The sequence below is a fragment of the Bos indicus x Bos taurus genome, chromosome 22 (genome assembly GCF_003369695.1).
Source record: "Bos indicus x Bos taurus breed Angus x Brahman F1 hybrid chromosome 22, Bos_hybrid_MaternalHap_v2.0, whole genome shotgun sequence".
NCBI lineage: Eukaryota > Metazoa > Chordata > Mammalia > Artiodactyla > Bovidae > Bos > Bos indicus x Bos taurus.
Window position 1 is genome coordinate 55,584,264 of NC_040097.1, and position 144,179 is coordinate 55,728,442.

The 144,179-nt window shown below is 44.4% G+C and overlaps 1 protein-coding gene, 1 long non-coding RNA gene and 1 pseudogene across 3 annotated transcripts; 1 reads left to right on the forward strand and 2 right to left on the reverse strand.

The window, feature by feature from the left end:
- Positions 1–22,818: 22,818 nt before the first annotated feature.
- On the reverse strand, positions 22,819–115,328 carry TGFBR2 (transforming growth factor beta receptor 2). Of its 2 annotated transcripts, none has more exons than XM_027523708.1 (7): positions 114,640–115,328; positions 77,153–77,321; positions 72,651–72,841; positions 47,941–48,740; positions 45,954–46,095; positions 28,122–28,249; positions 22,819–25,342 (listed from the first exon to the last, which is right to left on the reverse strand). In XM_027523708.1, the coding sequence occupies exons 1-7, from the start codon at positions 114,731–114,733 to the stop codon at positions 25,163–25,165; spliced, it is 1,704 nt and encodes a 567-aa protein (XP_027379509.1). In that variant the 5' UTR covers positions 114,734–115,328; the 3' UTR covers positions 22,819–25,162. The 2 variants fall into 2 exon arrangements, with proteins under 2 accessions (XP_027379509.1, XP_027379508.1); XM_027523707.1 differs by lacking the exon at positions 114,640–115,328 and adding an exon at positions 95,643–95,835.
- Positions 115,329–125,285: 9,957 nt separating this feature from the next.
- On the reverse strand, positions 125,286–132,348 carry LOC113880906. The gene is made up of 3 exons (XR_003507869.1): positions 132,161–132,348; positions 128,460–128,541; positions 125,286–125,640 (listed from the first exon to the last, which is right to left on the reverse strand). It is a non-coding gene; the product is annotated as an uncharacterized LOC113880906 (long non-coding RNA).
- A 1,101-nt stretch (positions 132,349–133,449) lies between these two features.
- LOC113880473 lies at positions 133,450–135,046 on the forward strand (annotated as a pseudogene).
- The last annotated feature ends 9,133 nt before the right edge of the window (positions 135,047–144,179 follow it).

Below are 144,179 nucleotides of genomic sequence, written 5' to 3' on the forward strand. Positions count from 1 at the left end.
TAATGCAGAAGACCAAGGATGGTGACAATCACTAACATTTACTGAGTCTATACTGCATGCCAGCTAGTGCATTTACATGGTCTTATTCACATCTCACAAAACTCCATCAAGGTGGGAGTCTTATCCTCAGTTTTCATTTGAGGAAACTGGCATTCAAACTGTGTGAGAAATTTCTCCAAGATTATCAGACTACTGAGTGGTAGACCCCAGAGTCAAGCCTAAGTCCACCTCTCCCCAGAGCCCAGGTTGTAAACATCCTCACTTTGCTGCTGAAAATGTATGGACAGAAGAGGGTCACCTTGGACTAATCTTGCCACCTGACTGTGCCTGATGTCCCACAGTCACCAGGCAAACAAAGCATCGAGAACCGGGTTCTCATTATTGCCTTCTGATGTTGAAGCTGAAACTCCAATACACTGGCCACCTGATGCGAAGAGTTGACTCATTGGAAAAGACCCTGATGCTGGGAAAGATCGAGGGCAGGAGGGGAAGGGGATGACAGAGGATGAGATGATTGGATGGCATCACTGACTCAATGGACATGGGTTTGGGTGAACTCTGGGAGTTGGTGATGGACAGGGAGGCCTGGCGTGCTGCAGTCCACGGGGTCTCAAAGAGTCAGACACGACTGAGTGACTGAACCGAACTGAAGAGGCAATAAAGTCACTCATCCAACCAGAAGATAGGAATTTTCCTGTCTGTTTTTTGCCACTGAAGTTGGAGGGTAAGAGTCTAGAGGTCCTTCTGATTTGAAACAGTAATTTTTTTTACAGGGACCCCAGCAGAGGTGGGAGAGGGCAATGGCAGCCCACTCCAGTACTCTTGCCTGGAAAATCCCATGGATGGAGGAGCCTGGTGGGCTGCAGTCCATGGGGTCACTAAGAGTTGGACATGACTGAGTGACTTCACTTTCACTTTTCACTTTCATGCATTGGAGAAGGAAATGGCAACCCACTCCAGTGTTCTTGCCTGGAGAAACCCAGGGACGGAGGAGCCTGGTGGGCTGCTGTCTATGGGTCGCACAGAGTCGGACACGACTGAAGCGATTTAGCAGCAGCAGCAGCATCGGAGGTGAGAATATTTTGAGTGTTTGGCCATTGCTTTCTTCCTAGACCTTTGCGAGTTCCATGTCTACATGCACACAGGCTTACTTGACATCACTCAGAGGTCTCACCAAACTCAAAACTGACTCAAGGTTTTCTATCCCCAGCCCCACTTACCCCCTCAAACGAGTTCCTTTGTCCGTGTTTCCATCTCAGTGAATGACATCGTTTTCTATCTAGTTTGGCAAACCAACATTTACAAATGACGCCTTATATCTCTGTCTCTGCCTTTCCCCCACTGTCTAGCCTATTAGCAGACCTTGTTGGATTCACCTGCAAAACCTGTCTGCAGCCCATCCACTTATCCCAGCTCCATTGTCATGGCCAAATTCCAAACTCCTCTCACCTCTCCTCTGGACTACAGTTGTAGCCTGCTTACTGCGTCTACGCATTGGTTCTGGACTTTGTCCCGTCTGCTCACCAAACTACAACCAGATTAAAACACAGACTGATCCTATCTCTCACTTTGTTTGCTATTAGGATTGACAATAACAAACTCTGCAAAAGACCTTTAGGAAAGCTATTGGTCAAGGAAAGCTAATTAAAAATTTATTAGCCTGACTGAATAGGGGCCAACACTGCCCTGAGTGAGCCTCAGTGGGGTCTTGGAATCAGGGGCTGGAGATGCCTGTTTACAGGGTTCTGGTGTGTGCACTCAGGTGGCTTAAGGTGGGTCTTTCAAGGCAAACTGGTTGGTACATGGTCCATCATGTAACAGTGTGGGGTTGGTGGGTACAGCAAGGGGAGCATCTTGGCACAGGTCTCTATACATAAACTGTTACGTGTGATAAGCAGGCTGCACCCTCTTATCCTGATGGAAGGGATGAGTCAGGTGTTTGTCTGGATAAGTGGGTTGGCAGGAATTTCCTGAAGCAAATAGTAAAGTCACTCACTGATTTACAACAGGAACTTTCTGAGCGAAAGTCTCCTGGAACAAAACTAAATCATGTTGATATAGGTGATTGCAGTCCCGATAGTTAAGCTATACGAAGGCAAGTGGTTTTAATTCCCAGGATAAAGATCAAGTTCTGGAAGTGGCTGCCAAGGCGCTGTGTCCTTCCAGTCCCGTTGAGGCTGTTGTGCACTGTCTCTGCCCTGATGGGAGCTGGAAGCTGGGCTATTTTCAGATCCCACCGCTCCTCTTTACACCAGCTGTTGAATATCTTGGGATATGGTCCTGCCTCTTCCTGCAATGCTGCCCCCCGACCCCCCAGCGAAATTTCTGCCTACAGTTCAGATCTCAGCTCGATTCTTTGTTTCTTAGGGATGTTCTCTGCCTGCCTTCCACCCACCCCAAAGGGGGTCTGCCCCAATATAAGCTCTCTATACTTCTCTCAAAATACATGTATCACTATTTGTAATTATCTATCTATATGCATTAGAAAATTGAACTGTAATATCCGGGGCCTAGCACATAGTAGTTAATTATCATGGCAGGAGGATTGGCCAGTAGGTATGCTAGTTTGCCTTTTGATATAACTTCTTTATTTGGGGAACTCCTGGATACATACATAAAGCATAACTAATTCATGTCTTAGAGAAAGCTCTTAAGTTACCTTCTTAAAGCACGTGTTACAAACTGAAATGTCACTTATTCTGGTTAGTATATGTGCTCCTGCAGGAAAAGAGAATGGTTTCCCCCTGCAGATTAATGTAGATGGGCTTATCAGAGAAAACTTTTCTATGTTCTTATTTTCCATTATGGTTTATCACAGGATACTGAGTGCAGTTCCCTGTGCTCTCTAGTAGGCCCTCGTTGTTTATCCATCCTGTATATAAAGGCTTACACCTGCTAACCCTGGCCTCCCCCTCCAGCCTCCCCCGTGGCAACCACGAGTCTGCTCTCTACATCCGTGAGGCTGTTGCTGTTTTGTACATAGGCTCATCTGTGTCAGGTTTTAGGTTCATGTGTAAGTGATACCATATGTTATTTGTCTTTCTCTTTCTGACTAAATTTACTTAGTATGATCATTCCTAGGTCCATCTGCTACTGCTGCTAAATCGCTTCAGGCGTGTCTGACTCTGCGACCCCACAGACGGCAGCCCAGCAGGCTCCCCCGTCCCTGGGATTCTCCAGGCAAGAACGCTGGAGCGGGTGCCATTTCCTTCTCCGTCTAGGTCCATCTTTGCTGCTGCAAATGGCATTATTTGTTCTTTTTTATGGCTGAGTAATATTCCATTGTATATGTGTACCATATCCTCTTCAGCCACTCACTTGTTGAATGGACATTTAGGTTGCTTTCAAGTCTCGGCTGTTGAAAATAGTGCTGCTGTGAACATGTATCTTTTTGAATTATAGTCTTATCTGGATATATGCCCAGGAGTGGGATTGTTGGATCATGTGGCAACTCTATTTTTAGTTTTTTGAGGAACCTCCAAATTGTTATCAACAGTGCTCCAATTTACATTCCCACCAACAGTGTAGGAGGTTTCCTGTTTCTCCACACCCTTTCCAGCATTTGTTACTTGTAGACATTTTAATGATGGGCATTCTGACTGGTGTGAGGTAGTACCTCAGTGTAGTTTTGATGTGCATTTCTGTAACAGTTAGTGATGTTGAGCATCTTTTTCATGTGTCTATTGGCCACCTGTATGTCTCCTTTGGAGAAATGTCTATTTAGGTCATTTGCCCATTTTCCAATTGGGTTTTTTTGTTTTATTGTTTAATTATATGAGCTGTTTGTATATTTTGGAAATTAAGCTCTTGTCAGTCACATTGTTTGCAAATATTTTCTCCTGTTCCATAGGTTGGGTTTTTGTTTATGGTTTCCTTTGCTTTGCAAAAGCTTCTAAGTTTGATTAGGTCCTATTTGTTTATTTTTGTTTTAATTTTCTATTGCCTTGAGAGACTGACCTAAGAAAACATTGGTACAATGTCAGAGAATGTTTCACCTATGATCTCTTCTAGGAGTTTTATGGTATCATGCCTTAGGCTTCAGTTGTTATGCCGTTTTGAGTTTATTTTTGTGTATGATGTGTTCTAACTTCATTGATTTACATGTAGCTTTACAGCTTTTCCCAGAGAAGGCAACGGCACCCCACTCCACCACTCTTGCCTGGAAAATCCCATGGATGGAGGAGCCTGGTGGGCTGCAGTCCATGGGGTCGCTGAGGGTCGGACACGACTGAGCAACTTCACTTTCACTTTTCACTTTTAGGCATTGGAGAAGGAAATGGCAACCCACTCCAGTGTTCTTGCCTGGAGAATCCCAGGGATGGGGGAGCCTGTGGGCTGCTGTCTGTGGGGTCGCACAGAGTCGGACACGACTGAAGTGACTTAGCAGCAGCAGCAGCAGTACAGCTTTTTCAGCATCACTTGCTGCAGAGACGATCTTTTTTCCATTTTATATTCTTGCCTCCTCTGTTGAAGGTTAACTGACCGTAGGGGTGTGGGCTTTTTTTCTCGAGTCTCTGTTCTGGCCAGTTGATCAGTATGTCTGTGCTTGTGCCAATACCACACTGTTTTGATTACTATAGCTTTATAGTATTGTCTTAAGCCTAGGCGATTAGGCCTCCTGCTTTGTTCTTTTTCCTCAGGATTGCTTTGGCAATGCTGGATCTCATGGTTCCATATAAATTTTAGCATTATTTGTTTCAGTTCTGTGAAAAATGTCATGGGTAATTTGATAAGAATCACATTAAATCTGTAGATTGCTTTGGGTACTATCACCACTTTAACAATATTAATTTTTCCAGTCCAAGAGCATGGGATATGTTTCCATTTCTTTGAATGAACTTTAATTTCCTTTATGAATGTTTTGTAGTTATCAGCATATAAGTCTTCTACCACCTTGGTGAGGTTTATTTCTAAGTATGTTTTACGTGTTTTTAAAAGGGATTGTTTGTTTACATTCCTTTTTTGATATTTCATTGTTAAAGAAATTTGTGTATGTTAATCTTATATCTTGCTACCTTGCAGAATTTGTTCATCAGTTCTAGTAGTTTCTGTGTGGAGTGTTTAGGATTTTCTCTATCTGGTATTTTGTCATCTGTGTATAATAACAATTTTACCTCTTAACAATTTGAATACCTTTTATTTCTTTTTCTTGTTTGATTGCTGCAATTAAGAATTCCAATACTGTGTTGAAGAGAAGTGGTGAGTGTGGGTATCCTTGTCTTATTCCACATTTCAGCAGGAAGGCTTTCAGCTTATTATCATTGAGTATTATATTGGCTCTGGGTTTGTCATAAATGGCTTTTATTACATGGAGATATGTTCCCCCATATCCATTTTCACAACAGTTTTATCATGAATGGATGTTGAATTTTGTCAGGTGCTTTTTCTGTATCTTGGAGTTGATCATACGGTTTTTCTCATTTCATTTGTTGACACTGTGTATCACACTGATTATTTACATATGTTGACCCAACCTTGTGATGCTGGAATGAATCCAGCTTGGTTGTGGTGTATGACCTTTTTCATGTGCTGCTAATATTTTATTGAGAATTTTTACGTCTATATTCAACAAAGATATCGGCCTGAAATTTTCCTTTTTCATGGTTCTTTGTCTGATTTTGGTGTCAGGGTGATGGTGGGTTCATAGAATGTCTCTGGGAGTGTTCTTTCCTCTTCAATCTTTTGGAAGAGTTTGAGAAGGATCAATATAAGTTCTTTATATGTTTGGTAGAATTCCCCAGTGAAGCCATCTGGTCCTATACTTTCGTTTGAAAGGACGGTTTTTTTTTTAATTTATTTTTAAATTATGGATTCTATTTCATTTCTAACGATTGACCTACTCAAGTTATCTGTTTCTTCCTGACTCAATTTTGGTGGGCTTGTATATGTCTAGAAAATTGTCTGTTTCTTCTAGGTTGTCAGATTTGCTGGCATGTAACTGTTCATAGTATTCTGTTGTGGATTTTTTTTTTTTTTGTATTTCTGTGGTATCAGTTGTCATTTCTCCTCTTTCATTTCCTATTTTGTTTATTTGAATCTTCTCTCTTTTCTTCTTGGTGAGCCTGGCCAGAGATTCGTCAATTTTCTTTACCCTTTCAAAGAACCGTCTCTTAGTTTTATTTCTTCTATTGCTTTTTCAATCTGTATTTTCTTTATTTCCTCTCTGATCTTTGTTATCTCCTTCTTTCTTCTGACTTTAGGGTTTGTTTGTTCTTCTCTTTCTGATTCTTTTAGGTGGTAGGTTGGTGTATTTGAGATTTTTCTTGTTTCTTAAAGAAGACCCATATAAACGTCTCTGTAAGAACTGCTTTTGTTGCATCCTGTATATTTTGTATGGTGTGTTTTCATTGTCATTTGTCTCAAGGTATTAATATTTTAAATTTCCTCTTTTATTTCATTGTTGACCCATTGGTTTTTAGCAGCATATTGCTTAGTTTCCATGTAAATTTTTTCTTGTTTTTCCTGTGGTTGATTTCTAGCATCATGCTATTGTGGGTCAGAAAAGATGCTTAAAATATTTTCTATAATCTTAAATTTGTTGAGGCTTGTTTTGTACTCGAAACATACACATGGAAAATCCTAGAGAATGTTTCCTTTTTGAAAATGTTTCCATTTGAATAGAATGTGTATTCTGCTTTTTTTGAATATCATATCCCGAAGATATCAATTAAGTCTAACTGTTCTGTTGTATCATTTAGGATCTCTGTTGCCTTATTGATTTACTGTCTTGAATCTGGACTCTTTATTCTGATGATGATTATAGCCATCAACATTAATAAACAAGAACATCAATTAAAATAAAGCCAAAAGGCCAGAAGGGTGAGCTCTCACGTCCTATGACCATAGCAGAGTCCAGAAAAAGACTATTTCTTTATGCCTGGAAAGGGGTTAACCAATGAGAGCCTGTCACAACTCAGCCAATGAAAAGCCACAGTTATTCAAAAATCTTAATTTCTCCAGTGGACTCTTTGTTTACTATAGCTCCTTTAACTGCCTTTTCTCTCTTTATTTTTTAATTAAAAAAATTATAGCTTGTATAGAAATGTTGGCTGCATTCCCTGTGTTGTATCCTTGAGCCTATCTTACACCTAATAGATTGTGTCTCCCACTTCCTCTTCCCCCTTACCCACTTTAAAAGAGCTCTCCTCTCCTTGCTGTGCAAGGGACTTGCATGTGGCTTGCCATGGTTGCAGACTCTAAGTTGCAATTTCTTTTTTTAAAATTTATTTATTTTAATTGGAGGCTAATTACTTTACAATGTTGTAGTGGGTTTTTGCCATACATTGACATGAATCAGCCATGGGTGTACATGTGTTCCCCATCCTGAACCTCCTTCCCACCTCCCTCCCCATTCCATCCCTCAGGGTCATCCCAGTGCACCAGCCCTGAGCACCCTGCCTCATGCATTGAACCTGGACTGACGATCTGTTTCACATATGATAATATACATGTTTCAGTGCTATTCTCTCAAGTCATCCCACCCTCACCTTCTCCCACAGAGTCCAAAAATCTGTTCTTTACATCTGTGTCTCTTTTGCTGTCTCACATACAGGGTTATCGTTACCATCTTTATAAATTCCATATATATGCATTAATGTACTATTGGTGTTTTTCTTTCTGACTTACTTCACTCTGTATAATAGGCTCCAGTTTCATCCACCTTATTAGAACTGATGAAAATACATTCTTTTTAATAGATGAATAATACTCCATTGTGTATATGTACCACAGCTTTCTTATCCATTCGTCTGCCAGTGGACATCTAGGTTGCATCCATGTCCTGGCTATTGTAAACAGTGCTGCAATGAACATTGGGGTACACGTGTCTCTTTCAATTCTGGTTTCCTTGGTGTGTATGCCCAGCAGTGGGATTGTTGGGTCGCACGGCAGTTCTGTTTCTAGGTTTTTGAGGAATCTCCACACTGTTCTCCATAGTGGCTGTACTAGTTTGCATTCCCACCAACAGTGTAAGAGGGTTCCCTTTTCTCCGCACCCTCTCCAGCACTTATTGCTTATAGACTTGGATCACAGCCATTCTGACTGGCGTGAAATGGTACCTCATTGTGGGTTTGATTTGCATTTCTCTGATAATGAATGATGTTGAGCATCTTTTCATGCATTTGTTAGCCATCTGTATGTCTTCTTTGGAGAAATGTCTGTTTAGTTTTTTGGCCCATTTTTTGATTGGGTTGTTTATTTTTCTGGAATTGAGCTGCAGGAGCTGCTTGTATATTTTTGAGATTAATTCTTTGTCAGTTGCTTCATTTGCTATTATTTTCTCACATTCTGAAGGCTGTCTTTTCATCTTGCTTATAGTTTCCTTCGTTGTGCAAAAGCTTTTAATTTTAATTAGGTCCCATTTTTAAATGTTTGCTTTTATTTCCATTACTCTGGGAGGTGGATCATAGAAGATCCTGCTGTAATTTGTGTCAGAGAGTGTTTTGCCTATGTTTTCCTCTAGGAGTTTTATAGTTTCTGGTCTTACATTTAGATCTTTAATCAATTTTGAGTTTATTTTTGTGTATGGTGTTAGAAAGTGTTCTAGTTTCATTCTTTTATAAGTGGTTGACCAGTTTTCCCAGCACCACTTGTTAAAGAGATTGTCTTTTCCCCATTGTATATTCTTGCCTGCTTTGTCAAAGATAAGGTGTCCATAGGTGTGTGGATTTATCTCTGGGCTTTCTATTTTGTTCCATTGATCTATTTTTCTGTCTTTGTGCCAGTAGCATACTGTCATGATGACTGTAGCTTTGTAGTATAGTCTGAAGTCAGGCAGGTTGATTCCTCCAGTTCCATTCTTCTTTTTCAAGATTGCTTTGGCTATTCGAGGTTTTTTGTACTTCCATACAAATTGTGAAATTATTTGTTCTAGTTCTCTGAAAAATACCGTTGGTAGCTTAATGGGGATTGCATTGAATCTATAGATTGCTTTGGGCAGTATACTTATTTTCACTATATTGATTGTTCCAACCCATGAACATGGTATATTTCTCCATCTATTTGTATCATCTTTGATTTCTTTCATCAGTGTTTTATAGTTTTCTATATATAGGTTTTTTGTTTCTTAGGTAGATTTATTCCTAAATATTTTATTCTTTTCATTGCAATGGTGAATGGAATTGTTTAATTTCTCTCTGTTCTCTCATTGTTAGTGTATAGGAATGCAAGGGATTTCTGTGTGTTAATTTTATATCCTGCAACTTTACTATATTCTTCAATTAGCTCTAGTAATTTTCTGGTGGAGTCTTTAGGGTTTTCTATGTAGAAGATCATGTCATTTGCAAACAGTGAGAGTTTTACTACTTCTTTTCCAATCTGGATTCCTTTTATTTCTTTTTCTTCTCTGATTGCTATGGCTAAAAATTCCAAAACTATATTGAATGGTAGTGGTGAGAGTGGGCACTCTTGTCTTGTTCCTGACTTTAGGGGAAATGCTTTCAGTTTTTCACCATTGAGGATAATGTTTGTCGTGGGTTTATCATATATGGCTTTTATTATGTTGAGGTATGTTCCTTCTATGCCTGCTTTTCAGAGGGTTTTTATCATAAATGGATGTTGAATTTTGTCAAAGGCTTTCTCTGCATCTATTGAGATAATTATATGGTTTTTAATCTTTAAATTTGTTAATGTTATATCACATTGATTGATTTGCGAATGTTGAAGAATCCTTGCATCCCTGGGATAAAGCCCACTTGGTCATTATGTATGGTCTTGTTAATTGTGTTGTTGGATTCTGATTGCTAGAATTTTGTTAAGGATTTTTGCATCTATGTTCATCAGTGATACTGGCCTGCAGTTTTCTTTTTTTGTGTGGCATCTTTGTTAGGTTTTGGTATTAGGGTGATGGTGGCCTCATAGAATGGGTTTGGAAATTTACTTTCCTCTGCAATTTTCTGGAAGAGTTTGAGTAGGATAGATGTTAGCTCTTCTCTAAATTTTTGGTAGAATTCAGCTCTGAAGCCTTCTGGTCCTGGACTTTTGTTTTTTGGAAGATTTCTGATTACAATTTCAATTTCCATGCTTGTGATGGGTCTGTTAAGATTTTCTATTTCTTCCTGGTTCGGTTTTGGAAAGTTGTACTTTTGTAAGAATTTGTCTATTTCTTCCAAGTTGTCCATTTTATTGGCATATAGTTGCTGATGGTAGTCTGTTATGATCCTTTGTATTTCTGTTTTGTCTGTTGTGATTTCTCCATTTTCATTTCTAATTATGTTGATTTGATCCTTCTCCCTTTTTTTCTTGATGAGTGTGGCTAATGGTTTGTCTATTTTATTTATCTTCTCAAAGATCCAGCTTTTTGCTTTGTTGATTTTTGCTGTGGTCTTCTTTGTTTCTTTTTCATTTATTTCTGCCCTAATTTTCATGACTTCTTTCCTTCTACTAACTCTGGGGTTCTGCATTTCTTCTTTTTCTAGTTGCTTTAGGTACAGAGTTAGGTTATTTATTTTATTTTTCTCTTATTTCTTGAGGTATGCCTGTATTGCTATGAACCTTCCCCTTAGCACTGCTTTTACTGAATCCCATAGGTTTTGGGTGGTTGTGTTTTCATTTTCATTCATTTTTATGCATATTTTGATTTCTTTTTAAATTTCTTCTGTGATTTGTTGGTTATTCAGAAGCGTGTTGTTTAGCCTCCATATGTTTGTATTTTTAATAGCTTTTTTCCTGTAGTTGACATCTAATCTTACCTCATTGTGATCAGAAAAGATGCTTGAAATGATTTCAACTTTTTAAAATTTACCAAGACTAGATTTATGGCCCAGGAAGTGATCTATCCTGGAGAAGGTTCCATGTGCACTTGAGAAAAAGATGAAATTCATTGTTTTGGGGTGAAATGTCCTATAGATACAACTAGGTCTAACTGGTCCATTGTATCGCTTAAAGTTTGTGTTTCCTTGCTAATTTTCTGTTTAGTTGATCTATCCATAGGTGTGAGTGGGGTATTAAAGTCTCCCACTATTATTGTGTTATTGTTAATTCCCCTTTCATACTTGTTAGCATTTGCCTTACATATTGCGGTGCTCCTATGTTGGGTGCATATATATTTATAATTGTTATATCTTCTTGGATTGATCCTTTGATCATTATGTAGCGTCCTTCTTTGTCTCTTTTCACTGCTGTTATTTCAAAGTCTATTTTGTCTGATATGAGTATTGCTACTCCTGATTTCTTTTGATCTCCATTTGCGGGAAATATCTTTTTCTCATCCTTCACTTTCAGTCTGTATGTGTCCCTTGGTTTGAGGTGGGTCTCTTGTAGACAGCATATGTAGGAGTCTTGTTTTTGTATCCATTCAGCCAATCTTTGTCTTTTGGTTGAGGCATTCAACCCATTTACATTTAAGGTATTTATTGATAAGTATGATCCCGTTGCCATTTACTTTGTTGTTTTGGGTTTGAGTTTATAAACATTTTCTGTATTTCCTGTCTAGAGAAGATCCTTCAGCATTTGTTGAAGAGCTGGTTTGGTGGTGCTGAATTCTGAGCTTTTGCTTGTCTGTAAAGCTTTTGATTTCTCCTTCATATTTGAATGAGATCCTTGCTGGGTACAGTAATTTGGGTTGTAGGTTTTTCTCTTTCATTACTTTAATTATGTCCTGCCATTCCCTTCTGGCCTGAAGAGTTTCTATCAAAAGATCAGCTGTTATCCTTATGGGAATCCCTTTGTGTGTTATTTGTTGTTTTCCCCCTGCTGCTTGTAATATTTGTTCTTTGCATTTGATTTTTGTAAATTTGATTAATATGTGCCTTGGGGTGTTTTGCCTTGGGTTTATCCTGTTTGGGACTCACTGGGTTTCTTGGACTTGGGTGGCTATTTCCTTCTCAATTTTAGGGAAGTTTTCAACTATTATCTCCTCAAGTATTTTCTCATGGCCTTTCTTTTTGTCTTCTTTTTCTGGGACTCTTATGACTCAAATGTTGGGGCACTTGACATTGTCCCAGAGGCTTCTGAGGTTGTCCTCATATCTTTTAATTCCTTTTTCTTTTTTCCTGTTTCATTTATTTCCACCATTCTACCTTCTACCTCACTTATCCTATCTTCTGCCTCAGTTATTCTATTGTTGATTCCCTCCAGAGTGTTTTTGATCTCAGTTATTGCATTATTCATTATTGATTGACTCTTTTTTATTTCTTCTAGGTCCTTATTAAACTTTTCTTGCATCTTCTTGATCCTTGTCTCCAGACTATATATCTGTAACTCCATTTTGTTTTCAAGATTTTGGATCATTTTTGCTATCATTATTCTGAATTTTTTTCAGGTAGACTCCCTATCTCCTCCTGTTTTGTTTGGTATGGTGGCCATTTATCATGTTCCTTTACCTGTTGAATATTTCTCTGTCTTTTCATCTTGTTTAGATTGCTGTGTTTGGGGTGGCCTTTCTGTATGCTGGTAGTTTGTGGTTCCTCTTTATTGTGGAGGTTCCTCCCTGTGGGTGAGGTTGGATGAGTGGCTTGTCAAGGTTTCCTGGTTAGGGAAGCTTGAGTCAGTTTTGGTAGGTGGAGCTGGATCTCCTCTTTCTGGAGTGCAATAAAGTGTCCAGTAGTGAGTTTTGAGGTGTCTGTGGGTTTGGTGTGACTTTTGGCCGCCTGTATTTTAATGTATTTTAATCAGGGTTATGTTCCTACATTGTTGGAGAATTAGCTTGGTATGTCTTGCTCTGAAACTTGTTGGCTCTTGGGTGGAGCTTGACTTCAGTGTAGGTATGGAGGCTTTTGGATGAGCTCTTGTTGATTAATGTTCCCTGGAGTCAGGAGTTTTCTGGAGTTCTCAAGTTTGGGATTTAAACTTCCTGCCTCTGGCTTTCAGTCTTATTCTTACAGTAGCCTCAAGACTTCTCCATCCATACAGCACCAATGATAAAACATCTAGGTTAATGGTGAAAAGATGCTCCACAGTGAGGGACACCCAGAGAGGTTCACAGAGTTACATGGAGAAGAGAAGAGGGAAGAGGGAGATAGAAGTGGCCAGGGGGAGGAAGAGGGGAAATCAAAAGGGGCGAGAGCAGTCTAGCCAGTAATCAATTCCCTTTGTGCTCTCCACAGTCTGGAACCCTCAGAGAGGTTCACAGTGTTACACAGAGAAGAAAGGAGGGAGGAAGGAGATAGAGGTGACCAAGAGAAGAGGTGCAGTCAAAAGGAGAGAGAGATCTGGCTGTTAATCAGTTCCCTAAGTGTTCTCCAAAGCCCAGGACACCCAAAAAGATTCACAGAGTTAAGTAGAGAAGAGAAGGGGGAGGGATGAGATAGAGGTGACCTGGGGAGAGAAAGAAAAGTCAAAAGGGGAGAGAGCAATCAAGCCAGTAATCACACTCCTAAGTAAAAATTGGCACTGAAGATTGGATTCTAAAGGTACAAAATTGATAACAAAAAACAAAAGCAATGATTAAAAATTTAGAGTAGAGGTTAGACTCTCAAAAATACAATATTAAAAAAACAAAATCACAAAAATTATAAAAAATATATATGAAATTTGCTTTAAAAATGGGGTCTTTTTTTGGCAAAGTAATAGGTTATAAAAAATGAAAATTAAAGGAGTAATAACTTAAAAATAATAAAAATTGAAAACATTAAAAAATGATAATAGTAAAATATATCTAGGCATTTTTCTAGAGCTGTTGAGGGCAGTGTGGGGTCAGTTCAGTTTCAGATAGTTCCTTGTTCCAGCTTATACTTCTCAAAGTCTATAGGCCCCATCCAGTGTAGTCAGGGCTAACTACAGGGTTTAAATCTGTTGCACCTGTCACTTCCAGAGCAGTTCCCTCTTCTTTATTTTGGCTTTCTCTGTTTGCAAGTCTCTTCAGTGTCTGATTTCTGCCCTGACACAAGGGGGCGGTGGTGGTCACTTATTTAAGCTCACTGTCGTGCTGTGGGGAGGGAGGAACACCGCAAACAAACATCACTGGCGTGTGTGGGGAGAGCCCGCAGTGTCTGGGCCACACTGGGTTTGCCCCCGCTCACGGGCGTGTGTGCTTTCCCGGTCTACACTGCTCAGGCTCCAGGTTGCTCTGCAGGGGAACTGTCTAAAGCTGTCCCTGGGTTGCATGCACTTCCCAGGTCTAAGCCGCTCAGGTTCAGGTTCTTGGGTACTCCACAAAGGCACAGACTCGGTTGGGCCTGCGTTTTGTGTCCTTCCCAGGTCCGAGCAGCTCAGGTGACCGGGTGCTTGGCAAGCGCACTCTCTCCAGGTTGGGGTGCATCTTATCGCCTCCCCAGTCCCAGCCCCTTGGTTTCCTGGGTGCGCAGCAGGAGCGCCGTCTCAGGTGTGCCGTGTGTCTCCTCTGGGGATCCGATCTCTGACTGTGACCCTTCTGGTGGATGTCAACCATCCAGGATCCCAGGAAGACTTGGTTAGCAACTGGAGCCAGCTCAGACTTTGGTGGAGGATGCCCTTGCTTCCAGCTCTGGCTGTCGCCCACCTGCCTCCCTGCCTCCAGCAGGGGGAGGGCCCGGTCTGCAGCCGGCTAGCTCATTTCTGGTATTTGCTCAGTCCTTTGTTCTGTGAGCGGGCTAGGCTGTGCCTCAGAGCTTTTCGCAGGAAAGTTCTCTCGTTTTTTCTCCCTGGCTATCCCACAGTTTGGGCTGCTACCTCAGGTTAGCTCCCTCAGATTGTCCTCAGGGCATTCGGGCCTGGTCCCCACCCTATGCATGCAGCCCAAGCCTCCTTGTTCAGCCCCCGCTGCTGCTGGCAGATGCGAGCCTCTGGGCTACCTCTCCACTGGGAGTTGCTGGTAGGCACGTAATCTGTGGGTTCTTTTTTTTTTCTCCCAGTTATGTTGCCCTCCGAGATTCCAAAACTCCCCACAGACCCGCCAGTGAGAGGGTTTCGTGGTGTTTAGAAACTTCTCCTCTTCATGATTCCCTCCCCAGGACAGGTCTCCGTCCCAAACTCTTTTGTCTCTTTTTATCTTTCATATTTTGCCCTACCTCCTTTCAAAGAGAATGGGTTGCGTTTCTGGGTGCCTGGTGCCCTCTGCCAACGTTCAGAAGTTGTTTTGTGGAATTTGCTGTGTTCAAATGATCTTTCAATGAATGTGGGGGGGAGAAAGTGGTCTCCCCGTCTATTTCTCCGCCATCTTAGGACCGCCCTTCCAAATTGCAATTTCTTGAGGATCCAAAATAAACCCATTTTTTGCTAGAGAAATAAATGGAAGAATATTTATTTTAGGTCAGCATAGCTTTATAGTGTGTTTTCAAAGTAGAGTAAGCCTTCCAACTTAGTTCTTTCAGAATTGTTTGTGCCATCTTAGTTCCTTTGCACTTGTACATACATTTTAGAATTTCCTTACTGATATCTATCCCCAAAAAGTTAGAATTTTGATTGAATTGTCTTGACTCTACAGAATCTTCCAGTTGATGATCAAAGAATAGCATTCCATTTATGTTGGTCTTTTATATTCATCAGTTTTCTGTAGTTTTCAGCATCTAGATCCTGCAAGCATTTTGTTAGTGTTTAAACTGGCAGAGCTTGTCTCACTTTGGGGAAGTCACCACTATGCTGTCTTCTGCTCTTGTCCAGTTTCTTCACTAGTCATACTTAATCTGTATATTTTCCAATGAATTCTAAAACCTAAATCATCTTACTTCTTTTAATTTTGATATATTTCCTTCTTTAATATATCCATACTGTCTACTCTGAATTTTGTAATAAAAAAAAAAATAAAGAAAAATCTCAGTGTCTTTGAGTAAGGTAAATGAAGAAATTGTGGTGTATTTGTGTTTTAAAAGGTAAACTGAACCATAATAAATTTTGAAGACTTACAGCAAACATCTATTTGAATAGGGCAGTGCCAAACCATGAGTAGTTAGAAGCACTTCATGGAAGGGAGCTAGTGGCAAGGTTTTTATACAGAAGACATGGCTCATCTTCTTCATGGGACCATTTTACCCAATGACTTGGGGAACGTTGTGTATTTTTTTTTTTTTAATTACTGGAGTATAGTTGATTTGCAGTGTTGTGTTAGTTCCAAGTATACAGCAAAGTGACTGAATATAAACATACATTCATTCTTTTTCAGATTCTATTCTGTATTGGTTATTACAGAATATCGAGTTTCCCTGTGCTACACTGTAGGTCCTTGTTGATTATTTATTTTATATATAGCAGTGTGTGTATGTTAACCCCAAGCTACTAAATTGTCCCCCCACCACTACATTTCCCCTTTGGGAACCATAAGGTTTTTTTTTTTAATGTGTATTTATTTTTTAATATAAATTTATTTATTTTAATTGGAGGCTAATTACTTTACAATATTGTATTGGTTTTGCCATACATCAACATGAAGTTTGTTTTTTAAATCTTTGAGTCTGTTTTTGTTTTGTAATAAATTCATTTGTGTTTTCTCAAAATTAGATTTCACATGGGAGTGACATCATATACTTATCATGCTCTAACTTAGGTCACTTAGTAGGATCATCTCTAGGCCCATTCCTGCTGTGGCAAATGGCATTAGTTCATTCTTTTTTATGGCTGAGTAATTTTCACTATATATATATATACACACACATATACACACACACACACCACTTCTTCTTTATCCATTTATTTGTCAGTGGACATTTAGATTGTTTCCATGTCCTGGATATTGTAAATAGTGCAGTAGTGAACACTGGGATGAATGTGTATTTTTGAATTATGGTTTTCTCTATATACACACCCAGGAGTAGGATTGCTGGATCATATGGTATCTCTTTGTTTTTTATGGAACCTCCATACTGTTCTCCATAGAGACTGTTACCAATTTACATTTCTACCAGTGGATATTCCTTTTTCTCCACACCTTCTCTAGAATTTATTGTCTGTAGATTTTTTGATTATGGCCATTCTGACCAGTGTGAGCTGATACCTTATTGTAGTTTTGATTTGCATTTCTCTGATAGTGATGTTGAGATATTATGTCTCTAAAATATGACACCATCATAACTTCATTTTGGAGTAGATAATAGATCATTTGATCTATTTGCCAACATCCGTTGGATCATCAAAAAAGCAAGAGAGTTTCAGAAAAACATCTGCTTCTGCTTTATCGACTATGCCAAAGCCTTTGAGTGGATCACAACTAACTGTGGAAAATTCTTAAAGAGATGGGAATACCAGACCACCTTACCTGCCTCCTGAGAAATCTGTATGCAGGTCAGGAAGCAACAATTAGAACCAGACATGGAACAACAGGCTGGTTCCAAATTGGCAAAGGAGCATGTCAAGGCTGTATACTATCACCCTGCTTATTTAACTTATATGCAGAGTACATTATGCAAAATGCCAGGCTGGATGAAGCACAAGCTGGAATCAAGATTGCTGGGAGAAATATCAATAACCTCAGATATGCAGACCACCCTTATGGCAGAAAGCAAAGAGGAATTCAAGAGCCTCTTGACAAAAGTAAGAGAAGAAAGGGAAAAAGCAGCCTTAAAGCTCAACGTTTAAAAAACTAAGATCATGGCACCTGGCCCCATCACTTCATGGCAAATTGATGGGGAAAACAATGGAAACAGTAACAGACTCTATTTTTTTGTGCTCCAAAGTCACTGCAGATGGTGACTGCAGCGTGAAAATAAAAGATGCTTGCTCCTTGGAAGAAAAGCTATGACCAACCTGGACAGCATATTAAAAAGCAGAGACATTACTTTGCCAGCAAAGGTCCATCTAGTCAAAGCTATGGTTTTTCTAGTAGTTATGTATGGGTGTGAGAGTTGGACCATAAAGAAGGCTGAGTGCCGAAGAATTGATGCTTTTGAACTGTGGTGTTGGAGAAGACTCTTGAGAGTCCCTTGGACTGCAAGGAGATCCAACCAGTCCATCTTAAAGGAAATCAGTCATGAATATTCACTGGAAGGACTGATGCTGAAGCTGAAACTCCAGTCCTTTGGCCACTTGATGTGAAGAACTGACTCACTGGAAAAGACCCTGACGCTGGGAAAGATTGAAGGCAGGAGGAGAAGGGGATGACAGTGGGTGAGATGGTTGGATGGCATCACCGACTCAATGGACATGAGTTTGAGCAAGCTCTGGGAGTTAGTGATGGACAGGGAAGCCTGGTGTGCTGCAGTCCATGGGGTTGCAAAGTCAGACACAACTGAGTGACTGAACTGAACTGAATAGAAATCAATACTTACATATACCTATCTCTGTCCTAACCACTTTGAAAATAGTTAACTCTATTTTTATAGTTATTCTTACTACTCTCCCAGTTAGGTTCCATTTTATTTGGTAAGGAATCAAATAGAATGATTAAAAGGTTTACACCATGTCAGATAGTGCAGAGCTAGGATTTGAACCAAACCAAGGAAGTCTGGCTCTAGAGGTCCCAATTTTAATGATTTTGTTATGAATAAACAAAATATGACATTTTGAAGACACGTCATTCTTTCTGATGACTCTAGCACCAGGGCTATCATTACTGTCTACATTGCAGACATAGAGGGGGAAGATTAGAGGACAGTTTTAGCAGTGCTGTTTCGCATAGGCTGCACAAGTGTGACTTTTCAGGAAGGGGTGTGTGTGTGTGTGTGTGTGTGTGTGTGTGTGTGTGTGTGTAAAGAGTGAGACAGCACACATTTCATAGCATGTGCAATTTTAGCTTAATTAGAATAGGAAGACTCTTAACAAGCTATTTTTAAATGCACCAATATCAGGAGGTATATTAGAATTAAATTTCACCACATGAGGCTGATTGGCAGGCCATGTAATGGGGGAAATTTCCCAGTCTTGTCTTTATCTGAACAGTTTGCAAAGTAGGCCCCAAAGCCATGGCCCCACACTCATGGTCTGGAGCTATAATTATCCAAGTTAAAAAAAAAAAACTAATTGGAAATATGATAAGTAACGATTAGGCAGCCTATTTCTGGAGAAAAATGAACAAAATTGCAGATGTCAACTTTAGTGACTTTTGTGAAAACGGATGGACAAGTTTGCTTAAATGAAAACTTCCCTGTCACTCAGGAAGGCTTTTCCCTCTGCACTAGACTATTAGTGGACACACTGTCATTTGCATAGAGAACTTAAAAGCCACCACTGCACACTAGAAACTGCCAGGCACAGAGAGTGCCTGCATTCCAGAGCTGCTGAAGGGTGTGAGGGCCAGGACCCTGCTGAGGGCACTTGGAGATTTACCACCACCAGGAATGCTCCCGACTTTGCAGTAGCCAGAACTGAAATAACCCGGGCAAAACGGAGCCCTCGAGGGGGGTCGGAAGACCTTGGCTCCCGTTTTGGCTGGAGCGCTTGGGCTGGAGCCCAGAATCCATTCCTTTGAGGAACAATCTTCACTCCCTAACGGCCACCCCAACCCCTCCAGTGTGCACTGCATCGTCCTCATCTGGGTTTGACCCTAAGGAATCAGACCCTTGAGCATCCTAGGCTCCACCTGCCTTCAACTCCCGCTTCACCTTGTGTTCAGGGTCTATGTGTGCACTCCGGAATCTGACTGCTTCAGTTGCCGTCCTGGCCTTAGGACTGCTCACCGTGGGCCCTTACTGATGCCTCACTCCTTGCTTCAGTTTCCTCACCTCTAATGTGGAGGTGAGACTATCTCATAGGTTGGTGGCAGTGATGAAAAGAGATACAGATGGAAAAACACAGCACGTGGTGTTTGGTGCTTCCCAAGGGCTAGTGTGGATCTGCTTCCTTGCAGGGAGCATGCTAACCTCATCATTCCTCATCCCAGCCCCTGCAGCTGCCAAAAATAAGGACAATTATCTACTTATTGCATTAAAAAAAAAGTCAATTCAAGTTTTTAAACTCAGCTATATTTCAAGCCATAATATTTGTAAAAGTCCAGGCTGAATGTGTTATTGATATTTCTCCCGGCAATTTTGATTCCAGCTTGTGCTTCTTCTAACCCAGTGTTTCTCATGATGTACTCTGCATATAAGTTAAATAAGCAGGGTGACAGTATACAGCCTTGACGAACTCCTTTTCCTATTTGGAACCAGTCTGTTGTTCTCATGCGAAGAGCTGACTTATTGGAAAAGACTGATGCTGGGAGGGATTGGGGGCAGGAGGAGAAGGGACGACAGAGAATGTGATGGCTGGATGGCATCACTGACTTGATGGACGTGAGTCTGAGTGAACTCCGGGAGCTGGTGATGGACAGGGAGGCCTGGCGTGCTGTGATTCATGGGGTGGCAGAGTCGGACATGACTGAGCGACTGAACTAAGGCTGAATGTGTTAATTTTTTTTCTGCTGCTGCTGCCGCTAAGTCGCTTCAGTCGTGTCCAACTCTGTGCGACCCCATAGACGGCAGCCCACCAGGCTCCCCCGTCCCTGGGATTCTCCAGGCAAGAACACTGGAGTGGGTTGCCATTTCCTTCTCCAATGCGTGAAAGTGAAGTAGCTCGGTAGTGCCTGACTCTTAACGACCCCATGGACTGCAGCCTACCAGGCTCCTCCATCCATGGGATTTTCCAGGCAAGAGTAGTGGAGTGGGTTGCCATTGCTAAAAAATAAACAGACACACTAAAAAAAAAAATGTTTTTAAAGGCTGGCACAGTCTGAAACCTTATGAAGGAGCGTGCACATTTGTCCCCCAGTCCTGCTCTCAGCAAGAACTTAGGCAGCACTTCTCACACGAGAGGAAGCTTGTCCGGCAGCACAGACAAGGACGCGCACACCTTCCCTGTCCTGGTTGTGCGTGCAGCCCCAGGGGAGCAGGGCGGGGGATGAGAACGATGGTGCCGTGAGGAAGGGGCAGGACGTTTTGTGGTGATGTGGCCCTGTCATGCCACTGGGCAGGCCAGCCCTCAGGAGACAGTACAGAAAAGAACCAAGCATTACTCCAAATGATTATTCCAGATTTGAGGTCCAGGACAACTTGGCTCCGCAAGCAGACCAAGTTCTCTGAGACCTTAAGCTTCTTACCGGAGTCTTTGGCGCATTTCTCACCTGGGAAATGGGCACTACCCACCTCAGGGAGGAAGTCCAGGCCAGTGCTCAGTGAGTGGGCACCCTCCCCAGATGACCGCTGTGCACCCAGGACAGGAGCTGTCCTGTGCTCCAGGCTTGCGGCACATCCATTTCTCCTCTGTGCTGTTAGTGCGCCCTAACATGTATCTCAGTCTTAGCCTCTCTGGAAAACAGCCCTGGCACACTAAAGCAGCCTAACATTGGTCAATATGCCCTGAGGGCTTTCCAATTTCAACAGCAACTCCAAACGCCTTACCAGTATTCCTTACCACAGTGGTCTCTGGTATTAGACGAAGCCTGTAAAAATTACACTGTACACATGATTAAGTGAGGCATGGGAAGATTAAGTAATTTACTCAGGTCACGTAGGTGGTAAATGGAGGAGCAGGTAACCGCTAAAATTAGTAATCTCTAAAACTGCCAAGCTACTATTAAGATAGCATTAGAACTAATGCCCACAGTAGGACAGGACCCCGTCCACCTAAGTGACCCTCAGCTGGGAGCCACAATTTTGTCCCCAGGGGATATCTGGCAATGTTTGGTGATGCTTTTGGTTGTCACAGCTCTGGGGGTGGGTGCACTGTTGGTGCGAATGCATATCGGTGCAACCACTATGTAAAATAATATGGAGGGTCCTCAAAAATTTCAAAATAGAGCTACCAGACAATCCAGCAATTCCACGTCTGGGTATTTATCCAAACAAAATGAAAACGTTAACTTGAAAACATATCTGTGCCCCATGTTCACTGCAGCATTAAGCCAAGATATGAAATTAAGTATCCACTGATGGATGAGTGGATTAAAAATGTGGCACTTACATCAACAATATTTTCAGTCATGAAAATTTAAATCTTGCCATTTGTGACAACATGGACGGAAGTTGACGGCATCATGCTTAGTGAAATAAGTCAGACAGAAAAACGCAAATACCATTGAGATCTCACTGATGTGTGGAATTTGAAAAAAAAAAAAAAGTTGAGCTACAGAGAACACACTTGTGGCTGCCAGAGAGGCAGAGGGTGGGAGTGGATGAAATGGGTGAACGGGGTCGAAATGTATAAACTTCCAGTTTACAAAATAAGTCCCGGGGATCTAATGTACAGCATGGCAACAATAGATAATAACACCATATTGCATGTTTGAAAGTTGCTAAGAGCAGGTTTTAAAAGTTCTTACCATAAGAAAAAAAATTTTGTAACTATGATGATGGATGTTACCTAAACTTATTATGGTGGCCCTTTCACAATACATTCAAATATTGCATCATTTTGTTGTACGCCTGAAACTAATACAGTGTTGTATATCCATTATACCTCAATGAAAAAGCTCCAAGCGAGATGCGGTGGCTGGGTAGACAGGAAGAGGCAGGAAGCATGACACCTGGAGAAGGAAAAGATGGTGGCAGCCCGTTACTGTGAGGAGGAAGGGAGGGCAGAAGCAAGCATGTGCAGAGTCAAGGCTGTGCCACCCGGTTAGAAGCCAAGCTCTGTGAGAAGCCTCGCCCCAGGGGAAGCCTCGCCCCAGGGGAAGCCTCGCCCCAGGGGAAGCCACGCCCCAGGGGAAGCCACGCCCCAGGAGAAGCCACGCCCCAGGAGAAGCCACGCCCCAGGAGAAGCCACGCCCCAAGAGAAGCCACGCCCCAAGAGAAGCCAGGGGGAAACGATAGACACGGTACTGTTTGCAAATGCAGAGCGACGCCGTGCTGACCCTGGGATGAGGAGCAAGCCACCACCAGCACCTGCCACATGTCAGTACTAAGTGACTGATTTTTAGAAATAGGGACCTGCCACAGTCAGGTGAAGATGACGGAACGTGGAAAAGCTGGAGAGGATCTGTCTTGTGGATTTTTCTGCAGACTACAAAATAACCAAATGAGGCTTGCGGGCTCCTATGAACAAGAACAGGAGGCAGGAAGCTGACCTGAGTACTTTTGCTTTATTCAATCGAATAAACATTTTATTTATATAAAAGACAAACAATGCATAGAATGAAAATAAGTGCTTGACACATTTGATATAAAAAGAGTATACAGCATTCACATTCCTATTTTAATACATGAGTATTGCTGAAATGTTCCATAAAAGAATACAACTTTCCCTTTACGTAGTGAAAAAAGTCAGTATTTTTAGGAACTACAGAATGTTATTCCTTGGTCTTTTTCTTGAATAAGGAAAAAACACACATAAAACAAGCCACAGTATCATCTACATTCCAGTTTATGCTGATGATGACCCAGAAGTGATAAAGCTCTTTTGAATCTTGGCAGTTCCCATAATGGACCAGTATTCTAGAAATTCACCACTAGAGGTCAATGAGCAACAGCTATTGGGACAGCATCACCAGCCCTAAAGTGCACGGGACTTCTGGGCACTTCCATGGCATTGTGGCCAAACTGCCTAATCTCTCTCAGTCCACTTGAACCAAGAAGGGTTCCTAAAAATTCCACTTAATCCCAACTTCAGCGTGTCTGCTAAAACCCCAATGAGATGCAGCTTCCAAAACCCAAGCAGAGCTGATCTGATCATTGCCAGTCCCTCTCCAATATTCCTACCTATTTGGCTGAAAATAAGCTTCAAATCATGTTTACAAAAGAGCTTGTTATTTGCAGCATTAACACCTGTTTGTGGATTACCAAGTTTCTTATGGAGGATTAAAGCTCATTCTTTGTTCTTACCCACATGGACACATATTTCCTAACTGTAGATGGGACTCCTGCATCCCACATTCAAATTCTGCAAACATTGGGAAGGTGGGTATGACTAAGAGACTGGTAACCATGACAACAACTTCTTGGAGTAAAGGTCTCCCCCTTTGAATGCAAAGGGGAACACTCTTTAATATACAAGCAAAAGAGATTTGGGTTAATAGGGACCATCCAGAGGCAGTCCCTGTCACTCCAAAAAAAAAAAAAGGCCAACTTCAAATTTTAACCCCAGGAAGGGAATCAAAACGACACTCTATAGCCAGAGAATGATTGCGTGAATGCACATTTCTTGCAGGGAACCTTGGCTGGGGAAAGAAGGTTTAATTCCCAAACTAGGGTGAGAACAGGGGGAAACACGAATGTTCACAGGGGAAGAGAGCAGCTTTCTAAGTGTGTCTACACCATCATCTGTGAATGACGTGGCACAGCGAGAACTGTAAGCCATCAGCTATCTAGTCTCACTCGGGGATCCAAAATTTGTTTGCAAAATCTCCAGATATTTAAAAAGTGGCTCAATTTTGTTAAACACTGTGCTGGCCAAGCAAGATGCACGTTCCGAGTGCCTGGACAGTCCTGACTGTGGCAGCGCAATGCTGCTTCAATACTGTCCACGTGGCCAAAACGTGCTCAAGTCCCCCTGGAGCCTGAGACCCACCAGTGATGCATGGCAAGCGGAAGACAGAAACCGAGCGTGATGAAAAACTGAACATAAAGAGCCTGGAAGGGAGATCTGTGCCCTTTTAGGAAATGGGGAACAGTAACATAGGTGGAGGGGGGGATTTTTTTAAAAAGAACATTTTCTCATTAGTACAAGGTGTGGCAATTTCACGGGTAGGGAAAACATGTCCTGATTTTTCTGTAGCTTGTGGAGGTAAAAGATGGGACTTAAAACGTTGACGCGATGAGACTTTCTGAGCTAGCTGAGGACAGAGGTTCACAAACCAAACGTGGGTGTGACGCTCAGTGCCGAGTCCAGGAGAGATGATGGGACGTGGGGACCTTGGGGTCTGGTCCCCAGACAGTGCGGCTCCACTTGGCTCCACAGCCAGGACAGGACCCAGTGCAGGGAGTTACTACGTTGCAAAAGCAAGTGCAATGCGGCACAGCAGGCTCCTAGACCCGAGCCTCTCTCTGAAGGCAGAGACCCCCTCCCCGTGTGCCCCGAGCCCAGCACACGCGTGCCGCCAAGTGCTGAGGCTGCCCATCCAGCCCACGTCTGGGCACGTGTGGTCTCTGTCCTCATCTCTTTCCACAAGTATGGCTGTGTATATATAGACATATATAGATATATATAAACATAGCTATTTCATATTTATATACAGGCATTAATAAAGTGCAAATGTTATTGGCTATTGTAAGATCAATCTCATTTCCTGAGGAAGTGCTAACACAGCTTATCCTATGACAACGTCAAAGGCAGAAGCTGCTTCCTGCCACCCCCTCCCAGCTCGGGGGAGGGAGCACCCCGGGTTCCAGGAAGCATCGTCAGGGGCAGCTTTCTGCTGACCCTGCTCTTTGGCCACAGGGCGGCCGCGCTGGGCCGGCCGCGGGAAGAGCTATTTGGTAGTGTTGAGGGAGCCATCTTCGGGGATCTTCTCCTCCGAGCTGCTCCTCCCGGAGAGCCTGTCCAGGTGCTCCAGCTCGCTGAAGCGCTCGGCCACGCACTGCGCCGTGAGCCGGGCCTCGGGGTCATGGTCCCAGCATTCGGCCAGTGTCTCGCACACCGTCTGGATGCCCTGCAGGGGGAGAGGGTCCACAGGCCCCTGAGAAGGGGTGGAAAGCTCCTGGGGGTGGGGGAGCCCCCGCCCTGTGCCCCCTGCAGGCCAGCCCCCCGGCGCCATCTGACCGCAGCATTCGGGGGCTCCTGCTCACAGGAAGCCGGGAAGCGGAGACACAGCACAAGGTCCCCAGCAGGCTTCCGGGGACAGCAGCATCCCCGTTCGTGAAAATTCCCAAGAAGTGGGCTCCTACTGCCATTTCCTACCTCTCTATTCCAGGGAGCGGGGGCGCAGTAACAGGCTTTACTACTGAGGGAAGCTTCAGGTTCACCGCAAAATCGAATGGAAATTACAGAATTTCCATACCATATACCCCCTCCCCCCATGCAGACCGCCTCCCCCCGCCCCGCATCAACACCCTGCATCTGTGTGAGGCATTTGTTAAAACCAGTAAAGCAACACGAAACATCACCGTTGACCACAGTCAGCCAGAGCGAGGTTCATGGTGAGGTACAGGATCAGGGTTCTGACCAAGCGTCCATCATTACAGCCCCCGCAAGGTCACTGCCCTGAACTTCCTCTGTGTGTGCCTCGTAGGCCCTCCTTCCTTTCCTGAGCCCCCAACAACCACTGATCTCTTAACTGTCTCAATGGTATTGCCTTTTCCAGAGAGTCAGAGCTGGAATCATATGTGTGTGTTACAGTCAGTCCTGTCCAACTCTGCGATGCCATGGACTATAGCCCAACAGGCTCCTCCGTCCTTGGGGATTCTCCAGGCAAGAATACTGGAGTGGGTTGCCATGCCCTTCTCCAGGGGATCTTCCTGACCCAGGCATCGAACCCGGGGCTCCTGCACTGTAGGCGGATTCCTTATTATCTGAGCCACCAGCATTCCTATTTCAATAGGACTGACTATCCCGGTTGGAGTGACATGTGGGCATTAGTCTTGTTGCATTAGTCAAGTCCACATGCTTTCTAAGGATCCAAGCCCATCTTCCAGCAGTTTCAAGGACACTCTCTGCTAGGCCCTTCCTCTCCAGCTTCAGCCTGGACCCTGGCAAACAGCTGTCTTCGTATGTCCTGCAGGCTGTATCAGGGGGCTTGACCTAACCCCCTAAAGGCCCCACTCAAAAAAGGCCCATCCAGAAAATGCTGTCCACAACAGACAACAAGGGTCTTCTCTCACAGCTTTAACTCTCATTTTGCATTGCAAATGTTTTTGTTAGTTCAAGTTGTTTTTTGGAAATAAGGCAGACACAGACTAAATACGTAGCCCAAAGAGTGGAAACAGACTGTGCCTCTCAGAGCCCGACCCTGTCACTGGGGGTCCGCACATGGGTGGCCCCAGGGGATGGACCCATTCCAGCCCTTCCCTGAGAGCAGCACTTTCCTGTCTGCAGTCTGAGCAACAGCACCCCACACCCAGGACCTGCCCTCCCTTCCTGCCCCCTGAGTGAGCCCATGATGTTGGATTAATTGTATAATTCCCCTAATTGATGGTATTGATTGATGGCCCTGTTAAGAGTGGAGTGTTATTGTTGGTACACACGTAACATTTATTTTATTCTGGCACTGTAATTACAGGCAGTAAATTAAATTAAATATTAAGCATTAACTTGAAATCAATAGGGCAACAAATCTCATTAAGAGAAAAAAATGTATTATGCAAATTCTTTCCAGAATTTTATCATCATGAATAATGGCTATTCATTATAAGAACTGTATAGCAGAGGAGGCGACAGAGCTGAAGGAAACAATATTGCACCTTCTGAGTTTAGAGTGAACACAAAACAGCTTTGCATTTTCAAAGTCAAAGAGGCTCTGCTGAAACCACTGAAACCCGGGGAGAAACCCCAGGCCCCCACGGTTGGGTCCACAGCCTGTTGCAGGCTCTCCCTGATGTTAGTGGGCCTGCCCGCTGAAGCGGCTCTCAGCCAGGCAGGCACATACCAGGCTTCCTGCTCCATCTGTCTCCTTGCCACGCCTGACTGTGGTTTCGGCTTCCCATCTGCATTTGCCTTACCCTTAGGAAACCTAGGACTTAGCCGAGCCCTCCCTGGGTGAGGGAATTCATCCAAAGGCAGCCATAAAAGGTTTACGTCAATGGAAAGACAGGGTGTCGTGGGCTGGGAGCACGGGGGTGTGGTCCAGAGCTCCTCTCTGCTGTGTCAGACCATCCCTGCTCCCGCAGCCCACGGGCCCTCCTCCCCCCTCCCCTGCCCCATCAAAATGCCCCCAGAGCAAAGAATCTGCTGCGGATGGACGGCCGCATCCACCGCGTGTCAGGAGGTTCTGGAAAGACAGATTTCCTGTTTGTTCTCCTGCCCTCTGCTCTTCTTTGCCTTTCTTCATCCCGGCCTCCTCCCCGACAGGCCTGCTGTGGCCTGAGCACACAGCAGCCCCTCGCAGGCCAGCTGGCAGACAATCCCTTCTTTCTCACAAGTAGTTCCTGCCAATGTTGAAGGTTCCCAGAAGAAAACATTTGGAACCCAGAAGAGAACAAAACACAAACTCCCTATGGAAAGGATGAGTGGCAGAGGCTGTAAACAAAATATTTTAGTTCAGAACCAAGGGGTCTTAGACCATATGACAGGTGCCCGTCACATGTTCTGTGTGAGCCCTTTCTTACTTGTGGTGGGACATACAGTAACAAGGTCATCCCATTTTACTGAAACTCCTTTATGAAGAAAACCAAGCAGAATCACGGAACACATCCGATTGATGCCCATCAGCCTGGACTTCTCTGCTGCCTGAGCTGTCCCTCTCCCTCTGGGTGAATACGACACTCCCTCCTCACCTGGTGGTTGAGCCAGGAGCTGGGAATCTCTGGTCGGCCTCGATCTCTCAGCACGTTGTCCTTCATGCTTTCCACACAGGGATGCTCCCGCACCTTAGACCCGAACGGAGGCTCATAGTCCTTCACTTCTGTTGGAGAGAGCGGGCGGACACAGGGCCTTGAGAAGGGCATGCACGGTTGGGATACTGTCAGGATTCGCCTGTGCTTATGCTGGGGGTGGTTTTTAATTCTATTGGATTAATAAAATTATAAGGAGGGTCACAGAAGGACCTTGAAGTAGTCAACACGTGACTGTTCAGTGACCGTGAAGTGCTAACGGCTGGAGACAGATCCGAGAACAAGATCAACAGGGTCAGGGGATACAGGCTTTAAGGATCGTGGTTCCTAGGAGGTACAAAAATCTTCCATATTACAAAGGTTTGTGGCCCTACAAAGGTCCACAGCACATAAATAGATTTAATATGTGGTATTAAATTTCTTGCAGAGATTCAGCCATATAAAAAAGGAATGAAATTGATAGATGCTGCAACACAGATTATGCCAAATGAAATAAGCCAGACATTAAATGACAAATATTGTATGATTCCCCTTATGTAAGGTACCTAGATTAGGCTACTTCACAGAGGCAGAGAGGAGAATATACGTTGTTGGGGGATGGAGAGACTCTGTTCACTAGTACAGCGTTTCAGCTGGGGGAGATGGAAAAGTTCTGGAAATGGATAATGATGATGATTATGATTACACACCATTGTGAATGTACTTAATGCTACCCAACTGCACCACTTTTTTAAAAATCGTAAACACTTAAAAATGGCTAAACTGGTGAATTTTATATCATGTATATTTTCCCACAGGAATAAAAAGTCGTGGGGAGTAGTGATTAAAGAAAAAAAAGAAGTCTACAAAGTCTCCTTTCAATAGTAATAATGATAAAGAGGTTCAGAAATGCTGTTTTAGTTAGCTGACGGAGGAGAGAGATTGATAACAAACAATTTAAAAATGTAATTTTCCTTCAGTGATACTTGCTAAAAAGAAAATAATGAAGGATGATGTAAACCCTTCATCAGAGTTTCAGGTTTCAACTAAGGTCCATTTATTTTCTTTTTTTAAGGGAAATTCATGTCACTTATTTTCTTCTAATTTTTTCCTATTGAAGTATAGTTGCTCAGTCACGTCCATCTCTTGTGGACTGGAGCCCACAAGGCTTCTCTGTCCATGGGATTTTCCAGGCAAGAATACTGGAGTGGTTTGCCATTTCCTCCTCCAGGGGATCTTCCCGACCCAGGGATCGAACCTGCATCTTTTAGATCTCCTGCACTGGCAGGGGGACCATATTGTATCAGTTTCAGGTATACAACATAGTAACTCAGTGTTCTTGTAGGCTGTGCTCTGTATACAGTTGTAAACGCGAGCTATGTTTTCTATGCTGTCCATTGTATCCTTATAACTTATCTATCTCATTCCTGGTAGCCTGTATCTCTTAATCACCCTCGCCCATTTCCCCTCCCTTCACCCCTCACCCTGCTGGCAATGAGCAGCAGTTTATCTGCCTCTGTTTCATTCTATAGATTCCATATTTAAGTGAAATCAAGCAGTATTTGTCTTTCTCTGTCTGCCTTATTTCACTAAGCATAATATCCTCTCGCTCCATCCCTGTCATTGCAAATGGAAAAATTTCATTGTCTTTTATGGCTAATATTCCATAATGTGTGTGTGTGTGTGTGTGTGTACACACATACTTTTTTGCATGTAGTATGAAAAAACGTCATTTCACTCTTTCACGCGTAACTGTCCAGCTTTCCCAGCACCACTTATTGAAGAGAATGTCTTCTCTCCGTTGTCTATTCTTGCCTCCCGTGTTGTAGGTTAGTTGACCACAAGTGTGTGGGTTTATTTCTGGGCCCTCTATTCTGTTCCATTGGTCTGCATGTCTATTTTTGTGCCTGTATCACACCATTTTGATTACTGCTGCTTTGTAGTACAGTCTGAAGTCAGGGAGCATGATTCTTCCGGTTTTGTTCTTTTTCTCTCAAGATTACTTTGGCTATTTGGGGTCTTTGGTAGTTCCATACACATTTTAGGATTATTTTGTTCTAGTCCTGTAAAAAATGTCATGGGTATTTTGATAGGGATTCCATTAAATCTGCAGACTGCTTTGAATATTATGAACATTTTAACAATATTAATCTTTTATTCCATGAACATGGGATATCTTTCCATTTACCCTTATTCAATGTCTTATAGTGTTTAGAGTACAGGTAGTCTTCTACCCTTGGTTAAATTTATCCCTAGGTATTTTATTCTTATTTGATTGTAAATCAAATTGTTTTCTTAATTTCTCTTTCCAATAGTTCATCATTAGTGTTTAGAAATGCGACAAATTTCTATGTATTAATCCTGCATCCTGCAACATAACTGAATTCACTCATTAGTCCCATTGGGTTTTGGGTGGTGTCTTTAGGGTTTTCTACATATAATATCATGTCATCTGCAAATGGTGACCATTTCTTCTCTACTTATTTGGATGCCTCTTTTTTTCTTGTTTAACTGCTGTACCTAAAACTTCCAATAATATGTTAAGTAGAAGTGGCAACCGTAGGCATACTTGTCATGTTCTTAATTTTAGATAAAAACCTTTCAGCTTTTCACAGCTGAGTATAATGTTAGCTGTAGATTTATCGTAAATGGTCTTTATTATGTTGAATTGTGTTCCCTCTGTATCATATTTGTTGAGAGTTTTTATCACAAATGAATGAATCTTAGGTCCTATCCAAAGTGGCCCATGCATAAACTCAAGGTGAAGATTAGAAAGGCTGTTAATTTAAGTGGGTGGGACAATACCCACATCAGTGGGTCGCAGGACAATTTAGAAACTAAAAGCACTACAGCACTGAAACATGTCTGGGCCCAAAGGGAAGAGTGGGCATGACTCAACAGTTTCCTCCAGAATAAATACAACCTTTGGCCTTTACTTCAAAATAACCCTGTTTAATGAGTGAAACTTTCAATAAATTGCCCCTACAGGCTTAGAATCGAAGAAGCATTTAAGGCAAAATGACATTTTGAAAAGAGATGGCTTGTTCTTGTTTATTTGACTTTCCCCCGTTCCCAGAGCCCTCTTGCATATTTATCTTCTTCAGCCTCACCCAGCTAGAAGGCTGGCAGGATACTGTTTCTTCCCTTAGTGGGATGGAGGCTTCTCCCACCCTCCTCATACCCCCTCGTCACTTTGAGACGAGCATAAACAACCTACTGTGTGTCTGCGTCTGCCTTCAAGAGCCTGCAGCCCCTGGATCTGTACTACTCTGGAGGTGAGATCTGAATGTTGATTTGGATAGTACTTAGATGTCTTATTTCTCTCTTCCATTCCCTTACATTTTTACCAGACTGTAAATTCCTCAGGACCAAGACACAGACTGAATTTTGTGTCTTAATTCCCTCCTGAAATTATGTCTTATACATAGGTGGCTTTCAATAGATATGAGCTGGCTTGGATTCAATCAAGAGCTGAGAACTGAGAATCAGAGTTTGTTCTCATTAGGGTTTACTCTGACCTCAGCCTTCTCTTCTCTAAACTGAACGGGCTTCTGAACTGGATGACCTCCACGTCCCCACTCCAGAGCTGTCCTGTAACCCAATCTGATCAAATGATGGTGCTCTCTTGGTGCCACACTCTCAGGTGTGTATAATATAATGCGATGTGACGGGGTCTGCGTATGATATAAATTGCTCCTTAGACAATGTATCAGTCCGCTGACTCTGCCTTTCCAGCCGTTTTGGCTGCCACAGCAGGTGTGGCTGGCAGCCTGCCTAAACCCCCCTTACTGAGCCATAGGCACTAGCCCCCAGCTGCTGCAGGCATTGGGTCGTAAGGGCACACGCTCTCTCCCTTCTATGGAGAACTGCCCTTGGCTAATAGGAGCTTCCTGGCCTGGAGATTTCTAGAACATGACAGCCTCAGCCCTAGGGGCAGTCTGAAGCCAATGACAACATGGGAGTGTGAACAGTCTTAAGTGTCTTCCTCTGGAGGACATGACTGTGGTGCAGTTCATGTCTGGATCAGGATCAGTCCTGGGATCAGGCTGGTGGCAGTGCAGGTGGGGAAAAGTAAGACTGCGGCATTTTCCTCTTTGTGCCCTCGATTAAATAATGTGAAGAACAGCAGAGAAAGCAAGTCAAAGGGTAGGTCAGAGAGTCTCATCTTTTAAGAACTCGGGGACTTCCCTGGCAGTCCAGTGGTTAGGACTCTGCTTCCACTGCAGGGACCACAGGTCTGATCCCTGGTCAGGGAACTAAGATTCTGTGTGCTGTACACTGTGGCCAAAAAAAGAAAGAAAGAAATACCTCTATGAAAAAAGAATCAAGGAGCTTAAAGAGTAAGGTTAAGTTTAGCACTTAAAGTGCTATCAATATGCATCATAAGCAGGGACATGGTTAGTTGTGCCTGCCTGGATTCCATCACAAACTAGAGGTGAGGACTTGGAAGAGAGAGGGCACCACCTTGTGCCTCAGTTTCCACATCCACAGCACAAGAGAGAGCGTGAGTGCCGCCACCATCACTCAGCACAGAGCTCCCTCAGTACCTGCAGGGGCCGGTCCCAGGACCAGAGGCAGACGCCAACACCCACGGACGCCCAGTCTCCCACCCGATCCCCTGTATACGTGAGCTTTGCATCCGTGAGTCAAGCAGCTGTGGGTCATAAACTCAACACAAGATCCGTGAGCGGTTAGAGCCAGGAATCCAGAACCACAAATGCCGGTGGAAGGTACACTGTCTGTCAACTGACGGCAGACGGAAGATAAACCCGGAGTCAGGGGTGTGATGCTGAGGTGTATGTGCGCTCTGCGCCAGCGTCCCCAGTCCCCAGCAGGATCATGCTTCAGCTGTTCCCCAGGTGACCGCCTGGGGCTCACCAGCTCCCTCCACGGCCTGTCTCACTTCCTGTTCCTTCTCTCCTAGGCCTTTCCTGCCTTCTTTTCCCTACAGACTGCTGAACTTGGATTCCTCTTCAAGAGTCCGGCCGACCCAAGGGTTCGGTCCGTCCCCAGGCTGACACCCTGCTCCCCCAGCAGGACCACCTGCTGAGATCAGCCCCCCACCGCCACTGCCACCACCCAGGGCTAGGTGCACCAGGGACCCTGGGATCTCCTTGAAGGCTTCAAATAGCTGCCGCTCTAGGAAGCTTCTAGACCTCGCTGCTCTTCTTTCCACCCCCATCCCAGGCTCCCCTGAGGGCCAGGGCCTCACCCCCACCCCTTGGCATCTCTTTATCTGGTTGGAGGCTGGCAGAAGAAAAGTCCGCATCTCGAGCTCTGGTGCTCAGAGGGGCCTGGGCAATAGGGATGCTCCTCTTAAAGTCAGCATCTGGTCCACAGCTGCTGTTTTGATCGTGGTTCCAACTTCACAGAGCTGCAAAATTGTTGGCAGTTTTCCCCAGAGCGGAACCCTTTTATATCTGTCTTCCTTCCAAATTATCCTGCCTCAAAACGCAGGAAGAGGAAGGTTGCTATCCCAGGCTCTCTTCACTCCTCTCCCACCCTCTTCCCTGCCCCCACCCCACTCCTTTCCTTTCATTTTTTCTGCCTCACGGGCTGCAGCAGGCTGAGTTTGTTTCTCATCGTCTTGTGAAAATACTTGCTCAGCTGGCTGCTGTGTGTCAGCTGCTATTCAAAGGCTGACATGGCTAGGGATCTGAAAGTCAGGCGGCCTGGGGGCCAGTGTGGCTGGGTGACATGAACACTGCCTGCCGTGCTCCCAGAGGGGGAGCCCTGAAAGGACCCGCCTTCCTCTGCCTCCCACACATTACACACAGACTCCTGCACGGACACCAGACGAACCAAAGCCAGGACAGAGATTTCTTTGTAAGAGAGCCAGTCTCCAGGTTTGTCCTGGAGAGATGGTGAGTTCATGACTTACTCCTTTATAAAACAATAACACACCAGCCAGCTCCTTCCATCTCGTTCCCTCCTCAAACAACTCTGAAACACCTGTTTTCTTGGTTTTTCTGTTGCATACTTCCAGATGACCTAAGTCTCTGAAATAACAGTCTCTGTTATTAGCTATGCCCAACTTGGGTTTTCTTTCTGCAACCATCATCCCCAGCCCTGATACTGACATATTACTTGTCTTTCTAGCATATTTTGTTATTGTTCAGTTACTAAGTCGTGTCTGAGTCTTTGGCAACCTTATGGACTGCAGCACGCTGTATTAGCTCTTCATTAGACGCTCTGTCCCTTGAGGACAAAGATTTTTCTCACTGCTGCACTCTCAGCATTTTAAAAAATTTTATATTGGTCTGTAGTTGATTAAAAATGTTGTACCAGCATCAGGTGTACAGCAAAGTGATTCATTGATACATATATATGTGTCTATTCTTTTTCAATTGCTTTTCCCATTTAGGTTAGCACAGAATATTGAATAGAGTTCCCTGTAATATACAGTAGGTCCTTCTTGGTTATCTATCTGATATATAGCAGTGTGTATATTTCAATCCCAAACTCCCCATTTATCCTTCTCTATCACCTTTCCCTTTAATAACTGTAAGTTTTTCTAAGTCTGTGCGTCTGTTTTGTAATTCATTTGTATCTTTTAAGGTTCCACATATAAGCAACATATCATTTGTCTTTTTCTGTCTGAACTTATTTTACTTAGTATAATCACCTCCAGGTCCATCCATGTGGCTGCAAATGGCATTGTGTCTCTTTTTCATGGCTGAGTATTATTCCATCGTATATATGAACTACATATTCTTTATCCATTCACCTAGCAATGGATATTTAGGTTGCCTCCATGTCTTGACTATTTTAAATAGTGCTGCAATGGACACTGGGATGTTACACACTTTTTTGAACCATGGTTTTCTCCAGATGTATGCCCAGGACTGGGATCACTGGATCATATGGTAGCTTTATTTTTGGTTTAATAAGGAAGCACCATACTGTTCTCCCAGTAACAGTTTAGGAGGGTTCACTTTTCTCCACAGCCTCTCTAACATTTATTGTTTGCTCTGACTGGTGTGAGGTGCTATCTCTTTGTAGTTTTGATTTGTGTTTCTCTAGTGATTACTCCAATCCTTTGGCCACCTGATGTGAAGAGCTGACTCATTGGAAAAGACCCTGATGCTGGGAAAGATTGGGGGCAGGAGGAGAAGAGGACGACAGAAGATGAGATGGCTGGATGGCATCACTGACTCGATGGACATGAGTTTGGGTGAACTCTGGGAGTTGGTGATGGACAAGGAGGCCTGGTGTGCTGCAGTCCATGGGGTCACAAAGAGTCAGACACGACTGAGCGACTGAACTGAACTGAGTGATCAGCAGTATTGACCATCTTTTCATGTTCTTTTTGGCCGTCTCTATGGCTTCTTAACTTATATGCAGAGTACATCATGAGAAATGCTGGACTGGAAGAAACACAAGTTGGAATCAAGATTGCCAGGAGAAATGTCAATAACCTCAGATATGCAGATGACACCACCCTTATGGCAGAAAGTGAAGAGGAACTAAAAAGCCTCTTGATAAAAGTGAAAGTGGAGAGTGAAAAAGTTGGCTTAAAGCTCAACATTCAGAAAACTAAGATCATGGCATCCGGTCCCATCACTTCATGGGAAATAGATGGGGAAACAGTGGGAACAGTGTCAGACTTTATTTTTCTGGGCTCCAAAATCACTGCAGATGGTGACTGCAGCCATGAAATTAGAAGACGCTTACTCCTTGGAAGGAAAGTTATGACCAACCTAGATAGCATCTTCAAAAGCAGAGACATTACTTTGCCAACAAAGGTTCATCTAGTCAAGGCTATGGTTTTTCCTGTGGTCATGTATGGATGTGAGAGTTGGACTGTGAAGAAGGCTGAGCACTGAAGAATTGATGCTTTTGAACTGTGGTGTTGGAGAAGACTCTTGAGAGTCCCTTGGACTGCAAGGAGATCCAACCAGTCCATTCGGAAGGAGATCAGCCCTGGGATTTCTTTGGAAGGAATGATGCTAAAGCTGAAACTCCAGTACTTTGGCCACCTCATGCGAAGAGTTGACTCATTGGAAAAGACTCTGATGCTGGGAGGGATTGGGGGCAAGAGGAGAAGGTGACGACAGAGGATGAGATGGCTGGCTGGCATCACTGACTCGATGGACGTGAGTCTGAGTGAACTCTGGGAGTTGGTGACAGACAAGGAGGCCTGGCCTGCTGCGATTCATGGGGTCGCAGAGAGTCGGACACGACTGAGCAACTGATCTGATCTGATGGCTTCTTTAGAGAAATGTCTATTTAGGTCTTCTGCCCATTTTTTGATTGGGCTGTTTGTGTGATATTCAGCTGCATGAACTGTTTGTGAATTTTGGAGATTAATCCCTTGTCAGTCTCGTGGTTTGCAAATATTTTCTCCCATTCTGTGAGTTACCTTTTCACTTTGTTCATGGTTTCCTTTACTGTGCAATAGCTTTTGAGTTTAATCCAGTCAGTTCAGTCAATTCAGTTGCTCAGTCGTAAGTTTAATTAGGTTCCATTTATTTTTGTTTCCATTACTCTAGAAGATGGATCTAAAAAGACACAGCTGTGATTTATGTCAAAGAGTGTCCTGCCTATGTTATCTGCTAAAGTTATGTATTATCCTGTCCTGCCTTTAGGTCTTTAATCCATTTTGAGTTTATTTTTGTGTATGGTGTTAGAGAATGTTCTAATTTCATTATTTTACATGTAGCTGTTTAGTTTTCTCAGCACCATTTATTGAAGATATTGTGTTTTCTCCATTGTATGTGTTTGCCTCCTTTGCACAGATTAATTGACCATGGGTTTATTTCTGCCCTTTCTCTCCTGTTCTGTTGATCTGTATTTCTGTTTTTGTGCCAATACCATATTTTTTTGATTACTGTAGCTTTGTTGTATAGTCTGAGGTTAGGGAGCCTGATTTTTCCAGCTCTGTTTTTCTTCCTCAGGATTGCTTTGGCTATCCTGGGTCTTTTGTGTCTCCATGCAAATGTAAACAATTTTTGTTCCAGTTTTATGAAACATGCCACTGGTACTTTGATAGAGACTGCACTGAAATCTGTAGATTGCCTTGGATAGTATAGTCATTTTGACAATATGTCTTCTGATCCAGAAACATGGTGTCTCTTTCCATCTGTTTGTGTTACCTTTGGTTTCTTTCATCGGCACATATAAAATTTTTGGAGTGCACGTCTTTTGCCTCCTTAGGTAGATTTATCCCTAGGTATTTTATTCTTTTTGATGCAATGATATATAGGATTGTTCCTTTAATTTCATATTCTGGTCTGTTGGTGTTAGTGTGTAGGAATGCAACAGATTCTGTGTATTTATTTGGTATCCTGCAATGTTACCAAATTCATTGATGAGCTCAAACAGTTTTCTGGTAACATCTTCAGGATTTTCTATCTGTAGTATCATCTTATCTGCAAACAGTGATAGTTTTACTTCTTTTCCAATTTGGATTCCTTTTAGTTCTTTTCTTCTCTGATTACAGTGAATTTAGGATTTCCAAAACTGTTGAATAAACTGGTGAGAGTGGATATCCGTACCTTGTTCTGATCTTAGAGCAAATGCTTTCAGCTTATCACCATTCAGTAGGATGTTAACTGTAGGTTTGTCATATATGGCTTTTGTTATGTTGAATTATGTTTCTTCTATGTCCACCTTCTGGAGATTTTCATTATACATGAGTGTGAATTTTGTCAGAAGCTTTTCCTGTATCTGTTGAGAGGATCACATGGTATGATGATTTATTTATATCATATGGTATGAGTGTTTACTATAAGAAACAAATTTATTCTTCAGTTTGTTAACATGGTGTATTATGCTGATTCATTTGCAGATATTAGAAAAAAAAAAACCTTGCATCTCAGCAGTAAATCCCACTTGATCATGGTCTATGAGCCTTTTACTGTATTGTTGGATTTGATTTGCTAGTATTTTTGTTGAAGATTTTTGGGTCTATGTTCACTAGTGATATTGGTCTGTGATTTTCTTCTTTTCTGATATCTTTGTCTGGTTTTGGTACCAGAGTGATGGCCTCACAGGGTGAGTATGGGAGTGTTTTTTGTTTGTTGGGAATTTTAAAATCATGGTTTCAGTTCCATACTTGTGACTGGTCTGCTCATATTTTCTATTTCTTCCTGGGTCAGTCTTGAGAGATGGTACCTTTTTAAGAATTTGTCCATTTATTCTAAGTTGTCCGTTTTATTGGCATGTAGTTGCTGTAGTAGTCTCTTATGATCCTTTGTACTCTGTGATGTCCACTGTAGCTCTTCCTTTTTCATTTCTAATTTTATTGATTTGAGCCCTCTGGTTTTTCTTGATGAGTCTGGCTAAAGGTTTGTCAATTTTGTTTATCTTTTCAAAGAACTAGCTGTCTAGTTTCACTGATCTTATCTATTGTTTTCTTTGTCTCTGTTTCTTTTTTTACTGCTATGATCTTTACGATCTCTTTGCTTGCACTGTGGGTTTTATTTGTTGCTCTTTTTCTAGTGGCTTTAGGTATAACTTTAGGTTGTTTATTTGGGATTTATCCTGTTTCCTGAGATAAGACTTGCCATTTAGCACTGGTTTTGCTGCATCTGTTTTGCATCGTCATGCTTGGGTTTTCGCTTGTCTCTAGGTATTTTCTGACTTCCTCTCTGACTTTTTCAGTGATCCCTTGATTGTTTAGCAGCATACTGTTTAGCCTCCACGTGTTTCTGTTCTTTGCAGTTTTAATGGAATGCTCTATAGATATCAATTAAGTCCCTCTGGTCTAATGTGTCATTTAAGGCCTGTGTTTCCTTATTTTCTTTCTGAATGATCCATCCGTTGATCAAAGAGTACCACTGTCGATTTCTCCTTTAATGGCTATTAGTATTTGCCTTATATATTGAAGTGCTCCTATGTTGGGTGCATATATATTTACATATATATAAATATATTACAACTGTTATATCTTCTTCTTGGATTGATCCCTTGATGACTATGTAGTATCCGTCTTTGTATCTTGTAACAGTCTTTAAAGAATATTTTGTCTGATATATGTATTGCTACTCCAGCTTTCTTTTGATTTGCACTTGCATGGAATACCTTTTTCCATCCCCTCACTTTCAGTCTGTATGTGTCCCTAGGTCTGAAGTGTGTCTCTTGTAGACAGCACATATATAGGTCTTATTTTTGTAAGCATTTAGCCAGTCTATGTTTCTTGGTTGGAGCATTTAATCCAGTTACATTTCAGATAATTATCAATGTATATGTTCTTTTTTTGCTATTTTATTAATTGTTCTGGAATTGTTTCTTGTAGGTTTTTTTCTTTCCTTTCTCTTTTCTTCTCTCCTCTTGTGATTTGACAACTTTAGTGTTGTGTTTCGGCTGCTTTTTTCCGTGTGCACCTACTGTAGATTTTCCGTTTGTGATTACCATGAGGTTTGGATACAGCAGTCTATACATAAACAAGATTGTTTTCAGTTGCTTGCCTTTTCATTTCAAATACACTTCCAATATCCTGCATTTGTGCTCTCCTAGTCTCACAATCACTGGTTTTGACATCATATTTGAGTATGAATGATTTCCTACCATTACTGTATGTTTGCCTTTAATGGTGAGCTTTGCCATTTGTAATTTGCTTGTTTCTAGTTGTGGCTCTTTTTTTCTTTTTGCCTAGAGAAGTTCCTTTAGCATTTGTTGCAAAGCTGGTTTGGTGGTGCAGAGTTCTCCAGCTTTTGCTTGTCTGTAAAACTTTTGATTTCTTAATTGCATCTGAAAGAGAACCTTGCTTGTAGACTCCTGCTTGTAGATTCTTGGTTGTAGACTCTTCCCTTTCATAACTTTAAATATATTATACCACTTCCTAAGAGTTTCTGCTGAAAATCAGCTTTATAACCTTATGGGAGTTCCTTTGTATGCTATTTGTTGATTTTTCCTTGTTGCTATTAAAATTTTCTTTGTCTTTAATTTTTGTCAATTGGATTATTGTCAATCTTGAGTGTTTCTCCTTGTGTTTAACCTACCTGGGACTCTCTGAGCTTTCTGGACGTGGGTGACTGTTTCCATTCCCACGTCACGGAATTTTTTAGCTGATATCTCTTCAAATGTTTTCTCAGGTCCTTTCTCTCTCTTCTTGTGGGACCCTATGATGAAAATGTTGGTGCATTTAATGTTGCTCCTGAGGCCTCTCAGACTCATTTCTTTTCATTCTCTTTATATTCTGTTCCATAGTAGTGATTTCCACAATTCTGTATTCCAACTCACTTATCCATTCTTCCGCCTCATTTATTCTATTCATTTGAGTGTATTTTTCATTTCAGTATTTTATTGTTCATCTATGCTTGTTCATTCCTTAGATCTTCTAGCTCTGTTTTAAGCATTTCTTGCATCTTTTCTATCTGTGCCTGCATTATTTTTTTGAGATCTTGGATAACCTTTGCTGTTATTACTCTGAATTCTTTTTTGGGTAGATTGCCTATCTCCACTTCATTTAGCTGGTCACCTGGGGTTTTATCTTGTTTCTTCATCTCAGACATATTCTGCCATTTCATTTTTATCTACCTTTCTATGATTGCAGTTTGTGTTCACAGGCTGCAGGGTTGTAGGTCTTCTTGCTTCTGTTGTCTGCCCCCTGGTGGACAAGGCTGGTATAAGATGCTTGTGCTGGCATCCTGCTGGGCAGGATTGGTTTCGTCCCACCAGTGCATGAAACTGGTTCTTGTCCCTCAGGTGGGCAGAGCTGTGTCAACGGGTGTGTTTATTGGGCAGTCACATGCTCAGGAAGTTTTTAACCAGCTTGTCTGCTAATGGGTGAGGCTGTGTTCCCACCATTCTGGTTGGTTCAGTTCAGTCCAGTCACTCATTCGTGTCTGACTCTCTGCGACCCCATGAATCACAGCACGCCAGGCCTCCCTGTCCATCACCAACTCCCGGAGTCCACCAACTCCACGTCCATTGAGTCAGTGACACCATCCTGCCATCTCATCCTCTGTCGTCCCCTTCTCCTCCTGCCCCCAATCCCTCCCAGCATCAGAATCTTTTCCAATGAGTCAACTCTTCTGGTTGGTTAGCCTGTGGCATCCCAGAATTGGAGCCTATAGGCTGCTGTGTGGGGCTAGGTCATGGTGAAAAAATGATGGCCTTTAGGAGGGCTCACAGCAATGAGAACTCCCCAGAAGTATTGCCACCAGTGTCTTTGTCCCTACAGTAAGTCACAGCTGTACCCCAGCCTTGCAAGAGACCGTCTAATACCAGCAGGCTCTTAGGAGGTCACTGCTTTTCCCCCTGGGTCTTGCTGTGCACAAGACTCTGTGTGTGCCCTCTAAGAGTGGGGCTTCTGTTTTCCCCAGTTCTGCAAACAAACCCTGCTGACCTTCAAAGTCAGATGTTCTGGGGGCTCCTCCTCCCGTTGACAGACCGCCAGGCTGGGGAGCCTGGTGTAAGGCTCAGAACGTTTATTCCTGTGGCAGAACCTCCACAATATAATTGCCTTCCAATCTGTGGGTTTCCCACCCAGCAGGTATTGGATTTGATTTTATCGCAACTGCACCCCTCTGACTGTCTTGTTATGGGCTCTTCTTTGTCTTTGGACCTACGATGTCTTTTTTGGTAGGTTCCACCATTTCTTTGTTACTGATGGCTTTCAGCAGTTAGTTGTGATTTTGGTGTTTTTGTGAGAAGGGGGGAAGCTCACTACCTTCTAGTTTTCCATCTCCTGAGAGTCTCTGCACCCTTACCATTTGGAATAATGCCTGCCACACAGAAGGTACTCAAAAAATACAGGTTGGGTGAAAGAAATAATGAATTGATACATCTTCAGAGACAAAAGGTAAAGAAGTTATCTCAGACTTTGAGGCACCGAGGCATGTGAGGTACACACGCTACATCATTTAACAGCTTTGGGATTCCATTAACAGACTCACAAAGTCCACCGCCGGGAACATGCTGCAGCGAGGCCACCGCTGCATGTTCCCGCCAGGTGCTTTCAGAAAGGCTTCAAGTCAAAGGCCGTTATACAGAGTAGGACTGACTACCCCTTCCACAGTAATAATGGTAATCCTAGCTGCCACAGACTAAATAAGCTATCAGTCCTGTAGTAGGACATTTAGGGCCTGTGGGCCAGAGTCAGACCACAGGGCTTTGATTTCTGTCTCCACTATCGTACTTCCTGAAGCCTCAGTTTACCCACCTGTAAAATGGGGCTAGTAACAGCACACCCTTCAAAGAACCCTTGGTAAGTGGGATGAATTGTTCCATAATGCTATTGCTTATGTAATGGTAGCTATCATTTCTTGTGGCCTTCTTCATCTGGACCAAACCTACTTCCACCAGAAAGCCTTTCATTTTTGACCACCTTCTTCACTTATGACAATCTATGTCTTGTGGTAAGGGAGCTGGACCAGCTTGCTTCCAAAGGGTGCTCTTACTATGTCTGCATGTTCTCACGTGAGAAGAACGTGGCTTCTCCAGTGTCATGCTTTCTCTTGATCATGTTCCCTCTCTGCTGCTTGCACAGAGAAGACACTTCTGAGGCTCACTGTTCCCTCAAGAGCTGATCTAACCCTTTGCCTGACCCTGCTGTCACACTATCTTTAGCCAACCTGGGCACTCAGTCTGGTGCTCCCTGCCTTGCCTGCAAAAAAGTCTCCTTCAGTGTTCCAGGCCTCGTAAACAGCGCAAGACAAAGTCTAGTACTGAGTCCTGTGATAAATGCAGAAAAAAGCAGGCAGCGCCTGGGCCTCCAGGCCAAAAATTTGGGCTCAGCCCTGAGAACAGAATGGGGTCCTGTTCTCCAGGCAAGAAAGCTGGGGTTTCACATTCTCCCCCTGCAAGAGAGTTCCTTGATGCCTAGACTCCTGCTTCATTCAGTCAGATGTCCAGCTCCTCAGAATAACTTGGAGGGAATATCAGTGGATCTATTTTGTGAAATAAAATACCAGTCTATAACTCACCACACTGAGGTAAGCATTTTCCACATTTCCTTTTCTGAAATGAGACTGTCCATGAAAAAGATAGTAATTTCTTATGTTGTATTTCAAGTTATACAAAGAAGTTTAAGCTTCAGGAAGGCCTTTTATATCCTGCCCTCTGTATAAATTAAAGCCTAATATCCACTAGAGTGGTATTACCTATTTTATGTGTAAAGAAAGAAATGTGTCTGAAAGTGCAAATATTTAAAAAGGAAAGGGGGGAAAAAGCCTGTTTCATCAGTGGACAGCAAGCTTCTTTATGGAAATCTGTGTTTGTACAACAGGGAAGAGGCAACACATCCTAACTCCCCTTAAAAGGTCCTGACTTTTATGTATCTTCTAAGAAGATCTTTAAATATAAAAGTCTCTGAAATTAAGATTAGGCTGAAAATCTGCCTTTACAGTTTTTGACGCACACATACATGCAAAAAAACAAAAAACAAATATAATAACACTTTTAAAAGTAGGCAAAAGAAAGGGATTATTAACACGTGAGTTCACACACTTAGTAAAGAGAAGGGCTGTCTGCTGGGCCACAGTGAGGATAGACAAATCACTTTGATTTTGCAGCCTGATGGGAGAAACCGTACTGTGGGCTTAAGATCAAACAAAATGAGAACTGGGATGGCCTCTTTTCCGGTTCCCCAAAGCCGTCTGTTCTTATCCTAAAGGTTATGAGGATTACTGAACAAATAGGACCCTGTTCCTTCCTTGGGAAAACTTGTTTATACTGTATCCGTTTTTAGATCTTGTAAAAGCTGGTGAACTCGGTTCTTCCCCACTAGCCGGAATTCTTCCACACTCAGCAGATATCAACAGGAAAGGGCTTCAGTCCCTGATAACTGTGGAAGCAGGGAGCGCAGATCAGGCCTTAAGAAGCTGGTGGCACTACCAGAGGGGACAGCAGAGACAGGCTCCAGCATGTTTATAGAACGATGAGCCGTTTTGAAAGGACAAGAGAGATACCGAAATCTAGGTGAATTTACTCTGACAGTAACAGCAGCATTGTCTCCTCTTTCACGGTTCACACGGGTCTGGTCTAAGGATTCATTTTGGAACTGTCAAAGCTTCAAGCAGAAGATGATTCTCGGTGACTGAAACTTGGTTAAACAAATTTCACTGTGCAAGGAAAAATTCAGTTACTTTTGGAAATACTGTGGGGGAAGACATCTCACGCAGAAAACCAGAAAATAACTGGGTTAGCCAGACAGGAAGTGCTATGTCCTGTGCAGGGACCCAGGGATGTGGGTGATGGGACAGCGAGGCTCCCAGCCTAGCCCATCCTGGAGAGTCAGCTAAGGAAGTTCTCAGCAGGAGGAATGATCAGAGCCAGCAATGCTGACAACCTAACCCACCTGGAGCAAAACGCTGGAGAGTCTGGCCAGTGCCCAAAACTGACCTAAGTGACAAATACTGATAACATTAAATATCCACGGAATAAAATACCCACAATCCCATACTCATGTAAACACAGAGTAAAATGAATAAATAACAGGGACTGGTGAGAGAAAGGACAGATATTTCCCAAGCATCTATGAAAAATATGTAGAAGGGATAAGAAAAATAGAAAATCACCATTAAGCAAACGTTACAGTAATAATCATCTGCAAGAACTATTAATTGACCCTAAAAATCAGCAGGTAAAATTATTATTAAAAAACAGGTCTAGTCTCCTTATTAAACAGGTGTTTAGTAGAAACAGGTCAAAGCACCTTCCCACAAGATATGTATTAATTACACATGGAAAAGGTAGTGTCTCCCCAGGGAGAGAGCTGGCGCCGCCTTCAGCGTGTGAGGAGACGGGCCAGCAAGCACGCTGGCACACCAGCCGTGTGCGGTGCTGAGGGCATGGCACTATTTCTGAGGCGTTCCTGCCTGGAAAGGCACGATCCCAGTCTGACCATAGGAAGGCATCAGAGCAACCCACAGTGGGAGACTGTTTATAAAATAACTGGTCTGAATTCTTGCCAAGGTCACGAAAGAAACAGGCTGAGTGACCATCACACGTTGAAGGAGACTGAGGTGGCCTGGACACCAAGGTAATGTGGAATCCCGAGTGAATCCTGTTCCCCAATTCTGGGGACTTGGTTTAGGTAAGATGTTAACAGGAGGGGAAGCTGGGTGAAGAGCATATGGGAACTCCCTGTACTACTCACGCAATGATTCTGTGAGTCTAAAATTATTATGAAACAAAGGGTTAAACATAAAATTGGAGTTAGCTTGGCTTGACTTAGCATCCTACCAGGACCAGGTTAGGATATACACACTTCTAAGGTGAGACCTCAGATCCTGACGGTAACCACTGTATACCTCTGAGGAGGCCCAGAAAAGGATGAACTGGTGTGGACATCAGCCATGCCCATCTCCAGGAAGATGAGGGGACAATGCCCTCTAAAACATGACATCCCCGGTACCCCTGAAGAATGCTACATTCCTTAATAACCTCTCTTCTCTAGATTTTTCAAAACCTAAACAAATCCGTCAAACCATTCTGCTTGTTTTCTCCAGCAAAGGAAAGTTAAGTCCATAAAAGTAAATTTTAAGTAAAATCTATTTTCTGGACCTTTTAATTCTGAAAAACCTTTTAAAAAATCAGGTAATTTTCTGAATCAAAGAAGAAATGAATTCTTATAAATATTATTAGTGTTCCTCTCTTGCTAGATCTGTAGATACCAATGGAGAAATGGGTCCAGGGAAAAGTAATTATATACTTCAGGAAAGGAGATAAAATGCTTTATGCCCTGAACCTGGCTTGCAGCTACAGAACCAAGGCATGATTCCACATCATGCTGGAATATCTGTGTCCTACCAGATCTCACACAGCTCTTCCGTATCCCTGAACTCATGCTGAAGCAATGAGCACAGCATCATTTGGAGGTCCACCAGGATGGTGGTCCATGCCTACCTCCCACTGCGTTGCAGCGAGACGTCATCTCCCAGAGCACCAGGGCCATGGAGTAGACATCCGTCTGCTTGAAGGACTCCACGTTCTCCAGATTCATCCTGGACTCGAGGACCTCTGGAGCCATGTATCTCGCCGTTCCCACCTAAAGAAGAACACACACGGAGGCCCGTCATCCAACTCCCACTGCAGGTCTGCTTTCAAAATACAGCTGACGCTTGGCCCCCTACGTGAGTAGTTGTTGGTCTTTAAAAACCACAATGCTTTTTAAGATAATGAGACCTGCGTAGAAAGGTAGAGCTTATGTAATTTTTTTAAAAAATAGGTTGTCTCTCCCTGAAAAACCTTGAAGGAATATAAAGAACAAATGCCAAAAGAAGGAAATGGCAAAGCCCAGACCTGCTGTGTCTAGGCTCAGGACACAAGATCATCATACCACGTGTGCAGTAACGTCTTTGCAGAGACCCTGAGACCACACTGGTGATGGACACTTTCAGTGTTTTTCCAAACTAAATATCTTTTCATTCTTGAAACTCCAAGATACGAGGTGAAAATAATAACCGCCAGGATTCTTTTTGTCCCCTGAGGGTTGCGTTAGTCTCCTTTGTTCACCCCCCGGTACGTTCTAGTGTGCCGAGGATGTCATATAATTACATAAAAGCTCTGCTGAGTCGAACTATACGGAAGTATTTCCACTACAAGCTCAAATCTGGTCATTTTATAAATTTGATAGGCATGCTGTGTGATTTTATCTGACAGTATGAAAACACTGTGATACATAGGAAAAAAGAAAAAAATATTTCTAAGGAAAAAATCATTTGAGTGAGTGATAATGCAGCTTGTATAGACTGACTAAATAACAGCGACGTCCTACCTTCCCAAGGATCCAGGGGAATGTCAAGTGAGTTGATAATGTTACTCCAAAATAATGCTTTTTATTGTCATGCATTAGAAGACAAGTTTCTTTTTAATAAGTCACTCCACGACTGGTCACCCTGGCACATTGATTCATCTGAGTTTCAACGTGCTCATCTCCTCACTGGATGTGCACCCCTGGAGGGCTGCCTGAGCAGTGACGAGATGCTCCAAAAGCACAACCCTCAGCCTGGTCAGAGGAGGCAACGATGCTCCCAAGACTTTGCTCTCAGTCACAGCCAAGCTTCTGGTGTGTGAAACACGGGGCCCATCTTTTATAAAGGATGACAACAACGCTGTGTGTGCATGCTAAGTCGCTTCAGTCGTCTCTGACTTGAAACCCCATGGACTATAGCCCGCCAGGCTCCTCTGTCCATGGGATTCTCTAGGCAAGAATGCTGGCGTGGGTTGCCTTTTCCTTCTCCAGGGGACCTTCCTGGCCTAGGGACTGAACCCAAGTCTTATCTGTCTCCTGCATTGGCAGGTGGGTTCTTTACCATAGTGCCACCTGGGGCACCCAGTGGTAACGTTAGTCAGTCTCTAATAGCTCCTTAGCCAAAAAAGGTTTCCAGTTTAATCTGTGAGATGTTTCAAAAGAACTCTCCCTTCACCCAGTCAGTCACTCACTCTGTAGATACTTATTGGTCTCTTTGCCTGTTCAAGGCCTTGTGTTGGATGTGACCAAATGTATGTGGATTTGGACTTCAAGGAGATTACCTTCTAAAATGGTAAAAAAAAAAAAAAAAAGGCAACATAAGGACCAAAAGTACAGAGCAGAAAGAGGCTGAGTACAAGGAAAAAGAGATACTAGCAGTGCTTGAAGCAAAGAAAAAAAGTCTAAATGGACGAGAAATGAAGACTGACTCAAGGAGAAAATGGCTGTGCTAGATTGGGAAGGGTCTGAGAGCCAGAGAGAGAAGTGCTGCTGGCTGTGGGAGGCACCCTGGCAGGAGAGCAGGGTGCTTCCAGGGCTGAGTGGATCCCCTGGGGGAGGTCAGAGTGCAGGGCGGAAGGAGCGCGAGCCGGAGGGGCGCAGCAGCGAGGGCTGCAGCAGTGAGGGGCAGGGCCACCCTACCTGCCCACTGTTGGCCAGGTCATCCACTGACAGGGTGGGGTCCAGCCGCAGTGAGAGCCCGAAGTCGCAGAGGCAGCAGGTGAGGTCGCCCTTGACCAGGATGTTGGAGCTCTTGAGGTCCCTGTGCACGATGGGCATCTTGGGCCGGCCGCACAGGGTGTGGTCGCTGTGCAGGTGCGCGATGCCGCGGGCCAGCGAGCCGCCCAGCCGGCGCAGGTCCTCCCAGCTGATGACGTGGCGCGTCAGGTACTCCTGCAGGTTGCCCTTGGCGTGGAAGGCAGTGATGAGCCAGTACTGCTTGCCCAGCTCCGTCTTGCGCTCCTCGGCCGTCAGGAACTGCAGGATGTTCTCGTGCTTGAGGTTGATGTCCGAGAAGATGTCCTTCTCCGTCTTCCAGGAGGCATACTCCTCGTAGGGGAAGATCTTGACGGCCACGGTCTCGAACTGCTCAGACGTGTTCTGCTTCAGCTTGGCCTTGTAGACCTCGGCGAAGCGCCCCTTGCCCACCAGGGTGTCCAGCTCGATGGGCAGCAGCTCCGTGTTGTGGTTGATGTTGTTGGCGCAGGTGGAGCTGATGTCGGAGCGGTCGTCCTCCAGGATGATGGCCAGGTGCTCACTGAACTCCATCAGCTTGCGCGGCTTGCCCGAGTCCCAGGCTGGGCTCAGCTTCTGCTGCCGGTGGATGCGGTAGCAGTAGAAAGTGATGATGACTGCGATGGCGATGCCCAGCGGTGGCAGGAGGCTGACGCCTGTCACTTGGAAGATAACCAGCAGCAAGTCGGGGTTACTGCTGGTGTACTCTGAAGTGGAAACACAGAGAAGGAGCGGGTCAGCAGGTGTGCCCTGGGAAGAAGTGGTCCACACCCCAGGCACTGTGGGATTTACCATCAGCACAGTTTTAATGCACACGGTATGGTAAGTTTTTATTCCAGGCATGGATGCTTGGGTGTGCTTGTCCATCTGGCCATCTAGTCAACGTCTTTTACTCTTCCCTCAAAACTTAGCTGGGAAATCAAAATTCACCATCAACCAATCAGAACTGAGAACAAGCTGATTACAAGCTGAGAACAAGGCCCTCCTCACTGGCCTTTAAAAATGCTTTGCTGGCTCTATTCACAATAGTCAGGACATACAAATAACCTAAATGTCCATCAACAGATGAATGGATGAAGATGTACATATATACCATGGATTATTACTCGGCCGTAAGAAAGAATGAAATAATGCCACTGCCAGATACACGGATGGACCTAGAGGTTATCACACTAAGCGAAGACAAACATATGACATCAGTTACATGTGGAATCTACAGTATGGCACAAATGAGCCTACCTACAAAACAGAAACACACTCACAGACACGGAAACAGACAGGGTTACCACGAAGGGATGGAGAGGGCTGGGGTGCGAGTCTGGGTTACGCAGATGCAAACTGTTATACACGGGATAAGCAAACTCCTGCTATAGACCAGGCAACTATGGTCAACATCCTGTGTCAAACCATAACGGAGAACAGTAGGAAAAAGAACACACACACATATATGTATATATAACTGAGTCACTTTGCTGTGCGGAATTAACATTGTAAATTGACTATACTTCAATAAAATTTTTAAAAACAGGAAGAAGGAAAAATGTGGTGATTGAATCTTGAAAACCTAAGTTCTTACTCACACTGGCAGGCTGCATGGGACCCCAGGGTAGGTGGGACCAGAGGCTGAAGTGTGATGGGACAAAATGGTTGCAGGAAAAGATTGAACTACAGGAGAAATAGAAACTCTTGTGGAGACATGGATGGTCCCTGTTACCCAGCAAAGAATGAGCCTCGAGATCAAGACTGAGGGGACAGATAAAATGATACTGATGCAGTATCAGCATCAGACACCGCAGCAGATGCTGCAGAAAATAACATTCCTCCCCTGTAACTCCACCTCTACTATCTGGACTATCCAATGGGAATGTTTTCTTCAAGTGGACACCTGTCTGTAACAACATAAGATGTCTTATAAATAAATGTGTTTAATTCTCTGCTTGTTCCTCCCATGAGAAAGTAAGCTCTACAGGGGTAAATCTAGAGGTCCTGATCACCACACTCTACTAAGCAGCTGGTGCAGGGTAGAAGCTGGATGAATGATTAATGAGACAAAGTCCTTCCCTTCTTGGATAAAGAAGATGTGGTACATATAGACAACAGAATACGACTCAACCATAAAAAAGAACAAAATGCCATTTTTGCAGCAACATGGATGGAGCTAGAGATTATCACACTAAGTAAAGTCAGACAGACAAATACAATATGTTATCACTTACATATGGAATCTGAAATATTGCACAAATGAACTTATCTATGAAACAAACAGAATCACAGACATAACAGACAGACTTGTGCTTGCCCGAGGGAGAGGGTTGGGGGAGGGATGGATTGGGAGTTTGGGGTTAGCAGGTGTAAACTAGTATGTATACGATGGATAAATAACAAAGTCCTACTATTTAGCACAGGAAACTATTTTAATACCCTATGATAAACCATAATGGAAAAGAATATGAAAAAGGGAATGTATATATGTATATATATATTCCTTTATATATACATATTGGAATGTGCATATATATGTATTCAGTTCAGTTCAGTCGCTCAGTCGTGTCCGACTCTTTGCGACCCTATGGATTGTAGCACGCCAGGCCTCCCTCACCAACTCCAGGAGTTCACTCAAACTCACGCCCATCGAGCTGGTGATGCCATCCAGCCATCTCATCCTCTGTCGTCCCCTTCTCCTCCTGCCCCCAATCCCTCCCAGCACAACTGAGTTAATTTGCTGTACAGCAGAAATTAACACTGTAAATCAACTAGACTTCAATTTAAAAAACTCCCTCTCATTCTCCACGCTGTTCAGCAGGGGTCAGCAAACTATGGCCCCAGGGTACAGGGGATGCTCTTGTTCAGCCTCAAGAGGGATGGATTTTCCATTTTTAAAGGGCTGTTTAAATTAAAAAAAAAAAAAAGACACTAAGTAGTTCATACAACAGAGATCACTTCTGGCCCTAAAACATCTACTACCGGGCCCTTTACAGAAAAAGTCTGCTCGCCCCCCTTCTACTGGTGCTATTTTAACAACCTGCAATGCACCGGGGAAATCTAAAGAGCCATCATGTTGCTCCAATGTGAATATTCTTTTATGGATGAGAAAACAACTCAATGAAAAATTTCTAAATATTAATTGCATAATTATTTAGCTGTGTGTCCAATTCATTAAAGGCGGTAAAACATCCAAATGAACTGTTCATGTATCACTGATAATTTTATTTTCCAATTCCTGTCCATTTATGAAAAAGAATATTCCTTGCTGATTTCTAGTCTTTTTCAGGTTAAAGGAAACACAGAAACAGAAATCTGAAATTTACCGATTAAAGAAGACTCTAGAAACCCCCCTTTCAATATCAGAAACCAAATGTTACCTTCCCCTCAAATTTCCTGTGATTTCTTTTTGAAAACCTACACATAAAAATTTGGTGGGGAGGGAATTATCTATTAACATCTGTCAGTCTTAAAACTTCAAAGAGGTGGTGAAAAACCCTAACAATAGCAAATCAGGCTGAAAGGAAGCTCTGGGATGTGGCTTTATCTAAACAGAAGCCACCCACACCCTCTCAGAGTTAACCCCTGAGTTGCTCCCAGAGAAACCAGCAGCTGTGGGTATAGCGGGTACAATCAGCTTCTCCTTTACTCAGGGACCAGCAGGGAGTATTTCCTCCTGCCAACCCCCAATTACACATAGAAGAGTAAACTGAATACAAATTATATACTTCTCTGTGTGCCAAGAGTTTTATATAATATTTATATTTAATGGACAGAAAACCCCATGAGATAGATACTACTATTATTATAAACCCCATTCTGTAGATTCTCAAACTCTGATTAGAGACGCCCGCTCGTAACCCCATGCCATGCTGTTTCTAAACTTCACATCACTGGGAGCCAATTAAGAATGCCTTTATACAAGCGCTCAATTGGATGAAGTGGCTGTCTTCACTTGGGGCTGGCCTAAGTGACTGCAGGCCGTCCACTAAGTGATCCCGGGGCGTCCAAAGGGGCACATTTGGGTGTGTAGACTGCTCCCCTCGGTTCTTAACGAAGAACCAATGTTCCTGCCACTGTGCATCTCTCTCCTGTCTGGGAATCAGAAGTCTTACACAAGGAAGAACCTTAAACCTTTTTGCTTTCTTCTCTCAGAACCCATCATCACAGGACACAGCTTGTACAGAACTCAAGACATAATTGCTGAACTACTGAGGGAGGAGGCAGATGGGCCCCCCTGCAGGATAAAGCAACTGGAAATTCATTCTCTATTGACTAAAACTCCAAGACAAGAATAGCAGGACAATTAAGGGAGAAGGCTGGGCCCCGCTCAAACCACATACTTCTCATTCCGGAAGTCAGGAAACCTCCCCGACCACACATGCACAGAAAAGCTCCCTGCAGGCTGGAGAGGGAACAATGTCATGGGATGCTCTACCCAGAGGCCTCTTCGGTAGGATCCATCTTGGCTAAGAGATGTGTGCGCACACTTGGGAGGATCCTGAGATATACCAAACACGGACTGTGAACCAGGCAAATCAAAATGACTGGCCAAAGGAAAACCGGAAAAAAACGCCCCATATAAATGATTTAAACTGCCATGAGGACGCGACTCAGGGACTCTCCCTCTGAGTCTGCCTGTGTGTCTATCCACGCATACCATACTCTTTCCTGCTAATAAAACACTTTACTTGCTTCACTACGTTCCATCTCCGTGGAAGTTCTTTTCTGCAGAGCAGAAGGGCCAGGGCCCTTGTCAGTGACCACTGACCTAGTGGCTATGATCCGGTACTTCCACCGCTGCAACCCAGCCCCAATCTCTGAATGGGAACCCAAGCCCCGCTCCAAGCTGTTGCAGGCCGAGGACACCCGAGATCAAGGATCAGTACTCTCCATCACCCATTTCTTGGACACACAAGTAACCAGTGCTCAGAACCTGAGGTTCACTTTACACTCCCCTGTTGCAACAAGGGACAACGGTGGCCACACCGAGTTCTGGGGTTCCTACAAAGGAGGGGATGCCTCCCAGGCGCACACAGAGGTGACTCAGCCTGGGCTCCAGAGACAGAATTCAGTGGGCCTGGAAGCTTACATGGGCAAAATGACATCTTTTTATTTTCTCTAATCTTTAACTAAAATTTCACATTTCCCAGCATGAGCCATGCCATGACTTTGTCACCAAGAGAAACCACAGATAATTTTATGCTGTGTTAACATTTCTTGCAGAGGCCTCAACGAATCCTTTATATTCAGCACTTAGCCATTTCAGTTTGTTCCATCTGATGCTAGATCTTGTTACTTAAACCATTACTATAGAAGAAGCAAAGATTACTATAGCACAGATTTCTTAAATCATTTGTATGGTTTAATTGTATGACTCTAGGTTGGATTTTCTTTGAATTCCCGTGTGTGCTGTTTTAGGCATTTAAGGACATCACTGTGAAGAGATCCGCAGGCTTTGCTAGGCGTCCCAGCGTGCATGGCGCGCACAGCACCAGAGAGAAGGCATCGAGTGCTGGTCTCCCTGCCCGGGTTTCCTGGAGTGGAAACTTCCAGATGCCTCTGTTTCTGCAGGAACTGAGTAAGGGAGAAGTGGTGCCAGAGTGGTCCTCCTGGGGTGGTGTGTTGTACGCCCCAGGGATAAGGGTAGATTCTGCCCTTGTGAGGGGAGCTCTGCAGTGGAAAAGGATGGGAAACCCTCCTCTGAACTCTGTGAAGAACGGTGGAGGTAACCAACCCCTCATGGGTTTTACTGAGCTGAGTCCCGGGTCCCTCACTGTATCAGCAGCATCTCACTTTACTCCCCCAGCAGCCTTCTGTTCACTGCCTAGTTTACAGAGGGGGCTACGAGAGGGAAGGGAGGGGAAGGTGGAAAGGAGGGAAGGCAGAGTGAGTGTGGGGGTGGGGAGGGGAGGAACTGAGGGGGTCCCATTTCCTTCAGGTCTGATGGCTCCAGAGCGCGTGTTCTCTCCACATCACCAAGCTGTCTCCCCAGCAATGGCCCCAGCAGGCTGTTTAATAATTCCCAAAATTTCCAACCAAATGTGTCCCACATACAGGAGCCCAAGTGAGCTGCAAATAAACAGCCATTTGCAAATGTCAGAATCTTGATAAATAAATATTTTTTAAGGACAAACGTCAAAGATAAATGTTAGTATGCCCTAAAAACATACAAACTGGCAGAAAACCTCAAGGGGAAATTCCTTGGTATAGGTTCCTCCCGAGTAATTTAAAAGTAAACAACTGGCCTAATCCCGCACACACACACCACAATGAAAAGAGGTCACTCCCAAGCTCCTTCAAGTCCTCTGTGAGGCCCAAATCCATCGCTGCTTGCCAAAAGGAACTTAACACTGAATCTCTATAATTTATTTTTTCTTCAAAAAAATCACATAGAGAAAAAGACATTAAATTAAGGTCAAGAGTAAAAATGCCTATATGGATTGTTTAATGCATCTTGATAAAAACCAAATCAACAGAGCTAACTGTGAGAGATGTGTGCTTACTTCACTAGTTGAATTGGCTCTGCAATTCCTCTGACTCAGTGAAGCAGTCTGGGCAGAAATTTACCAAGGCACGAAGTGACCCAAGCAACAGAAAGGGCTATCAGATGCTCGCTATCTATACGCCTCGGTGCACTGGTGAACACGGCAAGACAACCACAGAGCTTCTTGAAGCCGGCAGTGACACCTAACCACAGAGACTTTCACATGCTAACATGTTCATCTAAAGCAACAGGATATATACGCAACTGGCTGAGAGCCAAACAAGGAAGCTGTGCTCGAGAGAGAGAGGCTGGGGGGAAGGGAGAATTTCCTGTCTAAAGCCACTGGGTTAATGGCGATATTTAAAACTACAGCTTTCATTTACTGAGAACCTACTAAATGCCAAGCACTGGTTTCATGTGGACTATTTTGAAGTCCTGTAGCCACGCTGCTAGGTCTGAATCAGGTCTCATTTCCCAGACACGTACATGGGGATCCTGTGTGTACAGCAGAGGCTGGCATGGCAGGTCACTTCCTAGACACACGCATGGGGATCCTGTGTGTACAGCAGAGGCTGGCGTGGCAGGTCACTTCCTAGACAGGCACACGGGGATCCTGTGTGTACAGTGGAGGCTGGAGTGGCAGGCAGTGGCCAGCTGCAGGGGGAGTGTCCCTCAAGAGGGATGCTGATGATAGCTCCCAGGATTTTTGGCCAACAGAGGGTTCAACGTGAACTTTTAGAGAAAGGACCCGACTGACTATACAGTCAAAGAGAAGGAAAGACAGTAAAGAGAAACACTGAAATCAGAGGAATGGAAAACAAAGACACAGGGGGGATCAGCAACACTCTGGATAGACTCTGCTGCAGTGACCAACACAGCAGGTGAACCTCGGTGACACTGACGCGCAGCGAAGGGCAGACAGAGGCCTGGAGGACACAGAATCTCAGGCAGTGGAAAAGCTTTTTGCCAATAAGTTTGAAAACTTAAACAATACTGGTCAATGTCCTAAAAATTAATATGTGTAATTTACTAAAACTGAGCCAAGAAAAACTTGAATAGTCTTACAAACATTAAAGTAATTGAGTAGTTAAAAATCTTCCTAGATTATAACTGTAATTTTGAATCTTTTTTAAAACCCATGATTCACTGTCAAATTTCTTAGTACCAATGACTGGATGCACATGTCAGAGTTTGTTTTTTGCAGAATTGCCAACCCCCTAAACTTCCTACAATAAAAATGCCAGCGGACTTCTCGTAGAAATGTTTGACCATTGTCTAAACAAGTGGGGAATCATCAGATATATCCGGAATGTGCCTCTATGAAATCAGTGGTCCACCTGTTTAAAGTCAAAGTCACAAAAAGCAAGAGACACACGGAAGAGTCAAAACAACTGAGGGCCAAGGTGGTCCTTGACTGGGTCAGCAACGCCCTCACTGCTTTGGGGAAGCTGAACTGTGACTGTAATACACCCCCACCCCCAAATACACACGGGGATGAGAAGGAGGTAAATACAAGGGGAGGGTACACAGGGGCTCATTGCTGCATTCTCTCAGCTTATCTGAAAGCTTCGTTTTCCCAGTAGAAACAGGAAGAAAGTATCCAAAAACATGCGAGCAACAATGCTCCCCTCAAAGCCCCTAATACACACCCATCTCAGATGAAGCTGAGAGCCACCAAGCTTCCAAGGACAGGTCATTTCAATGTCACCCAAACTCAGTAAATAGGAAAAGCACTGTGTCTCATTCTTTGAAAACAGGACAACCAAAACCAAAGAGAATATATGAAAATTACAGACCAATCTCTCTCACATACTACGATTTGAAAAATGAATTCTAAATAAAAATGGTGTGTTGAGCGGTGCTAAGTTGCTTCAGTCGTGTCTGACTCTTTGCGACCCTATGGCCTGCCAAGCTCCTCGTCCATGGGATTCTCCAGGCAAGAATAACTGGAGTGAGTTGCCATGCCCTGCTCCAGGGGATCTTCCTCACCCAGGGATCAAACCCTTGTCTTTTATGTCTCCTGCGTTGACATTCATGTTCTTTACCACTAGCACCAATAATAAAAATGTTAGCAATCCAAATCCAGCCAAAGCTATAAAAGCATTATTTTAAATTAAAAACAAATATGCAAATAAAACAACTCCTATTACTGACCACACTAATAATTTAAAGGAGAAAAAAAATGTATGATCCATTCGGTAGATACAGAGAAAGTATATGATAAAGCAAAAGGCCTCCATAAGGAATACATACCAACAATCTTCAGCAAACCTTATTCTAATGGGGATATTTCAAATGCAATCCTTTGAAAAATGGTTCAGGCACTGAGGCCAACTAGAGCTATTTCTACTCAACATGACTTACATCCCAAGCAACCAGCACTGGGAGGCAGAATGGTGGAATGTGCCATGCCGGGTAAGAAAGTCGACCCAGATAGGCTCATCTCACCTGGTCCTTTACACCTGATCAGTGTTGTTCAGTCTCCAGATGTCACTGGGCTTGCTCATCTACTGTATGGACAGAGCCACTGACAGGCAACTGCCTTTCTGATGATACAGTTTTATGTAAGGGATGATTGGCATCAGGAAGACAAGCTCACAATATTAAAAGCACTCTTCATTCAGTCCAAAAACCCTATTATTTCCAAAGAGACCAACACAAAGTACATTTTGTTAAAACGGCTTATTTGAGAATTTTTATCCCAAGTCTCCTGTATATCCCCAAATCATCTCTCTGCCCCGCTGTGTTTGCTGCCTGGGGTTTAAGGTCACTTTTTGTGCAGGACATTACCCAACAGTGACTGAATTTCAAATCCTGAACTCCTTGCAGCCCTTGGAAGGAAACTTCTCTTGAGCTTTCCAAGTCTACAATCTAAGGAAGGTATTGTACTTTTCATGTTACTTCTTTGCCTCTAAACCAGACACTACATTGAGCTGAGATTCGATTTCATGATTTTCTTAATATACACTTACAAGTTGCTGTTATTGACAATTTGAAGAAAAAATTGTCAATAGAAGTCTAGAAAAAAAAGTTCTAGACTTAAACTAGTAATATTTTATCAGGCAATAGAAACCCCTAAGAATAATCAAAGTAGGTTCTACAATGGCAGTCCAGTGTTTGGGACTCTGTGCTTTCATTGGCAAGGGTCCGGGTTCTATCCCTGGTTGAGAAATTAAGATCCCACAAGCCATGCAGCATGGAAAGAAAAAAACAAAACCAAAACCTGACAGTTATTATTCTGTATATTTAGAGGAAGCAGCATGGTAGATGTTGGTTTTTAAGAACTTGGGATTCTGAAGCTTTTGCACAGCAAAAGAAACAAAAAGACAACCCAAGAACGGGAGAAAAGGTCTGCAAATGAAGAGACCCACAAGGGATTAATCTCTAAAATATGCAAAGAGCTCATGCAGCTCAATATTAAAAAAAAAAATCAAAAAAGCAGGCAGGGGTGTTTCTGGTAGCTCAGTGGTAAAAAAATCCATCTGCTGATGCAGGGGATACGGGTTCAACCTGACACAGGACGATCCCACAGCCCGCAGAACTAAGCCTGCATGCCACAACTACAGAGCCTGTGCTCTGGAGCCCCAGAGCCGCAACTGTGGAAGCCCACGTGTCCTGGAGCCAGTTCTCTGCAATGAGAGAAGCCTATGCACCCCAACTAGAGAAGACCCAGCACAGGGATTGGGACTCCCAAAAATAAATGATTTTTTTTTTAATTCTAAAAAAAAAAAAAAGAGCTAAATAGACATATCTCCAAAGAAGACATATGTATAGCCAAAATGCACATGAAAAGATGATCAGTATTTTAATTATTAAAGAAAAGCGAATCAAAACTACAATGACGTACCACCTCCCATTGATCAGAATGGCCACTATCAAAAAAATCTACAAACAATAAATGCTGGAGAGGACGTGGATTAAAGGGAACCATCCTACACTGTTGTTGGTGGGAATGTAAATTGGTAACAGCTACTATGGAGGACAGTATGGAGGTTTCTTAAAAACAAAGCTACCATACAATCTGGCAATCCCACTCCTAGGCATGTATCTGGAGAAATATGTTGTCCCATGTTCACTGCAGCACTGTTTACAATAGCCAAGACATGGAAGCCACCACAATGTCCATCAACAGATGAACAGTAAAAGAAGACATGCCGTATATATATGTGTGTGTGTGTGTGTAATAGAATATTACTCAGCTATTAAAAAGAATGAAATAATGCCATTTGCAGCAATATGGGTAGACCTGGAGATGATCCTACTCAGTGAAATAAGTTAGACAGAGAAAGACAAATTTTATATGATATCACTTCAGGTAGAATCTAAAAACTGATACAAATGAACAAATTAACAAAATAGGAACAGGCTCCAAGACTTCAAAAATAAACTTACAGTTACCAAAGGGGAAAGTGTGGGAGAGGGATAAATTAGGAATATAGGATTAGTAGGTACAAACAATTGATACTATATATAAAACAGGTAAACAATTAAGGACCATATAGCACAGGGAACTATATTCAATACCTTGTAATAATCTACAATGGAAAAGAATGTATGTGTGTGTATATATGTATATATAACTGAGCCACTCTGCTGCACACCTCAAACACCCACAGTACTGTAAATCAACCATACCTCAATTAAAAAAAAAAAAAAGCAAGTAGAAGGCTATGGAGGGAGTCAGTCTGGATATACTAAGAGAAGAGAGGCAGGTGCTTTTTGTCTGTCTGGTTTGAATTCTGTTTTCCCAGAGGCAAAACTCAGTTTTACCACATATCTAGTGATGCTGGACCCAGTTATAATAAAGAAGATGTTGAAAGTGAACAAAAGGTGCCCACATCCCGTAAACATTTACTGGCTAAGTTCCAAGTGTGCTCACTCAACATACAAGGGAAGCATTACTGAGTCACAGCCCTGGGCCCTAGAGGACACGGATCCCTAGAGGAAAATATACAGGCCCTTGTAAAAAGCAAAGCAAACTGCCTCCTTATTCTGCGACATCCACATTCTGTTAGCTTTCCTCTGTTCTTGCCCCATCTCTCCCTTACACCCTCATCCATCATACTACATATATACTTTCTAATCCGGGAGTTACTATATATACATACTTTCTAACTTGGGAGTTCCAAAATTTTGTATATTTTCTCATCTTTAAAAATACTGATGGCATGGTACAAAAAGAATCTCCTGGAACGCTGCTATTCAGGGTATGCCCTCAGACCAGTGCAGTCAGCAGGCACTACCTGGGGACTTAGGGAAACTCAGCACCTCAGCCCTGTGCTCCACTGCGGCAGCAGACCTGCGCATGACAGAGTCCTCTATGAGACTCACTTACACAGTCCGGCTTGAGAAGCACTGCTTCAGCGAACCGGAGAAGGCAATGGCACCCCACTCCAGTACTCTTGCCTGGAAAATCCCATGGATGGAGGATCCTGGCAGGCTGCAGTCCAGGGGGTCACTAAGAGTCGGACACGACTGAGCGACTTCACTTTCACTTTTCCCTTTCATGCACTGGAGAAGAAAATGGCAACCCACTCCAGTGTTCTTGCCTGGAGAATCCCAGGGATGGGGGAGCCTGGTGGGCTGCCATCTACGGGGTCGCACAGAGTTGGACACGACTGAAGTGACTTAGCAGCAGTAGCAGCTACAGTGAACATCCCTTGGGAGTCTGCCACAGACAGGACTTGTTGGCAAAGCCCTAGGACAACCATACTCTGCCAGCCAGTGAGAAAATGGCCCATGAGAACGTTCTAGTAGAAAAACTGCAGGGGGAGTGCAGAGAGAGAGACAGATAATTCCCTATCCATCATCTCAAGAAAAAGTAAACAAATTCAGCCAAATAGTAAAAAACCACCTAAATTAAACAACAGAAGGCCAGGAGCTTATGCAGGGCTTAATTAAACTTCCAGCACGTGGACAGCACTGTGTGACACTAGACAGACTTCGAGAATACTTTTTCCCCAAATGATGGAATTCTCTCCAGCCCATGTGATTGTTTTCTTCTAACTGTACATATTTCAAAAGTAAGCTTTTGCCTCCCTCCTCACATCCCACTCCACAGTCTCCATTATTTACTTCTTCCCTTCCTCTCTCCCCCAAAAAGGGCCTTTCAGGCAGTCTACTTCAGGATGACACCTCTTCAGAACACTCCTGAGAGGTGCAGAGGAAACCTGCCATAAAGGTAACCACAGCAGGACTCCATTCCTCTGTAAATCACCCCATACTCTACACCCTGACAGACATCTTAGGAGAAAGTCTTAACACTGGGTTATTCTAAAACACATTCTTTATAATCAGGCATGGGCTTCCCATAAGCCCACTTACCAGCTTTCCTGCTATTCTCTGAAGCAAAAGACGACACAATGACTCCCTCTTCTGTGGGATAGGAGTTCTCAAACTGTTGCTGGGCATTTAGCCCATTTCCCTAAATCATCTTTTTCAGGCTCAAAATCTCTATTTTCTTCAGTCACTCCTGAAAAGACCTACTTATCACACTCATATTTATCAGACCCTAAAATGTGCCCGCCCAGCAAGAAGCAGGCACCCCATATACACTGGGTCCTTTTTCTGAGTATAAAGTGATCTGTCCTCCGAAATCATTCTTGTTCCTCAAGATTCTCTGACGTTTCACCAGACCCAGCTCTACCACGTGGAATGCAGTAGCGCAGGACGCCCGCCGCTCTCAGCAAGGCGTGGAGACAACTCCTGGCCTGTATGCTCTTGCCTCCTTTTCACTCTCTTCACCAGCTCCCCAATTTCAGAATGACCTGAACTCACCTCTGAACCCGCTGAGCAGATGCGAAGCCCGCTTTCTGATACGCTGCTTACCTGCCATCACCTGTGTGAACTGACAGGCCTCGTCTCATACGTGTGTTTGGCTTAGTTTCCCAAGTGGTCATTTCAGGCAGGCAGAGCCCGGGTCGTCCCCGCCGGGAGCATTCCTGCCCCTGTGCTGCTCGTCCCTCCCGCAGGAGACAGAGCCTACAAGGAGCCAGGCTCTGCCCGCGACACGGACACCTCTCATGACCGTCTTTCCTCCACGGGCTGACCGCGCGTTCTGGAGCAGGATCTCCTCACCGCCTTGTCCAGGCGAGAGTCCTCCGGGCGCTCACTCAGCCTGGGCTGGGTGTAGGCCCCCTTCCCCGCTGGTGCCCCGATTCTCTCATTCTGTTCCTTGGCTGGAAAAGAACGGTCTGGGCCGTATCATCTACCCTGTCTCAGGGCCCTTCGCGTTTTCGGGAAACCTGAAGGTAGAGAGACGGGGCTGGAGTGACCCCACTATCTTCTCCAACAGGGAGGCCAGAAGGCTTTAGAAAAGCACATCAATTGTGCACATTACCAACGCCTGTCTCGTTACCAAAACACCGCCACCCCCTGCCTTCCCCCTGGCTCCGCCTGAAGCACGCTCTGGCTGGTTTTCGGCCCCCACCCCTGCCGTCTCTCCTCAGGGCTGCAGATGGACCTGCCCGGAATGTGTCATCTCACCGGTTCTGAGGTGCCCACCCGGGCCTCGTTCTGAAGTGCTTGCTTGTGGAGTGTGGCGAGCTTGGTGATAGCCTCCGTAAAGGCGTCCTGCTGTTCCCAGGGGAGGGCTGACCCAGGTGTGCGGCCTGCTGTTCTTCTGCTCCTCCAGCCTCAAGGGCTGAATCTGGCCACTTCCTGTGGTGGCTGCCACTCTAATTGTCCCCATCCTCTTTCAGGTTATATGGGGAACAGGATGAAAAATATAAATCCCTTTGGCAGAACAAACTGTCTTGAATTCAGTGGTTTCCAACACTGGCTGCATATTAGAATATCTTGGTGAGCTGGGTTTTTTGTTTTTTGTTTTTTGTTTTAATCCTGACACCAGGCCCCAGACCAATTAAGTCCGAAACTGCAGGGCTAAGACCCAGTTAATGAGTCATTTTTTTAAAGCTTCTCAGGTGTTTCCAATGTGTAGCCAAGGCCGAGACCGACCTCAGCCTGACAGGAGGCTAGGATACAACCCCAGAAAAAAAGAAGTTGTGAAAAGAAATTTAATCACTGCTTGTAGGATCCATTGTTCCTGACACTGGAGCCAGCGACAGAGGTGTATATATATTTTTTAAAGTAGAGAAGCAAATATGTATTGTTTCTTTAAAAGTTAATATTAGCTTTTGTAAGGCATAATTATTGCTGTGAACATTGAAATTTTACATAATTAGCAATGAGCAAGAGTTATTTGAGGATCAGAAAAGGTTTTCCAAAAAACCAGTCAGCCAGATGTCCAACTAGAGGTAAATACAGCCTCTGGGGTTCAGAACGGGCGGAAATGAGGGTCAGTTTCCCAGTGGCTAGCTAACTCCAGTGTTTTTCCACTGGTGGGACATTGGGGTACTTGGAAAGGAGCAAACAGTCTCCTGGACCCTTTTCACCATCACCCATCTGTGTGTTGTTTACAGAACACGAGGCGGCGGCTGTGAGAGGAGAGACTTGTAACAAGGCCAGCCCCACTGGCCCAAGCATCTCACTGGTCACTCACATCCAGGGGCTGGGATTCGAGACAGACTGTGTCCTTAATGGATTCCACTCGGCTGTGATTCACGTCAGAATGAGGCTCCAGGGTAGAAATATTCACAGCCGGCAACCACACATGGCCTCAAAGCATCTTTGTTTACTTTGCTGCTTAGGGAAAAGGGAAAAAAAACCTACAGAAGCCAGTTGCTTTGCCTGAAGACACTTCAAATACACGCTAAGCCTCACTGGACTGAGTCACCGTACCCTCCAGCACGTACAATCTTTATCATCTCCTTCACCAGACAAGGGCTGTACTCGGGGATTCGGGGGCGGGGGGGGGGGGGGTGCTTCTAAGTCATTCATGACCCAAGGCTCCTTCAGCACTGAGTCATCACCTCAAATAACTGATTTCTTTTCCCAGGAACGAGACGTGGAACTTCAATCCATAATTGTCTTTCTCATCTAACAACTTTTCTCCACCGGCTTTCCACACTTATATTTTTCCTTTTGCTTTGAGACCAGAAAGTAAATCTGCTTTGTTTTCCTTGAAACAAAAAGGCCCAGCTGGCGAGCCGGCTATTTTGAGTGGCGAGGGCGCGCTCACGGGCAGCAGCACACCCAGGGCCGCCCGGCACCAGCATTCTGCTGCTGCTGCTTTACCGGCAGAAACTCAGCACTTCCCCACGGAACCAGCCCCTGCATGCTGGAGCAGAAGGAACGCAAAGTGGGACTGGAGAGGAAGGAGGCAGCACGTCCCAGCGCTCCCTGCCTCACAAACCAAGACGCGTCCACAGAGCGCGCAAGGCGCGTGGTCCACACCCAGAGTGGGTCTGCTGGGTGGCGGGAAGCGACAGGATTAAGGTCACACAGGTCCACGGGGACCCAGCTGGCTGAGATGATCTGCTAGCAAGTTAAACAGAGACAGGAAACCGCGTGTCTGATACTGTAAAAAAAAAAAGTCATCTGTCTTCCTGCCAGCTTTAGGCTTGCAAACCAAAGAGTCTGTTTTCATTTAAAAGAAACTCGACAACAATGAGAGGAGAGAAGGAGACTGTGGCTACCAGGAGCCCCTGCCCCTTGCACTCGGCCTCTGGGGTACCTCGGGGCCTGCAGGCAGCTCGCGGGCGGCCGGCGGCACTCACGTCGCTGCGTGGAGGCTGCATCGCTGTTTAACCACATCTGGTGAACTCTGAGTCAGAGTGGTTTCTAGAGCCCCGGTTTCTAAGTTAATTAGATATAACTGACGTATTTACTGACAGTTCCATCCTATAAAAATATAAAATCTCATGCAACCTAGAGATAGATGCAGTCAGGGGAAAGGCCAAGAGAAATTAAGAATGGGAGCTGGAACCAAGACAAATGGACAGTAGATGTAGGAAAACTGGCAAACGGGTGATGTCAGTCCACAAAGTCCACGCCAACATACTTGCCAGAGCATGCCTCAAGCTTTTCTGGTAGTCAGCACTGTAGGGAGAAATACAGTAAAACATGATATCCACATCAGGGGCTGGCCTGAAGCCGTGTTTTGTAAATAAAGTTTTATTGGAACACAGCCGTGTCCAACTTGTTTACATACTGCCTGTGGCTGCAACAGAGACTCTCTGGCCTGTGAAGCCCCAAATAATCAGGAACTGGTCCTTTAGCAAAGAAGTTTGCTGATCCCTGCTCTATCTGAAGCTCTCTATGCTTCAAGCTGTCCTGAAGATCAGAAGCAAATATACCCTCAAGAAGGGAATAATCTTTCCAAGGCAGAGAGCTGAGAGAAATTTCTGCTGGCTTCCTCAGCAAGGTGACAATGCAGAGAATAGTTTCCTCAACAGCGTTCTTGACAGATTTCCTCTGATTCCCAGGGCTGCTGCTGATGATGGACAATACCTATACACGTATTGAAGGAATTTTCTGGAAGGAGAATGCAACACGACGTTGGTACAAAGCGCCTCACTCCTCTGGCTAAATCCAAAGACAAGATCCAAATGGATCAAAGGAAACAGCAGTGACTCTTTACAGCCAGAACGTATCGCATACTTGCTCTCTGCCAGGCCTTATTCTACGTTCCACACATGAATAAACATGTTTATCCTCACAGAAATCCTATTCAAAGTGAGCACTGTTTTCTATCCCCATGTTTCAGAGGGGAAAACTGCAACTGTTTCATCCAAGGACAAACCACTTATAAATGGCTTAGCTGGGATCTGAACCCAGAAAATCTCACTGGGGAGACCACGATCGTCTCAAAAGATGAGCATCCCACTAGTCATCATTTGTGAAGATCAGTCCTCTCACAAGCCCATGAACGATACAGCCTCTGGTTGAGCTGCCTGCCTCGGACTGGCTGAATGGGAAGTCTGGATGCAGTTCAGTGACCAGGTGTGTATCCACAGCCTTGCACGGGGTGAGGCAGTTGTTAACAAGCAACCCCCCAAACATGGGAGGTTGATGGTATTCCCTCAAAAACAGACCAAATTATCCAACTCTCCCATAGACAAAAGGTGGAGACCCACCTGTGAAATCTTGGGAAATTTACATCACTCTCTAAAAACCCATTTCTTTGTGGGTAAAATGAAAAGTTTGGATGAGCTAACTGCATGGGCTTCATTTCAGCATAAAAAAAGTTATGACCCTAAAAAGGACTGAGATGACAAATGCTGGCAAGAACATGAGGAGAAGGGAACCCCCTACACTGTTGATGGGAATGTAAACTGGTGCAGTCACTGTGGAGAACAGTACGGAGGTTCCTCAAAACAAGAAAAACAGAATTTCCATTTGATCCAGCAATTCCACTCCTGGGTATTTATCCAAAGGAATAGAAACAGGATCTCAATGAGATACCTGTACTCCCATATTCACTGCAGCATCATTAATAATCAGCAAGACATGGAAGCAACCCATGTGTCTGTTAAGGGATGCATGGATAAAGATGTGGTGTGTATATACAATGGAGTAGTATTCAGCCACAAAAAAGACGGGAATCCTGCCGTTTGTAACATTACAGACAGACTTTGAGGACATTATGCGAAATGAAATAAGCCAGACAGAAAGACAAGTACCTCGTGGTGTAATTTACATGTGGAATCTTAAAAAAAAAAGCTAACTCATAAAAACAGAGAGAAAAATGGTTGCAGATTGCAGTGTTATAGTTAGTGCTTTTTAACCACATTAGAAATAAATTTAGGTCCAATTGAATCCAAGAATACACACATTTAACATAAGCAAAATAAATGTGAAAAAGTTAGCAAAAAAAAAAAAAAAACAGTGGTTGCCATGGGCTGGAGGATGGGGGAATAGGGAGAGGTTGTTAAAAGGGTACAAACTGTCAGCTCTAAGATGAGTGAGTACTGAGGATCTGGTGTAAAACATGGTGACTACAGGTGATAACATTATTATACAACTGAAATTTACTAAGAGAGTAGAACTTAAATGATCTCACACACAAGACAAATATGTGAGGTGATGGATATGTGAATTGCCTAGGTGGAGGGGTGGGGAGTGGAAATCCTTTCACAAAGTATATGTGTATCAAGTCACCATGATGTACACTTTAAATACGTACAACTTTATTTGGTAAATATACCTGAGTAAATTTGAAAAATTGGTACAGTATGATGTCAAAAAAGTTATGCCTGTAGGACACAAAGCAGTGTGCCTGAACGCAGTCAGCACAGGCAGACCAATCACACCAGGCTCCTACTCAGAGAGGAGAGAGGCCACTGCTACTGCTGCTCCAGGAATTTTCACAGCCTGGCTTCCGGGCATGCTGCACGCCAGTTAAGAAGGGGGTGGGCCTCTGGCCTTGAAACCAAACTTTTCAGAGTCCAGGCTTGAGGTTACTGCTAATGCCCTTTCCCGAATGGCCAAGGGGCCTTTCCATTTCCAGAAGTTCAGCTCTAAGTCAGGAGGAGAATGAGATGGCCAGGGATCCAGCCACAGGGGCTGGAGGTAGGGCAGAGGCACGCCTCCTTCAACCGGCCACGAGTTACCTTCTTACCCCCGCAGATGAACATAATAGACACTTGAGGAGCAAAATGATGCAGGCAAACCCCTTTAATGCCTCTCTACTCCTTGTCCATTCTAAAGGAGATCGGCCCTGGGATTTCTTTGGAGGGAATGATGCTGAAGCTGAAACTCTAGTACTTTGTCCACCTCATGTGAAGAGTTGACTCATTGGAAAAGACTCTGATGCTGGGAGGCATTGGAGGCAGGAGGAGAAGGGGACGACAGAGGATGAGATGGCTGGATGGCATCACTGACTCGATGGACGTGAGTCTGAGTGAACTCCAGGAGTTGGTGATGGACAGGGAGGCCTGGCGTGCTGCAGTCCATGGGGTCGCAAAGAGTCGGACACGACTGAGCAACTGAACTGAACTCCTTGTCCAGGGTTCCTCAGGCTACCCAACAGCTCCCTTGGAGATCCAGTTCAGAACAGCATCTTGTGAAATGCATCCTGAAGGCATTCCTACGTATCTTCCTGCTTTAGGCAATAGTATGGTTACAATTCCACAGAAAAAGTAACGTGAACATTATCATAAAAACCAAAGAAATATTCCTGAAAAGGCACCTCACCTTCTCTACGTGGAGCTCCATGCTGGCACAAAGTCTGTGGAGTACACACAAACACACACACAAATGTCTTCACTATCACTATGGAAAAACACTTCCATTTCATTGGGGAATTCTGTCACATGAAAGGACTCAGTAAACCTTACTTAGCTCATTTCTAAATGACCAGGTTTAAGATCAACTGTATCCTTCTTGGGTTGACTGATTAGTTTGGCAATGTTACCAAAACGTCCATCAACACATGAATGGATAAAGAGGTGGTACACATATATAAATGAGTTTTACTCATCCATAAAAAATAATGAATAATACCATTTGCAGCACCCTGGATGCAGAGTTCCAAAGAATAGCAAGGAGAGATAAGAAAGCCTTCCTCAGTGATCAATGCAAAGAAACAGAGGAAACCAACAGACTGAGAAAGACTAGAGATCTCTTCAAGAAAATTAGAGATACCAAGGGAACATTTCATGCAAAGATGGGCTCGAGAAAGGACAGAAATGGTATGGACCTAACAGAAGCAGAAGATATTAGAAGATATTAAGAAGAGGTAGCAAGAATACACAGAAGAACTGTACAAAAAAGATCTTCACGACCAAGATAATCACAATGGTTTGATCACTCACCTGGAGCCAGATATCCTGGAATGTGAAGTCAAGTGAGCCTTAGAAATCATCACTATGAACAAAGCTAGTAGAGGTAATGGAATTCCAGTTGAGCTATTTCAAATCCTGGAAGATGATGCTGTGAAGGTGCTGCACTCAATACACCAGCAAATTTGGAAAACTCAGCAGTGGCCACAGGACTGGAAAAGGTCAGTTTCCATTCCAATCCCAAAGAAAGGCAATGCCAAAGAATGCTCAAACTACCACACAATTGCACTCATCTCACACGCTAGTAAAGTAATACTCAAAATTCTCCAAGCCAGGCTTCAGCAATATGTGAACCATGAACTTCCAGATCTTCAAGCTGGTTTTAGAAATGGCAGAGGAACCAGAGATCAGATTGACAACATCCGCTGGATCATGGAAAAAGGAAGAGAGCTCCAGAAAAATATCTATTTCTGTTTTATTGACTATGCCTAAGCCTTTGACTGTGTGGATCACAATAAACTGTGGAAAATTCTTCAAGAGATGGGAATACCAGATCACTTGACTTGCCTCTTGAGAAACCTATATGCAGGTCAGGAAGCAACAGTTAGAACTGGACATGGAACAACAGACTGGTTCCAAATAGGAAAAGGAGTACGTCAAGGCTGTATATTGTCACCCTGTTTATTTAACTTATATGCAGAGTACATCATGAGAAATGCTGGGCTGGAAGAAGCACAAGCTGGAATCAAGATTGCCCGGAGAAATATCAATAACCTCAAATATGCAGATGACACCACCCTTATGGCAGAAAGTGAGGAGGAATTAAAAAGCCTCTTGATGAAAGTGAAAGAGGAGAGTGAAAAAGTTGGCTTAAAGTTCAACATTCAGAAAACTAAGATCATGGCATCTGGTCCCATCACTTCATGGGAAATAGATGGGGAAACAGTGGAAACAGTGTCAGACTTTATTTTTCTGGGCTCGAAAATCACTGCAGATGGTGACTGCAGCCATGAAATTAAAAGACACTTACTCCTTGGAAGGAAAGTTATGACCTACCTAGATAGCATATTGAAAAGCAGAGACATTATTACTTTGCCAACAAAGGTCCGTCTAGTCAAGGCTATGGTTTTTCCAGTGGTCATGTATGGATGTGAGAGTTGGACTGTGAAGAAAGCTGAGCACTGAAGAATTGATGCTTTTGAACTGTGGTGTTGGAAAAGACTCTTGAGAGTCCCTTGGACTGCAAGGAGATCCAACCAGTCCATCCTAAAAGAGATTAGTCCTGGGTGTTCATTGGAAGGACTGATGCTGAAGCTGAAACTCCAATACTTTGGCCACCTCATGCAAAGAGTTGACTCATTGGAAAAGATTCTGATGCTGGGAGGGATTGGGGGCAGGAGGAGAAGGGGACGACAGAGGAGGAGATGGCTGGATGGCATCACCAACTCGATGGACGTGAGTTTGAGTGAACTCTGGGATTTGGTGATGGACAGGGAGGCCTGGCCTGCTGCGATTCATGGGGTTGCAAAGAGTCGGACATGACTGAGTGACTGAACTAAACTGAACTGGATGGACCTAGAGATGGTCATGCTAAGTCAGAAAGAGAAAGACAATACTGTATGAGATCACATATATGTGGAATCTAAAATAGGACACAAATGAAGCTATCTATGGAACAGAAACATGAGCACAGGCAACAGATTGGTGGTTGTCAAGGGAGAAGGGGTTTGGAGAGTATCGACTGGGAGGTCGGGATTAACAGACGTATGCTTTTATATACAGAACGGATAAACAACAAGGTCCTACCGTAGAGCACAGAGAACTGTATTCAATCCCCTATGATCAGTCACAAAAGAATATATACAAAAGAATGTGTGGGGGGGGAGGGGGGGTGATTAACTGAGTCACTTTGCTATATAGCAGTAATTACTAATAACACATTGTAGGTCAATTATACTTTAATTTTTTAAGTTGTCATTGTTTAGTATAAAGAACAGATAGTGGCAATAAGAGAAATCGATCCCAAAGTGTTCTAATACCTGATGTTGTAGGTGAGGAAAATATCTCACCATAGAGGAAAGACTTATTTTTAAGCATACTCCCTTGAGCATTTTAGAAGACTCTGAAATCACTCAGATATCTGAGTCATCAGCTGTGCTGGATTTCTTGAATTGTACAATGAGAAACTGCCTTTATGCTGATTATCTCACCTCACAAGGAAACAAACAGTCTGATAATGAATAAGAGGGAAAACATGAACGTGTGCCCATGATTATCACATGAGTTGAAATACACTGAAAACTGAAGTCATAAACACCTTAAGAGCTTACAGGAGTACACACACACACATATAAAATATATCCAATTTTCAAGCCATTTGTCAACTTTTGTCACCTTTGAAAGAAATAAATTCTTCCATTGTGGATAAGCCAGAATGCAAAAGGAGAGAAAAGTTTCACAGATGATAGTAAATATGAATGGATATTCCACTATTAGGGATTGATTCTTTTGGCTTAGCCTGGGCCTTCTTTTTAAAGGTGAAGTACTTGGGGAAGGTTAACAGGGTGAACCCGGTCACCAGGGTTGCCATGTTTTAGTGTGATTAAATCTAGTTGCAGCATGTCTCCTAACTTAAATTACATAAGGAAAAAACAAAATGGCATGGTTGGAGGAGGAACAAGTAGGAGAGGGGAGTGATTTTGAAAAGTGTTGTGCTAACGAAGTGCACATGCGCGCCTTGTACACTGAGAACTTCACTTGGACAGGAAGCTGAACAGGAAGGGAGGGAAACTGGCTAAAGGACACAGAGAAAGAGGGGCCTGCCCCGCCCACGGGCACCACAAAGCAGAGGCTCATCGTGCCCCGTAGGGGGCACACACATGGCAGAAGGGGTAGTGTGCCAGCCCAGCACCTGGGTTCCCAAAGGATTGTTTGTTGAATTGGACCTATGGAGGGCTAAAATAACTTTTCCTTATTCTGATTTACAATCCTAAAACCAAAAGAATATTAATTTCACTACTGCCTGGAAAAATTAAAAGACATACTCTCCAGTGTTGGAGAAAGTAGATGGAAATTCATATGCTTATGTATTTTTGAGGGAGGGCCATGAGAACAATTTAACAGAATTATCCAAATTTAAACTGTGCATATCTCTGATCCAGAAATTTCATTTCTAGAAGTCTCTCTTGCAGAAACATTAGCACAAATGTGTAAGATGTTTTTACTAAGATAGTCAGTGTACCACTAAGTGGAAAACTGGAGATATCTAAAACAATCTATCAACAAGGGAATGAATGGTTAAGTCACTTGTAGAAGATATGCCTATACAATTCTAGACAGCAATTAACAGGTTACAATACATCTATATATATTATCTTGTTTAGAAAAGGAATAAAAGTGGCTGAGTGAAAAAAAATTATCGCCAGGTAATATTTATAGTATGATTAACTATTTGCACTGAAAGATGGATGAGTGGGTATAATGAATGGATGGACAGATAGATGGATAGACAGATGGATGGGTGGGTGAATGTATGGACAGAATAACAGATGGATGGCCAGACAGATGGACGGATGAATAGACGGATGGATGAATAGACAGATGGACACATGGATGGACAGACGGATGGACAGATGGGACAGTGGACAGACAGACGGATGGGCAGATGGAGGGAGGGAAGGTAAGTAGGAACGACAGAGGGAGAGAATAGGGAAAGAGGGGACGGAAGGAAGGCTAATATGGATGAAAGGCAGAGACAGGGGTGCATCCAACAGGCCATCGATACAGCTCATCTGCTGGGCTGGGTGGAAGGGAACAGGCGAAGGTCTTCCATTTTACAGTTGTTATATACTGTTGGATTGTCTGTATATTTGATAAGTGACATATACTAGCTTTGTCCTTAAAATCACTGAACATGTTTCTACACTGAAGGAAACGTGGGTGCCCTCCTTCCACACTGAGCCAGCTGCTACACTTCCCCGGCGGGCACTGGCTGAGCTGGGCTCCAAGTGTGGAGTGTCCTCACTGCCTCTGCAGTGCAGTCCTCCTCAAAAGTGACAAAGGGTAAGTGCCCTTTAGACAAATCCAAGGAGTGAGCGTGTGCACATGACCACTTGAGCTGACTCAAAGCACGGCTCTTCCCGAATCACACAGCTTCCGCCCACCGCTGGACCAGTCGTTCTCAAACTTGAGCGGCGTCAGAATCACCCGGAAGGCTTGTTTAAACGCAGACTGCTGGACATGCACCCAGAGTTTCCGGTTCCACGGCCAGGCTGGGGCCTGGAACCCACACTTCTTCACGTTCTCAGGTGATGCCACTGCTGCCTTTCCAGGCCCTGCGCCTGGAGAACCTCGGTGAAGAATCATAATGTGGCTCCCAGGAGCCAGACTGGATACAGACCAGAGCCGACCCTGTCACCCCTTAAGCCCCTCTTTCCAGCAAGTAAGGGGGCCTGTGAGCCCGCTCGAAGCACCAGCCGTGGAAGGACGTACCTGCGCCCGCAGACTGTTGGGAAAGGAACACTCACCTTCGGAGAAGATAATGTGGTCATTGCATTCTTCGGAGCTGCAGGAGCACATGAAGAAAGTCTCTCCGGACCCCTTTCTTTCCTTCATGATACACTTTGAAGAAGCAGCATCGTCCAGGACAAATCCATGGTAGGCAATCTTGGGGTCATGGCAGACTGTCTCCAGCGTGATGTTCTCATCATTCTTCCTCCTGGGTGCAGAGAAGGCAGGTGAGTGTGACCCCAAGGAGGCGGTCTGGGCCGTGTCAACCTCAGGATGTCATCTCTAAGTGGCGCTGCCTCCCGTTACTTACAGTTCCATCTCTGACAGCTCGCCCAGCATCTCCCATGCCTTCCCACCCACTCCACTTTTCCCTTTGCTTATCTCAGAGCCCACTTAGGATCATAACATGAGGGTTGTCTCGGGGACTAACTTGTTGGGAAAGCACACTCAAAGCCTTAATTCACTCATTCAATCATTAGAGGGAGGGTGTGGGGAAAAGGACATGGCTAGGTCCTGGGGGTGACTCTAAACCTTCCCTCCTGACCGAGCTGTGAGGCTCCCAACACATCCCTAGTTTGCTGGACAGAATCTAGCTAAATTATTCTCAGGGAGTGTGTCTGGCAAAGAGGCTGCAGTTCTGCTCTTTTTGTTTGCTGGGCCCAGGGCTCTGTGAGTGAGGGCACCATCCCAGCCAGCAGCTGGTGGGGCTGGAGACAGAAGAAACTTCTAGATGAAGAACTGCGGTTTCCTGCATGAAGAAAGGGACGTGAGGGAAAATACAGAGCAATGTGGGAAAGATCCACAAGGCATCCTTCCGTGCCGACACCATAAACCGAGTGTCCCTGCGCACCGCACGCTTGGAGCCCAGCTCAGCAGGGAGCCAGGAGGCTCCCCCACCAAAGTTTGCCATTTGCAGCAACGTGGACGGATTTGGTGGAAATGATGCTAAATGAAATAAGACACAGAAAGACAAGCACTGTATGATATCACTTATATGTGGAATCTAAGAAACAACAGAACACAAGCAGATTCACAAAGAGAACAAATCAGTGAGGAGGTGGGGGGAGTGGGAGGCACAAACTTCTGGGTGTAAGGTACACTCAAGGATGGGAATATAGGAGTATTTTCTAATCATTGGAAATGGAGGGTAACCTTTAAAAACTGCATAAAAATTAAAAAATACTTTTGAAAAACACAGTAGAAAAAAATCCTCTCCTTAACCCCCAAGTTACTGGGAGGTCTTGACGAAAACAGTGGCCATGAAACAAGAGGCCCTCCTTACCCCATAGGCTGTGGGCTGTGGAGAGAGCTCAAGGGCTCTCGGGGGGAACACAGGTGGGTGAGCACACAGGTGTGTGCTCGTCTGTGTTGGGGGGGTCCGTGTTTGATTTTGGTAACAAAATGAAGGCACGCCGAGTCCCCCAGGCTCTCAGGGAAGGGCATGCATGGTATTGCTCCTCTGCAAAGCTTCCAGAGGCCCTGGGATGGGACAAGGAAGAAACTGGGAGCTCGAAGAAAAGCCGCTCCAGAGCCCTGGGCCGGTTCTCTCTGAGCCCTCGCCTTCCACCGCCACTAACCGCAGAACTGGTACCGCAGGGAGGGGGCTCAACCCCAGTACCCGAGGCAAAACAGAAGCACAGTCACGGATGCAGAAAACACATGTGTGTTACCGGGGACTGCGTACACACGCTACTATACGTGACTGACACCAGCAAGGACCCGTTGAGTAGCTCAGGGCCTTGACTCATCGCTCTGTAATGACCTATACGGAGAAAGAATCTAAACAAGAGTAGGCGTACGTATAGGATATACGCAATCATGTATGGGCTTCCCTGTTAGCTCAGATGGTAAAGAAGCTGCCTGCAGTGCGGGAGGCCCAGCTTCAATCCCTGGGTCGGGAAGATCCCCTGGTGAAGGAAATGGCAGCCCACTCCAGTTTTCTTGCCTGTGAAACCCCATGGACAGAGGAGGCTGGCAGGCTACAGTCCATGGGGTCACAAACAGTCGGAAGCTACTGAGAGACTTCACTTCCTTCACTACATACTTACAGACATGTGTAAAAAAAAAACAAAAAAACTTGAGGCTCCATAAGGTCCTTAAGGGCTTCCTCCACTCAGTGTTGTAACAGCGCCCCCTGGACAGACAGGGCCCACTGTGCAAAACATTCTGGATTCACTGAAGCACAGAAAGGAAAAATACAGGGAAACAAACACAGACTTCTTTGTCCTGCAACTGAAGAGACTGTCAATATCCATGACAAAAGAACCACAGTAATCAAATTAATATTGGTTCCAAAATATTTCTATCCTTGAAAAGGACTTAAGCGTTTCACTTGGTGAGAGTGCACAACTGGCATTAATTCAACAAATGAATGAATGAAAAGAAGACTGAAATGGATCACAGACAGCAGTCTTCTATTCCCCCGCCCAGCTGCTTCTAACATAGACTTGTGTCTGAGTGTGAGGGCCCAGGCACACAGGCTCTGAGGCTGTGAGAGCTCTGTGCAGGTGCTTTGGGGAAATGTCCCTTCAGGGAGCAAATCTGCACAGAGTGGGCAAGGAGTTCGACATAGGCCTCAGCTGCCCTCTGGGCGCCTGGGGGTTGCGAGGGCCCATCGGAGCCGTCCCAAGTTGAGGCGATGTGGTCAAGCACTGGGGCCCCTGCACCAGCCAGTCCTAGGCGGCTGGTCCCTGGACACAGAGCGACTCCAGCTTGGTAAGTGCAGGGTCGGGGCCCTCCCTGGAGGGCGGGGTGGGGGTGGTGCACAGGACAGCGCCTGCACTGGCACCCCCTCTCTTCACCTCTGGATGTGTCTTTCTGCAGACAGGCAGAAACAACATTCACTGTGCTTACTCTACATCTGAAACACGGAGGGGGCAGAGCGGCCCCCATGCTCCTACCTTCAGAGACAGCAAAGCATCAATGCCAGGAGCGCACGGTTCACATTCTATCCCCTGCACTTGAACTAGGGGTAGGGAAATGCCCCTTAATGAAAAAGTCTGCTTTTGGTGCAGAAGTTAAGTTCTCATTCCCAGTGGCTACATAAGCAAAGGTGAGCAGAGAACAGACACGGAGGAGGAGCCTGGGGTCACCCGGTCGGGATCTGAAGCTTTCTGCCCTGAACCTGACCAGTGGTCACTCCCCCACTCTTGACCTTGGTCTGATGCTTCCAGAGAAGGGCGCCTGCCCCACTGGCAGGAAACCACGACTGAGAGAACACCTCAGCTGACCTTGAGCTCAGGTGTGTCTGTCCATCCCCTTCGAAAAGCTGTGTGTCTCTCCAGCCTTGTAGGCTTCTGCACAACCATTTATTTACTGCATTTCCCACTCTAGAGCCCTTCCGCTCCCTCCGCAGAGCCCACATCCTCTTTACTGGACTAACCTGGCTCCCTGCCCCTGCCAACCCTCGGCTGGCATGCTTCTGGACCTCCCATCACACGTGTCCCTCTCCTCGAACACCACCTCTGTCAAAACCCTTTTGCAAAAGCAGGGCTCAGAGCTGGACACAATGCAGCTGGCAGGTAATGGCGAGCCACCATGACAGGTCTTGGCTGTGAACATTCCTTTAGCTCTTAAGAACCTGATTCATGCCCCGGTAGGTAGGGAAATGTGCCAGGCTCTCAGATCTATTGTCCAGGCTGAGGGCACATGGTCTGGAGAAAGTCTTTGGAGACTCCTGCTCAAAGGAGCAGGCAAAGATAACCAGGTGGATATTCTCATTTGCTAACAGCCAGGAGATACAGAGCTTACTTTAAAAAACAATAGCTGATACGTTGAAACCATCCATATAAGTCTTCAAAATGTTACGTTTCATCAACAAATGTATACTTTTTTTAATATAAAGTGAGGACTCTCTTAATTATCACTGTTTTTTTAATCTCTGGCTCATACCTCTAATTCATAATATGTGTTAATAACTACGTGCTAATCAAATGATTCCCTCTGTGTGTGTGTTTGTGTGCGTACGTAGCAAAAATGAGAGGATGAGGGAGGGAAGAAGAAAGAGAAAGAAAGGGAAAGGGAGGGAGGAGAGAATCTGCTCCCAGAGAAAGACGAGGAGTCTGGCCAGCGGTGGTGTGCTGCGGTGGCCAGGCTTCTGACTAAGGAACGGGTTATGTTCTGACGCCCTGAGTCGCTGCTCCATCTCTGACAAGTGTGTCCCTCTTGCAGCAGCCCAGCATCCATCTCTGTGAGAGAGGGAGGAGTCCACCTCAGAACAGAGCTCTGGGCATCACTGCAGGGTCCCCAGGGGGGGTCACTTAAGTGGCTGGCAAGCAGCAAATCCCTCTCCTTGAGGCAAGGAAGGGGCATGTGTGTATTTGAAAGTGTACAGAGTATCTTGAGAAATTACACTGCGTAACTGAGAGAGAGGGTCTGAAGTGGGGGAAACGGGACAGATGCGGAAGAGACGAGCACGTGACTCCACATCCCACGAACATCCCACGAACATCCCACGAAGGTGCACGAACGCGCACTGCTTGGAAGGGGCGGAGGGAGCAGCATTGAGAGGCACCCTCACCAGACAGCCACGCAGACCTCCTCCGGCTTCTCGCAGATGGCCGTGATGCTGCAGTTGCTCCAGCAGGACTTCTGGTTGTCACAGGTGGACGACCGCACGTCGCAGAACTTACACAGCTGCGACAGCTTGATGGCGCCGTTGTGGTCAGTGACCATCATATCGCTGTTAACTGCAAAGAGAAGAGAGACGCACCACACGGTGAGCCAACGCAGCCCGCTACCAACGGAGTCCCGATACGACGCAATGCCAGATGAACCCGGGTCCACTAAGAATGAACGTGGAGAGAGGCTGCCAACACCTCCGCAGCAGAGGAGAAGGCTGTGATGGAAGCCAGCAAGGGGTGGGGTCGGCTGGGGGAGGCCTGGCAACTTCTTGCCTCTGTCAGCGACCATCGTAAGGCACTCCTTCCACCAAAACCTCCGCGCTCAATCTAGAGACAGACGGCAGGTCGGCCTACCACGTGGTACTGGGTGCTGCGGCACGTGCTCTTAAAGGAAATGATAGTTTAGCTGGTGGGTGGAGATGAAAACAGACCAGGGCAGGGCAGTTCAAAAGCGAGGCAGGCACAGAGGGCGCGAGAGCCTGACTAGAGGGCGGCGGGCAGACCGGGGCCACGCAGAGCGCAGCTGCCGCATCTGCAAAGAGGGTCAGCCGGCTCAGAGCAGACCCTGGGGAAGAGGGCAGACTTGGCCGCTGCCTTCCTGACCTACACTCACCAGAGCATCAGGGTGATGCTCTTCTTGGCAAAAGCCTGGCTCTGACTTCTCCCTATTGCCCTGAGCCAACTCAGCTGATAAAAGTGTGTCTCCCAGACAAACACACACACATACACACACACAACACACACGTGAGTGCCAGTGAGCTCCAGCTCCAGGCTCTGCTGCCTGCCCCCTCTCTGCCCTCTGCCCTCCCAGCACCACCGGCTGCCCGCTCTCTTCACTCACTCCCCTCGAGGACACAAGGGCCTCTTCAGGGGGAAGCCAGGCTCCCGCCTGCCTCAGGTCCTGCCCTTCCTCTGGCCTTCACCTGCCCTCTTGCACCTTCCTGGCCTCTGTTAAACGTCACCGCGTGGTCCTAAGGCAATCAACATAGGGCTTCGTCTGATCTTCTGCACATTCCCCACCACCCAGTGGCTTCCAATCCACACCAAACGCAAGCTCCAAGCGGCCTTCTCTGCCTGTTTCCACGCTGCCTCTCCAGGGCCAAGAAGAGGGGCTATCGCTCAGATGCCACCCAAAACGTGTACTGCTCAATGGTGACCAGCTAATCCATGAAGGAGCAAACACAGAGGTGCACATCTGGCTCTGCACCAGGCAGGGAGGGACACAGCGCTCTCCACTCACCCCGGGCAGAGTGCGCGAGCAAACGTGAGACTCCTTCACGTCCACCAGGGACACGCTGAAGGCAAACTGTCCCTGCAGCACACGTCACACTGAGGGGCGCTGACAAGGCATGACACCCTCGCCCCTCTTCTTCCTCTGTGAGGTCCTCTGCCAGTGGCAGTGCTGGCAACTGAAAGTGTGAGCCGGGAGATGGAGCCCGGGGTATCCTCAACAAACGTGAACTCAAAGCCCCTTCTTGCTAGACGAGAAAAGACAGGGCGCCCGGGCGCAGGGGCACAGGACCAGACCCGCCCTCAGGAGGTGGGACGGTGCTTCCCAGGCCTGAGCAAGCCCTCATGGTCCGCCCCTGCATTAAGGATGCTCTGGCCTGAGGCCAGATGCACAGCTTCAGGGCCCTCCCCCACCGCTCCCTGCCCGTGAATTCTAGTCTGCCATTGACATTTTGCCACGCAGCCTTCTGTCGCTTGGGCAAAGCACCTGTTTCCTGGGTCTCTAAAAATAAAAACTTACATAAATTTAAGATTTGCTTTCTTGTGGTACAATAAATATAGAAGCAAAAAAAAAAAAAAAAACCCATTCATCCCTCTCAGGCCTCAAGTCCATTTCAGGAAATGTATTTTGAGGTAACAAACTATTTTGAAATTCTCAATGTCTCCCGGACCAAGAGCTCTAACTAAACTTAGCTAAAAATACAGGCTGCAATGTTCTCTGAATCTTGCGTTCCATTTGAGACTAAGACAACAGAGAAAAAAAAATACATATATATATATATGTATTTTTTCCCCCCTACAATGGTTAGATTTGGATCCATTTGTGAAACAGCTAAATTAACCCTTCGGGCTTCCCTAAAAGACATGGGCAAGGAAAAAAAAAAAAGCCAGGCTGTCTTCTGTTTATTTGATTTTTTTTTTTTTAATAGAGTAGCTTCAGACAAACATCTATTTGCTGGTTAGAAAGCTTTGTTGCTTTTAAATATAACATCAAGCCTCCAGGACTTGGAATTCAGCCTTCCAGCATTTTAGGATTTTAGCCTCCATTAGTGGTTATCAACTTTGGGGCCCGTGCTGAAATCCATCCATCATTTAGGGTGCTTAACAAATTCATGGAGTACTCCGCAACCCCGCAGACATGCTGATTTAATTATTCTGGAGGGTGGCCTGGGCACCAGGACTTTTAGAAGCTGCCCAGACAATTCTCACACGCAGCCAAGGCTGAGACACCGACATAATGACATAACAGGTACATAACAAAGCGGCACAGACATACCCTCCCCATCCACAGCACACACACGTAACGCCTGTGACAGCGGAGGGGAGCCTCTCAGCAGAGCCGGAGGAAAACACGCACCAAAGCCACGAGATCCGCACTCCGACACACTGCTGATGCAAAGGAGTCCTTCCTGTGCCGGCAAATCTTTTTCTAGCAAAAAGCTAAGAAATGTGTCAAAACGACAGTGAGAAGTGATGGGAGAGCAAGACAGTCAGACGTGACTGCTGGTGAAAGCGGTGGCAGCAGCCACAGATGTGTGGACAAGCAGAAGTGCTTTAGATCTGATGCCCGCAGAACAGGCCACAGGGAAGAGACAAAAAAGTGTCATCCCGAAAACAGAAAGAAGAGGAGAAGAAGAAAGAAGGGCCAGCAGGCTGCAGGGTTAGGGGGCCCGGCCTCGGGGAGCTGCCTAGCCTGGCTGCCTGGTGGGGAGGCCAAACGTGAGAATTTGTGCCGGTGAACTCTGGGGAGAGGCGAAAGGCCCATTTGACCCCCGCTTGGAGGCACGGCCCGTGGAGGGAGGCAGCTTGTGTGCACCCCACCTGTTTGTCAAGGTGTTCAGTTATCACAGAGCCTCCTAAGTACCCGCAAGGAGGCCCCATTTTCCCCTTTGTGACAGTAAAAGCTACCACTGCTGAGGTGAATGGACTTTCTAGCTTGGCAGCTTTTTCTCTTTTTCAGTTTGAAAGCCTTGACACAGGGCATAGTCTTTGCCATGCCCCCAGCCCTACCAGCCACTCCCTACTAGCTGACCAGGAGGCTCCTGACCTGGAGCATTCTGCCAGCAAGGAACTTCCAACCTCTGCTCAAAGCCAGCACTGTCCTCTGTGAACAGGAGCCCTGGTGGGGCAGAGAGGTAAGTGCAGGGACACAGCGCTCTTCACACTTTGTTGGGGGCCACCTAATAGTGATAAAAGATTTCTGCTCTCACTCTGGAGCCAGGGGGTAGAGAGAAATGCATACAAACTTTGGTTCATCGCTTCACTATTCCCTGAAGGGCCGTAGTCCCAGGTGAAGAAACCTAGGCCCACTCCAGAGTCGTCACAGGTCACCGAGAACCTGCTGGACAGTTCAAGGCTAATTAGAATGGGAGGCAAGAGCGGCGGGGGGAAGGAGCGGGGGCAGGGGGACATGGTCATTCACTCCACATACGACTGCCTCTGTGCATTCCAGTCCGTGGGAAAAGAATGGCAACCCACTCCAGTACTCTTGCCTGGAGAGCCCCAAGCAGAGGAGCCTGGTGGGCTACAGTCCATGGGGTCGCAAAGAGCCGGACACACTGAGCCAGCATGCAGCATTCTCCAGAATGAGAAGATCTCTCACCTAGAAAGCCACCCAGCAAAGGAAGTGAGCGAAGGCGGCCTCCCTTCAGCACATGACGGTCACATGGACTTCTTTTCACATAGACCCATGATTCATGGCAAGACCTTCAGTCTCGATCACATCGCCTTCCTCATTTTAGAGCACGTTTTCCCCAAACTTGCTGCCTAGAGACCTTGCTGCCAGGTCTTAAGAATATGAATAAAGTAAATGCTTAGCTGTGTCTATTTCTAGAACAGTACTGGAGAAGGAAATGGCAACCCACTCCAGTGTTCTTGCCTGGAGAATCCCAGGGACGGGGGAGCCTGGTGGGCTGCCATCTCTGGGGTCACACAGAGTCGGACACGACTGAAGTGACTGAGCAGCAGCGCTGTTGTCTTTGAAGGTCAAAGATGAGCAGCCTAATAAGGGTTAGATTATTCCATAAAAATATTAAGGATTTTGCATACAAACTGTGACTGCATACCTTTTGGAATGGTGTCTACCGTTAGCTGAACTATTAGGTAAAGTCTCAAAATTCCAGAAATAATCCCAAACATTTGGGCAGAAATGCATTTGGGTAGCTTTGAATTCCTGCATCTATCTACTGTCATTTTACAGCATGTTTTGAGGGCACTTAGAAATTCATTTATTCTACAAACACCTGTGTATGTCTTGCTTTGTGCTATAAATTTCATAGCAAGGATTATTAAAACTGATATAACCAAGTGCAGCATCTCAAAGAATAATCCAAGGCAACTGGCGAACAGAACCACTATGACTCACAGCAGTGCTCCTCTGACACTAATAAGCACACAAATCCCCTGGGGACATGCTAAACCCACCCGGGTGTGTTTTCTATGTGTACTGGTTCATGCAATGGCGGGGATAGCCAGTCTGGAATTTCTAGCAGGCTGGCAAGCTGGAAACTCGGGCAGGAACCAGTGTTGCAGTTTTCAGGCAGAATTCCTTCTCCAGGAAACCTCAGTTCTTGCTTGTATGTAAGGCCACCCAACTGACTGGAGGACGCCCAGTCACGTGACTGAGGGTAATCTACTTCTCGGAAGGTCAGCTGATTGTAGCCGTCAATCCTCTACCTTCACAGCAAGCCCCAGGCTCCCGTTTGATTAGAGACCCAGCACTGGAGCCCCGCCAAGCACTCACAGGTTCCGCCCCTCCTCTCAGGTAGGCACTGACCCCATGCTCAGCTGACGCTGAAGCTGCCCGGTCACTCTTCGGGCCGAATTGTGGAGAACCCAGCTTGTGGCTGGCCATGAGTCCCCTGTCTCCACTCATTCAGGATCTAGCAAAATTGAATACCAATTCCTCACCATTTTTCCAGCCACGCTCTCCTATGACAGTTCTTCCCATCTGCTCTTCTCTTGAGCCTGCCCCCATAAACGATTGTGGGCCCAGAGGCTCTGATCACCATATGGTCCCGGAATGGAAAGACTTGTTCTCGGCAAGAAGGTTTTCAATTGCAGTTGGCGTTTCAGAGTCAGACACAGAGGCTACCATCTGGCAGCCAGCCACCATGGTCTGCGATGCAGGCAACAGACATCCAGGGCCCCTGAGACCAGTGGGACCAGTCTAGGGGCCTGTCACACGCGTTCTCTAGCCCAGAACGAAGCACCGAACAACCGCACAGGACCCTTCATATTCATAATGAAAAGAGAGACATTCCCCAGTGAGTCAAAGCCTTTGGCCAATTGCTATAATAAGTAAATAAATACACCAAAAAGACACCTCATAATTAAGCCAGAGATAGTTGAGAAAGATTTTCCTTCTCTGAACATCTGCTGCATACTCGGAACTTCTAACACAAGGCAATACCTTCTTTATTAGTTTTAAAATTGTATTTTAACCCTCATCCCTTAAGTAATGATAAGTATATTGAAAGCGGGAGAGGAGGGGCTTTTCTCCAACGACAGTCCCCCAAGGTCTCTGGGCACCAGGAGCTGTTCTGGAAAAACCACCACAGAGGTAACTGGGAGGCCAGAGTCTTCACAGAAAAGACTCAGAGACACTAGCCTGAAGGCATCCATGTTTCTCACGCAAATATGTTTTGCAATGATAATACTCCTTGAGGACCCTCCAAGCATGACCTAATCCATACTCTAAAATCTACTTGAAGAGGCAAGGAGATCATTCCTAGCAGTCAAAAGCCTAGTAAGAAAAGACACCTATTTTTCCACATTGAAACTGCTGCCTACATGGTCAACAACCAGGGATTCATCAGGTCTCTGAAATCCTCTCCACACAGAAAGAGACTTAAACGTTAGGTGGGTCCCTGCCCTCCTGTGGCTTACGTACTAGATAGAAAGGCAAAGCTATCAGATGCAACCAACTTGCTTTCCGTGCAAGCATGAGGTCAGAAAAGGACAAAAAGCTGATACAGGGGTAGCCAGATTCATGGAGGAGCTTATTCTTAAAGGATGGGTGGTTTTCAGAGGCGTGAGAGGACAGAAAGGCACTCTGACTGGGAGCAGAGCGTAGACCACGAGGGGCTGAGCAGAGTGCGGAATCCAGACAATCTATGGGCAGGATCTCTGGAGACAAAGAATTATTCAACAACAATCGTTGTTTTGACAGATGGAGAGAAGGAGAGCCACAGGGATGTCCGAGGTTTACACAGCTCATAGCATGGCTTGACCAAAACTAGATTTACAAAAGACAAGGAGAGTGAGGAGGCATAAAAAATGTCCCAGCAGAAGCACAACAGGCAACAACAGAATCTGATTTTGTCTACCTAATCTATTATGAGACTACAGGAAAGGACTATTCCATTCTCATTAGAAGGACTGTTGCTGAAGCTGAAGCTTTAATACTCTGGCCACATGACGTGAAGTGCCAACTCATTGGAAAACACTCTGATGCTGGGAAAGACTGAAAGCATAAGGAGAAGGGGGGCGACAGAGGGTGAGATGGCTAAACAGCATCCCTGGCTCAATGCATGTGAGTCTGAGCAAACTCTGGGAGACACTGAAGGACAGGGAAGCCTGGTGCACTGCAGTCCATGGGGTCGCAGAGAGTCGGACATGTCTGAGCGACTGAACAACAACAATACTCTAAGAGTGAACTGAAGAAACTCAAGCCTGGTTTAAAAACTTAAAAATCAGGAGCTGGTGAATAAACCCCTGAATCTGGACAGTTGCAGGCCCTCTGCCCTCCTAATACAACTCCAGTCTAATGCCACTGTTACGGAGCTAACTCTGAAGCCCTGGAAGGTGGTAGGGGGTGTGTGTGTGTGTGTGTTTCTCTGAAGCCCTGGAAGGTGGTAGGGTATGTGTGGGTGGGTGTGTGTGTGTGTGTGTGTGTGTGTGTGTGTGTTTATGTCTGTAATAATTCTCCACCCTCTGACTTGTTCAACCGAGGGAACTTAGCTTTAAGGATTTCTTTTCTTTTTTTTTAGCCTTTTTGGCTCATGAGTTTAACACTTCACTATGGATCTATGGATGGCTTTAAGCCATATAAACATAAATTTGTATTCCCCAAACAAGCAAATTAAGGAATTACGGGATCTTTCAAAGGGATTAATTCCATAGAGTGCTTTAAATTGAAAACTTGATTGTGCCTTTGAACTAGGATTTTTAAATTTTGATTTGCAAGGAACTATTAAAGGAGTTATATACATATAAAACTAATAATATATGTTTAAGACAAGCTAGAGCTGAATAGAGTGGCAAACGTAAAACAACTGAGTAGGGATTTCACCTGCTTCTTCCCTGTTTTATACTCCCCAGCCCCAAGAACTCCAAATAATTTCCAAGCAGGCAGGCTCTGTTTTCTGCTTATCCCTGAATTTCTTGGATCACTGAGGAATGGAGTACAGTTTGAGTTCTCAAACAAGCTGCTGAATTCGCTTTTTTTTTCTGATATATGTCCCAGAATCAGGTCACATATCAGGTGACAAAACGCAAACATTTAAAATGACTCTTGCAGATGGAAATATCTGTCTTGTAGCCAGAGGCAGTATTTCAAAATACAGGCACTTCTGCCTGTTCAGAGAGCTGCAACACTTTTAGGTCTCCCAACTTTAACAGAGATCTCATGGATAAAATACTCTTCTGAGAAGGCTGGGCAGAGGTGAGCAGTCTGCAACAAAAACCACCGGCCAAACTTGCCAACTTTAGTTCATCACTGAGAAAGCTGATTTTTAACAGCGCGTTTATCTGTAGCGCATAAATCCTAACTGTAGAATTTTTGAAATGAGCCAAAACCCAAGAGCATGCCGGCACTGGGGCTGAGGAAAAGAGGGAACGAGCTGACGAGCAGGAGCCCACATCAGTGCACATGGGGTCGTTCACCGAGGGAAGAGCAGGCTGTGGCGCCACTTCACAGACCAGCAACGTCGTAACCATCCTGCTAGGAAGGCCATTAGAGTCGGCCCGTTACAGAAAGTAATAGTAACGGAGAAAACAGTTCTCCTTCAGGTGATATGACTTGACGACGGGCTGTAGCAACAAGGAAAATAACACAGAGATTATTGAAAATAAAAGATGATTAACTCTCTTAGTGACAGTCAAAACAACATGGTAAATAGTCTGATGGAGGCAAGATAATGAGCACGGGATTTATGGAGTGTTATCACATTCCAATTCAGCTAAAATCATTTATTACTTAGCAGAAAAATTAGCCAACATAAACAAACATGCATTATTTATCTGCCCTGGAAGAGCCTTCATATTAACCTTTTATGGAAAGGTTGGACAGAATACAGCACGGTTCTTTCTGCAAGATGTTTATGATCTGACAGGAAATTAAAAACATGCACAAAATGATTTTTGCCAAAAGAACTTTGAAATAGTCTACCCAAAGATATGCTTTTCCATTAAGTTATTTATTTATGAATTAAACAATACTTTAACTCAAAATGCTGAGGCAACTGAAAGCAAAATGCCAGAATTAATACAAAATCCCGGTAGGAAAGGATTTTTTAAAAGGTAGCAACTATCTGACCATCAGAAAAATAAGTATTTGGGTTAAGCTGTTTGCTTCAACTAAGCAAGGAATTTGGTCTGAGTATCAATTTCCTGTGAGATCCGGCTTTTCATTCCTAAATTTCTGTGGCCGTTTTTCCCTAACTCTCTTTCAAAATGTGCTTCAGTGTCCTGGTGTGCGCCCAGTGCTGGAAAGGTCTTTCAATTACAGTTTTATGACGTATGTGAAAATATCAGTCAAAGCAGATAATTCCCATATTTGTGATCTGGAAAAGGGCCGGAAATGCTACTACACTCAGGAGAGATACTCCTTTAGATGGTGAGTCTGGTTCGAGAGGCTGGGTTTCTGGCAACGAGGGAGCCTTGGGCTGGCCCAGGCTAGGAGATGCCGCAGCCGAGATCACCACATCGGGCGGGAGGTGGGGATGGCAACCAGATATGGCTTAAGTTCTGTTTCAGATGTGAACCAAGTCTGAAAATGAGGAGATGTTACATGAAAAGCTGGATTTCTAACTGAATTTAAGAAAATAAAAAGAAGGGGCAACAATGGGCCACCTCCCCTCACATAACCGCTATCTGGAGGGGAGGGTCGGCACCCTCGAGGTGGTGCAGAGCACCTGTGCCTGCGCCTCCTCCCAGCTGCTGCTCCGCGGCTCCGGCCTCCCTGCCCCACCCTGCAGCCATCTAAATGTTTTCCATTAGTGAGTGTTTATCATGTCCATTCAATTCTCTCTTCCATTACTAGAGGTTTCACAGGAATGTAAAAATTTGTGATGAACTCCCTACTATGGATATTTTCCAATATGCATTTGCTTCTCTGCTCTGGCTACTCACATTTCAGTTCAAGGAGAAGGGACATTTTCTGCTTCAGAAATCAGATCTATGCGAACTGATCTATAATAATACTATTATTTCTATTATCACCATTTACTGGATGCAAGCCAAATGCATAGTCCAGTGTTAAGCGCTGTGATGATTAGTTCATTTACTCATCACAAATGCCATGGAATTTTCTCATCATCATTTTATAGATGGGGAAATTAAGGGTCGAAGAGGTGAATAACTTACGGAAGGTCAATGAGAGACAGTCAAAGAGAGACAAAGCCACAGGTCATATGTAAGCCCTCATCTTTCTTGCTTTGAACAATAAAACAGAGATTCCTGCTACACAGGTCTAAGAGCAGAGGTGTACGCTCATTCCAGCTGAAGGCAAAGACCCTGAATGCGGCCAGCTGGAGCTGAGGGGAGCAGGTAGAGGGTGGGGGAGCAGTAAGCTTCTTAGAAGGCAGCTTTGGTTCTCTGCAATTACTTTGCTTATAATAAGGGCAGGCTGGTAAAGTCCAAGACTTTTCAAGACAAAAACGTGAGTGTGAGTTCAGGTTTGGGGGTCAGCCACTTAACTTCTTAGAACCTCCATTTCTTGATCTATGAAATGGTACTTTTTAGGGTCAAGATGGAAAGAAAACAGGCTTGACATACATGTAAAAGCCATCTAGACAGAAGAAGTGCCATACAAGCACTCTCTGGGGAGAAGAGGAACAGAGCAGGCAATGCTCTCTCTCCGTTACGAAAATTACAGGAAAGGCATGCCAGCGACAAAGATAACGAAGAGTCTGGTAAGTCTATTCCCAGTTATCAGCTGGATGCAGCAGCCTGATGACTTCCAAGAAATCTTTCAGGACATCTGAGTGAATAGACAAAACGAAATATCATAACTTTTGTTACTGTGATGCTCCCAAAGCTTTCAGAGATAGAATGGAAACAATCATTGTTACCAAAAGGTTTCCAAGAGTGCTTAGGGTCTTTTAACAATCCTTCTAGAAACAAAAAATGTGGTTTTAAAATACTGTCTACAACCAGCTTAGATCTGGCAAATAGGTAGTAAGCTGAAGGTCAAGTTTTCCAATCCTCTGCTGACCTTTGCAAAACATTCAACAAGCCAGAGCTGGTCTGCTTTGGCTTTGAGTCACCTAGTGTGTTATCTGGCAACGTGCTGATAAAATGAGTGAATTTCAACATTCAGAGATGGGCAGGCAAGGAGGCACTTTAAGATTCTGGAATTCTAACATGCTGAAATACAGTTATGGCTGGCTTTCCTTCTCAATCAAAAGACCCGGGACACTTAGGTTCACAGCGGACAGAAAAGTGGAGAACACAGACAACAACTTGACTAGATTTTTAAGTGTCTAGCTAAGAGGGGCTCCATGCCATTCAGATATATGGAAAACACTATTTCTTAACCTCTTTTCCTTGAGTCCATTTCATCACGTAAAAATTCACGAGGGGCTACTGCTCCCCGAATCACACTGGAGAACCGGCCAGGCAGGGAGTGGAGCAGTCTCTAGAAGACCACGGCAGGGCTCCAGGCTCCCAACCAGTCTACACAGCTCATCCTTGGACCAGTCAAATACTGTGCTGAGCACAACGATGTCTCAAGTCCTTTTCATTTTGGAAAACATTCACAGTTCCACCCCCAAAGTCATGAAAGCTGAATAATTCAAACATGTCCCAGCATTGACCTGGCAGCCCTACTTAAATGCCATGAGATGTCATGTTTCCATTCACGAGAGAAACGGCTTCAGGACTCTCGCTTTGCTGTGTATTCTCTGCAGATGGAGAAACCCACCATGGGCCACTTCTCAGCACACTGCTGAAGGACCCGCATCCCCCCTTCATGCGCACAGACACACACCTGATCAGGGCAGCTGACCCGGGCTTCTAAGAGCAAAACCAGAGTGTCAGCCGCACATCACGAGACTGGAAAGAAGGAAAATGCTGTCAGGGGACAGAGGATCACTTTCCACTCAGCCCGTAGAGAGGCCTTTCCACCAACTATGGGGGATGAGGAGGAAGTTCCAATTTAGAACAGAGACTTTTACTGCTAACAGTTTACTCAGATCCATTTCCCCAGCTCAGCTTGAATGATAACTGATAACAACAGGAATGGTTACACTTGACCCTTTTGCTTGCTCACTGCCTTGCTTATGTGTGACATGTAGTTATGAAAGACTGATGTTCTCACTTTACAGATGAGGGAAGTGTTTAAGTACCTAGCTGAGGCTGGTAGGCAGAGGCTGGCAACTTCATGAGGGCAGGAATGTCACCTGTCTTGTTCCAGGACAGACAGCCTCAGCCCAGGTGGGCCATATATCAGGGGCTCCATAAGTCTTGGCTGAGTTAAAGGCCAAAATTCAAAATCAAGCTCCTACTACTATGCCATCTGTTTAAGGTTGATTCTCTCCAAAATGCAAATTAAGGAAAAGAAAATACAGTCAATTTTAAGGAAATGAAAGTAAAGAGCACTCTGAGTCTCAGTGTTATGTGAACAGGGACCCAATTCTAGAAGAACTTGGCCATGGGCGAGGGAAGGGCGAGTGGGGCACCTTTACTGGATTAAGAGCAGCCAAACAAACCTTGGTTTGCTGGCATCGAAAAAGGAAAAAGCATGCTCAGGTTCACTTTGGCTTCTAAGATAACGCCACCCATTTTGAAACCCCCCTCTTCACGTCCTTCAAGCAGAGGAAGTGAAACTGAAAAGAAACAAGTTTCAAGCATTGTTAAGTTCAAGAAAGGACAACAAAGGGTAGGAAATTTGAAACAAAATGAGAATCTGCCCTTAAACTGGGCAACTTGGCTTGTTTTCTCAAGGCGCAACTGGACAAGAAAGTGAGGCAGGTCTCTGCCCTTCCCGGGCTGCCATGACCTTCCTGTTACTTGCAGTAAATAGTGTGAAAGGCTCTGTGCAGGTAAGTAGCTGTGAGCCACATCATGCTATCTTCCAACAAGTGACAAGTTAAAAGCCCCACCCCACCCCTGCAAGTCCCGAGAGCCCCGCAGTTGGTGAGAAGAGAAAGCAGCATTTACATGATGATCTTTGTCAACAGGTTGCAGGAGGGTCAAGTTAGATCCCAATAGTCATTTTACTTTTTAAAGTTATTTTCTTTAAGTATAGTTGATTTACAATGTCGTGATAATTTCTGCTGCAGTGATTCAGTTATCCAGAGATACAGTTTGTGAATATTCTTTTCCATAGTTCCCTGTGCTACACAGCAGGCGCTTTTGATTTTCCACGTTACATATAATCGTTTGCCTCTGCTCCGTCTAGACGCCCATCCCCACTTCCCCCTCGGCAACCGAAGTCTGATCTCACAGTCTGAGCCTCACAGACTCTATGCTCGTTTGCGTCGTATTTCAGATTTCACACGTAAGTGACAGCACATGGCATTTGTCTTCCTCTTTCTGACTTCACTTAGAATGATCATCTCCAGTAGCGTCCATGGTGCTATAAAGGCATGATTTCATTGTTTTACGGCTGAACAGTATTTCATTGTGTGTGTGTGTACCACATCTTCTTTATCCATCCAACAGTCATTTTAACCAGGAAAAAGGAGAACCACAAGGCCCTAGAAGTGCATCTTATCACTCGGGCCTGGGATCCAGGGGGATGCTTCCAACGATGGGCGATGGTGAAGTAACATTCACCACAAGGGCTAAGGGTGGAGCATGCAACTTCAACTTCAAAATGTTGTCAATTACCTTTGACTAGGAAGTCAAGCTACAGTTCTTGACTACAGTGAAGTTTATAGTTCTTCAGAAGAGTTTTATGCAAACTCTTGTAAGCAGCTGACTTCGGTGTCTTTGATTTGCACTCAGTCTCATTCATTCAACCGACCCCGTGCTGGAGCAAAGGCCAATGTGTGTAAAAAGCGGCATGGTTCCTAGGAGACTGAGAGAGCACATTCTACTCCATTTCACGGTCTCTCACCACCTTGGTGGTGGTGGTTTTACTCATTAAGTCGTGTCTGATTCTTGCAACCCCATGGACTGGAGTCTGCCAGGCTCCTCTGTCTATGGGATTCTCCAGACAAGAATACTGGAGTGGGTTGCATTTCCTTCTCCAGGGGGTCTTCCTGACCCAGGAATTGAACCCAGGTTTCCTGCCTTGCAGGAAGATTCTTTACTGACTGAGCTACAAGGGAACCCCCTCACCACCTTGGTCGGATCTTCTTACCTACGCCAGTGCTGGTGCAGTCTGGCTCCATTTCTATGGAGCACAACGTAAGATGTGTCTATAAATGTAAAAAGAGAAGTAAATACGAAAGCCAGCAGGCAGTTGGGCGGGGGGAAAGGTGACAAGCGGCCTCTGGTTTTAGGGCATCGGAACTGGCTGTTGCCTCCAACCAAAATGTTCTTGTTCCAGACACCTACCTTCTGCTCACAAGGACATGCCAATCGCTCTGCCCACATCCTGAACTCACCATCCCTGACACAGCAGCAGAGTCCCGTCTGCTCACTGGTACACGTGGACTTTGTGCTCCAGACTACGAACACTGCCTGGCACGCAGTAGGCCCCTTCCAGGTTTCCATTTCCCTGAGTTCTCAAAGGCAAGCTTCATATGCCTTCCTTAGGTTCCAAGAGAAACCTTCTACCCTCCTGATAAATTCTCCTTACTTGTAAAAAATTAATACATACTTTCTGGAGCAGGAATAAAAATATACTCACAGAGAAAACAGGACAATAGAAACAAAAAGATGTACTGGACCCAGACATGGAGGTATGGACAGTCAGGGCAGAGTTGAGAGAAAATGAAAAGCTTGAGATCTGGTTGGTCAACATTAGTCATAATATAAAGAAGTCAGTTCAGAAGTCAAAGAAGGATAAACAACAAGGTCTTCTGTATAGCCCAGGGAACTAACTACATTCAAGATCCTGTGATAAACCAGAATGGAAAAGAATGTATATACAAGTATAACTGAGTCACTTTGCTGAACAGCAGAAATTAACACATTATAAATCAACCATATTTCAATAAAATTTTAAAAAAAGAAGTCAAAGAGAGTTGACATTTCCATTTAAACTAACTAAAGTGAAATAGAATCAAATCTCCAGTTTCAAGCAGCGATAGCCATTTTCAAAAGGCTTAGTAGTCGCATTTGGCCAGGATAGATTTAGAGCATTTTTCATTACAGAAGAAAGGTCTACAGGACAACACTGATACAAAGAAATCCCAAAAGACCTGGGTGTCTCATCTTCCAAGGAGCTCTGAAACCAAAGACTCCAAGGGACATGCAAGGGGAAGCAGGACAGAACAGAAAAGATGTTCCCCAAAGAGATGTGCTGACTGGCTAAGATGTCCTCGGAAATTAAAGCTTCATCTTGACTTCATAAGAAATGTGACTTGTATTAAATTTGTATTAAATGACTGCCCGTGTGCAGTATTACAGCTGAGGGAAGGACAGAAGACAGTCGGGGACACAGGCTAGAGTTCCAGAGTAAACCCACAAGCTGTGAGTGGCAGCCGCAGAAGGTTCCAGAAGTGAGAAAACACGGACCGAACCAGATTTGCAACAGGCTGGTGCCTGGGAGGACTCACGTCAGCTGGCGCCACTCTCAAGATACAAATCCCTCTGTCTAAGACAACACTCTGCTCACAAAGTAAGGCCCATCTGACTCTAAGGTATCAAACAGTTCTTATTAAACCCCATCTCAATGGCTGAGACCAAATGCAGAGTGAGGCGCACAGATCACATTTCCACTCAAAGCCCACATAAGCCTACAGCAAGGAAATGAACATTTCAGGAAAAATACTAGCCTTTTTTTTTTTTTTTTCCAAAGTCTTTATAAGGGTGTAAGTCACAGCACGCCAAAGAAGGGGGAGCTCCCAGAAGAACATAGCAGAGAGGTGACCAAGGCGGGGAGTATTTATTCACAAGGGAAAATTCCAGTGCCCTCAGGGAAGTTTCTTCTCCTGGAGTCTTTTGAAGGAAGAGGAACCCAATGAAAAGCATTCCTTCAGGAAAAGTTTTCTCCCTGAGATTTCTACCTGCCTCTTTAACTTCTCTTTACTCGGTTTCCCAGGAGGAATGTTTTACAGTCTCTACCTGTCCCTAGGCAGAGATATTATGCATATTCTTCTCCTACAAGACAATAGTGTTTGTCCAGTCCTTTAAAGATTAAAACAAACAAATAAAAAAACCACACACAGATAATAAGAGGGCTGGCTGTATCCTCTTATAGCAAAGTATTATAATTCAAGTGTTACTGCTGATGAGTAGTATTTCCATAAACATTAGGATATCATGGATCCAGGAAAGAGACAGCCTCTAACCAATTCCAAAAGACAGGAATGGAGAAGTGCAAATAATTCAGTCTGTCCCGCTAAGAAATGACCTGATTGCCCTCACTGGGTGACTTGAGGAGAAGGGGAATTTGAAGGCACTAACTGTCCTGTCCATTATGGCAGCCAAGTGGGCAGCTCTATGTACATGTGGATATGTCCATTTAACTGAAATCAAATAATATTTATAATTCAGTTCCTTAGCTGTAGCTGCTACACTTCAAGCCATCCGTATGTGGCTAATGGTTATCACAGAAGACAGCAAGCATAGATACAAGGTAAGGCCGCCACTGCAGAAAGCCCCACGGAGCAGGGCTGCTTACCAAGATGGCTACACGATCTGTCTCCATGACGCCATGAAGATTATGAAATAAAAAGCTCCCGGGATACCACGTTTCTGGGCTATTGGCATCCTTCTCCACCTAGTGAATTCCTTGCAGAGGTTTATATATGTTGTCCAATCAACCCAACCCCTCTGGGCACAGGCATTTCAAATGGCATTAGGTAGAAAAGGATTCCGCTGAGGCACTCCTCAATTGAAACGCTACATTCTTTAGATTTCTAAAGGTATGAAGCATACGTTTAAGGTACCTGTGGTGCAGACATGCCAGGAAAATATGAGTGAGGCCTGGTAAAAGAAAGTGTTCCCTTGGAATGAATGAATCTGTGCCCTTGTTTTTTTCACACTGTATTTCAGAGGAGTCAGCAGGCTGTGAGGGATGTGAGGTCTATGTGGAACCTCAAGGTAAGTGTTAGTCACTCAGTTGTGTCTAACTCTCTGTGACCCCATGGACTGTAGCCCGCCAGGCTCCTCTGTCCATGGGATTTCCCAGGCAAGAATACTGGATGGTTGCCATTCCCTTCTCCAGGGTACCTTCCAGACCCAGAGAATGAAACCAAGTCTCCCGCATTGCAGGCGGATTCTTTACAGCCTGAGCCACCAAGGGTAAGTGGGGATACTAAAGGCTCTGGGCCTCTTAAGAGCTTCCCTATATATCTTTGGAGGTGTCATGAAGAAAATACTGTTTTAAAAAATTATGAAGTGTTTGGGGGGGGAAGGATTGGGAGTCTGTGATGAGCAGAGGCAAACTAGTATATAGAGGATGGTAAACAGCAAGGCCCTACAGCATGTGCGTGCGTGCTAAGTCGCTTCAGTCCTGTCCCACTCTTTCTGACCCTATGGACTGTGGCTCGGGAGGCTCCTCTGTCCATGGGATTCTCCAGGCAAGAATACTGGAGCGGATTGCCATGCACTCCTCCAGGGGATCTTTCCGACCCAGGAATCAAACCCGCATCTCTTATGTTTCCTGCTTTGGCAGGCGGGTTCTTTACCACTAGCGCCACCTAGCTCAGGGCCACTATCCTGTGATAAACCTTTAATGAAAAAGAATATATATGTGTGTGTGTGTGTGTGTGTATAACTGAATCATTCTGTTGTGCAGCAGAAATTAACACAAAATGTAGAACAACTATACTTCAATTAAATTAAAAAATATGTATGTAAAACCATAAGACATATATTTCACCATGGGATCAGAAACAAGGGTCCAGGAGCTAACTTGACATGCAGGGAGGTTGTGATGGGCTCCCTGCCTTCTGCTCATCGCACACGCGTGACAGGAAAGGAAGAGAGGAGCCCACTACCTGAACACCACGCCCTCCTGGTCTTGCAATGGTTTGAGGACGACATGCCCCTACTTATAATCTGCCAGTCACCAATTAGGCCAAAGGGTTTCCCCAGTGGCTCAGCAGTAAAAGAATCCAATTGCCTATATAGGTTTGATCCCTGGTAGGGAAGATCCCCTGGAAAAGGGCATGGTAACCCACTCAGTGTATTCTTCTGTTTGGGAAGTCGGGGGCCCGCTAAAGGAACCTCCTGGTCCCGGTTAGGTAATAGACCCTGCATTTAAGGTCACTGGCCTGGACCCCACCTGGCTTCGCTGGGTCTCCTTTTGTGATGGGCAGTGGGCAATTCCAGGGGAGAGGAATAAGCCCTGTTTGGGGAAGCTGGTTCTGGTAAAGTTGGTTAGCTGTTGCAGGCCTCTGTCTTCTCTGTATAATGAGGAAGTTGACCTAGAGAGTTTATTTAAGCAATATGCCCTTTTTTTTTTTTTTCCTCACTGAGCTCTTCTGTGGAATCCAGTATATAAAGTGTAAGGGTAGGACTGCTCTGGTTCAAGAGAGGCTGGTGCATAGAGCCCCAGACCCTGGGTATCTCCTCTTTGCCTTCCTGGGGACCGCGAGACCTCCTTAGGGCTCCTAGCAATACCATTAGAAATAAGTCCCTGAATCGCATCCTCTAAAGCCTCCTTGAGCTGTGGTGGGATGTCAGCCAGTGTCCGAGGTGTCTGTTTCTAAAACCAGTGGGGCGGGCATGGGGGTGAAGTCTGGGCCGCGAGTCATCCCCTGCAGGAAGGGAAGTCAGGGTTGTCCAGAAACCCATGCTGGTCCTACCAAGGCCCTAGCCGTGGAGGAGCTTCCGCCTTTCCCATCTCTGCGTCTCGCCCCTCCAGCGTCTCACCGGCTGAGCTGGGCAACCTTGGTGACTCCCTCCGGGTTTCTTTCTCATGACTGCAGAGGTGCTGCCGCCTGATTTGAGTGGGAGCAGCCTCGTGATCTAGGGCATTAATTGAGCAGTGGTGGTTCTTTTCCTTCCCACGTTGTTTTCTCATCCAGGAATACATGCCCAAGTCCTGCATCTTGTACTCGGCTGCTTGACAGTCTGGAGAAGACAGGACAAATCCAGTGTTTCATGAGAAATATACCCACCTAGAAGGGAAGGGATTGTTTTCCGTGGAATCTTGAGGATCCCCCGGGGCAAGAAGTGGGATGTTCTTTCTAGGCTTGCCTCATCACCAAGGAACACTCCGCATACTCTCGGAGTAGGTGCTAGGCATGGCAGGAATGCATAGACCTGCACTTTAAGAGCAAATACCTCTGTTGTGTTCTGGAATCTAATACTTCAGACTGAGGAAGTGCAGTTAGGGAGGGAGGTGGGGCTGGAATGATAATTGATGATGATGGAGATGTTTAATAATGTTTTTTTGTTTGCTTCTTCTATCTTGTGAATCCTTATATTAAGCCAGCTAGTTTAAAAGGAATTGTAAGCTCTTCTCAGACATTGTCTCTTTCATTCTCATACCTGTATGATGTAGCTGACGTAACAAGCTTGCAGAGTTTCCTGTAAATTACCTAAGGCTACAATAGCAAAGCATTGATGAAGACAGGATTGAAATCCAAAGCTTCTTGACTCCTACTTTAGTTTTTTCACCAGAAATTTAATTTTATATATATATATATATATATATATGTATTAGGAAGAGTTAGGGCTGGGGAACAGATTTTCAGTACTGTGAGCATTGAAACCCATTCTCCCAATTTTGGAGAAGGCAATGGCAACCCACTCCAGTGGTCTTGCCTGGAGAATCCCAGGGACGGGGAAGCCTGGTGGGCTGCCGTCTATGGGGTCGCACAGAGTCAGACACGACTGAAGCGACTTAGCAGTAGCAGCAACCCACTCAGTGTATTCTTGCCTAGCAAATCTCATGGACAGAGGAGCTTTGCAGGCTACAGTCCACAAGGTCTCAAAAGAGTCCAACCTGAGTGATTAAACAACAAAAACAATTAAGCCTAAAGGACCTGGCCTGGCATGAAGGCCCTCATAATCTGATTAACTTCCTGCTCAAAAACCCCTTATCAGAAACCCTTTGATATGTTAATTTATTCTGCTTTTCTTACCCCAGGCCTTTCTACCTTCCCCCAAGGCCTCCTGGCTGTGCCAAGGGATCACCACCTAGGAAGCCTGCCCTGGCCCCACAGAAAGTTCAGTGCCCCTGCCAGCAGCTCGGAGGGTGACTGGGACCAGGAGAACGACTTCTCCCAGGAGGCCTGGTGCCCACAGCAGGCTGAGGCCCGCCTTGGCTACGGTCAGGGAGCTGGAAAACGACCTCGGTGTGGTTGGCGGGCATACATCACAGGCAGGCGTCTTCCCAGCTGGCCGTTTCCTTGAAGCAAGCTCACAAGTCTGACCCTGGCTGACAAGGGGATGGTGGTGCCTGGTCAACCATTTCCTCCTTTGGAAGTCATCGATCTCCACCCCAATCCACAGTGTTCTGCCTCCTTTGGCCTTGACTTTTCACCACCTTTATGGTGACATGGGCCTATATTTACCCCACTCTGCAGATAAGTTTCCAAAAGTAAAGGGACTCGGGTCCTCCTTCAGCTCTATAATAAAACTTTGCTCTTATCGGTTACACTGGATTTAAAGTCAGAAAATGTGAGATTTTGAACCTAAAAAATGGTACTTCTTTGCTGGGAGACCAAGTAAATCCCTTGGTCAAATTCTCCATTTGCAGCCCAGCTGGGTAAGGCTAAACACGTGTTTCTCACTCTGGGTTCCCCATGAGAATCATCTGGGGATCTTTCAAAACAATACTGATGCCAGGGCCTAACCCCAGGGCAAAGAAGTCAAACTTTGGGGGGTTTGGTTCAGGCATCTAAAACTCCTTAGATAATTCTAACGTGCAGCCGGAATTTAAATACTGTTCAGGGAGGATTTATGCTATACAGAATGAAGACCTCAGCAGGGACAAACTTAAGGTGTAAGGACAGGGGTATGGTGCCCCTGGACATGGGCGGCCAGGCCCACCAGCCATTGGCCTGCTGTCAGGAAAACCACAGACTGCATTCAGACTGAACCTTATTATAAATGTTTACACAGGCAGGGTCAAGTTCAACCTAAGCAATCTTCATACGTGATTCAAGAAATCGTTTTAGGATGAAGCAGGGATCATAAACATAACGGCCTCAAGGCACTTATTTGCTATTGTATGAATTCCTTCCAGGAAGATCATTTTTAGATTAATTTTTAAGTGCAGATTTCACAAGTTCCTATCATTTAAAGGGTGGAAATCCTCTGCCAATCATGGAGAGGACAATAGGCCTAAAGGAAGGTCTGTTTGAAAAGTCTGAGGAGCAGGCTTCCTGAGAAAGCTGAATTTCTCAAGTGTTTTGACCCCCATAAGGGAAAACGAATAGTGAGTTCAAGGAGACGAACGTGAGAAAGCATATCTCCCTTTAGAGAAACTAGCAAAGAAGTTAACAGGACACACAGTTCCGTAGATCAGAGGTAACAGTTGTAGATAAACTCTTCCTTCAGAAAAATCACATACTTAAGTAGATAAAATACAAAAAAAAAAAAAGGTAAGTTTTAAGTCAGTATGTCCCAGCAATGTAATTTCTGTTTCTAGTCTTCATGAAATTTTTCTTTTTTCTATTTAAGCAAACACATATTGAGCACATGTTTCTATTTAAACAAACATATATTGAGCACCATCTATATGACAGATCCAAAAAAGGACCATTTCTAAAATGTTCAAAATGTATTTTCCTTATTACATTTGCCTTAACAGGAGTCAGTATGTAAAATGATACATTTTAAAGGATTATATAAAAGGCATTATTCCAGAGGATTTACTACAAGTCCCTTTACAGAAGAAAGTGTATAAAGATAACACTGAAATTTATTATAGTTGGGAGAGTCTCTCCAATTATGATACAAATTCATGAACCCAGTCATTATGTAAAGAAGCTCATCTGTTCTAGGAAACATCCACTGAGGAGGATCAGACTCATCTGGGATCCTGGTATGGGAAATCCTCCTGATGGACCTGCTGGGAGAGAAAGTGGTCCGTGGGACAGATGGGGCTGCTTCTATGCATTTCCTTAACCGAAATATAGTAAAGCAACAGCACAACCCAACTTCTCTTTTTATGAACTCTCTTAACTATCCTTGTGCGCTGGCAGCCTGAATGAGGCTTCTGCCAATGAGGCCATTTCTTACCAAATCCTTTCAAGATGTCATAATCACAGGTGCAGTCTTCACAACTCCTCAAGGTATGATTTCTTTCCTATCAAAGCAATGTGACTAAACACTAGAGGTCTAATGTTACTCATTTCTGCCAGCCCAAACAACTGTGTTTTTCCCTCCATCTTTTCCAGACATCTGTCTTTAAGAAGATCTTCGAAGGGATCCCAGAAGTCCCTGATCTCGGGGCCTTCCCACATAAAGACCCTCACGTTCCTGACCACGTCATGTACCTTGAAGCTCAAGGTAAGGCAGACCTATAGGACTAGGGCAATGGCCACGGGCTCTTCTAAATGGCAACATCTGTCTCGAGACAATGGTGACATAACTCTAGACCACATGGTGTTAAAAAGAGAAACTGTCCCCACAAGAAAAGGGGAAACAGAAAAATGACTCACAACACAGTCTGAACTCCAGTAAGACTGGTGGACAAAACCCTCAGAAAAACGTCTGGCAGGAGGGAATGCTCCACTCCTAAAGCCGGCTTCTCAGGTTTAAGGCAGAAACACGAGGCCTCTGACACCCACCCTCCCATTCGCTTTTCTACAATTCAGTTATAGAAGCAGAAAAACACGACGGGACCAGGGTTCTGCTCTTATATTTAATTATAAATGAAGCAGCGAGGGAATATAATGACTAAAAATGGTGAAAGACAAACGATACTTTACGATGCCTCTGGGGGTTTCATCTTTCTAGGCCTTCGTTTCCGTGTCTGTGAAATGGGATAAGTAGACCCATCTCGGAGGGTTGTCTCCAAGGTTACATGTGATGGGCAAAGGAAAGTGTTTTACAGATACCGAAGTATTCTGTGAACATATGGGATGATTAAAACACCGTTATAATCAGACACGATCTATACGTTTTCTTCAAAGTTAGCTGACGAGATTTTTTCCACTGGTCTTCTCTCCCCAGTTCGTCTCAATGGTAGTGCGTGTACATGCGTGCTCAGTCCTATCCGACTCTCTGTGGCCCCACAGGCTGTAGCCTGCCAGGCTCCTCTGTCCACAGAATTATCCAGGCAAGAATACTGGAGTGGGTTGCCATTTCCTTCAAGTTATTCAAATCACTTCTCTTTTCTGTCTCCCTGGCACTGGTTTTCCATCTGCCTGGACAAGTAAGCAAAGGACTATTTGTACAACATTTGCTGAGCTTTAAACTTTCATTTAACAGCTATTTTAACAATGAAAGACATTGTATACGTTCCCAAGAGATATGCACACAGAGGGCGGTGGGCAGAAACGCTCACTGAAATCAGGTCCTTCCCCTGCAGCCCTGCTCGCTGCTGATAAAAGGCAAAGGAGCCCATAGTGTCCTGAGGTTTCTGTGACTGCTGTCAACCAGCACAATCCTCAGTTCCCCGTAGCCTCGTGCTTCTCTTATAGCTTCAAGACACTGCAGCTGAGAGAGCACGAGGGCCGCAGTTTCCATGGGCGGCCTGTGTAACCTGGAAGATGATTTAAGAAAAGCGACTCGGGACCAATTAATTCGACTTTGCCAAGATTTTTCAGGGGCTTCCTCCAAAAACTTTCAGGAATATAAATTATTTTAGAGTACGGGTCATCAGGAAAATAGTCCATTGTATCAGAGGTCAGGAATTGTTTGAGGCTTCCTTTTCCAGAACTTAAAGCAAGATGTATAAATAAAGACATACAGAGAAGAACAAAACTGCTTTGACTGGCAGAACGTCAGTGACACAGACAACTAACATTTAGTCCATTGTTTTTACATAAAAGAAGGGATCCCTTGAGAAGCAAAGCCAATAGGCTTAGAGCAGAGGGGCTTCGAGGTTCAAGTTCATTGGAGTTCTAACACTCACTCAAGAAGTAACCACTGAACTATTAGGAAACCAGATTCCGTACTGGGCCCTGAGGACACAAGAGGCCTCTAATTCAAAACTGGAAATGGGACACATTCTGATTTTGACAAACTGCTTTGCAAAGTGTTGAATAAACAGAAGTGAGTCTAAAATTGCCACAAACATCCCCACATTTTGGAATATTCGTGTTTTCATCAGTTTCGAAAGCTCACCAACGGCACATCAGATTAAAAGCATTCTCTGTCTAGTAAGTGCCACAGAAATATTAAGACGCAAATTCCTTATTTCACCTCCTTTCCCCCCACCAATAGAGCAGGCAGGGCTGGCTTGCTAGTCCATGTCCATATTATTTTATGAAGTCTACTCCAGAATGTCCACAGAGGAGGGCTGAGGGGTGAGGACTCAGCTGGAAAGGAGGGGAGAAGTGTCTGGAAGTTGTGCTGGCCCAGGAGGCACCCCAGCAACGGAGCACTGACACAGGGGCTGTGGAGACCACGGTGATGGCAGGGCTGAGACCTTTCAGGCCTTCTCTGGAGACCCACCCCCATTAAGTGCCCACCTAAGGCAGCCTTTCTACCTGTCTCCTACCCGTGAGCTATTTCCACAGGACTTTTCCAAATGTGCCAACAGGAGTCCCTTGCAGACGGGATGTTTTCCATTGGGCAGGTAGGATGATGTCTTCAGCAGCTCTCCACCACCCCACTAGCCCAGCATTCAACAGCCCCTTCTCCAACCATCCCAACACAGGAAATAAGCTATGAGTCAGAAAATGAAAGGCAGAACTGGCGAAAAAAAAAAACAACTGTCCTAAGTCGTCAGATGGTATGATTTACTTTGACTTTTTCTGGCCTCTGTAGTCATAGCACATCGGGCCCTTGACAAAAGATGCACACAAGAAGATAAATGAATCAAAGGCGGCTGTGATGGGTGGAAAAACAACAGCCCTCCCACCCACAGAGTGCAGCTCCCCCAGATTCACAGAGACTACAGGCTGAACACACAGGAAACCTCCACTGTAAAGAGCCACTTACACAAGTCAGGACGCGCGCGATTTCCCACAAGCCCGTGGCTCTCTCACATACCCGCAAGGTGGCTATAAATAACCAGCCCTGAAGGCCTCCCTGGGGGAGCAAAAAACAAAATCTTGTCAACCCCCCACCCGCCATGTCAGATTTATAAGCAGCATCCCTGGCCTTTAGAAGTAATGAATTTCAAACCCAACAATCTTTTCAGTGACGATGCATGCTGAGCACCAGGGGAAAATCAGACAGATGGCTCTCCCTCAAAGGGTTTTCCTTCTAGGATGAGATTTAAAACACACACACATCTAACCACAGGGAGCTTCCCTCCAGGGCTGCCCAAGAGGACGTGAGGCCTGACGGAGAGACTGTGAAGGGAAAAACAGGACAAATCTGACTGCAGATGCGACAGGAGAAGTGGGGTTTGGCCAGGCATTGTTTCAAAGGAACAGAGGTGTCGTTGGGTATGAGGAGAGAACGGGAAAACTGCAGAGCAGAACAGTCACGGGCTAGAGAAGCTGAGTGAAATCAGGGCCTAAGGATGCAAGAGGGCAGAACGGGGCTGAGGGAGAGGCTGGTCCCATCCAGGCCTGTGGTCGTCCAGCTGATGCCGGGTCCTGTCTGTGCGCCCTAGACCAGGGATGCACCCAGACCTCAGGAAGGAAGCAAGGACCTTGCAGTCACCCCGGACCCATGGAGAGGATCCACGGAAGGCTTCCCAGCAGGTCACCTGTCAACATGACAGTTGCGGGGCAGAGTTAACTGATGGGATACATACTGTGTGCTGGAGAGACGAGAGGTGTCCATGGGCGGAAACCAATGAGGAGAGCCTTACAGATGACAGAAAACAGGAGCTCAGTCTTGCACTATGGTAGCATAATTTAAGAGCAAAAATGCATTTCTTGTAACTAGGTAATTGTTGTAAATAGTGTCTGATTAATTAATTAAGAGAGTCAGAGGCTTCTCAGGTGGCACCAGTGGTAAAGAACCTGCCTACCAATGCAGGATCCCTGGGTCAGGAAGATCCTCCGGAGTAGGAAGTGGCAACCCACTGCAGTGTTCTTGCCTGGGATGGACAGATGAGCCTGGCGGGCTACAGTCCATGGGGCCACAAAGAGCTGGATGTGACGAGTGTGTGTACACACACACTATACGAGACTCTATTTGAAAGTTACTCTGATAAATAAGTTGAGATCTGATGGGAAAGAAGCAACATGAGCCAAGGCTGCAATGGAAAGTTTTTTCTACGTTTTGTTTGTTTTTGCCAAGTAAGATGTCAAAAGAAAAAAAAAGGTCAGAAAATAAAATTATTTGGAAAAATCAAAAAGTTGTTATGAGAACGAGTTGTTTCTACTGACAGGGAGCCACAACTATTGGAAGATAAAAGCAGCTGAGGTACAAACATTGCCTTCTGTTGAGTAAAATACAGAAGCTCATCAATGAAGAAGCCAGTCATAGGGCTCTCAGAACAGTCTAAAATCAATGTTGAGGGATTCAAGAAAAATGGAATCCTCCCTGAGCATTGACCAAAAACATTTCTCAAGACAATAGATTTTTTTTCCATATTGAAAAGTAGAACCACTTCCTGAAAAACCAGACATTAATTCATTAATTTATTGGAAACATACTTTATATACAAGGGATTGCAACACATTTTAAGACACGCCAGCGTATAATAGCTGCTGACTTAATTATGGCCTACAAATGTCAAGGTGTTCTGTGATTAAATGCCTAAAGAGTAAACATGATGAATGCTGAGTTTAGCAGAGAAAAGGATCCCTAGGAGCTATACTTGGTGGTCTTGGGACAGTCAGTGGAGGAAACAGGCATGAAGGATGCTCTGGGTAAAGTGAAAGTGAAAGTTGCTCAGTCGTGTCTGACTCTTTGTGACCCCATGGACTACACAGTCCATGCAATTCTCCAGGCCAGAATACTGGAGTGGGTAGCCGTTACCTCCTCCAGAGGATCTTCGCAACCCAGGGATCGAACCCAGGTCTCCTGCGTTGCATGCAGATTCCTTACCAGCTGAGCCACCAGGGAAGCCCAAAAGACATGGGTTAAGACCTCAATTAACTGACTTGCTTTCAGCAATTTTCTTTCCTGCTAGCCTTAGAGCATTACTTACCCTCGGTTAAAACGGGCCCTGTAGCTAAGGACGAGTCAAAGTACCCCCATAAAATGGGCAGCTACCCTTCCTTGAATTCTTCCTTATTTTCCCCAGTGACAGAAAAAAGTCTGATCTGACATACTGAAATCTCTGCAGATCACTTGATACTCCTGGGGAAAGGTTTCCATAACATCACAGCAGTGCTTCTCACACTTTAATGTACACATACATGAAACACCCAGAGATCTCGTTAAAATGCAGAAATCAGATTTGAGGCAGTAGGTCTGGGTAGGGGTCGAATATTCCGCATTTTCCATAAGCCCTCAGTGATGCAGATTCTGCTGGCAGCCCGACCGCCCTTTGGGTAGCAAAGTACTGGAGCATCTTTCGTTGCTGTTAGCAGGGGACGATAGAAAGGCATCGTTTTTGACCTCAAGAATTTGGCCTCATGGCACACTACAGGTCATGAAAGGTGGATGTGGAAAGAGAAATGAGGCTCCTGGAGAGTGAGGAAGGAGAGCTAGCAGGGCTGCAGGGGGAGGGGACGGACAACAGAAGAGGGCAACAGACGGGAAGGCTGGCTGGCCCGCTGCGCGTTAGAGCGAGTAAGCGGCCACGAGAGAAGCTAGGATAGGAGCGTGCCCAGGCTGGGTTCAGAGGGCTAGAGACTATTTTAAAACAACGAACTTCAAGGGATTGCAGAACAGTGAATACAAAATGTTGCTATTGGGTGTTTTGTTTTGTTTTTGCCTTTTCACATATTTGAAAGCAAATTCTATCATATGGTCTTTCTTTTTTTGCTCAATATTATGGGTTTGAGAGACTAAAACATAAATGTAAGCTGTGATAACAAGACCGTCATCCAAAGCAACAGTCAGAAGATTCCTCCGCTGCTGACTATACAGAAATGCAATTATGGAACTCGGAGCTACGCCCCTGCCAAAAAGAGCATCTGAAAACTGCCCGGATGAAGCAAATTCTGGCCTTTCTGAGAATGTTTGGAGAAATTTTTGAAAGGCAAGACAAGACTAGCTATATTCAGACAAGTTTCCATTCGTTTCCCCCAAAAGACAGATGCTCCTTCAGGGTTCTCTTTTCCTAGACGTAGAGAAGCATTTCCTAACTCTCTACCTTAGGAAAACTATTCACAGACCTTCTCACCAACTCAGAGGAAGGGGAGGATGTCAACACTGTAATTAAGCAGAGGGAAATGGCGCTCCCACCCAAACCCAGGCCGCCTTTCTTCGGCCAGGAGGAGACAGCGGGAGCTGCAGGAAACGTGCTCTTTGCTGAGGAAGTCTCCACAGGCACTTGCACTAGGAGATTTCCAAAATAACCGGGGCTTGCTTCTTTCTTTAACAGCATCCACTCCCAACAAACTCCGACTGGATGTCTGTGTTATTCGTCTATTCCAATCTGGGATGACTTTCAATAGTTTTCTATTTTGATTAGTTAATGATTATGTTTTCTAAGTCAACATGGATGATTTCCTTTACTAACACCCAGCTTTTTCAGGACAGAAAAAGCTGCAAATCTTATCCAGTTCAATTCTTGTCACTATACATAGAAGAAAAATGAGATCCAGGGAGCCCAAAGAAGGTAACCAGGCCCCGAGACACCTTGACGGCCAGTATGATGGGGTTGAATCTTTATCAGCGGTCTCCTAGGCAGAGACTTAATCTCAAAACCATGGGTCAAAGCAGGCTTAGATCATTCAAGATTAAGGTTCTGTGATAATTACATACTTACAACTTCTTTTTCTCCTTGGCATGGGGCCTCTAAACTAGCAAAATGATGAAGATGTTAGGGAAAAAAAGTTTTGGTCTGGTAATGTAACAGTGCAGACTTCAGAGTATTTATATGGGATTGGGGGTGGGGAAAATTTTTAATTTATTTTCTAAGTCAACAAGCAAACCCTACCGTTAGGCACAGAGTCAGGTCTTCTGGAAGCTGAAGTTTATCAATTTTAAGGGCACTCCTTAGGAAAAAGAATATAAAACTAAGAACAGAAATTTAGGTATGAAAGTGAGTATTTAGAATTTAGAGTGGCATCTTACAAATTCCAAATTTTAAGAAGCTGCAGATACCACAGATATAAAATTTAAAAGAAAACAAATTAACTGCTTGATACACCTCTCAGATACATGCTACTACAGTTTTTGGTTGCATTGTCTTTAATCATCTCTTCCAATGGTATTTTGCAATATCTCGTTAGAGAAAATTTAAAATAACTCGATACTTCCTCTAGAATTGATAACCACAATTTGTAATTTATTCTTCTTTTCCCCTTCTTTCTGGATGCACTGTGTGGCATGCGGGATCTTAGTTCACCAACAGGATTGAACTTGCATCCCCTGCAGCAGAAGTATGGAGTCTTAACCACTGAACTACTGGGGAAGCCCCTAGAATTTTTTAATTTATTCTTGAATAACTTGTAAGTATATTTTGGCTTCATAATTAACTCATGTAATTAGTATCATATGAATGTTTTGAGATGCCTCTAAATTTGGGAAAGCCTCTATATCAAGTTTCTTCTACAGATGAGATGTAATTTTCAGGGCATTGCAAGATGTCTTAAATATTCTTTACCTAGATGACACTTGTTAACTGTATTGCCAGGGTCCCTCCTAGAGCAAGAAGGCAGGCCTGTACCAGGGAGAAGCCTTGAGGTTAAGTTCTATCCACATCATGGTAAAACCACCTTGGCACACCATATATATCCTGCACCTACTTATACATCCTTGAATTCATCCTTGAATTTCCCCAGTCCTTCCAAATAAAGTGTCTGTTTTGTTCAGAATACCTAAACTCCTTGATGGCCATGATTCAGCCAGGGCTATTTCATCTGATGTGTATATTTCATTTTCTCATTAAGGTCACAAGATAGGCCTAATGTCTGACTACCTGGTGTATGGATTAAACATTCTTTTATTTAAAGAAATTAAATGGGATAACATATAAAGAAGGCCAAAGCATTAGAAAAATGTTGGCTATCACCATTATTTCTCTGAACTCCAGCACCCAGGCTATAAAGGAGGAGTGGTGTGTATCAATTGAGGTGGCCTGTTCAGTACAGCATAACACTTAGGGTCTAAGTACCCAAATCAGACCATCTTGGGTTCAACCCCAGTCTAACCATTTGCTAGCTGAGTGGCCTTAGTTAATTTCCCTGATCTCTAGAAGACTTACTACGAGCATTATAAAGTTTACCTGCCTGGAGGTTAAATAATACACAGTAAGTGCTCAATGTGGTCCAATGAGTGTCACTAAAATCATAACGTTATCAGGAAACCTGCCCATAAAGTCTCTCACATGAAGCTTCCTCAAGACGAAACACCACTGCGGGGGCTTGAGCCACTGTAAGCTACCTTAGCAAAGTTCTGCAGAGTTCAGGACCACCAGCAGTCATCCACAAAGCAGCGGAGTGAACTTCCTGCCACAGCTAATGCATCCTCCACCACAATTTACACCTTTAACAGAACAAGTGGAAAATGTTGATAACACACACCTGACTCCCTATTTTCCTTCAAAGACACTCATGTTGATTCTGCGAAGCTACCAGTTCCCAAAAATGCACAGTTTTGACAAAAATACCTTGTACGGTATCCTAAGGGCTTTTTATTTCTTTATACTGTACTGATATTCCTGTTTCCTTAAAAAGGCTTGAGAAGACCACAGCTCTCTCAAATAAAATATTTACAATAGGAGAAGAAAACATCCAGATAAGCTGCACCGTGCCTCATGTTCCCAAGTCCAAGAGGAAACGCCAGCAAGACACTGGGAAATCTTAAAGAAGCTGTGTAAGTGAAATCCTGGCTAGAACAAGTAAAATGAATAAAGCTTAAGTTTCCTGCACGAAAAGACAAGCCATGAAAAACTGAATTTCCTCAAGGAGATACAATACTATGATTACTGCCAAACTCTTAGCCTTTTCATTAAGGAGCAATCTCTTTACTCCAGGGAAAATATGATACAATCCACAACAACTAATTTTATACCTAACACCTCAGCAAAGGCATGTGGTTTGTACAGATCCACCCCCGGCATCGGAACACCCAGGGCAGCAGCATACTAATGGTGGCCCACAGATCACAGGTCAGAATACTGAAAGTTACAGATCACACTAACCAACTGTTCAGCAAAACAGGTTTGATCCTTCTGCCTCAGCTGACAAATGCACCTTGATAATGTCTTAGAAAAGGCCAAGTTCAACTCTCAAACTTTTGACCTGCTCAGAATCCAGCCCAGGAAATGGGAAAACACCGTCCCAGACCTGGCCAACGATCTACCTTCCTCTTTCCACTGGCTGCTCCATCAGGCACCAAGAGAGACCTTGTGACATGTCAACTCCCCAGTTTTAACGTTCACACCCCCTACATCCCATATATACACAGCTGTGCCTTCGCCACCTCTCAGGCCCACAGACCAGTGGCTACAAAGGTCCACAGGAAGATGGGCCAGAGATCCACACGAGCTGTACAAGCTGGTCCACAGCCATCCGAGCAGCATATTCTGGGTTGCCAGGCACCTGAAACTGATCTACAAAGGGGAGACTTTGAGGACTTCCCTGGTAGTCCAGTGGTTAAGAATCCAACTTGCAATGCAGGGGACGCGGGTTCAATTCCTGATCAGGGAACTAGGATTCCACATGACATGCAGCAACAAAGCCCACACGCCACAGCTACTGAGCCCATGGGCCACAGTTAGGGAGGCTGCGCGCTGCAATGGAAACTCCCACGTGATGCAACAAAGATCCTGCGTGCATCAACTAAGACTCAAGGCAGCCAACTAAATACATGAATATTTTTAAAAAATAAAATGGGAGACTTTGGACTCACAGGGCCAGGGGTTTCCTCATCCCATGGACAGGGGCCTGACCAGAGAAGAATAAAAGCAGTGCCCTTTAAATCCCAGGGCAGAGGCTCCTGTTGCCTGTATACTAGGCCTATATTTTAACTAAGCAGAAAAACTTGGTGAGGGGCAAATATCTTATCAAAAAAGAGCACAAATAAATTTTAAAAAGAGCTGTATAAAATAAAGGGCAGGCAACCTTCCCCAGACACAATCTCACCAGCCCACACACTTGCCCCAAGATAAGTCCATTCTAATGATCTATAGCTTCAGCCCTGAGAACAGACCTAGGAACCCTGAAGAGGCTAAGCAGGAAATCCTAAGTTGACCACAGGCAAGGAGGCAGTTGAGCGCCAAGACTGAAAATGCTGATTACGGCAAGTAAAAGAGAGATCCTTTTGGGAGGCAAAGAATATTAGCCGCCTATAAGTTTCCCAATGAGTGAGACACCAAAAATCAAGTCATCCCCCTTTGTGATCCTGGAAAAATCCTACTCTTTCCACCCATTCCAGCAGCTGTTGGAGGTCTGTACACAGATGCTGGTCCTACACGCCTGGAACCTAGGGTTGGCAGAGCACATCTTGAGAGACAGTCGGCCCAAGTCCAACTACTGTCAGTGGTCAAGGGACGGGTCACCGCAGGCTGTCCCACCACTCGGACACTATTATTAGGGACAGCTGAATTTCCCTGGGCAAAGAGACTCTCCCTATCCTGATTTTCTGTAGTATGATGACAATCAGATGACAATTAGGAAGGAGGCAGATCACAGGAGCAAAGTAAATCATGGTCTCTGAGGCACTGAATGAAACAGTTCAGTTCAGTTCAGTCGCTCAGTTGTGTTCGACTCTTTGGGACCCCAAGAACCGCAGCACGCCAGGCCTCCCTGTCCATCACCAACACCCGGAGTTCACTCAGACTCACGTCCATCAAGTCAGTGATGCCATCCAGCCATCTCATCCTCTGTCGTCCCCTTCTCCTCCTGCCCCCAATCCCTCCCAGCATCAGAGTCTTTTCCAATGAGTCAACTCTTCGCATGAAGTGGCCAAAGTACTGGAGTTTCAGCTTCAACATCAGTCCTTTCAATGAACACCCAGGACTGATCTCCTTTAGGATGGACTGGTTGGATCTCCTTGCAGCCCAAGGGACTCTCAAGAGTCTTCTCCAGCACCACAGTTCAAAAGCATCAATTCTTTGGCGCTCAGCCTTCTTCACAGTCCAACTCTCACATCCATACATGACCACAGGAAAAACCATAGCCTTGACTAGACGGACCTTTGTTGGCAAAGTAATGTCTCTGCTTTTGAATATGCTATCTAGGTTGGTCATAACTTTCCTTCCAAGGAGTAAGCGTCTTTTAATTTCATGGCTGCAATTACCATCTGCAGTGATTTTGGAGCCCCCCAAAATAAAGTCTGACACTGTTTCCACTGTTTCCCCATCTACTGAATGGATATTAGATGGTAAATTCCCCTTTCCTATGATAGCACTTGACTCACTCCGTAACTTCCATCTCCACACATGTTCACACAGATACACTGAGCAGAACACAAGGAAGGCGCGATTAGAAAATGCACACACACACACACACACACACACACACACACAGAGGCTAACTTCAAGTGGCCTTGTACAGACTCCACCTTCCCCATTTATAAAATAAAGATAATGAAACTTAGCTTCTCCATTTTTTCTGAGGATTAAATTAGATAGGAATGTCAGGCCACTGGCTCAGAGAAGCTTCTCACATGTTACTTCTCCCTTCTCCTTACTTGTCCTTGAGATGAGCTAGTGTGCCTGCTTGGCTTCCCAAACCCCATAACATGCCAGGCAAGAAGGACCATCATCGTTATCCCACCTTGGTCAGAAGCCACAAGTGCATACAGAGCAAAATATTACAAGGGAAAGAAGGAGTGTGAAACATGGTGAGCGTTCCTGCTGCTAATGCCTATCTGTTAAATCACTTCTACTGAAAATCATGAGTTATTCTGGAATGCTACACCAAAGGCCCCAAAGGGCAGGAGCCAACAAGGTGACAGAGTTATGTTTTTCTGTGGAAATTGGCTAAATAATGCCATGCTGCAGCCAGGAAGGACATTTCCTCCACACCCTATTTTAAAGTGTTTTGGTGGTTTGCATCAGACCTAAATAAGAGCGACACTGCTCTTCTGCAGACAGCAGCTGCCCCAGGGCCACACTTCCCTTAGACAGACTCTGCTTCACTGCTTAAAAACCCAAACAGAAGACCCTGATGAAAAAAGAAACTTCAAAGCTAAATTTAGATTTCTGCACTTCATTTTTAATGAAAGTCTCCTTTCGACAATTTTCTAGAAAAAAAAAAAGGAGGGGGGGAATGGATTTGTATTTCTAGTATTCAGTGGAAACTATCTTTGGGAGAAAGTTGGAAAAAGTTTTGCAATGGCTTTGAATGCTCTACACAAAATTCAATTGAACAGCTAAAGAGGCTGGTTTAGCTTTCCTCCATGTTTGTCAGAAGTTAAAAGCAGCTTTTCCAATAGATCATCAGAATAAAAGGACCAACGACACAGTATAAAACAGCAAAATTGCCTACTAAGATCAGAGCCAAACTATTCTCACTAAAAGTAAAGATTTGACCATTCAGACCAAGCACCCAATAAACAGTGACTGCCTGGGTGTGAACATGCCCGCCCGGCCTGCCCTGCCTCCCGGCGGATGACGTGGAGGCTCAGTGCAGCGTCTCCTGGGTGCTAAGTGATGCACCAGGTGTTGCTGGAGACCCTGGAAGTCAGAAAAACAAGTAAGACAAACCCACTGCCTTCGAGAGAGTCCCATAGAGAATTCTGCCTTACTGCTGTTACCAGAGAGGCCTGCCCCCTGGAGGGAAACTTTCGCTCCACCCAGGGCACTGAAAGCAGGTTTGCTTAAGATGACCCTTGAGGTAAGTCTTAAAAGATGACCGTAAATTATCCAAGGCAGCAGGAGTTCCAGACAGCAGCTTGAACAAAAGTGGGGTGACCCAACTGAGGGCCTGGAACAAGGCAGGCATAGAAAAGCATGGATCAAAGAAAAACCTATGTTCAGAGGGACAGTGGAGGGAATGGAAGGAAACACTCAACACTCACCAAAGTGGGCTTCTGACAAAGGGGTCTAGGGTCCATAATGCTTCCTAGGACCCAGGGTTAGAATATATATCCTTCTCTGGGTCTCAACACACTCCTGTATCTTAGACTCAACAGAGGCAAAGACCAGGCCTGTCTTATTTACTCAAGATGCTGTTTCCAGGTCTGAGCCACCTGCCTGGCACCAAATGACATTATAAATACTGTTAAGAAGGAAGAAAGGGTGATGGACATTTTCTGCAACAGCACCAATGAAGTGTCATTCTTAATTGGAAAAACAGGGTTTAAAATTTTTTTTTTAAGTTGTGTTGATAATGGAAATGGAGACCATGTAGCAGGGATGCTGGTTCTACAGACAGCAGTGTTTCAAGGTGGGGTGCTACCCTGAAAAAAAGACCAGGAATCCAAAACATGATGCGCATCTTATAAAAACCGTAATTGCTTAAAAATAAGATGCCATTAATGCAAGTGACCTAGAGGTAAGAAACGTGCTTTCTGGGGACAAAAGCAAATAGATCAAATTCTAGGCCTAGTGGTTTCCAGAACCCTGACAAAATCAGCAGTGATTTGGGAAAAGAAATGTATCTGTACGGACATTTTCATCAACACTGAGTCCTCTACAAGGGTATCCTGTTAGGTATTTGAAAAGTAAAAGTTATATTTTTCAGATCTGAAGAGTTTTCAGACATTTAAAGTTCTCCTCCGAAGAGCAATTACTTAATTTGAGGCATTTAGGATAAGTGAGTCTACTAAGTCAAAAACAAAAACTCAGATACCTTTCAGTATATAGCTTAGTGATGTCTGTCCGTGTACTGAAATCCTTGGCTCACCTGTCAATATCCTAAACATAAGATGGAATTTTTTTTTAAGTAACCCAAGAGAAGGCTATAAAAAATCTTATTTCTTCCCTTACTATGCATTAAGATACTTTGAAAAATGTCACGACAGGTTACTAATTATGTTAGGAAAATCCTAAAACTACTGACTTCCATGGAAAATTAAATACAAGTAGAATTAGGTTTCCTATCTTGATTATAGCTACCTTTGACCTTTAACTATCTTCAAAAATGTAACTTCAAATGAATACCTATTACAAGGGTTAAACCATTTTGTGGCTTTAATTCCATAAAAATATGAAATCTGTGGGTTTTGTAATGCTGTTTAAAAGCCCAAATAAAAAGCCAGTTGGCTTTTAAGCTAATTGTTTAAAAGTGTGTATATAGATGAACTGAGACTGACTCATGAACTACTGAGTCTGGAATTTGCAAATCATAAATCTGATCCTTGTAAACAAACCCGAACAGAATCAGGGCCCACTAATTTCCTTCTTTCATAAACTGAAACAAAAGTTTTAATGATTTCTAATGTAAACTGAGAACTAAGGGTGCCATTTAAAATATTAGCAAAATATAACTTGGTTTTTTAAGAGTCTGGGGTATAATCAGAGAGTCAAACATTCTGGTACTGCAATATAAGAATAAAACAGTGGACTGTTAGTAAACTGTAGAACTCAAATTTGTGTTAGGATCTTTTTGTTTACAATATTGCTTCTTCCTCATTCTATTACAAACTCCCATCTCCATGCCACCTTCAACATAAAACATAAATCTTAAAAGTTGTCAATCCACTTCAAGTACTATGGAATGTCCTATGTAGAAACTCCTCCATATTTCTTCCAGACAAAACCAAAAGTGGTCTGCCTCTGGCCCTTGGTAAACAGAACGTGTCCTCAAGAGTGAAGAGGGCTGTCCGATCCTCTACATTTCATCCCTAATCCACGCAGGGCATCTCCAAGTCATCAAAAGGAAGGAGAGAGACATAAGATGATAAAGATGAAGGGAACTAAAATGATCCAGACCTAACCACGTCCTTTCACAGATGAGGAGACTGAGGCCCACGAAGGTCCAAAGACTCTGGGTCTGTTACCAGATCCCAGATGCATATACTCAGTTCTGTAGCTAAGAGTTGCAAAATTTCTAACTGTCGAGGTCTCAGGGATTGGATACTTTCCATAACAAATCCTTAAGAGCGCAATTTCTGCATTTTTCTCCTCGCAAAACCCTCTAGACATCAAGATCAGGTGGGCAGGGGGATTTAAGATTTTAACCCCTCTGTTTCCACCAAACCACTGCAGAGAGCCTTCAAGCCCGGAAGGAGGGGCTGTCCTGCTCCGGGCAACATCTCAGGCACCCAGCACCTAGCGGGCACTCAGTAAACACTCCGCCTTTCACCTGACAAGCCCCCGCTCTGGCCTCATCCATGCCTACCCCAAGTGGAACCAGACAACTTTCCTTTGGCAATCGCTCTCTTCCTCGAAACTTTGCTAGTTACTCCGGGCCAAGAGGCCGGTCCGGGGGCATGTGACCCTGGGAAGGAGCAGAGAATAGGGGACCCTGCCCTTTTGGGGAGCTGGGCCACCCCGGGCCCGGACCAGGTGTGCCCGCCGCTCACTCCGAGGCCCGCCGCGTCCTGCCTCCACCGATCACCAACTTCTCAAACTTCCCTTTCCGGGGGTGGGGGCGGCCCGGGACGCAGCGCCCTTCCTGCCCGCACAAAGGGGACCGGGCGCCCTGCGCGCCCCCCACCGAAGCCACTTTCCTGGCCTTTGGAAAGAAAAGCCCACCCGTCCCAGCACAAGGCACCGGGGCACGGGGACCCAGGCCACGTCCCGGCTTCGGCCCGCCTCCCAGGCCGACTGTCAAGCGCAGCCCGGAGGGGACCCGGGGACCCCGGCGCCAAGTCCAGGCGGGGAGCCACTCACCCGACTTGGGAACGTGCGGCGGGATCGTGCTGGCGATGCGCGTCCACAGGACGACGTGCAGCGGCCACAGGCCCCCGAGCAGCCCCCGGCCCATGGCAGCCCCCGCCGCTCCTCATAGACCGGCCCGAGCGCGTACGCCGCGCCTCCGCGCCCTCCGGACCCGCGCCGGGCGCCCAGCAGCGGTGCAGCCAGATGTGGCGCGGCGGGCCGCGGGCAGGGTGGCGGCGGGCGAGGCGCGGGGGGCCCCGGTGGCCGAGGGGAGCGGAGCTGGAGGCCGGCCCGGCCGGCGGGTGCGCGCGCGGAGTGTCGTCGGGCCCGGCGTGCGAGTGACTCACGACTTCGCCCGGGCGCCGCGGGGGAAACAGGAAACTCCTCGCCAACAGCTGGGCAGGACCTCTCGCCGCCCGGAGCCTGCTCCCCAGCTCGGCTCCCGGCCCTCGCCCTCTCTCGCAGCTGCCAATCACGGCCCCGGGACCGGCCCCTCCGGGGCTTTGGCAAACTTTCAGCGGCCCCTCGCTGCCCTCCACGTTCCCCGCTCCGAGGACTGCTGAGCAATAAGCGCACAAGTTCCAGAAAGTCACTGAACGCAGGGTGTATATGCACTCTCCAGAGCACCCCCAACCAGCATCCTCCCACTTCCCTACAACCCTCTTCGGGCTGCTTCTAAGTGCCTCAGAGCGGGGTTTTCAAACTTCAAGTGGCAAGAGTAGATGCTGAAATCGGAGTTGTTAGCACAGTTGTTTTCCCCCCAATAAAGTAGTATTTCCTCATTAGACTTTTGTTTCAATTAATTGTGTTTGCCTACATCGTCACATTGTAAAATGTTTATCTTACTGCAGGTGGAAAACTTCAGTGTGCCCCTGAAAATCGTGTTAAAAGGCGGCTTCTGCTTCAGCATGTCTTAAGAGGCATTATTTCTGATGAGCTCTTGGGTGATGCCTCCCAGTTGGAATCGCCTCTTTCTTTCTGGGAGTGACTCAGTGAGCAATTAATACAAGCCATCACAGAGTGATCATTGTAATGGGAAATGTTACCTTCAGAATGTATCAGGTAGGGCAGAAAGTGTGAGAGTAAAAGTGGCCTGGGGTCAGCTAAGTGCCAGGGTTTGCCTTCCAGCACTGTGATAGGACAGGACCCTGAGCGCCTCCCTGCAAAAGGGGACATGAGTGAGAGAGCAGAACGGGATGAACTTCCAACTTCCCCATCTCGGTTTGGTGGTCGTTTGCCCCCAAACAATCCTGGTGTATATTTGCTTCAAAGTTGAATTATTAGAAGGCCCCCCTTCTCTTCCCCATGTGTCCTCGTTAGATATGCTCACCCTACTTCTAGCCCTGAAAGATTTAGATTCAGTACAGCCCTCTGGTCAGGAGATCTTCCAGGAGGTTACACAATACAACTCTTTTATCTGAGAGAAAGCTTGTTTGCAGAGGCAGGTGGCCAGCCTTACTGGGAATAAAGGCAACTAGCTCTCCCTGGAAACCCAACCCTGCCATCTTCCCTGTCAATCTCAAGAGTTCTTTTGCGTGATCCTGGAATAAACTTAAGTCTTGCCACCACTGCTCCACCCTGCGTGGAAGCTGCCTCTGCATGCATCTTTTAGGAAAAGACCACTTCCTAGCTCTAGACTTTAGGATGCAGGAAGTGGGATGAAATCAGCAGGGCTGGGCATCTTCCTTCCCACCAACGGCCTTGCCAAAGCCACTTGAGTGATGGAGAAAAGTTGAGTTCAAAATCTGTTTCTCCTGTTTCCTCCGCAGTCGCCGCCCAGGCCACCACCATCCCTTGAGTAGGAGTTTCCCCATCCATGCATCCCCAGTCAGGGCCATTCTGGGCCTTTTCACCCTATTTCTCAAATTAGAGTGGAAGTCAATTTTCCAAAAGGCAAACCTGATTGTCCCAACCCTTCTATTAAAGTCATTTGAAGACCTCCCACAGCTCTTGAGCTAGAGGATAGGAGCCAAGCTCCTTTAAGGTGCCCTGGAGCCAATTCCTCTCTTGTGACCTTCTCGGGTTTCTCCTCTTCCACTGAGAGCATCTCTAAATTCCTAGAACTTGCTCGGAGTGTGTTCCTCCCCACTCCACCAGAGGGATGTGCACTCCCCTTCTTCTGCTTCCTCTGTTCTCCCTTCCACCCAGCCTGCTCCTGGTCTCCCTGGGTGAATCCTGACTTCCTTGATGAGCAAGCTTGCCCCACCCTCCATTTTATTATAGATTCACTCGGCACCATAGGCCTCTCCTTTTTAGCACTTACTACACCTGCAGTTTTATAGTAATTTGTGTTATTTTTTTCCTTTTTATTCTCCCAATTCATGTCCAAATTTCTCGAGGACAGGAATTATATATCTTTTCCTCCACTCACTATTGTATACTCAGGACCTAGCACAGAATAGGTGTTTAAGAGACATTTGTTATGTGAATAAATGAATGAGGTAATCAAGATTCAGAAGAAAACTGTACTTAATCATCCTATTTAATCTCTCGGGACAAGGCATTCTATTACCTAACAAACTGAGATATAAACAAGCTAGATTTTAGCTGAGGATGATGTCATACTACTTCCTTTTCTTACAAATGGAGAAGTATGTGGTTTTGTTTTTTTCTTTTTTTCTAAACTCACCCAAGTTCCTCTGGCCAGTATACATACACTCACTTCCTTACTCCCAGAAACACAGTGAGGCAAATAAATGCCCAATCAATTCCAAAGGCCTTCTTTTCTATATTTATTGCATGCAATGAACAGATATTCTACATTGAGGCCAGGTTTAAGGTATTTGAATCCAGGATGGAATATTTAACTGGTGATCTCTGTCATTGTATATGATTAATGCTGGTTTTAATTTTGTTTGCCTTTAACATTTCTGATGTCATCCTCAATCCCCTGTGAAATTGAGAGTCTGAATTCAGCATTGCCAAGTGCAGACTCATCTTTCAGAAACCACTGAGGTGAAATCAGAGTCATGTAAACTCACGTATACTGCAATTTGACAATCTTACATATCTGTCAATATGACCTTCCTTTGGGGATTCTCACTGTAAGAACAGTCTGATACCCTTAAGCCATGGTCCTCTCACACAGTTGCATATTTAACTTAATGTCATCTACTGTGCATTCACACAAGCAGTTAAGATCCAGTTGCAAAAACTAGGCCTTTTACAGATGGAAACAAAAACTAAAAGTATGACTCCTGGCTTGAAAAACAAGGAGGGGGAGTTTTCTCTGGTTGTCTAGTGGCTAAGACTCCGAGCTCTCAATACAGAGGGCCCAGGTTCAACCCCTGGTCAGGAAGCTAGATCGCACACGCAGCAACTAAGACCAGCACAGCCAAGTAAACAAACAAATAAATAGAAGGCTGGAGGAACTACGTTAGAGAAGGAAAACAAGGGGGAACATTTTATGTTCTGATCAAATTGAAAAACAGTGAAAACCAACTTGAACAAAAGTTATACAGCCTGCATATCTTCGTTTTCCAGCTTTACAAACTCTGAACATAAACACAGAAAACAACTGGACTGGATCAAAATGTGGTTACTGCAAGTCTTGCATCTCCCAGCTGTGATGAGGCAAGAACTTTCCACTCCTCTGAACTTTCTGACATGCAGCTGTTGAGGTTACTGGAACTAAAGCAGTGGTCAGGGAAATTCCTCTCCACGTACCTTGGCCATTCTGCATCCTCAGCTCCTACCTCTGGACCAATTTTTCTTCCATTGTGAAGTTGACCAATAGCACTGAGACAGCAGTGAACGCGTGAGGGACACCCAGCCTCAGTCCGTCCAGGATGCTACCTCCTCCAGGAAACATTGTGATTCCTCCGAGCCTAATGCCATCCCTCCTCCCCCAGGGAGAACCCTAGGAGCATTTAGTTTATTTAACCTATCAGGCTTTCCTGCTGGCTCAGTGGTAAAAACTTTGTCTCCCAGTGCAGGAGACTCGGTTCGATCCCTGGGTTGGGAAGATCCCCTGGAGGAGGAAACGGCAACCCACTCCAGTATTCTACCCTGGGAAATGCCATGGACAGAGGAGCCTGGCAGGCTACAGTCCATAGGGTCTCAAAAGAGTCTGACACGACTGAACGACTAAACAACGACCTATTTTTAAAATGTTTTGTCCCATTTTGACATGGAGCATATTCATTTATTTGGAGGAATTCTAACCCATCAATTACAAAATCTTTGCAAGCACAGATTTTTCTCAGCTGTGAACCCAACTCTGTGCCCTACAGTATTCAGTGCATGTCTGTCCTCACTAAAGAGAAAAATGAGCATCTTTCTCGACTCCATTTTCATTTCCTTGTTTGCAGTTCTCCAGATATTCACAGAAACTGCAATTCTGCCACGTTTACAGAAACCATGAACAGCTTCTTTTGGAGACAACAAAACCTTTTAAAATTACAGAAGTAATATATGTTAATTTTAGGTAGAAAAATTCTGAAATACAGATAAGTCAAAGGCAGAAAATGAAAAGGATCCTTAACCCTGTCACCCAAAGATAATCCCTTAACTTCTGGAGCATGTCCTCACAGTATTACTCTACTTTTCACCTTGCAGGTAAGCACACATAAGCAACTGTATTTGGCCAAGGTTGCAGAGTAGTATGGAGAAGGCAATGGCACCCCACTCCAGTACTCTTGCCTGGAAACTCCCATGGAAGGAGGAGCCTGGTGGGCTGCAGTCCATGGGGTCGAGAAGAGTTGGACATGACTGAGCAACTTCACTTTCACTTTTCACTTTCATGCATTGGAGAAGGAAATGGCAACCCACTCCAGTGTTCTTGCCTGGAGAATCTCAGGGACGGGGGAGCCTGGTGGGCTGCTGTCTATGGGGTCTCACAGAGTTGGACACGACTGAAGCGACTTAGCAGCAGCAACAGCAGCAGAGTAGTAAGGACCAGAGCCCGGCTGCGAAAGAGGCTTGTCCAGCTCTGGAGTCTCCACTCTAGGGTAAGCTGATCAGGTGGTTGATCTACCTGCACCCTGTACTCTGAGAAGACTCTGGAAGGATCAGCACCACCCTTTGCTGTTGCTTCCTTGTCTCTTACTCATTAATCAGCCTCTGCAGCCCCCGCCCCCCGTCCGGTGGAAACTCCTTTTGTTTGACTCACATCTTGGTCTGCAACCAATGCACCCCGTAGGCACAATTCAGTCAGAATCTTGTCTAACGCTGTAGACACTTGCACATCTTCTCCTTCCTTTGACTGCCGTGTTGCTTCTGTATCCCCATGGTACTGACTGAATTGTATCCCCAACATTCACAGGTTGAAGCCCTACCCTACAACATGACTGTCTTTGAAGGTAGGATCCCGACCCCCTGTGACCAATGTCCTCAGAAGGAAAGGATGTTGCTGTGAATACACAAAGAAAAAGCCATGTGCACTTACAGCGAGGAGGCGGCTGCCTGGGAGCCAAGATGACAGGCCTCAGCAGAAACCAAACCTGCCACCACCCTGACTTTAGACTTCTAGCCTGTTGAACTGTGAGATATAGATTTCTGTTGGGTAAGCCATGGAGTCTGCAGTATTTTGCTATGGCAGCCCTAACAAACTAGTCCACCCCACTTTCTGCCTGCTTCTTCAGCTGCTCCTTCTCAGTATCTTCACAGGTTTGTTTCCGTCCAGTCATCACTGGTCAGTGCTGATTCTTATGATGCTTGTTCTCTGCCCCTTCTCTCGTTCCTTCTGTGGAACACAGCTATTTCTATGACTTTACTAATCTATGTTCCCAAATCTAATTATCAAGCTCTGATTTTTCACTGAAGCTACAATTATTCCAACTGCCTACTCGACTCTCTTCATGGGTGTTCCACTGGTACCATACGCTCATTATTCTAAAATTGGACTCCAGAATATCTGTCCTGTGGTACATTTCCAATATGAAGAAAAGGCTCTATCTTTCATGGGTAACCCAAGCCAGAAAGATAAAAATCAGCCAAGAGTTTGCCCCTATTTTGCCCCCCAGAACCAACTGGGAATTAGGATCTTTTTATTTTCTAAATACTGAGTGTGTTCCACTCCCATCCTCAACACCGGCGTTATTTTAGTTCTCTCTCTCATTACTTCATAGAGTCTTATGTCAGTTTCCCAATCTTTTCACCTCTTCAATCTCACCCGTTCTACTACATTCTTCACTGCTACCAAAATGTTCCCCCACCGAAATTACAACAATAACAATCACATTTAAAATTATCCAGTGGCTTCCTCTTGCCTTCAGGATAGAATTTCAGCCTACTGTCCATCCATTTACTCGACCAGCATTGATTCTCTGCTGCTGCTACTGCTGCTAAGTCGCTTCAGTCGTGTCCAACTCTGTCCGACCCCATAGACGACAGCCCACCAGGCTCCCCCGTCCCTGGGATTCTCCAAGCAAGAACACTGGAGTGGGTTGCCATTTCCTTCTCCAATGCAGGAAAGTGAAAAGTGAAAGTGAAGTCACTCAGTCGTGTCCCACTCTTAGTGACCCCATGGACTACAGCCCACCAGGCTCCTCCTTCCATGGGATTTTCTGGGACCCAAATACTCTTTAAGCACTGAAGATATGAGGACTCAGAAAATGTAATCCTAGCTTTAGTTGAAGGGCATTAGGCTGTCTTTATGATCTAATGTGAAACATATATAAGTAAACACACAATATTAATAAATCTGATAATATGATTAGCACAGTGGTGATGAGCTCCAAGTACCATGGGGAGCAGACAGGCAACAGAGGCCATCAATCTAGCTTAAGAGTAAGAGAAGGCCCTTTTGAGCTGAATCTTGAAGGATGGTCAGGTGAAGGCATAAGGTAAGATGTTACAGGTACACGGAATGGCAGCATGAAGACAAGATGTGTGACCTTGGAGTGCATAAGGACAGGCAAAGATTTCAGAATACTAGATTATAAATATGAGGGGATTTTAGATGGAATGTTTTGGCCCCAATTCTGCTACTCCTGCAATTAGATCTGTATGGCTCTTCTCACTAGAGGCAAAGAGTTCTTAAAGTCAAACACTGGTCTGGGGCTTGTTATGTGGATGGTAAATATCTAATGTGAATATTACAGTGTTATCTGAAGTTATATGCAATTATGTAACTGTTCTACAATGTTGGTTGTAGTATATAAGCTGTATATAAGCAGTTACAGAACGTGGCCAACACTGTTACTTGCTTTGTACAAAATCTATTCTCCCCTTTCCATACTGTGCTCAGAAATCCAATTTTGATTAGGATGTGACTTTAACTACAACTTAGGGAAAGGACTCATCCTTTTTAACGGTAGATATATGATCCAATTTCGCACAAAGACATGTAAGAAGAAATCCGATCGGGGCTTATGAGAAAGATTTTTTCTTTATGTGACTGCAGAGGAGTGCCCAAAGAAAGCAACATGCCCCTCACCACTTCCATCTCCTACCTTTGGACCTGATGAGCAGAGACTGACACAGAGGTGATGCCGCGACCTTTCAACAATGAGAGGGATGCCAACGGTATCACGGTAGAACCAGTGAGTCAATAGGGCAGCTACCTCCGTATGGATGTTACCTGACTGGGGTAGCCAAGCCCTCAAAATTGGCTGTGACTCCTCCCTCCCCGCACTGGACCCACACGTTGCTTCCTGCATCCAGAGGTAAGATGGGGTCTGTATTCTATTTTCCCTCTCCTTTAAAGGGTTGGTTTTGTATCTTACTTTCACCAACAGAATATGATGGAAATGACACACCACCAGTTCAAGGACTAGTCTCAAAGGGGACTTCCTCTCTCAGAAATGAGTCATCAGGTTAAGAAGTCTACATACCCGGAGACTGTCATGCTCTGAGGAAGCCCAAGCTAGCCACATGAGACCACATGGAAAAAGAGACCCCCAGCCAGGCACCAGCTATCCAAGCAGCCTGGCAGAAGCACCAGACATCTGAGTAATGAAGCTATCGTGAACGTTCCAGCCCCAGAAAATGCAGAGGGAATAGGCTCAGTGAGTTCAGTCCAGATGGCAGAACCATGAGACATAATAAACTGATATTGTATAAGTCATTAGTTCCAGACAAAATCATTCCTAACTAATACCAGAGAAGTTCACTGATCATAAGGAAAGAGGAAGATGCTCTAGTCACCATATGGCTATTAATCTGTGTACCAAATACGAATCATATCAACTATGAATTAAGAACTGTAGAATTTCTCCAATTATCTTGTGAATTACACAATTATATTTATGTATTTGTTCTCATAAATACATATGAATATGCATTTGTATGTTTATTATATGTTGCAGCCATGTAAATGTAGCAAAATTTTGAGAGTTTTGTTTTAGCAGTTCTCCATTTTCACACATTAATAAGGCATTTCACAATCCCAAAGGGGGGACTTCCCTGACGATCCAGTGGCTAGGACTCCGTGCTCCCAGTGCAGGGGACCCAGGTTTTATCTGTGGTTGGAGAGCTGGATCCCACGTGCCCCAAGTAAAAGATTTCACATGCCACAACTGAGACCCGGAGCAGACAATAAAAATAAGTATTAAGTGTCGTGGTCCAGGCGCGACTTGGAAAAGAATTTCCAGACCTGAGACTGAATGAGAGGGAAATAAAGTTTATTAGAGCGGGAGACACTGTTAGAAGAGCAGGCCAGCTCAAGGGAGAACAGATGTTGAATGGGGGTCCTTCGTCCACTTTTATACCCGGGGTACAAGGAGTGGGATAGGAGTCTTGAGGGTCATTTGCTTATAGGATGAGGCAGGTATACAGGGTGGGCAGAAGAGTAAGGCAAACACCTCCTCCCTATGGGGTAGGAGGGGAGACAGGTTACACTGTTCCATTAATAGTTACAACGTGGGGGAGGGAAGGACGAGAAGGGTCTGGTTTTTCCATTCCTGCATTCCAAAATGCAGGAACAAGAGGTGTTCCTTGTTCCAAAAACCCTCCTTGGTTTAATCTGCTCTTTCGTCCTTGGGTCACCACATGCCCCTTTTGCTACCCTGCTCATCTCTAACTATCTACTTATTTCCCTTCTCAGGCATTTGGGAACCCAGTCTCAAAGGAAAAGGGGCGATGACCACTCTGGCTTCTTTCAGCTGTACTGGAGTATCGTGGGGCTCTGGGTTCCCTTTGCCTGCTCTCTGTCAGGATGCATTTACAGAGGGAGATGAGAGTCCATGGAATGATAAGGAGGCTTGTTTCAGCACTGTCTGGGTGTTGGCCAGGGAATATTCTTGTCAAACTATCACTTGGATATTTGTTGTATTCTAGAAGAAACAAACTTAGAAAGAAAGTTAAAGATATTTGGCCCAAAGATTAATAGAAAAGCTGCTCAGGGCTAGCCAGGAGAACCAGGCCCAGACCTGGTTCGTGACATTAGTGTTTCTCTAGGTACAAGAAGATGCAAAGATTTGGGCTCATAAAATCTTTACTTGAAAACATCTGAGTATTCGAAGGCCGGTTCTTCCGGGTTTTTCCCAGAGCACAGGGTGCCTTGTTTCTGATCTCCACCCTGAGCTCCTTTCAGGGGGTGTTGAAGGTCAGGAGCTTACAGTGGTCATGATGTAATCTTTGCAGAGGCAGCTGGTGAATGCCCACTTCCAGTCCCTTCCCAGCCCCATATTTGACCATGCTTTGGGGGCATTTCCTGGCTACTGTGTCCCTCGGGTCTAGGAAGGCTCATTCCCAGGTTTAACGAAGATTCCATTGGCAGGCCACTCTGTGTGCTGCTACTGGACCAGGCATTGTGAGTAGCAAGTCTCTGGACCATTCCTGTGTTACTAGCCTCTTGGTCCAGGAAAATACTGCTGTTGCTTCTTCCCATATCTAGAGTTATATTATTATAATCATTGATCTCATATGGAACTGCATATCAGCATTTTATCACAGGCTCAGGCACACATTTGGTAATGTAAGAAACAATCTTCTGAAACAAGTGACATAGAAAATAGTATAGTGAGCAGTTATTAGTAAGGTCACAAGCAAGATTTTAAGTCAAGAACCTTCATTAGGTAGAGCCCAGTATACCCCAGGTCATCTGACTTCACTTGTTAAATGCCTATAGCCTGGTGTTAATCTCCTGCGTGTACATCACAGAGCATCTGATCTTTATCTGAAGATTGGTAACTGTCTCAGAAATGAGTCTTAGTAAACACTAGACCTTAATTAACAAAACTAGAAACTTAGTTTAACAATGTACAAAACTTAGTATTCAGTGAAACATGATTTTTTTCATTATGAGGGCATTAACCCTGTAGCCAGGGAAGGCTTTAACCCATCAAATAAAAATGAGGTTTGTCAGGGAGCCGGGAAAAGCCAAGCAGCTGTCTTGGATTTCCCATAGCCCTGACTCTTTGATTTACAGCTACTGTTCACCCATTTTTAATTCCCCCATTTAGGAGTAGACTGTTGCCATGTTTTAAGGACATCAGGATAGCAAAAGTTTAACCGTGAGGGCTTATTTTTTGTGGAAGCAGAATGAGCTTTGTCTACATGTACCATAACCTTAAAAAATGCTTCTTTACTTTACCAAAATAACAAAAGATTTAAAAAACAAATATAAATCACTTAAAGGCAAAGAAATTAATAATCTGTTATTGAAAGCTGCATTCTAATAAAACTTTGTTCTCTTAACATAGAGCGTAGACTAAATTACAGTCTGTTACCAGTTTACCAGAAAACAAATAAGCAAAATTTGTTTATTGGTTAATCTCAGAAAAGTCTTTTCCATAAATCTTGAAAGTAGCAGTATCCTTGCAAAGGCATCAGAGAGAAACCATATAGGGCTTCCCTCATAGCTCAGGTGGTAGGAAGGAAGATCTTCCTCCGCTGTGTCAGGAAGATCCCCTGGAGAAGGGAAAAGCTACCCATTCCAGTATTCTGGCCTGGAGAATTCCATTGACTGTATAGTCCATGAGGTCGCCAGAGAGAGTAGACTAAATTACAGTCTGTTACCAGTTTATCAGATAACAAACAAGCAAAATTTGTTTATTGGTTAATCTCAGAAAAGTCTTTTCCATAAATCTTGAAGTAGCAGTATTCTTGCAAAGGCATCAGAGTGAAATCCTATAAGACAAGTTTAAAATCTGATTAAATTGCAATTGCCCGAGTAGCCTAGTCATTGCTGTAATATGTAACACTTTAATATGATAACTAGAATTATAATTGACCATATTTTATCAGGGCATATAAGATCTATATGAATTCCACATAATTTCAGAATATCTGTATTAGTAACATCAACCATACAGTATAACCTGAGAAGATTTATCATCCCTTCAACAGTACTTCCCATTTAATTTAACATGTCCAATGAACCCAGGTAGTCTAATAGCTCTTTGGGATGTCTCAGGGGCCCTGTGAAGCATCCCAAAGTCAGCTAGAAGTCAAGTTATTTAGGAAGTTTTGTCAATAAATAGCAAAAGGGTTTGTAACACTCAGTCAGATAGAATCATATAGATCACTGTGAAACTATATATCCACTTAGCCAAAGTAACAAAGAAGATTTCAAAGGTAAACATAGAACAGATCACTCCAGAAGTAAAGAAACTTAAAATCCATTATCAAAGGCAGTTCAACATCTCAAGAAAACTTGTATTTATGTGCAAAACTCTTGCCTTGGGGTCTACTTTCCATAAAATCTTATCACTTTCTGCACCCATTACTTTGTTCTCCCATCCTGAAACAGTCACCTGTAAGTCAGACCTACTTCCTTTTCCCTTCATAAAATGTGATTCCATTCCTCACACCTTCTTTACTGAAAATACACATCCTACTTTCCTTAAGCAACCAAGAACTGACCTTTATGTTAGCATTCTATAGATTGGTGAACATAAATACCAATGATAATTTCTTTAAAAAAATTCTAGAGAACATCTCAGGATGGCATCAAACAGTATTCATTAATAGTCCAAAGTCTCTAGTTTCTCTGTAAGAGGAAGTGAGTGCCACCGCCAAGCGAAGATTTTGAACAGGGGAGGGGATGATCAAAGACAATATTATGAGATTTTCAAATTAGTGACTGGGACGACTGAAAGATGCATCTGAGGGCATAAGACTCTTATCAGGGAAAGCAGTGTGAAATAACAACTCTTACTGGAGTCACGATCAGGAGTGGAAGGAAACTTATACTAAACCTAGGCACAATGAAAATATTATGCTTAATGTTAATAACTCTTAGACATAGCTATATTAGATTAGCAAAACAAACATTAATACTAGATATTTAATATTGAATATTTTCCAGTTCACATGAATCTGACATTCTTTAGGTTAATTTCTCTTGTATTTAGAATTGTCTGATTTGTAAGTGTTTATTTTTCTTTAGGCCAATTAAATTAGAACTCATTTACAACTTCAGCAATATTATAAAAAAAAAAAAAAGGCACACACTGAGACATACATAAATCCAGACAGACAGACGGAGATCTCACAGTTTCCCACTTGATATTTAAAATGTCTTTTTTGACACCACAACCCCACCCCCGCCTTTTTTTTTTTTTTTTTTAAGTTTTAATTTGCTCAAGGCTGAGGTCTCAGGCAAAGTGGGCTGTGTATTTCAGGGATGTGGAAAGGGTTAACTTCAAGCTTTTCCCTAGACAGGCTTTTTAACAAGCTAGCTATTTTTAATTGCATATGCAAAAAGAACAGGTTTTGCAGTTTCCAAGAAAAGAATTTCATTTTAACCAGTTTACTCCAGAGTCTAAAGAATATAATGGCCATCCTATGTCAAAAAATCATCTTTCCTTTCTGTAGTCATAGTTTTATACCTAAATTATAGACCAAATAGTGCTCAAATGAACTCTGATATCAGGGCAGATCAACTGATAAAAATCTTGGATTGTCCCTTTGGTGAGAAGGGAGGTCCTTGTCCCATCAGAAGAATCTGAAGGTTAAGGGGATTTGCAGGAGTTGGGGAAACTGGGTCCTTCCCCTCCCTGAGAAACAGGAGTAGTTAGAAGGGAATTCTTTAGGATGTTAGGAGAGTTTTTGATCCTTCAGGCTTTTGAATATAGGACTAAGACCTGGACCAAAGGGAATTTCAGAATCCTTTCCTAGAGAGCATGTGGATATGAAAGGAAATCTGATGGAGAGAGACAGAGGGGGACAGGAGATAGGGAAGCAACTGATAGACGTGAGGCATGAGTCCCTCAAATCCGGTTCTGAGTGAGGGCCATGAAGGACTGAACGTAAGGAAATTCTGAGTCCTTTCCCTGCTTTTGGCAAAAGCTAGCGTGCCATTCTGGAGAAGGCAATGGCACCCCACTCCAGTACTCTCGCCTGGAAAATCCCATGGATGGAGGAGCCTGGTAGGCTGCAGTCCATGGGGTCGCTAAGAGTCGGGAACGACTGAGCGACTTCACTTTCACTTTTCACTTTCATGCATTGGAGAAGGAAATGGCAACCCACTCCAGTGTTCTTGCCTGGAGAATCCCAGGGACGGGGAAGCCTGGTGGGCTGCCGTCTCTGGGGTTGCACAGAGTCGGACACGACTGAAGTGACTTAGCAGCAGCAGCAGCATGCCATTCAGAGGACATTTTTTGCGGGTCCTCCAGTTTGTACTGGGGCCAGGCCTTTTGCAGGGTCAAAAATTTCCGGTTTCTGAGAATGTAGCCAAGGGGTGAGTCTGAGAGAGGCTCCCAGGACCCACCAGAACCCACTCTTAGCCTACCGCCAGAGAATGGGGGCACCGAGAGTCACCAGCTGACAGAAAGGCGTCCCTTTTGTCCCAGTCATCTCTCCATGAGACCAATGGCACAAAAATGGCCGACCCTCCCAACAGTCACGTCCAACGGTGAGAGGTGACCCCTGAGAGCCGTGCGGCCAGGGCAGCATGTGACCCGGGCACAGAAAGACAGATTCCGGGGAGCAACGGGGTGACTCACCATTTGGAGACTCCCTGAAATATGGAGGGCACTCTTGGGATGGCTCAGAGGCAACACCTGGGCTCCTGTAAATCAATCCGGACTGAAAAGGGAAAGAAGTGAGAGTGACAGGGAAGGAGGCTGAGGAACCCGCCTGACAACCCTGTGGGGAGGCGGTGGCCAGGGGATGAAGGCCTCTGTTTTGCTTCAACCACTACGCGCCTGACACGGTGCACGGAAGTTGTCTTGCTGGGGGCAGATGCCCTTGGGGCCTGATCCCGTCCATGTCCCCCTTATCCTCACATGGGAGTCTTCATGTGGCAGGTGCCCTAATGGCTTTTAAGTGCCTGACCCGTGCCCACACAATGAAGACTTGCTTAGCCTAGTCCTCAGCTGGAAGAAGACAAAGGAGAGACCCTCATTCCAGCACCCTCACCTGGCAGCTACTGGGCGCAGTGAGCAGTGGGCCTTTGGAGCACACCAGAGGGTGGCCCTGGTCAGAGTTCCTCAGTTGCTTCCACAGCACTTGCCTGTTCACAGAGGGTCCCCATGAGAAAGGAGAAGTGAGGAGGTGGGGAAGAGACCCCAGGGTTCCCCTACGGGCCACCAAAAATGTCTGGGCACGGGTTGGAAAACAATCTCTAGACATGAGACAGAATGAGAGGGAAATAGTTTATTAGAGTGGGAGACGCTGTTAGAACAGCGGGCCAGCTCAAGGGAGAACCAACGATGAATGGGGGTCCTTAGTCCACTTTTATACCCAGGATATAAAGAATGGGATAGGGGGTCTTGCGGGTCATTTGCTGATTGGATGAGACACGTATACTGGGTAGGGGAAGAGTAGGGCAAATCCTTTTCCCTATGGGGTAGGAGGGGAGACAGGTTACACTGTTCCATTAATAGTTACAACGTGGGGGAGGGAGGGACAATAAGGGTCTGGTTTTTCCAGTCCCACATTCCAAGACTGTCCTCGGTTCAATCTGCTCTTTCATCCTTGGGTCACCACATTAAGGGAAAAAAGGGGTCCCCCAAGAGGGACCCAGGACTACTTGATCTCCAGGAGACCCCATTTTCCATGTAACATTAAGAGTGTATTTTATACTCAAGACGATGATAGACACTGAAGGAGAGTTTGAACAGGGGAGGGAGATGATCAAAGACAATTATTTAAGATTTTCAAATTAGCGACTGGGACAACTGAAAGATGCATCTGAGAGCATAAGACTGTTGTCAGGGAAAGCAGTGTGAAATAACAACTCTTACTAGAGTCATGATCAGGAGTGGAAGGAAATCCTAGATAGGAAACATAACCAAGAGCTCAGTTTGGAAGGAATTGGTGTCTGAATTGATTCAGATACACAGGGATTTTTTGTGGAAGCAGCTCCCAAGCACTCCACACTTAATAATAACTATAACCAACACACGTTGTCCACACACGTTACTATGTGATGTGTACTCATTTCACTGGTGGCGATACTGAACCCCAGGGAGACTAAGTAACAACAGAGCCAGAATTCCAGCCCAGCACGAGGGCTGCCGAGCCCAGGCTCTCGGCAGCTTTGTCACCTACTGCCACCACACCAGCCCTTCCCGGTCTCCCCGCCAGACTGAGGCATTCTTAAGGCAGGGACTGTGTTTTTCAAATCTTTAGCTTCTTTTGCCTGATCCATATTTGTTGCTCAATAAATACTGTGAAGGAAAGGCTGATTGAATGGATAAATTCCGTACCATGTAACACTCAAGAACTGACACTCCGCACATTGTGACACTGGAGAACTAGAACCTATGGTGCCCTTGATGCCTGAAGATAAAATGAGACTAGAAATGCTTGTCAAGAGATCTAAACACCAGCATAAGCTTCCTTTTAAAATGCTGAGAAATGCTTCCCAAAGTGAAAACAGTACAAAAGATAGATTTCACCCAGGGGAGAAGATTTATGTGTTTGACAATTATGTTAACCAATTCTGTCTAACAATCTTTTTGTCTAACAATACAGCAGTCTTTGGTAGCCACAGGGAATTGGTTCCCGGAGCCTCTCAGATACAAAATCCTCAGATGCTCAAAACCCTTACATAATACTGCTAAATATTTGCTTATAAACTATGCACATCCTCCCTTAAGATATAATTTAAATCTTATTTCAATTACTTACAATACCTAATACAATGTAAATACTATGTAAATGGTTGTAAATACAATGTAAATGCTATGTAAATAGTTGCTGGTAGATTAGGAAAATTCAAGTTTCGCTTTTTAAACTTACAGGAATTTTGTATATCAAGCCTTTTTCATCTGTGCTTAGTTGAAATGCATAGGTGGATACAGAGAGCTGATTATATTTACTTTCTAAGAAATGCTAGATAACTTCCCTCTCATTTTGACATCATTTTCCAAGCTTGAAAATCATTCAGTTGAATAGTTACATTACAGGACTTGAAGGTTAAAACCTTAAACATAAGTTATGACTTTACAACGAACTGTTCTAATTGTTCATTTCACAAAAGTACAAAATCACTTAACAGTACATGTTGAATGACAAAAAAAATTAAGTATCTTAAGGAGGATTTATTTAGTTGCGGTCAGAGAAATACGTAACCATTTTAAGAGCTACATCATTTAATTTGTACTCCAAATGCATGCTACGTCACAGCTTAGAACATAAAATACACCTGTATGCTAATTAGATGTAATGCATATTTGAGATTTTCTGGTAAAAATTCTGTATGGTAAAGTATTCAGAGGGTAATGGTAGCTTTTAGAAAAGAAAGTGAAAGTGAAAGTCACTCAGTCTTGTCCAGCTCTTTGCGACCCCATGGATTATACAGTCCATGGAATTCTCCAGGCCAGAATAATGGAATGGGTAGCCTTTCCCTTCTCCAGGGGATCGTCCCAACCCAGGGATCGAACCCAGGTCTCCCACATTGCAGGTGGATTCTTTACCAGTTGAGCCATCAGGGAAGCCCTTATCAAATGACTACACCCATAGGCTGCTTCCCAGGTGGTGCTACTGGTAAAGAACCTGCCTGCCAATGCAGAAGACATGAGATGTGGATTTGATCCCTGGGTCAGGAACATCCCCTGGAGAAGGAAATGGCAACCCACGCCACTATTCTTGCCTGGAAAATCTCATGGACAGAGGAGTCTGGAGGGCTACAGTCCATAGTGTTGCAAAGAGTGAGATATGACTTAAGTGACTTGGCACACATGCATTTCTCCTAGTACTTAAGCCTTTTTTTTTTTTTTTTTGCTGCACAGCTTGTGGTATCTTTGTTCACCAACTAGGATCAAACCCAAGCTCCAGCAGAAGTGTAGAATCTTAACCACTAGACCACCAGGGAATTCCCAAACCATCTTTATCACTAACTCCATAAGTTTTGTCAATTGACAAAAGATGAGAAATGAATTTTCATTGGTGAAGTAACTGGTGCTGGGACATGGAGACTGGTTTAAAGGAGTGGTCCCTTAAGCCTCACCCAGTATCTTGTGTTTGCCGCTTTTGGGAGAGTCTGACCCTTAACCTCAGATTAACTGAATTCTACTGCCAGAAAACAGTCACATTTTCCTGAACTGGCTATTTCCTGCAAAATACTTTCAGGATATACAAAAGGACTGAGAGCAGAGTCTTTCCCTTCCTACAGAAGAAGCCAATGCTAGTTTGCTGACAAATATTTGTACACATAGCAGAATTCAGTCTGAGATCCACTTTCATTGTGAAGCATTACCTGGTAGCCAGGAGGTGGGGAGACCTGGAGTTCTGATCCATTTCCAACGTGTCTCATCAACCAAAGGAACCAAATATTTGTCAATGATAAATTGGTGCATTCACAGCAATTCTATAAACAAAGAAACTTTAGATTAATGGCTAAGAATGACTGCAGGGAATATTTGGTAACAAAACACTTAGCCTGAGCATATCAGGGGTGAAGAATTCACAGTGGGCTGCAGTGCTCTTGTGTAATCAGTTGCACAAGACTCACATGTTATTAATTATTAACCTGCTGAATCACTGGGAAAGCATGAGTCACTCGCGCTGCAGGCACTTCAAAGGGCTGCCTCCTTCCTGAAGTTGACCATAGACTCACTGGTCCTTGTTTAGAGTTACCAAGGCAAATGCTTATCGCCAAGTCGTAATAACATTAAAACATCTGCTCCACGTCCTCATTCCTCACCTAGAGGCTATCAGAATGCTACCAGTTCTACAGATTTCACAGGAAGTCATTCAGAGAGACTGCCTTTGAAATTTACCGTTATCATTTTCCCTCCACACACACAACAAACTTCTGAAAGACAATTAAAACCTTGAGCTCTTTTCGCAGCACTTAAAGTTTTGCTTGACTGTTTTATAGACACCTTTTATTATGCTCGACTCTTTCATCTCACCCATCTGCTCCAAGAAAACATACTTGCTTCTCTTAAGGGGAACACCCATGTTCCCTAAGACATTTTTCTTTAACTAGAGAAACTCAAGAGGTTTTACCACTGACTTTTATAAGTTTTCAAATCAGGTCTTCTACATACATGTTTAACAGAAAAGTAACAACTCTGTACATAAAATTCTACTTCTGGATGAAGTGTACAATACAATCTTCAGTTAGACCTTAATATTGGTGTAGCATTTGCCAATTTGCAGAGTCTCCACACACACACACACACACACACACACACACGGTATTATCTGTTTCTCATCAAAACGACATTATGCTGGGGAGAGGGATAAATTAGGAGTTTGGAATTCACACACACACACACACACACACATACAGGTAATCAACAAGGACCTACTCTATAATGCAGGGAACTCTACTCGATATTCTGAAACCTAAATAGGAAAAAAAAATTGAAAAAGAATAGGAATATATATATACGTATAACTGACTCTCTTTGCTGTACACCTGGAACTAATACAACACTGTAAATCAACTATACTCCAATATAACATAAAAATTAAAACAGACAGAAAATTAACAAATAAACCCACATGAGGCACCATTCCTTTGGTGAAGTGGCCAAGATGGCGCACACGTGCTGCGCTGGAGGGGGAATCTGTGAGCCTCGCCGGGTTAGGTGTCTTCCCCCCCGGGGGCTGCATGACGCCCACTCTGGCCCTCAGGGGTTGCTGATGGTGTTGAAGGCTCTGGGTCTGCTCAAGGGATTCACCCCTGAGAGACGCAGGAAGTCAGAACTCCCCAACTTTTAGACCTCGACCCAGGAAGCTCTCCCAGTACCACCCGCTGCGGCTTCAACCCCCACGGCGAACTGGCTAAGTGTCGGGCACCTGCCGGCACTTTGGGGAGTGTGACAAGCCCAGCGACCTCGCCACTACGTGATCACACTGGTGGGAAGACCCACAGAGCTCACGCGAGACCCGAGCAGGGCGCCGCACAGCACGTAAGTGACGCTTGACGCGGAGCGGCTCCAGGCTTGGGCCAGCAGCTGTTCTGGAAAACTCCGCCTGGTACCAGAAGCAGCGCCTGGTGGATTTACTAGCGGCAGCGAGCGGCCACTTCCTCGTGAGCACACACCTCCACAGGTGGAGCATGCTGACTGGCCTCAAGAGCCCTAAACGCAGGAGTTTGGCAGTTTTTAAATCAGGTACTCCAGGCCTCTGGTTTCTCCCTGTTCCTGCGTTATGGATGTCGGGTCTAGCTGGGTGGATATGATCAAGATGGAAGGACCATATCTGGGTCCAAGTTCATCTGCAAGTTGAGTGGCGAAGATGTATTTAGAATCTCTGTTCCTCTAATTACAACTGAAGCAAAACTGGTAAAGTCCGCTGGCAATGCTGTTTGGCTGAACAGAGATAAGACATCTCCATTTAAATGGTATTAATTTGTTGTCAAGCAGCAGAACAATTGGATAGTAGGTCCCTGAAGGAGAAGGCAATGGCACCCCACTCCAGTACTCTTGCCTGGGAAGTCCCATGGACGGAGGAGCCTGGTAGGCTGCAGTCCATGGGGTCGCAAAGAGTCGAACAGGACTGAGCAACTTCACTTTCACTTTTCACTTCCATGCACTGGAGAAGGAAATGGCAACCCACTCCAGCATTCTTGCCTGGAAAATCCCAGGGACGGGAGCCTGGTGGGCCACCGTCTATGGGGTCGCACAGACATGACTGATGTGACTTAGCGGCAGCAGCAGGTCCCTGAAGCTCTTCACTTTTTTGCCCCTTGCAGAGGTTGACCACATAATGCAGCTGTATGTCAAAGGGCCAAAAAAGCAAGGTGCTCAGAGACCACTTGCTGCAGAAGTCAGAAAACTTGTTCTTGGACAAGTACTCTGGACTCTGCTCAAAGGTGCACACAAGCCCTTTAAGCAGTATAGATGAACTGGAAGCCATGTCTGACCTAGAGTTAAAAGAGTTTTGGAAGAACACTCATTTTCTAAATTCTTCATTGTGGAATGAGCGTCGTAGATTTGCTGCAAAGCAAATGCCATTTCTGATGATTCCTGAGGGTATGAGATGGTCACAGGAGGTGGAGTGGGTGTATATCACAGTAACAAATGCTGAGAGTTGGTTTTGGTTTTTGGACCATGTATCCTTGAGAATGGCCTTTCCTTACTTAAAATGGAAAAAAAAATTCCACATGATACAATGGCTTCAGCTATGATGAAAAAGTCCTTCTGGTGGTTCAGTTTTATCCATCATTCATTCTCAAGACATAGGAACTTATACCTTGGCTTATGGAAATCCAAAACAGTATGGAGTATACTCGAGGCCTGACAGTGAGAGTTACTTCATTATTTATATAGGTTGGTTACATTTGTGTAATAGTGTGCTGTTTTATTTCCTAATCCTTGAACATTGAGGACTACAATAGAAAAGCATGATTTCCAGGGTTAATCTCTTTCAATAATAGTTTTTTCGTGAAAAACTAAATGCTGTCTTTCCCATTCTGTTCCCTCTTTTGGAGATGAGGAACAGTGAAAAAGAAGGATAATATGGAATTGTGGATACTTTTTTTAAAAAAATTATTTTTTATCGAAGGATAATTGCTTTACAGAATTTTGCCGTTTTTTGTCAAACCTCAACATGAATCAGCCATAGGTATACATATATCCCCTCCCTTTTGAAACTCCCTCCCCATCTCACCCCTCTAGGTTGATACAGAGCCCCTGTTTGAGTTTCCTGAGCCATACAGCAAATTCCTGTTGGCTATCTATTTTGCATATGGTTGTATGAGTTTCCATGTTACTCTTTTCATACATCTCACCCTCTCCTCCCCTATCCCCATGTCTATAAGTCAGATTTCTATGTCTGTTTCTCCATTGTTTCCCTGTAAATAAATTCTTCAGTACCATTTTCCTAGATTCCATATACATGTGTTAGAATATGATATTTATCTTTTATTCCTGACTTACTTCATTCTGTATAATCAGTTCTAGGTTCATCCACCTCAGTAGAAATGACTCACATGTGCTCCCTTTTATGACTGATAATATTCCATTGTGTATATGTACCACAACTTCTTTATCCATTCATCTGTTGATGGACACTGAGGTTGCTTCCATGTTCTAGCTATTGTAAATAGTGCTGAAATGAACAATGGGATATATACGTCTTTTTAAATTTTGGTTTCCTCAGGGTATATGCCTAGGAGTGGGATTGCTGGGTCATATGGTGGTTTTATTCCTAGCTTTTTAAGGAATCTCCATACTGTCTTCCATCGGAGAAGGCGATGGCACCCCACTCCAGCACTCTTGCCTGGAAAATCCCATGGATGGAGGAGCCTGGTAGACTGCAGTCCATGAGGTCGAGAAGAGTCGGACTCGACTGAAGCGACTTAGCAGCAGCAGCATACTGTCTTCCATGGTGCCTGTATCTATTTACATTCCCACCAACAGTGCACGAGTGTTCCCTTTTCTCCACACCCTCTCCAGCATTTATTGTTTGTAGACTTTTTGATGATGTTCATTCTGACTAGTGTGAGGTGGTCTCCCATTGTAGTTTTGATTTGCATTTCTCTAATAATGAGTGATGTTGAGCATCTGTTCATGTGTTTGTTAGCCATATGTAGGTCTTCTTTGGAGAAATGTCTGTTTAGGTCTTTTCCCCACTTTTTGATTGGGTTGTTTGTTTTTCTAGTATTGAATTGTATGAGCTGCTTGTATATTTTGGAAATTAATTCTTTGTCAGTTGTTTCCTTTGCTATTACTTTCTCCCATTCTGAGGGTTGTCTTCTTACCTTGCTTATAGTTTCCTCTGCTGTGCAAAAGCTTTTAAGGTTAACCATGTCCCACTTGTTTACTTTTGTATAGATTTCTGTTACTCTAGGAGGTGGGTCATAGGGGATGCTGCTTTAATTTATGTCATCGAATGTTCTGCCTATGTTTTCCTCTAAGAGTTTTATAGTTTCTGGTCTTACATTTAGGTCTTTAGTCCATTTTGAGTTTATCTTTCTGTATGGTGTTAGGAAGTGTTCTAATTTCATTGTTTTACATATAGCTCTCCAGTTTTCCCAGCACCATTTATTGAAGAGGCTGTCTTTGACCCATTGTATATTCTTGCCTCCTTTGTCAAAAATAAGGTACCCATAGGTGCATGGGTTTATTTCTGGTCTTTCTATCTTGTTCCATTGGTCTACATTTGTGTTTTTGTGCCAGTAGGATACTGTCTTGATGACTGTAGCTTTGTAGTATAATCTGAAGTTAGGAAGGTTGATTCTTCCAGATCCATTCTTCTTTCTCAAGACTGCTTTGGCTATTCGGGGTCTTTTTTGTTTCCATACGAATTGTGAATTTTTTTGTTCTAGTTCTGTGAAAAATGCCATTGGTAATTTGATAGGGATTGCATTGAATCTGTAGATTGCATTTGGTAGTATAGTCATTTTCACAATATTGATACTTCCTACCCAGGAACATGGAATATCTCTCCATCTGTTTATGTCATCTTTGATTTCTTTCATCAGTGTCTTATAATTTTCTGTGTATAGTTCTTTTGTCTCCTTAGGTAAGTGTATTCCTAGATATTTAATTATTTTGTTGCAATGGTGAATGGGATTGATTCCTTAATTTCTCTTTCTGATTTTTCATTGTTAGTATATAGAAATGCAAGTGGTTTCTTTGTTTTGATTTTGTATCCTGCAAGTTTGCTAAATTCACTGATTAGTGCTAGTAATTTTCTGATACGATTTTTAGGGTTTTCTGTGTACAATATCATGTCATCTGCAAACAGTGAGAGCTTTACTTCTTCTTTTCCAATCTGGATTCTTTATTTCTTTAGCTAGGACTTCCAGAACTATGTTGAATTATAGTGGTGGAAATGGACACCCTTGTCTTGTTCCTGATCTTAGGGGGAATGCTTTCAGTTTTTCACCATTGAGAATCGTGTTTGCTGTAGGCTTATATGGCCTTTACTATGTTGAGATAGGTTGGAGTTGTGAATACTTTTTATCAGGTGTATATCTCATTGCATTTTTTTGTTGTTTGGGAAGCAAATGCAGTTTTCTGTAAAAAAGAGGAGAAAAGTTAGAAACCATAGTTGGCATTAGAAGTTACAGTAGAAATAGTTTCTTTTCAGGGAAAAGAAAAATCAGTACTTGACTTTTCAGAAAATTCCTAATCAGTTTTCCAGTCCCTTGCTTGTGTTTCCGTATAATTAAACTTACTCATAGCTTTGTTTTTTTACTCGGTAAAAAAGGTAGCAGTGTCTTAAAGCTAGCTTAAAGTTGATAAATCTATCTGAAATCTGAATCTGTTTCAACTTCTGTCCCCAGTCAGATCGCAACTTGAGATCAACCAAAGTTAAGTAGCCAACAAAATAAAAGAGGCAAATATTATTGCTAGATATCCAACTATATCTTTTGGTATTCTCATATTCCAATCAGGGAAGTTTTCAAGTCAAATTTAAAGGCTTTGGAATCAAGATTTGGTTCAGGGTTCAGTTAAACCCTGCAATCATTAGGCAAGTTTCTACAGAACGTTTTCCAGCATCTGAAAAATCAAGTTAATAGCACCCCTATCCTATTTTCCTCTGAGGATCAAGTGAAACACAAAAATATACCCAAAATGACTTAGAACCAGATTTGTTCCAGAAAATCTTACAGGAGGCAGCAAAGCATGGCTTCTAAGTTCAAATTCTAGCCTTTTTTTTTTTTTACCTTGATTACTTGCAGCAAGTCATTATCTCCATATGCAAAAATGGAGATGTAAGAATATCTCAATTATGAAAATCTACAAGGAAAATAGTCATAAAACTTGCATATAGTATAAGCTATTTTGCTGTGTTCCAAAGTAGATTCATATAAAAGCTTTAGTTTTTAAAATATCTTCTGGGAGTAAAGTTACAAACAATTCCTTTATTGACAGACTCTAATGTCACTTCATACTAGCAATTTTATTTACACCATAAAAACATACAGGCATCCATTATAAATGTCAGAGATCATCTCTACATTTCATAACTTCATTCAGTTTAAGGGCCAACAAAAGGTGGTTTTCATTTGTTGAAAGTCACCTGTGTTATTTCCAGCTGGGGGCTTATTATGAGCAAATCTACTATAAAAGTTCTGTATCATTTTTTGGTGTGAACAAGTATCTTCATTTTCTTGGATAAAATGTCTAGGAGTTGAATTGCTCAGTTATATGATCTCTGTATGTTTAATCGGAGAAGGCAATGGCACCCCACTCCAGTACTCTTGCCTGGAAAATCCCATGGATGGAGGGGCCTGGTGGGCTGCAGTCCATGGGGTCGCTGGGAGTCGGACACGACTGGGCGACTTCACTTTCACTTTTCACTTTCATGCACTGGAAAAGGAAATGGCAACCCACTCCAGTGTTCTTGCCTGGAGAATCCCAGGGACGGGGGAGCCTGGTAGGCTGCCGTCTATGGGGTCGCACAGAGTCGGACTTAGCAGCAGCAGTATGTTTAATTATTTAAGAAACTGCCAAGATTTCCAAAGTGACCACATCATTTTCTGTCTTACCAGTAACGTATAAGTGACCCAGTTTCTCCACAGCCTCACCTGGATTTAGTGTTGCCCTTATTTTTTATTTAACCACACTCATAGGTATACAGTGATAGCTCCTTGTGGCTTTAATTTAATTCTCCAATAAATATTGATGTTGGACATCTTTTATGGACTTATTTGCCACTTAAACATTTTCCTTCCTAAAACATCTTCTCATGTTCTTGGCTTTGTATTGTTGAATTTTGCAGATTCTTTTTGTATTCTAGACACTAGTTCTATATTACATGTGTGGAATATAAAATTTTTACTTACCCATAGCTTGTCTTTTCATCTTCTTAAAGCATCTTTCACAGAACAAAGATTTTTATTTTGATGAAATCTAATGTATCTGTTTTTCTTTTTTAATTTTCTCAAAACTAAGAACTTTAATCTACAGCTAGCTGTCAATGATTTTTCCTCCTCTGTTTACTTTTCTAAAGTTCTTGTAGTTTTATGTTCTACATTTAAGTCTGTGATTCATTTTGAGTTAATTTTCTTATAAGAGAGTTCCAGCTGAGCCACCAGGGGAAGCCCAAGAATACTAGAGTGGGTAGTCTATCCCTTCTCATTGGATCTTCCTGCCCCAGGAATCATACTGGGGTCTCCTGCATTGCAGGCAAATTCTTTTACCATCTGAGCTACCAGGAAAGCCCTATAAGAGAGTTAGGTCAAAGTTTTGTTTTGTTTTTTGCATACGAAATCCAAACACTCTGGCACCATTTGTTGAAAAGGCTACTGTTCCCTTTGCCCAGGAACCCCTGGGCTTTATCTCGATTTATCTTGTGCATGCTTAGCAACATGTGTCCTAAGGTAATTGCCTCTTTTCGTCACAACATTTCAGCCTATAAGCATTTCATAGGAATGCCTTGCTTTCAGAGAACAGGGGAAATCTGTGGATAACATTCCTGAAATGAGAAAAGTATAAAACTGGAGAACAGATTAGTGGTTGCCAGGTGTTAAGGAGGGTGGAAGGTAGTGGGGAATGGATGTGGCCGGTTTCATTATATGAAACGGATGTGGCCAGTAAGAGGCAACATTTGGGGACTGGTGATGATAGAAATGTTCTGCAGCTTCTGCATGAGAGTCAGTGTCATAGTTGAAATACTGTATAGATTTGAACTGCTAGTTACCACCAGTGGAAAACTGGGTTTGGAATACATGGAATCTGTCTGCCTTATTTTTTATATCTGCATGTGGATCTATAATTACCTTAAAAGTTTAATTAAAAAACCGTGTCTATCTATACCATGAGAATCAAATGTGATCGTGTCTATGAAAGCCCTTTATAACATATATATGTATGTATGTGTCTGTGTCAAGGCTATGGTTTTTCCAGTGGTCATGTATGGATGTGAGAGTTGGACTGTGAAGAAGGCTGGGTGCCGAAGAATTGATGCTTTTGAACTGTGGTGTTGGAGAAGACTCTTGAGAGTCCCTTGGGCTGCAAGGAGATCCAACCAGTCCATTCTGAAGGAGATCAGCCCTGGGATTTCTTTGGAAGGAATGATGCTAAAGCTGAAACTGCAGTACTTTGGCCACCTCATGCGAAGAGTTGACTCATTGGAAAAGACTCTGATGCTGGGAGGGATTGGGGGCAGGAGGAGAAGGGGACGACAGAGGATGGAATGGCTGGATGGCATCACTGACTCAATGGACGTGAGTCTGAGTGAACTCCGGGAATTGGTGATGGACAGGGAGGCCTGGCGTGCGGCGATTCATGGGGTCACAAAGAGTCGGACACGACTGAGTGACTGATCTGATCTGATCTGATCTGATGTGTCTGTGTGGCGGTAGTGGTGCCTCAGTCACTAAGTCGTGTCCGACTTTTACGACCCTATGGACTGTAGCCCTCTAGGCTCTTCTCTCCATGGAATTTCCCAGGCAAGAATACTGCAGTGGGTTACCATTTTCTTCTCCAGGGGATCTTCCCCACCCAGGGGTCAAACCCGTGTCTCCTGCACTGCAGGAGCCACCTGGGAAGCCCATATGCATGTGTGTCTATATAATATCAATATTATCAATATCGATATATATATTAATATCAAAATAACACACGTATTAAACATTTCTTTGCAGGCATATGAATGTGACATTTTTTTCAGTCTGTTGCATTCAGTGCATTTTCAAGCATTTAACTTTCAGGTTCTTAAGCGTATATGAAATGAAAAATAGCCAATGAGTATGCAGGTCTGATTCTAATGATAAAGAGAGATAAATAACCTCACTCCTGTGTTTACACACACAACGTGCTTTTTAGTGTTCGAGGATGCTGCTGCCAACACAGTAACTACCAGTGATACACCAGTGCTCCTGGGCAACCGATTTAACTTCTCTGAATGCTATTTCCAAATCTTGAAAAGATATTTTCCCTGGCTTAGATCAGTTCAGTTCAGTTGGTCAGTCATGTCCAACTCTTTGTGACCCCATGAACTGCAGCATGCCAGGCCTCCCTGTCCATCACCAACTCCCAGAGCCTGCCCAAACTCATGTCCATTGAGTCGGTGATGCCATCCAACCATCTCATCCTCTGTTGTCCCCTTCTCCTCCTTCCCTCAATCTCTCCCAGCATCAGGGTTTTTTTCAAATGAATCAGTTGTTCGCATCAGGTGGCCAAAGTATTGGAGTTTCAGCTTCAGCATCAGTCCTTCCAATGAATATTCAGAACTGATCTCCTTTAGGATGGACTGGTTGGATCTCCTTGCAGTCCTAGGGACTCTCAAGAGTCTTCTCCGACACCACAGTTCAAAAGCATCAATTCTTCAGCACTCAGCTTTCTTTATAGTCCAACTCTCACATCCATACACAACCACTGGAAAAACCATAGCCTTGACTAGACGAACTTTTGTTGACAAAGTAATGTCTCTGCTTTTGAATATGCTGTTTAGGTTGGTCATAATTTTCCTTCCAAGAAGTAAGCATCTTTTAATTTCATGGCTACAGTCACCATCTGCAGTGATTTTGGAGCCCCCCAAAATAAAGTCAGACACTGTTTCCACTGTTTCCCCATCTATTTGCCATGAAGTGATGGGACAAGATGCCATGATCTTCATTTTCTGAATGTTGAGCTTTAAGCCAACTTTTTCACTCTCCTCTTTCACTTTCATCAAGAGGCTCTTTAGTTCTTCTTCAATTTCTGCCATAAGGGTGGTGTCATCTGCATATCTGAGGTTATTGATATTTCTCCCAGCAATCTTGATTCCAGCTTGTGCTTCTTCAAGCCCAGCGTTTCTCACGATGTACTCTGCATATAAGTTAAATAAGCAGGGTGATAATATATAGCCTTGACATACTCCTTTTCCTATTTGGAACTAGTCTGTTGTTTCATGTCCTGTTCTAACTGTTGCTTCCTGACCTGCATAAAGGTTTCTCAGGAGGCAGGTCAGGTTGTCTGGTATTCCCATCTCTTGAAGAATTTTCCACAGTTTATTGTGATCCGCACAGTCAAAGGCTTTGGCATAGTCAATAAAGCAGAAATAGATGTTTTTCTGGAACTGTTTTGCTTTTTCGATGATCCAGCGGTTGTTGGCAATTTGATCTCTTGTTCATCTGCCTTTTCTAAAACCAGCTTGAACATCTGAAAGTTAACAGTTCACATACTGTTGAAACCTGGCTTGGAGAATTTTGAGCATTACTTGACTACTGTGTGAGATGAGTGCAATTGTGCGGTAGTTTGAGCATTCTTTGGCATTGCCTTTCTTTGGGATTGGAATGAAAACTGACCTTTTCCAGTCCTGTGGCCACTGCTGAGTTTTCCAAATTTGCTGGCATATTGAGTGCAGCACTTTCACAGCATCATCTTTCAGGATTTGAAATAGCTCAACTGGAATTCCATCACCTCCACTAGCTTTTTTCGTAGTGATGCTTCCTAACACCCACTTGACTTCACATTTCAGGATGTCTGGCTCTAGGTGAGTGATCACACCATCATGATTATCTGGGTTGTGAAGATCTTTTTTGTATAGTTCTGTGTATTCTTGCCACCTCTTCTTAATATCTTCTGTTTCTGTCAGGTCCATAACATTTCTGTCCTTTATTGAGCCCATCTTTGCATGAAATGTTCCCTTGGTATCTCTAATTTTCTTGAAGAGATCTCTAGTCTTTTCCATTCTATTGTTTTCCTCTATTTCTTTGCACTGATCACTGAAGAAGGCTTTCTTATCTCTCCTTGCTATTCTTTGGAACTCTGCATTCAAATGGGTATATCTTTCCTTTTTTCCTTTGCTTTTCGCTTCTCTTCTTTTCACAGCTATTTGTAAGGCCTCCTCAGACAGCCATTTTGCTTTTTTGCGTTTCTTCTTCTTGGGGATTGTCTTGATCCCTGTCTCCTGTACAGTGTCACAAACCTCTGTCCATAGTTCATCAGGCACTCTGTCTATCAGATCTAGGCCCTTAAATCTATTTCTCACTTCCACTGTATAATCATAAGGGATTTGATTTAGGTTATACCTGAATGGTCTAGTGGTTTTCCCTACTTTCTTCAATTTCAGTCTGAATTTGGCAATAAGGAGTTCATGATCTGAGACACAGTCAGCTCCTGGTCTTGTTTTTGCTGACTGTATAGAGCTTCTCTATCTTTGGCTGCAAAGAATATAATCAGTCTGATTTCGGTGTTGGCCATCTGGTGATGTCCATGTGTAGAGGCTTCTCTTGTGTTGTTGGAAGAGGGTGTTTGCTATGACCAATGCATTCTCTTGGCAAAACTCTATTAGCCTTTGCCGTGCTTCATTCCATATTCCAAGGCCAAATTTGCCTGTTAGTCCAGGTGTTTCTTGACTTCCTACTTTTGCATTCCAGT

Bases quoted from the DNA above. Each gene is read 5' to 3' on its own strand.
- TGFBR2 (XM_027523707.1), bottom strand. From the start codon at position 95,820: ATGCAGGACTTGGGCATGTATTCCTGGATGAGAAAACAACGTGGGAAG. The intron at 72,842-77,152 runs GTGAGGGTGCCT...CTCTGCACCCAG, and splicing joins GAGGTCTGCGTGGCTGTCTG to GAGGAAGAATGATGAGAACA. The intron at 25,343-28,121 runs GTGAGGAGGGAG...CTCCCCCTGCAG, and splicing joins GCTCCTGGCTCAACCACCAG to GGCATCCAGACGGTGTGCGA.